Genomic DNA, 144,179 nt, shown 5'->3' on the forward strand with positions numbered 1-144,179 from the left:
GCATCATGCCAAAGATAGCGCGGACAGAAGGCCCCGTCATTGGATTCTCAGAAGAGGATGCGTGTCGACTTCACCACCTACATGATGACGCGCTTGTTGTAAGCATTCGGGTAGAGGACTACAACATGCATCGGGTGTTGGTCGACAATGGTAGCTTGGCGGATATCCTATACTACCTAGTGTTCTAGCAAATGGGGATCGATAGAGAACAATTAATTCCGACAAATGCCCCGCTCGTCGGCTTTGGAGGAACAAGGGTGTTCCCCTTGGGTGTGGTCAGATTATCCGTCATGGTAGGTGACTACCCTTAACAAATCACCAAGGATGTAACATTCCTAGTAGTCGACTGCTCGTCCACCTACAATGCTATCATCAGACGACCCACCCTCAACTTGTGGAAGGTTGCAACCTCAACCTACCACCTAATGATTAAGTTTCCTACCGAGTATGGAGTGAGAGAGCTACGTGGAAATTAGGTGGCTGCACGCGAATGCTACATAGCCATGATGGAAATGGATGAACACCTCTAAGCTATGAACATAGAAGAACACTGCACGACAACGGAGCCCGTAGAGAAGCTTGAGGAAATACTTCTCGACGACTCCAATCTCGACCGAACAACCAAAATTGGAACCCTCGCTAGTCCCACGCTCCGTCAGGCACTCACGACCTTTCTTAGAAGTAATCGGGATGTATTCGTCTAGAGCCACGAAGACATGCCAGGGATAGACTCTTCAGTCATGGTACATAGGCTGAATGTGTCGCCCTCCTTCCCACCCATTCTACAGAAGAAGAGGATGTTCACCTCGGAGCGAGATCAGGCCATTGCGCAAGAAGTCCACAAACTACAGGAGGCAAGTTTCATTAGGGAAGTTTACTACTCCGATTGGCTGGCGAACGTATTGATGGTTAAGAAAGCTAGCGGGAAGTGGTGGATGTGTGTGGATTTCACTAACCTTAACAAAGCCTGCCCCAAAGACAGCTATCCCCTCCCAAGGGTCGACGTTCTAGTAGACTCTACGGCTCGACACCAGCTATTAAGCTTTATGGACGCTTTCTCAGGTTACAACCAAATTCGAATGCACGAAGTTGATTAGGAGAAAACTTCGTTCGTAACCAGCCAAGGCCTCTTCTGTTATAAAGTGATGCCCTTCGGCCTGAAGAATGCGGGCGCAACGTACCAGAGGCTTATGAACAAAATGTTCGCACAGCAAATTGGGAGGAATGTCCAAGTCTATGTTGACGACATGCTGGTAAAAAGCCGAAGGGAGGAAGATCACTTGGAGGACCTCAAGGAAACATTCGACACCTTTCATTCTTACAACATGAAGCTTAGTCCAGGAAAGTGCACCTTCGAAGTAATGGCGGGAAAATTCCTAGGATTCATGGTATCTCAAAGGGGCATCGAAGCCAACCCAGACAAGATTCGGGACATAATGGAGATGGCAAGAAATGTGAAGGAAGTACAAAGCCTTAACGGAAAAATAGCAGCACTAAATAGGTTCTTGTCGAGGGCAACAAACAAGTGTTTACCATTCTTCCGCACTCTGAAGAGATCATTCGAGTGGACTGCCGAATGTCAGCAGGCGTTTGAGGAGTTAAAAGCTTATCTCTCTTTCGCGCCATTTCTAAGTCCATCGCAGCCAGGAGAAGAACTTTTCCTCTATCTGGCTGTCTCCCTTACAGCCGTCAGCGCGGCCTTGGTTAAAGAAGAAGAAAAAGTACAAAAGCCCGTATATTACATGAGTCGGGTGCTTCGCGGTGCCAAAGAAAGATACCCACCTATGGAGAAACTTGCCTTTGCATTAGTCACGACAGCTCGCAAGCTCAAGCCATACTTTCAAGCACATACGGTGAACGTCCTGAGCAACAAGCCCCTGCGATGGGCAATGAGCAACCTTGAAGCTATAGGTCGATCGGCGTTATGGGCCATAGAATTGAGCGAGTTTGATATCCAATACCACCGCGGATCGCCATCAAAGGACAGATCGTCGCGGACTTTATAGCAGAATTCATCCATGATGAAGACAAGGGGGCAGAAGAGTCCCCTCAGTGGAGCATACATACAGACGGATCATCCAATAGACAGGCCGGGGGGGCTTGTATCGTACTACTGTCACTCGAAGGAGACACGGTTGAATGCATGGTCCGTCTCGACTTCCCCACCACCAACAATGAAGTGGAGTACGAAGCATTAGTAGCAGGCCTTGACCTCGCTAAAGTAGCGGGAGCTGCAAGCGTAGTCATTTACTGCGACTCTCAGGTTGTTGCTAACCAAGTGAATGGAGACTATGAGTGCAAGGGCGAAAGGATGAAGAGATACCTTGATCAAGTGCAGAGAAGAGTAGACCACCTAGAGGCCAAAATCATCCAAATCCCTAGAGGAGAAAATGAGCAAGCCGATCGTCTTGCCAAAGCCGCTTTAGCAAAACATATGATCACCACCGGTAACGTACTTTCTTTTGTTCAACTTTCTCCACTAATAAATTCCGACGACATACATGAGATAGGCTCCAAAAGTAACTAGACCACACCGCTAGTCTCGTACTTAAAAAACGGGGTCCTGCCAGACGGGAAGGAGGCTACACGAAAGCTGAAGGTCTAGGCAGTGAGATTTGTCTTGATAAAAGATGTCCTGTACAAAAGAGGCTTCTTCTGTCCATATCTGAGATGCTTGGGTATGGAAGAGGCAGACTACGTCATGAGGGAGGTTCATGAGGGGATTTGCGGAAACCATTCGGGGTCACGATCATTGGTACACAAGCTTGTGCGAGCAGGGTATTATTGGCCCACCATACAGAAGGATGTCGAGGCTTATGTCAAGACTTGTGACAAATGCCAAAGGTTTAGCAATATTATTAGACAACCAATCGAAGAGTTGACCCTGATGACGGCCCCATGGCCGTTCGCTCAGTAGGGATTAGATATTATGGGACCATTCCCTACAGCATTACGACAGCTGAAATTCCTGATAGTGGGCATTGACTACTTTACAAAGTGGGTGGAAGCTGAAGCCTTAGCCACCATCACAGAGAAAAATGTGCGGAGTTTCGTCTGAAAATACATTGTATGCAGGTTTGGCATCTCTAGAGTCTTAGTCTTGGATAACGGGAAGCAATTCGACAATGACTCCTTCCGGGACTTTTGCTCGCAGTTAGGAATACGAAACTACTACTCCTCCCCTGCCCACCCTCAAGCTAACAGACATATAGAAGTAACGAACCGATCCTTACTCAAAATTATCAAGACTCGGCTCGTGGGGGCAAAGGGTATATGGCCTGAAGAATTGCCAAGCATACTATGGGCATACAGGATAACAACAAGAACGCCCACAGGAGAAACACCATTCCGGCTAACATACGGGAGCGAAGTAGTCATCCCGGCTGAAGTTGGACTCACAAGCTACAGGGTACACAACCATGACGAAAGCAAGAACAATGAGGCCATGCGACTACAGCTTGACCTAGTGGACGAAGTCAGGGCGGCGGCAGAACAAAGCCTAGCAAGGAACCAGGACCGCATGGCCAAGCATTACAACTCTTGGGTCCGACACAGAGACTTCCAGGTTGGAGATCTCGTTCTCAGGAAAGTCATGGGCACCACTAGAGACCCTATCCAAGGGAAGCTCGGCCCCAATTGGGAAGGACCTTACTGAGTCACATCATGGCAAAGGAAAGGCACTTACCACCTGGAAACGTTAAACGGACAGAAGCTGCCGCATCCATGGAACACCGAGCACCTACGGAAGTATTACCAGTAGAGATGGCGGCTTGAAGACCAACCCCCTTTTTTTTTTATATACAGTTCACCATAGCAAGTCTTAGTTATACTCCTTAGTTTTATCATTTACTTTAGTTTTCGCAACAATATCTCTTTTTTTTTAGCCCAAAGGGCAGGATTTGATTTTCGAACTACTTTTATTTACGAATGCATGGCAATAAGAGGAGTTTATTCAGAAATTGCTGAAGATTCTATTTACAAATCTACAGTTCACAAAAGTGGACGACTAAATTCACAAAAAGTGGACGACTAAAGTAAACAGCTAAGTCCACAAGAATGGACAGTTTGAAGTTCATAAAAGTGGACAACTAAGTTCATAAAAGTAGACGACTAAAGTAGACGGCTAAGTCCACAAGAATGGACAGTTTAAAGTTCACAAAAGCCGACAGTCTCACCAAATGGATGAGGCTATCATAACATGGACAAGGTTATAAAACCGACGAGCTTACAAAAATGACAAGGTCATTAAGTCCATAATATGGCTGGAAGTTAAAAGGCCGACGGTCTCACCAAATGGATGAGACTATCATAATATGGACAAGGTTATAAAACCGATGGGCTTACAAAAATGACAAGGTCATTAAGCCCACAATATGGCCGGAAGATAAAAAACCGACGGTTTCATTAAAATAGGTGAGATTATAAAAATAACAAGGTCGATTAAAGACCATAACATGGGCGAGGCTATAAAGCCAACGAGCTAGTAAAAACGACGGAATCATTAAATACATAACATGGGTGAAGCTACAAAGCTGACGGGCCTATGGAAAATAACGTTCCTTAAAAGTCTACAAAATGGACGAGGTCATAAGGTTAGCAACATGATCAAATGCCTAGAGGTAAAGCTCGTGAAACCGACGAACTTATCAAACTCAAAAAGATAAGATGGACGGGCTCAAAAAAGAACATAAGCCCGTATCAACGGATTTCTCCATTGGACAAGTCCACCCTTAAAAGCTAACGGGTTTCCCAAAACAGACGGGATTAAAGGCCGACGAATTCATCCAACACAATAATCAATTAAAAAGTAAAAAACGACGGGAGTAGCATGCCATATAACAAAATAAACTGTCTACAAATAAAAGCCCAAAAAGCCAAAGGGGCACTTAAACAATTGTTTGCAAAATAAGTGAAATACACATAAAGAAATTAGGTAGCAAGAGCGTCAGCAGGGTTCCCGTTATCTTTCTGAGACTCAGGATTTTCAACATCTACAAACACCGTTGGAGGGTTGGAAGCAGGAGTATGAGGAGGATTGGCAGCAGGTTGGGTGAGAACGACGACGCTGTCATCCTTGGGAGGAGGATTGGACTCAGGAGAGCCATCACCTTCATCATCCATCGTAATCCCAGATAGGTCCAGCTCTGGGAAAACTGACGCAACTTGTTTAAGGCAATCATCAAACCCAGTGCCATAATAGTCAGCACAAGAGTCAATAAATGATTGCGACGCCTTGAATTCTTGGACAGCGTTAGTCCTAGCCGTCTCTACCTTTTCGCGCAAGGCCATCACCTCATGCTGCAGCTTCTCCTTCTGACGGTTAGCCTCCTCCAGCTTCCCCCTTACCTTCTTCAGCTCATTATTTAGCGTATGGACGGCCTCCTTGTATTTCCCCTGCTCATTCATCAAATTTGCATTATGTTTCCTAACCCGGCTGACGACCCCCTCCTTGGCAACACAACGATCTTGAAGGGCCTTAACACGCACCAAGGCCTAAAAAAGACACAGGCGTCAATCAAATGAATCAGAAAGAAACAGAACCAACTTAACCTGAGGGAGCGAACATACCCTAGCAAGATCAAAAAGAGCTGACGCCTTTAAGTCCTCCATTCCTAACAGATTGCAAGGCCCTATATCCATCGGCTTTATGACAGATCCCACTTTCCCTACGGCATAGTCCTTGTGGGTCAGAAGGCAACAAGGGCCCTCGATGACAGGACCAGAGGAAGTCATTAACCCCTTGCTTGCACCATGGCTTGGCTTAAGGGGTGACTTCCTCTTCGGAGAGACGTCCCCGGGAGTGATGGCAGCCTTTTTGGACGGACGGTCGTCATTCCCGTCAGGTTTCCTTTTCGAAACCTTAGTGACGTTCTTGGAGGTTGATGAGGTTCCCCCCTCTGCCTCCTTCGCCTTCTTTTCCTCTTTTTTGCGGGCTGCAGCAGCCCTCACCCTTTTGTTTAGCAGATTCCATCTCTGCACAAAGTAACTAACAATTATTACAACAGACAGGATGAGTAAACTGACGGAGGCAATAAAGAATTTACTCACGTTGATGAGAGAAATCGTCCAGTCTGCGAGCTTCAGCCGACGGCTCTAGACCCCTGAAGTACAAGTGAATAGTGTCAAGGGTAATCAAGTCTCTACACTTTCATTCCTCTAAAGGGATTTCAAGAACCCGACGGATGAACGCCTCTTGCTCGGCAGTTATATGTGGATGGCTACAGGCTGAAGAAACAAAACTAAGACATTAAACACTAAATGGAGTAATAAAAGGCTAAAAACTAACGGTAAAACAAAAGCTATCAGTATCAAGACCTGAGGCTTTAACTAACGCCTAGGTGTTATCAAAACCACAAGGTATGGTAACCCACTCCTCTGGACGGCATACCCAGTCAGACCCCTCAAGGAAAAAATATCTACTTTTCCAACTCCTGTTGGAATCTGGCATATCAAATACAAGTCTTAAGTCCTTTTCTCTGACGGAAAAATGATAAGTTCCTTTGGACGAAACAATCTGACGGGGTTTGTAACAGTAGAAGAACTCATCTAGAGAAAGCTGACGGTTCTCACCGCTCAGACGATCCCATAAAACCTCAGCTCCAATAAAAGTCCTCCAAGCATTGGGGGCAATCTGGCTGACAGATAGCCCCATAAAGTCAACAAGCTGAGGATGCAAAGCCGTTAGTGGCAGCCTCAATCCGGCAGAAAGCACGGCGTTATACATGCCGACGTCTACAGTCCTCCCTGTATAACACTTTTCCTTTTTTCTAGGGAGACGGATTGAGATGTGGTCTGGGATTTGGAAACGGGTGCGTAATTCTTTAAAAACCTTTTCACTCATTTTGGGCAAAAATTTGTTGACGGCCCAATCCTCAGGAAGGATGAAGGGACGGTTTCCTTTGGGACTTACTGAAGCCTCTTCATAGGACTCTTCGTCACCCTCATCCTCCTCCTCATCTTCGTCACTCTCTCGCTCCCCTTCAACCTCACCTACTACTTTCTCCCCAACTCCCTCAACATAGTCTTCTACGTCGTCACTAGGAGACTGGGCTAACGTTTCCCTTCCTGACGACTCAGAAAAGCCGTAAGGCTCTTGACCTGAGCCAAAAACTTCATTGTAGCCCGCTCCATCGCGGATTGATGACTGGTCACTCGACGCGTCACTTGACATCTGACTATCTACAGGTGACAGATCCATTCTAAGTACCTAAATTGACGTCCTCACTAAGAAATTGTTCAGCTAGAGCAAAAATGCAAAGAAAGAAGGAAAAAGAACTTACAGGTGAATAAGTCTTGGAGGAAAAAACAGCCTAGAAAGTGACGGCGTTAGCAGCAGGTGACGGATCAGCAAAAGCAAAGGCGACGAGCTCTCTTTCTTGAAATATCAGCAAGGTTGAAATAGAGGAATGAGGAGAAGGATGCGCGTTATATATAGGAAGAAAAATGCGTGGAAGGCGAGGCGACGCCCTTGTCCAGAAACGAGGCCAACGAGAGCATGCCACGTGTCCAAGCATTAAATGGCTGACGGCTCGAGGAATCATTCATAAATAATTTTCCCGCTCCTCTGAACCAAAAGATAGTTAACAAATAAAAACTTAACTCCACAACCTGTCAGTTTACAACGACGAGGATGTAGAGTAGGGGGCAGCTGATAAGGATAAAAATAGTACTTACTTATATAAAGCATAAAGCTGACGGTTTTAGATAAAACCATCAAGCTGATGGGTACAGTTACAACCGTCAGCTTCCTCTTGTAGGAGTCAACAAATGATGTTCTAAATTGGGGCAATGAGGGGAGTCCGCAAGACACACCTAAAGGCTGACGACATCAACAAACTGACGCCAGTAAGACTGAAGGAAATAAATAAGCAGACGACCTTGGTGCAAGTTTACTTGCTGCCCACGATTGCATATATAAGGAAATGCCTTGCCCTCCACGTTTGATGCTATTCAAAGGATCTTTATAAGGAAAGGATCCCACCAAATATGCCCAAGAAGACTCCTATAAGGAAAAGACTTCCGCACCAAGGAAGAGATGTCAACCCTCTACTACTATAAAAGTCCCAGTACCCTTACTAGCCAAGGTACTCATAATTCACCCCTCTCTAGCACTCTAGAGTTGTAAGAAGTTCTAAACTTGACCTTCGGAGGGTACTTGGCCGGCACCACACCGGTGCTCTCTGGAAGGTCTTCTCTTTTGTGTTGTGCAGGTGCTATTTCGAGTGCGCAAGTACCTGTGGCTCACTGGTAACTTTTTCGGCATCATCGGATGGCAAGATCGGTGATGGAAGAGACTAGTGACAGCGGGACCATGAATTTCGGCGAGCCACAGCCTCTCTCTCCTTTCATCTACACTCTGTCAATGTTCCTTTCTCTCTCTATCCATCAATTTGGGTGTTTGGCAAGCTGCATGTGCGTTTCACATGAGCAATGTTAGTCAATTTAAACAAAGACTTAATAGATGTCTTAATTTGGCTCTTAAGTAAAGTTCAAGGTGTAAATTGGCTAAAATAAAAGTTCAGATATCTTGACTACTACTTAAAAGTTCAGGGGTCTCTTGCCATTTATTCCTTTTATATTTAATACCAGTGTTATTTTTTCCATGTTCATCTCCTGCCGTAGGATTTTTTCTCTGATTATCATCTTTTCAGTCTCTTCTCTCCAGATCACAGTATCATCTCAAAATCTAAGTTCTTTATCATTTTTCATTTTACCTCCTCTTGCTTTAGCCATTGAACTTCCTACCATCCCGATCTTCTCGTCCTTTTCATTTCATCTTCTCTTAGTATCTTCTCAACTGTTTCATTTATTGTACAAAGGAAGTGAAACACGAAACGGAAGCAACTGAAGAAGAAGGAAACGAAATCAGAGCTCAAGTCTGATTTGATTCCTTTCTTTCTTAGCTGCTTCTGTTTCGTGTTTAACTTCCTTTCTACGATCCACAAGGCTTTTCAACAGCAGCAAGATTTGATTAGACATTTGATTGTGTTATTGATCTTAGAACAAACGTAGCTATAGAGCATATCCTGATAATGGAGGCAGTGTCTATGGCAGTTCCGACAATTATAGACTTGGGCCTAGATGAACCTCAGGAGGCTTTTTTATTTATTTATTTTTATTTATTTATTTATAGTATTTTTTTAAATCAATCAAAATAGATTCTTGTAAGTTAATTGAAGAGTGTTATGCTACTTATTAGTTAAGTTTGATGTGTTTTTTTTTTTTTTTTTTTTTTTTTTAAATTTTTTATTTATTTTTTTAAGTTTGTTGTGTTAAAACTTATATTGTTGTGTTTATAAATTATTTGCTTAATTGTAATAATGTTGTTGTGGTGGTTGTTGTCAGTGTTAAGAAATACAGAACCGTTGTTCCAATTCACTGTAATGAATAGGCATAACACAGTAATTATTAATTTTATGGTTTTGTTATGTTAGAAAGGATGATTCATTTAAAATTGTGTTTGAATTATGATAATCAGTATTAAAAATTAGTTTAGATCTTGCCAGTTCTTGGTATAGAATAGAAAAATCTACTACTTTTTTTGTGCAATTGTTTTAGTATTGTTTTATGGTTGTTTTATTTAGCTTTGTAGTTAATAAAAAAAAAAAAGTTTTTAAGCATTGAATAGGAATTGCAGACTATTTATTTGTTTAGGCATTGAAAAATTTTGTTAATTAAAGCAGAGATAAACAATGGGTACCATTTCTATAAGTGTTCAATTGAATAGGAAATCAACTACTGCTAGTTGGCCTTGAAGTAAAATATTGAATGAAATTGTTTAAGCTTATTTATGCTTTCTAATTTCTACTTTCTAGCAAGAGCAATTGTGTGGACAATAGTGTAGGCCATGATTGGCTAATTTAGTTCATCTAATTAGTGTTATTAAATCTAACTTGGCCTAGCCGGTTGGAACGGTAACCCGGTGACCTGGCACATAAACCATTCTAAGTCATCAATTGAATCGGACGTGTCCAAGACCCGGTCAATACCGGTAAAAACCCAACGGGTTATAAGCAAATCATGTGAGCCAGCTGGGTTTTTAATAACCTAGCTAGGTTTGTGAATTATATAAAATTACATTAATAGGTCAATCTTATTGACTTCTTTACTATTTAATGTGTGATAATATAATAATTTAAATAAGAGAAAACTTAAATAAATAAATAAATAAAAATGCACCTTTTAGTTTCATGAAGCCAGTTAGCACTTAGTTTCATGAAGCCAGTTAGCACATTGGTATGAATATATCAGTAAATGTTATATAATTTATTACTTAAGCCTTCTTTTCTTTTTTTCCTTTTCTTTTTCTTTTTATTTTATACATTTTTTGGGCTTTATTTTTTTCGACTGTTGACCCCCTAGTTGAACCAATGATCTAGTGACCTGACTCATAGATCGAATCAATGTACAGTCCAAGTTTAATAACTATGCATCTAATGCTTAAGTTTGGTATATGATTCATTGGTGTTTTATATTTGCATCATAGTGTTTCACTTATTCAATCTCTTTAAAAGAGGAAATGACTGAAAAGCTTAATAAGGAAGGGTATATTGTTACCTTTTTTATGTTTTAAAGAACTCCGCGTTAATTTTTATTTAATAAATTGGCTTAAGGTTCTAATTTTAGTCCTCCGGATGTGAAAGCGAAGGATATGTACTATATATCTTTCGTAATGGAATTTTGTTGGTATAATTGATATCTTTCATAATCGAATTTGAAAGTGTGAAGTTAGTTGAATTTTGTTTGTTTTAAATTCTTGTTTAAATGGATTTGTTTATACTAATAAAAAATTAAAGAATTTTGTAGTAGAATTTCCATTACTATAAAAGATTCGGGTGAAATGTTATGCTATTGAAGTATTATATTCATTTTCCTGTCCATGGTTTGTCAAAAAAAAAAAAAAAAAAAAAAAAAAAAATCATGTCCATGTAAATGTGTAGCCTCTGATTTCCAGCTTTTTGTCGTCCAAATTATAAATAAAGTCTTGAAACTAAATAGAAGAGCTCCTGATTGCATTACGAATTAGAAATTATTAGTGTAAGAAGTATGAACACCAATGGGTGCATTGGAAATTCGGAACTATTGAGTAGGCATGAAATTAGCTCAACCATATTTAAGAATTAAGGTGCTTATACTAATCATATTCAAGCTTGAAAAAATTCGGGTAGGCAATTTATGATATTTTATGGTGTCGTCTCTTTTCTGGTATTTATTTGATACAGATGTTATGCTTTTGAAGCATTATATTCATTTTCGTGTGCGTGTAAATGTGTAACTTATGATTTTGAGCTCTTTGTGGTCTAAATATAAATTACATGTTGAAACTAAATAGAAGAGTTACTCTTTTTTTTTTTTTTTTTTTAGAGAATCAAAGAGAAGAGCTCCTAATTGCATGGAGTTGGCTGATCTTCAAAGGACACCTAATACATTTATCGTACAGCAAAAAAAGCTCATTAACTTACCATTCAAAGAAGGTTGCACTCATAGTTGTAGTTCCATTTTGCTTTACAAAAAGCATGCATGAATCCACATCGGCATCAGATCTTTTCTCCTATAATAAAAGTAAAGGATGTTGCAGGAAGCAAAACACAGAGCACATTTCAGTCTTTAAATGAGAAGAACGACTGGTTAAAGAATCTAGAAACTCCAGGAAGAAAGCCAATTAAACATGTTGCAGGAAAAAAAAAAAAGAAAAAAGAAAAAAGAAAAAAAAGAAACCCACACATGAGATTGCTCAAGCATTTCATCTTTGATAAAAATGCCAAAATAATTGAGTCCTACTCAATTATTTTTTTAGACGGACTTGAGTCCTACTCAAGTCTCTTATTCTTTATAAATTTCTAGTTGAAAGATTCATATTTTGTCACCCTATTCATATTGGTATTGGATCAAGTACTGACGCAACATTATCTTTCATCTCTTCTCCAACGAAGGTGTAGTCATCCCTTTCCTTGTAAACGACATCTATTACTCGTGCAAGATTAAGAACGCGCATAAGGAGAGGCATGGGAAAAGCAGTAGGCCTTATACACTCCTCATTAATGTCCTTCCATGCATCAACAACTGCTTGTTCAATTCGTCATATGCTACTTGCTCTGAGACACCATGCTGCTTCATGTAGCATTCGACTGCTGTGGTAGCATGCCCTCTCTCTTGCTCAAACTACATACAAAGTTTTCCAAAAGGGTAAGTAGAAATTTGGTAATATGTATGAAATACACCTCTCACACTAGCTTATGAAATTTGGTAAAAAAGAAAATTTGGTTGCATACCTTGTGTGTCCTCATGTCATCCATCAGCCTACAAATTATGGATGAAGCAATAATAATCTTGGGGTTGGTAAAGCTCCAATCAAAGGCCTCTTTTGTAACGATGTCACCCATGCCAAGGAAAGACACTATTGTGAGCATAGGGTAAGTAGAGGTTCTTAGAGTGAGATTCATGTACTCCTCCATTGTTGGAATGTGTTTTTGGAAGAACCATTTGGCTTCATCAAAGTAGGCTCGGGCCAAAAGTTTCATCTAAGATAACATACATTAAAAACATTCATGAAATAAGTTGTACATAGGAGAGCATTAAAAAGTTGGAGGGCATGAATAGTTGAGTTGGTTGACTTATACTGCATCTTCTGCATAGGTAACACGGTATGATCTTCCCTGCTTGGCCAACTCTTCATCAGCTACTTTGAAAACACCTAGGAGTGCACGATAGCAAATTTGCATGTAATCTGGAAGTTGGTCTATGCTGCTAATATCCCACCTGAAAATATCATGTACCAAGTACCAATTAAAGTTAGACTAAATTAAAGTTATATATCACATCTAAACATATACTAGTTAATTCTATTGACAAACCTCTCAATCGCTTCAGTGAAGGGCTCAAGTTCTTCAAGTGTTCCGTATGCATCATATATATCGTCTATAACGGATGTCAAGGTAAGAACTTTGGTTAATATTTTTCTAGCAAGTGAGTATTGGGGCTCAAAGTAGACCGACATAATAACAAAGTAGCACTCGACAACTCTGTCTCTTGCAAAAGGTAGCTTCCTCGCAAAATCTAAATCTTTCCACCACCTAAAATTCAAATTGGTTAATTAATATTGACCATTTGTAAGTAACTAAAAAATATATGTACTTTTTCATTTTGGTGTATGGATTTAGAACTAAGTACCTAGTGATAGAACTCAATTCCTCTTTGTGCAATGATAGCACCAGGTTAAAATCTAATTTTGAAAGCTTGAGCAAGTCTTTGTTATGTGAATCATCCTGTTCATAGACTGCAATGTATTTTCGAGCCTCTAGTTGTGGTATGCCCTTGTGCAAGGGCTGCTTTAGGGCACGAGTTATTTGTGCTGCCAATGTATTGTTTGTAGGGTATGTAGTGGATTTAAGGTGAGTGGTAGTGAACTCAAGGGCCTCATCAAGAATGTCTTCTCCATGCACCCTCAAATGTGTAGCTTCATAAAAGGCTAGCATGCCTTCAACATTGCTGGTCATGCTTTCCTTGAATTGACCATCTTTGTCTTTGAACTTATTGAACACATCTGTTTCATAAACACCAAACATATTTAATGAATAAATTTGCTATTATTTTGTGTATATATATATATATATATATATATATATATGAGTACCAGGTACCAACAAGCACATCCCCAAAGAAATGTGGGACATATTTGAAGAAAATCACACTCGGGTCTTACCACATGAAATCTTAAATCCTTGTTGACGTAGTAGTCGAAAACGAAGGGAAACATTGTAGAGATCATCATCAACATCATTATTGTCATTATAAATAGCATATATATGTTCTAGAGCTTCTTCAATTTCTCTTTCAAAGTTGTAAGCCACCCCTAGGCGCTGCAGTGCATTAATTAAGCCCAGTAGTTGTGAAAGATGACCAGCAGAGGCTAAGAGCTCCCTTCTTACCTTTTCTTTCAACTCTTCAACTTCACGTACTTTACGAAAATGAATATCCTACACCAAGAAATATTGCATGAGCAAATTAATAATCATATTGTAATAAAAAAAATACTACAAATATTATAAATAATTTTACTACATAATCTTTGCAAACTAGCATGGCAAATAAACATGTTACCTTGTCCTTGAAAATGTTTTTGATGAAACGGTCACCCCAAATGTCTGGATGGAAATTTACTGTCCGGCGAATAACCTTTGATTTGGCAATTTGGGATGGAGCCCCTGAGACTGGGATAGACATGTTTTTCCTAGTTCAAGAATGACTCTAAGTTTTGAATAGTATGATGGGATTTGTTCTCTGTGAACTTCTTGGGTATGATGTAGAACTTCTTCAAGGCCATAGTATTTATAAGCATTGGAAAGTGAAGTTGTAGGATGATACTGTTATAGTCGGTGAGTGAGCTTTATGAAAAGATCCGTGAATATTTTATTTTATTTGAATAACCTATTAAAATGTAGTTTGTAATTGACAAGAGGCTCCTATGTGTCAAAGAAAGAAGCGACTGAAATCTAACTGTCAACAAATGAAGAATCTAGCATCAAGCAAGCATGCAATTGCAAGTAGACACCTCATGGACAAGTGTCAATTAAAGAGAAATGAAGCAAACTTTTGAACTATTCTTGAAGCTTGTAGCCATTTTGTTCTAAACTTGCACCCAACATAACCAGTAAAATACAAATATGTATATATATATATATATATATATATTTATATATATATATAACAGCACCTAGCAGGCATGCAATTGCAAGTAGACACCTCATGGACAAGTGTCAATTAAAGAGAAGTGAAGCAAACTTCTGTACTATTCTTGAAGCTTGTAGCCATATTGTTCTAAACTTACACCCAACATAACCAGTAAAATACAAATGTGTATATATTCAACAAAAATAAGAATAATATTAGATTCATAACATTTTTATAATAAAAGTTTTGTGGCAATCTATTGTTGATAGGAGCTACTCCACATGTACTTTAGGGGGTTCAAATGTTCAAATGAAAAAAAGAAGAATTTTAGGGCAAATTAAAACTTACCCAACTGCGGTTTAACGAAAATTTAAGTTGCCTACATGTGATTTGAAATTTGACACTTTACTTACTTAAGGTTTGACCGAAATTTAAGTTGTCTATCTGTAGTTTGAAATCTCATGATGCAAGTGTTCCGTTGGATTCTTTTTTATCTTATTTGATCTTGTATTTTTATGTTTTTTGTGTTTCTGGAGGAGAGAGACATAAAAGTGGAACAAAATTACATATTTAGCTTTTTATTTATTTATTTATTTTTATCAAAGGTAGGTTACAAAAGTCTAATTGAGCTAATTAACCGGAGGTAGATAAAGTGTCAAATTTCAAACCACAGGAAGACAACTTAAATTTCAGTCAAATCACAGGTGGGTAAGTTATAATTTGCCCAAAATTTTAAATATATAATTTTTTTTTACTAATTTAATTTTTCCTAAAAATTATTTTTGCATACCTTGACTTCAATCTTAAAAATGCATAGATCAACCTAGCCCAAAATCAAATAATAACATAGATCAACTCATCTCAAAACCAAACAACACAAATCATAGATCACTCTTTCTCTCTCATGAACCTCATCTAATCTCTCTTCTCTATTTGATTGTCTCTATATCTTCGACTCAAAGGGTAAAGAATGAATGGTGGAAGGGATAACAGTTTTTTTTTCACTTGAATAACCAGTTTTTCCCCTCCCTATCAAGAGCCATAACTGTATTTAGCCCATATATATTCTTAAGTAAAAGTTAAAAAAAAAAAAAAAAAAAATTTGAAAACAAAAGCAATGACTAACTAAAAAAAAAAAAATTGCAACTTTTTTTTTTTTTTTTTGAGAAAAAAAATTGCAACTTAAGATCATAGAGAACTGTAAATATTCTTTCGTAATAAGGTATACACATTTCTTACCAATTTTATTATAACGTAGTAAAGGCAGAATCTTGTAAGAGTATAAATTTTTCCTTGCGCTTTTATATAAGCACCGTTTATTTACATTTTATTTATTGTCTCAAAAGAACAAGAACGAAAATTCAATACGATTTAAAATGAATAGACCTTCTAACATTTACTAGGGTTTAAGCTTAGTTTCTTTTGTAAATTAATTTGACCAAATAATATACACCTTCATTTTAGCCTTTATAGAATTTGAATCAATCATAGATTTGATATATATATATATATATTTGAAAGACATTGATTTGATATATATATATATATATATATATATATTTTTTTTTTAATATCTATATACAGGGCAACCGAGTGCAAGCTGTACTGTTTGGGCGTGATATTCAACTGCATGAGTATACATTGATCCAAGCAAAGATGTATTTTATCACCAATGCTCTTGTCAAAACAAATCCTACAAAACTTTGTCTTGTTGACCATAACTATCAGTGGATAATCAATACAAGAACTGTTATTGAGGATGTATCAGAGGATGCGATTTCATTTCATACAACAGCGTATAGTTTTGTTCCTTTTGATGAATTCCACAAATACATTGACCTTGATGACCCTATTGGTAAGATTTGTAAAGTTTAAATTCAAAACCTCCCTTTAACATAATATTTATTCACAAAACTTTTGTGTTTAATATGTTAGATGTCATTGCTCTTGCGATAGCTGTCCAACCGCCACGTTAGTTTCAAGCGAAAAATGGACCTTCAATGATTCAAGAATTTATTCTCATTGATCAACTGTATGATCTATTAATTAATATCTTTATGTTTTTTTATGTGATATTTTCATTATACATTTTTTTTAAGGGATAATTACAACATGTTGCTAACCCTGCAGCTCGAACCTTTTTCCCCCTAGACCCCCAAACACTTTGTGCATGTGGAGGTGCCAATTCAACTACAAAGCCTTTGGCTTATACATTTTATTTGCTTCAATCTAATTAGTTTATATAAATAGCCAAGAAAAATAACAGCAACAAAGATATTTTTAAAGCATAATTATTAAACTTAATTCATTATAATGAAATATGATCTAAGTACTACACAAATACTGTTTACTATAATTGGATTTATATGTTTCAGCCTTAATCCTGTTGGTTTAACAATGTGGGACCAGTTCATTGCGAATGAATTAGCAACTATTTCGGAGGTTATCAATCGTAAACCTATTATTATAGCAATGAGACTGAAAGTGATTTCGCATAATGAAAAAGATTTCCAAAATCTTTTTTCTTTATAAACTAAAAACACCTATTTAATAAGATATTTATATTCATTGTAGGAATCTCTTTGTCAAGAAGCCATTCAGCTCCTTCGTCATAAATCCAAATCATTCTAAAGCAACTGCATTGGAAGAATGGTAAATTTTGAATCTATTATGAAATTCTTCCCTAAGATTATAAATTTTTAAGATATTTCGTAGCTTATTTTACCTTTTTACTTGAATTATAACAAACATCTGATTCTAATCAATTGCTTCACATCCTCCTTTTCATGATTAATGTTCATGATTAATATCATCGCTTTAGTTGTACGTTATATTTTGATTACACATGTGATTTTAATCCAATGAATCCCTTTACTAGAATAAAATGACACATTCTTTGGTCGTTGTATGTAATTAAAAAAAAAAAGAAAAAGATTTTAATTGAATGGAATGATACAATCTTTGGTTGCTGCACATAGGACTACTAATAATCATAGGCATTTTTTTTTTTTTGCATATTTCTAAATCCCCACAAAGATTGTTAGTCATTTCTTATTTTTTGTGTGTATATTTATCATTCTCTAATTTGTTTTTTCCATCTCCATAGGACTGCTAGGAATGAAAAGTTGCTTGAGGATATCATTGCCAAAAAACTTGATCCTGCATCTTCATCCAGTACCTCAATGATGCCACCAATGGAAAATTTGACAGATATTGGTGTTATCGCAACTTTACCTAGAGAGGCAAAATTACATACAATGAATACAATAGGTAAATTTTTGGGTCAAAGCTTCGATCTGTGTCAAAAAGTTGGATAAAAAATTATGGTATATGGCCTGCAACAACTGTAACAAAGGTATTGGTGTTGAATATAATGAGTCATTTCAATGCCTATTTTGCAAGGAAGAGGCTGTCGCTGAACCTAGACATGTACACTATCAAAGATATAACCTTTCTTTTGGTCAATAATTCCATAAATAACTCTTACTATTGGAATGCTTATTTATTACATTTTTCTTTTTAGGTGTCGAATTGAAGTTGATTTATGTGATGAAATTGGATCATTGCTAGTTATCATATTTGGAAACAATGCAGAAAATTTCTTGAATTGCACATCGAAAACTTTGATGCTATTTGTGGACGACTAAATTTCGAGTTCGAAATAAATCAAACAAACAAAATAGTTTCACAAATGCAAATTTTTATTGATGAATATGTGGTACAGTTTTCTAAAATTACAAGAGAGTGACCCTCTGATTCGATCTCCTTTAAATACTTGTTGATTGGAATTGTGGTAATGTGATTTTGAACACTAAATATCCTTCAATTTGGCTGAAGGATGGATCGAAGACCCTTGAAACAGAATTACAACGAATCTCTGGCTATAAGCTTGTTAGAAATTCTTTGTTCTTCATGTTCTTCGCGTGTTCTTCGTCTTTGGAGGTTTGTGGCAGAAGTTCTTTGAGGCTTTTGGGGTATAAATTTGTAGAGCTTCATGGATTTGTGGTTTGTTGCAGTTTCTGGAGGCTTTTGAGCTTGATTCCAGCAAACTTTAAGATCTAGGCAAGTAGTTTGTGTTAGGTTCTAAGACTTTAGAAACTAATGTATTAGAACTTCAATTTATTTATGTTGGCAAGCCATTATCAAAACATTTAGTCTAGGTTTAGGCTTGCTTAAAGTTTGGATTGATGTAAATTTGGAATCGAGTGATTGCAGGAATTACTATTCAAAATTTGTAAGGCTCGATCAATCGAAAGTTAGACTCAATCAATTGAAAGTCGTGCATTAGTAATTTTCTATAGAATTCTCAAACCAGCCCAAGCCCATATGACGTGTAGGGTTAAGTGTTTCATTTCAAGTATAAAAGAAAAAAACCCTAATTACGTTTTAGAAGTCTTTATTGAGTCATGTGTTGAATCTTTTGTGAGATCTGAGTGGTGTTTACCTTCATACACACACATAGAGTTATCTAGATCAAGATTCATGTCAAGATCTTGATGATTGCTTCAGTTGCTGCATAAAGAACTTTCAAAAGATCTGAAACCTTTGAGAGGTGTCTCAAAGTCACAAGTAGGAGAACTTGTGGTTGCTGCAGATCAAATAAAGAAGTAGTCCATGAACTCGGAGTTGTCACGTGGTCGTGGTAGTAAGTTTTCTACATGAGGTAGTAATAGGATGTTAGTAGTCTAAGTCTTATTGTACAAACTCCAATTCTTTCATAGTGGATTTGTTTTTACCTTGAGGATAGTTAGGTTAAATCCTCCCTAGGTTTTTTATCGGTTAGGTTTTCCTTGGTCATCAGATTTGTGTGTTCTTTATTGTTCACATTATATCTGTTTTACACATATTGGTTAAACCTAGATTTAATTAAAAAACTTGTTAATCAACTTGGCTTAGTATTAGGTTAAACATATTGTGTTAAAGGGTCTAAAAACTAACAATTTGGATGGTTCTACTTCGAATGTTCTTCGATTTTGGGTTGAAATTCTTGAAGGCTTTGAAGCTCGATATTTGTAGAGCTTCTATACTTTTGAGTGCTTCTGAATCTTCTTTGATGCTACTTGTGCTCTAGATGTCTTGGTGTGTAGAAATTCCTTAGGAAGGCTTCTATTTATAGGAGTTTGGAGGTGGGTTAGTGACACGTGGAAGAGTTTAATTGGTGACATGTGTCACAATTTGATTGAAGGAGCTTTAAGACTTCTTCTCTAAGACACGTGGCATCTTTTAATTGGCCAAAATGTCTTGATTTTTAAGGTGACACATGTCAGCACCAGGCTGGACTGCTTACATCGTTACTTACACGCACTAGATTGTTTGTGTCACCGCTTACATGCGCCGATGTGTGATTGGTTTTTTTGCATGCTTTTTATGCTTTTATTTCATTGACAATTGGCAAATTTCTGTTGGTTTCTGGATAGTGATAGTAGAACCTAGTTGTAGTATGTGGCGCTTTGTAGTTTGTAATTGGCCGTACTTTGTGGACTTGATAATATGATGTGTCAGCTTGTGATAGGTTGAAAATTTTCCCTCTCTACACTAGTAACCACTGAGGTATAATACAAGCACACTTCTAAAATTCCATTTATTTGTTTGTTAAACTTATAAAGATATAGTTTAATAGTTCATAAATCTCTTGTTTTGATTATGTTTGAAAATATATGAAATTCTCACATTCTTGCTCTAATGGTAGGATGGAATACAAAATTTAGAAAACATTGCAAGGCTTTCTTCAGACCAAGAGTTCATTATTCATTTCAAATTTGCAAGCTATATATGAAGTTCGTGGAGAAACATACAATCGATTTAATATTGTTTCCATCTTTGATTTGCCAAATGAAAGTGAATGAATGCAAGCTACTGTGACAAGTAAATTAATATGTATATGTGTTTTAGAACTTCACTAGAGTTCAGAAAAAACGAAATTTTGAAGATAATGGAAGACAGATAGAGACATAATTGTTACTCAATTATGTATCAATTTGTCTTCCCTTTTGTGGATCAAATGTGTAGATATGGATAAATTCGTTATTTTAGACCTCCTTTTGTACACAATATATACTCATCTTTATAAGCTACTCTTGTGATATTGAAGCTCTTTTTTTATAAAATCTAATATAACTTAATGTTATTATTATAGTTAATTTATCAAAAAAAAAATTCTTGTATTTAGATTTTGACATAAATATAACATAAAAAATTATATTATTTACTTAATATAACAAATAACACTTTTTTATTTTATTTTTTTTATGTATGTGATCTTTCACAGTAAAATATAAACATAGCCTTTGGGAGAAAAGTGATGGGGACATGGCTGAAGTACTGGTGTCTATGTTGAAAGTAACCATAGATTTGATAATATATCTGAATATTTTGAAACATTTAATGGTATAATTTCTAAGCAATCCAATACTTAAATAATTTAAAATAAATTCTATTTCTAACCTTAATTGTAATCTTTTTACTGGCTAACACGTGCCTTGCACGTGCTTCAGAATTAGTGTTTACAAAAAAGAGAGATAAAGATTAGAATGTAACATTCTTTGAGGTAGATAACACTTCAATGTCACCACATCACATACTGCATAAGAGAGAGAGTTAAAACTTAAAAAAAAAATTTAAAAGTTAGAACAGAGAAGAGAATTAGATGGTGGGGTGGGTGGGATACTAATATGCCAGTGCCAAAAACGAAAGACTTCCATTTTATTTTAACGAAGACCGCAATTTTTTTCTTCTATCTAAATATATAATATAATATAGGATTTAAATATGATACTTGGCCTTTCCACATTTAAAAAAAAAAAAAAAAATTTATAGCCATTTCATTGAATATAAATTATATAAAGAGAGAACACAAGAATTAATAATAACTAGAACATTATATTGTTTTGGTTTTAGATAAAATATTAAAAAAAAAGTATATGGCTTTGGTCTTAATTACAATCTAAAAATGAAAATTACATGGATAAACGTAACATTGATCTACTAACCTTTGATCTAGATTTGGAGACTATGTTACAAAGTGGGAAAAGGTTAGGCATCTACTTTGTCCAGTGAAATTGGTCTTCTAGACAATGGTGACCAACGATAATAATATTATCGTCCAATCAAACATGTTATGAACATTCAAGAGTAGGTTATTCAAGATTGAAATGAGTGCTTGTGTGTGCATGATGAAAAACCATAATTTAATCATATTATCACATTTGAATGGGTTGACACTAAAGCATGGTGATTATGTGTCTACTATGTGATAAAACTAAAACATGTTTACTATCAAATTAAATAGCATCCTAAGATCTAGCATACTTTCAAACATAAATATGTGAAGAGCTAAGCAGGGTCGGCCCTAGACATTTTGGGACCTAAGGCGAGAACTAAAATGGGGCATTTTTTATACTTATGTATTAATTAAATTAATATTTTTATATTATAATATATTTCATTTGAAATATATTTTTGGCGAATTTCTTGCTCATTTGTGATATTTTCATTTAAATTTTGTGTTATATTTTTTTTTATTACTAATAACAAATTTATCCATTGATCCTTTTTAAGACTCAATTAGTTTTTCTTCTTTTTTTTATTTTTTTATTTTAGTTTTTCATATCCATATGCATATTTTCTAGTAGACATTTCTAATCAAATAATATATTTATAAAGACTAAAATAAAAAATAACTTTCAAGTGTAGAGCAAATGAGAAATAGAACCTAATTTATATAAAAAGTATTGTTGTAATTTCACTAAACAATGACAAGTTTTTAGTAATCTCAACCTGCATAAATAAAGATTTATTCATTATATTACCAATAACTAATATATATATATATATATATATATATATAAACACAAGATTAAAATTAAAGAAAAAAATAATAAGTACAGCCATAACAAAAGTACAAGCTCAGCCTAGCCAAGAAGATGCCAAGATGGCCACAAAAGTCTTATTAATAAGACCCACCCACAAAAAACACAAAACAAATCCTATTACACCTATAACCAAAAAAAAAAAAAAACCTAGAAGGCCCAAACGTCCAACCATAACTCAATATAAACGGGTACAGTCTTAACAAATAAAAAGTAGAGAAAGCCAAGCCTTATACCTCAAAAGTCAAAACTCATCCATCTGCAGAATCAAAACGCAGTAGCGAAAAAAATAAAAAATAAAATAAAAGGCAGTCGTCAGTCCTTACTCCTTAGTCAGTTCAGAGTTTTTAGATCGGATGATTTAGATTGGAGGAAGCTTGAACTAGGCAGCCAGCAACAGTGGAGAGAAAGAATGAGGTTAATTTAGGGATTTGAGGTTTTTTATTTGTTTTGATTTGTGATTGTTTTGTGGTTAATTTCTTAGACCAGATTTGTAGTTTATCTTGTTGAATTTTGATTTGTCTAGAGGATAATGACATTATTTTTGGGACAATTGATTTTGTTTAGACCAAATTTTTTTTTTGTGCTACCAATGTTTAATTGGATATAACAAAAATTTTGTTTTTTAGCCAAAAGGATGTGCCAGATTTTTTTTTTTAGATTCATTTGAATTTTTTTTTTTTTTTTTTTGCCCCTTATTTTCTAAAATTTTGGGGCCCCCTTCTACTTGGGGGCCTTAGACAATTGCCTAATTGGCCTAGTGGAAGGGCCGGCCCTGAACCTAGGCATAGACATTCAAACAACATTCAAAACAAAAGTATGTTTAATCTAAATTTTTAGCACATTATAAAAGAAAAGGGTTATGGAGTCATACTTGCATGCATAACAGTCCAAGGGAGGGAGGAGATTCCTCCTAGAGGATGTCGAGGAGTGAGACAACAAATAACCAAAGACCAAGAGGACTAGTTTTTGTCTCAATGTGGCTTAACTAGGAGTACAAACCATATTGGTTCCTCTCTTTGTTGCTTCCTCTTAACCCCTAAAAGAGAATAGGGGTACTCTTTTAAAACCTTTCAGGAGTGAGGTAACAAGTACCAAGTTGTAAACCTAAGACCAAGAGGATCAATGTTTACCCTTCTAGTAATTCGAGACCAAGAGGATCGAAGCACCAAAGAAGCTCTTCTTGTTACTTCCTCTAGAGTTTTAGGAGACTGAGGTGCTTTGGAATAAACATTCTACCCTTTTCTATAGTGAGGAAAATAGTATTCTAGAGGAAAGGGGCATTCAATTCGGGGGTTGGTAAGGTTGGAGGGAAAATAGAGAGCCAAAGTTCAAAATTCAGAGTCATTAGGTCCTTCCTTTTTTGCTCCAATCAAACTTAATTACCTTGATTTCTTCCATTTTTTGACCCAATTAATGCCCAATCAGTTATTAATAGATCCTAATTTCCTCAAATTAATTATCAATCAATTTCAACAAAAATCAAGGAATCCATTAATTTTTGACCATCAAAATAATCAATAGTGTACATCCTTATCTTTTAGAGAAATACTATGTCCACAATATTTTCACAAAAAATTCTAAGTGGCAAGTTGTTAGTTGTTACTGATTGTTAGTGTTGGGGTAAAAAAGTAATCTCAGTGGCAGGTTCAAATTTGAACCAATAACAATTAACCATTTATAATTTGTTATGAAAATGTTGTGAATGTAACACTTCTTTATCTTTTAATGTCAGCTTGAATTGATAGGATTTCAACACATCACCGATTTCAAATTGATCATGACCAATCAGAATTAATTGCTTAAAATCATGTGTGGTCAAACTTAATAATGTTGGTGCACATCTACGATTGAATTTTGATTATTTGATATTTTTCAATCTGATGGTCCAAGTAAGGTGCATGACTAGTCATTTTAATTGTTATGACTTAAAGATTAATTTTACATGAATTAATTAAAAATCAAACGGTCAAAATTATGGTCTTACCTTTGAGGTGTGAAATTACTCTTTTGCCCTTGGTAAAGGTTAAATGCAGGTTGCAAAATAAGGTGTACAGAGACAAATAGCTAATTGATCGAGATCTTGACACTTAGAATACTAAAGTTGATTGATCAAGAATCATGGTATCAAAAATTAGATCAAGTCCAATCATTCGTCCAACTTATTGGGTTTCATGACCTTAAGGCTAAAGTATAAAGAACACTTATTGGATGACAAAATATACTTTGGGAGAGCTATGTTTTGTACACCTAGGGTTCATGTAACCAAGTTCTCTCTAAGGACCACCTTGAGATTGAAGATTCAAGGTTTGGTGTTCAAGGTGAAGTTGTCAGTACATAGTCAAGTTGATGTGAAGAATATTCAAGATGGTTCTTGAAGTCACGGGTAGAGTGTTCATGTTGCATAGAGTCCATAGTATAAAAGTCGAAGGATGTGGAGCTGCATGTGATTACGTTATTAGTAAGTATTACATGAGGTAACTGTAGAGTAGGAGTTAATTATATATAATTGCATGTGATCTGTTTTCTTGAAGGTTGACGTTAAACCCTTGGAGAGTTTTTTCTATTAGAATTTTTCCTTCATGACCATATTGCTTGTGTTATTTATTTTTTTATTTTTACTATTTACTTTTTGCGATATGGTTGTATGTCTTGATTAATCTCGAACTGAATTTTCACATCTAGGTGGTTAATTAATCAAGGTGTGGCTTTAAAATTTACTAATTGGTAACAACTAGAGTCTAAATTTCCTTACAAATTCCAACGATAAATGCAAAATTTAAGTACAAATCTTTTATTTAAAATGACGAAAAGATAAGAAAAAGAAGAAAAAAAATTTCCAGTACAGATGCAATGATAGCCGACTGCATAAATTTTGCTGTCAATAAAAGATAAACTGCTAAGATTGGGATATTATCGGATCATACGTTACAACACACGGAAAGAAGAATGAAAAAGACAGATACACAACAAAACATCAAGAACTGAGCAAGATCTTTCTGAATGTTTATCATCCGAATCTAATAAAGTAGTTGAGGACACAAGTTGAGCTGATCAGCTTAGATTATCCTGCACTTCTTTTGAGGCGTTATTCACTAACTTGTGTTAGCGTATAACAATCGTAAAAAAATACATCTCTCAAGTCATTATCTACCGTCACCCAGTTTTCCCATTTTCATTAAATGCAACTTTGTCTAAAACTATGGGACAATAAAACACGACCTTAATTTTATCTCAAAAACCTACTTTCATAGTCGGCAACCATAAGAGATGGTGGCGTATAGACATAATCATCAAGAGGGAACAACATGACTCAAATTATGGATTTTACTAGGTCAAAATCTAGCTTTAAAAGAAAGCATTGCTTATACTTTATCTATTGCCCAACAAGCGTCAACTATTTGAAGGTGACTCAAATTATTGTTAATGGAAAAATAAATTAAGTTTTTGGGGTTTGCAAAAGCGAATCCGAATGTTTAACAGTCAATAACTTATAATATATACTAGCAATTTAGCATGGCAATAAACAATCAATAAGTTTGGACACAATTTTTTATAATTATTGATATAGGTTTTTTTGTGATTGATGCATCATAAAAGTAGTATATTTGGTGTGTGTTTGGGAGTTGTTGAAAAAAGTTTAGTATTTTTTTTTTCTTTTTTGCTTTTGTCTCAACCTTTTTGCAAATAATCTAGCTTTTAATTTTTCTATTTTAAATAAACTAGCTTTTAGCTTATTATAATAGGTTTAACATAAAAATTACTAAAACCATATTTTTTGATAAATAATATACAAATAATCTACCGAAAAATAAGCAATTTTCAAATGGACCCTCATGCAGTTATGTGAAATTGATATTCTTTCAATCATAATTTACCACTATTATATAACCTGTGTATATGTACGGTATAATTAAAAATAATTACACACACGAGTTCAAATTATATATAGTGTAAGAATTACATTTTTTTTAAGGCATATATACACACACAAGTTTTACTTCTTTTTTTTTTTTTTTTTTTTTTTTGTGTGTGTGGATACACATGAGTTTACTCTCTCTTTTTTTTAATTGATTTTTTATGGTTTATTTATATCAGACTTTTTGTCTTTTACTCAACATTAACTTACCTAGAATAAAAATTAAAAAAACTTAGATATGACACATGACAAAATTAGATAATAATTGAAATCCAATTTAGAGTCTTATTGAAGTTTTTTTCAGCTTTAACTTTAATTATATATATATATATATATATATATATATTTATATATTTATAGATATTAACACCATGTTATGTGCAAATCATAATCCCCAAAACAGAATACAAATCCTCTATATTATTTTTTGTGTTCCATTTTATGTTCCACCAATCACAACTTGTAATATATTTGTTTAACTTTTCTTATAAAATAGCTAAAGTTTAAAAAAATAAAAATATACACATAACAAATTGTAATTGGTGGAACATAAAATGGAGTACAAGATGTGGTACAAAAGATTTGTATTCTCCAAAATAAGAGTAAACTTGTGGAACACATTAACATGATGACACCACTCTTCTAGATTATATTGCGCCAACAATGACGTAATAACTGCTCTATAAATTATTATAAATCTCTTAATAGCATTATATATACTCCAACTGCGCTCAACACTACACTACACTAAATCCATCTTTCTAATTTCCTCCAAACTTCTTATCCAAATTTGATTATTTTTGTCATTATTATTTTTTTCCCTTCACAAGCTCTGGCATCTCCAACCAAGTAAGTACCTGCTTGGTTTGTTCGAGTAATTTGCTTTACTCGTCAAACCTAGCATATAACTCCATTGCTTTTCGTTGTCTAGAGTTTCGAATTTTAGCACTAGTCCCACCAAAAGAAAAAGGGTCATCCTGATTTTTTATTCAACAATATACCCAAAAGAGGATTGTGTATTCCATCATGGAGTCTGAGAAGAACGAAAACCTAGACAATGAACCAAATTCAGTTAAGCTTAAATATGTGAAGCTAGGTTACCACTACTTAGTCTCCAACGCCATGTATATTTTCCTCGTGCCACTCACTATAGCTTCCACACATCTTTCTGTCAAAGATTTCGTCCATTTGTTCAATTATCTTAAGTTAAATCCCGTCATTTACACTATGCGCTGTACTTACAGTTTTACTTGCAACCCTTCACTTCATGCGTCGTCCTAAACAAGTTTACTTGTTGAATTTCGTATGTTACAAGCCCGAGCCAGGTCTAATGTGCAGCCAAGAAACTTTCATGAAAAGAGCTGAGCTTAGTAGGAGTTTCTCCGAAGAAAGTTTAGCGTTTCAAAAGAAGATTTTGGAGAACTCAGGGTATGGCCCAAATACATATGCATCCAAATCACTGTTAGATGTTCCAATGAACTTGACTATTGAGGAAGCGAGGAAGGAGACTGAGATGGTGATGTTTGGAGCAATTGATAATTTGTTAGCAAAAACAAGGGTTAATGTTAAGGATATTGGGATTCTTATTGTAAATTGTAGTGTTTTCAATCCAACACCATCCCTATCAGCCATGGTTGTGAACCGCTACAAGCTTAGAGGGAATATTTTGAGCTATAACCTTGGTGGGATGGGCTGCAGTGCTGGACTTATTTCTATAGACCTGGCCAAGCGGTTGTTGCAGGTTGTGTGCATGTTATGCAAAGGTTTGAGTATAAAATCTTTTTACATATTGCTTAAAGCCTAGTAAAGCTCTAAACCATTATTATTCTTGCCTTTGAACTTTGTCTTTTTGCAATGATATCAACTCCCTTTCACATGATCTTTGTTACGCCATGTGTCTTTCCTACTTGAAATACCAATCACTAAAGCAAAGAAACAGTTTGAAACTATATGCAATACATATTAAAATTCAATACAGTTTGATATTTTTCATTGTTTTTGTTTTGTTTTTCTTGAAATTTAGTAATTATGATAGTTGTAGGGGTAAAATTCCCAAAGTCAACAACGGGCCTTGGGCCCCGCACGGAGCCCAACCATGACCAAAAGGGAAAAGGGGGACCAAAAGACTTCTGGCCTAATCCTGTTGAGCCCAGTTTATTTTAAAAGACGTCCGAGGAGGAATGTCTCCTCAGACACACAAATATGGGCCCAATGTGCACCCCCTCCACAGTGAAGAACCATCCCAAACAAACGTGGGTAGTAGGATGAGCCTCACATAGCAGGAAAGAGGAAAATGTAAGACGTCCAGGGAGAAGCCACAACTGCCGCATTAAATGCAAGGAAGTTACGCTTTCAGCCGCATTAATGTGGAGAAGACAGGCGAACAGTGTTACATTGGTCAGTGCAACTCACAGAAAGATAAGGTGGATGTCCGATGGGACAGGCACTCAAGTGAAGGTCCAGATGGTTAACAAATGTAAGACCCTTATCAATTTAAGGAGGCTATATAAGAGAAGGAAATCCCCATGAAGAGGAGATCGGGGAATTTAGAGAAAAAGAGAGAGAGGTTAAAGAATTCTGTAGTCTTTAAACAGAGCAAGATGTGCACTTATACGTCTCCTCGGACCGGTATCCTGTAAACTTAAATGGAATATTCTCACGTTCAGACTGTTGCATGGCATACAACTAACTAACGTTCACCCCTAGTTCTATAACCCGCTCTCTACAAATTCATTGTCTAGGGACTTTTGGGCCAGAACCACTTACTTGTTGGGCCTGGGCCCCAAAAACCGCCCCTACAATAGTTATTAAAAAGCATTTGTTATGATTTTGTTAGTATATGAAACTATCAATTCTACCATTTAAAGAAAATATGATATGATAAGATTTAAGATTTTATTAAATGATATAGACATAGGAGGTTTTCTTGATATTCTGATAAAATTTAAACTAAATTTAAACATATATATTAAAATAATAGCCTGGAAAAAAATTTTAACTATCAAAAAGTTATGTGGTATTATTACAAAAAAAAAAAAAAAAAAAAATCCTATATTTTTAGGGTTAAAAGTTTGGAACATGTTATACTTTGTCATCCATATAGCAAAGAAAAAGTCTGTCATTATATTATTTCTCTTATAATATATTATAAATATTAATTAAGGCATATAAAAGTGATATATTTTATTTCATTTATTTAAATTTAATTGATTAGTTTACATTTTCTAAAAATATTTTTATATTATAATGTATAATATTCAATATTTAATATATATTTTAGAAATTCATTAATTTATTTTTGAAGAATATTAATTAATTGTGATTAATAAACACACACAAGAAATGCATAAGTCTATTATGAGGCTTTGTCTTTTATCAATTTTGGAACAAACAATTTTCTTCATCAATTTGGAATTAAATAGCCAAACTACATCACGTGTTTGACTATTATTTCTACATGTAAATATATTTTTCATATGTCAATAATAAATTATAATTAAAAAACATATGCCCTTAAATGTACACTACTAATTGCTCTAATTTTCTATGATTTACCTCCTCTGTCTTGTATTGTTGGTTTTGTTTAGAAAATTTAACTTTGTAAGAGAATATCATATGATGTGTTGTCTTTTAGTTAAAATAATAAAATTTCAAAACTTTTATTTTTTAGAATATTAAGTATTTTTAATACACACACATTGAGAATGGAGAAAAAAGGAGAAGGGAGAAGATTTTTTAAAGAAACTTACATATATTAATATTAATTCTAGTATAGGATTAACATCTCTAACATCACTCTATACTCCATTTATCTCCTTAAATTGCGTAAATCAATCCTTTTATTACCACCATGGAACAGGTTCAGCCTAGCTCCTATGCGCTAGTAGTGAGCATGGAAAGCATGACTCTCAACTGGTATAGTGGCAATAATCGATCAATGCTCATCACAAACTGCCTATTTCGTATGGGAGCAGCTGCAATCCTCTTATCAAACCAATCATCTGATCGCCATCATTCAAAATATCAACTCATTCATACTGTACGTACCCACAAAGGTGCAGATGATCAATGTTACAATTGTGTTATTCAAAAGGAAGACATGGATAAACGACATGGCATTTCAATCTCCAAAGATTTATTGACAGTAGCTGGTGAAGCCCTTAAAAGCAACATTACAACATTGGGGCCCTTAGTCCTACCTCTATCTGAACAAATCCTATTTTTTGTGAACTTAGTTGGAAGAAAGATGTTTAAAATGAAGATAAAAAAATATGTTCCAGATTTTAAGTTAGCTTTCGAGCACTTTTGTATACATGCAGGAGGGAGGGCAGTGTTAAGTGAAGTAGAGAAGAACCTTAGGTTGAGCGAATGGCATATGGAGCCCTCCAGAATGACTCTTTATAGGTTTGGGAACACTTCTAGTAGTTCCTTATGGTATGAACTAGCTTATTCCGAGGCTAAAGGGAGAATTAAGGAACGGAATCGGGTGTGGCAGATTGCGTTTGGATCAGGATTCAAGTGTAATAGTGTTGTGTGGCAAGCACTGTGAACCATAAGTCCGAAATATGAGAAGAATAATCCTTGGATGGATGAAATTGATGACTTTCCTGTTTATGTGCCCGAAGAGGCAGCCATTGTTTCTTAAGGCTTCTCCTCAAAAAAGGAAAAGAAAAAAGAAAAAGGCTTCTTCTTTTAGGAAGTAGAACATTCATAAATGTTTGCGTTTTTCTTTTGCGGCGGAATTTGCATGCCTATGATCTATAAAACATAAATAATGTCTACGTATTAGCTATGGTCTTATGTACTACGTACTAGTGAAATTATAATAATACTCTTGCTCTTTTTTATTTCATACTTTGCTATTGCTAGTTGGGAGCTATGTCTCCAATTTCTGACTTCAAAACATTTAGAATTTTTTTATGGGATTGAGAAAGTGAGAGAAGAGAAGAGAAAGACATAGAATGTTATGGAATTTATTAACGTGGTTTGATTTGATAACAAAAGTCCATTGCAAAAGGATTTGACAATGTCCAAAGCGTTATGTCATTTAAAATTTTGAATGATGTTGTTAAGTTCTAAGAAATTAGGAACTAATGTATTAGAACTTCAATATGCATATGTTAGCAAACCATGATCAAAACGTTTAGTCTAGATTTAGGCTGCTCAAAGTGTGTGTATATGTAAAGTTAGAATCGAGTAACTGCAGGAAATTACTATTAAATTTCTGCAAGGCTCGATTGATCAAAAATTAGACTCGAGCGATCGAAACTCGTACAAATTGTTTTTCTGCAAAGTTTTCCAACTCAACCCAATCCCATATGATGTGTAGGGTTTTACGTTTTGCCTTAAGTATAAAAGGAAAAACCCTAGCCACGTTTTAGAGATTGTTAATATGCTGTGTGTGTGGATCTCTTGTGAGATTTAGAAGTATTTGTCTTCATACACACTTAGGGTTATCAAGATCAAGATTGATGTTGAGAGCTTTGTGATCGCTTTAATTGTTGTTTCAAGATGTTAGGTTCTAAAGTTTAGGATTTTATATATTTAGAACTCTAATTTGTATTGTTGGCAAACCATGATCAAAACAATGTGTTTAGAAGTGTTTAAAGCTAGCTCAAAGTTGTATGTCAATGTAAAGTTGGAATCGAGTTTAAAGCAGGAAGCACTGTGGCTTTCGACCTGGCTCAATCAATCGAAGCTTAGGCTCGACCGATCGAAGCTCGGGCAGATCGCTTTTTTGCAGAATTTTCCAACTCAGCCCTAGTTGTTTTAAAACGTTTTTAGGGTTTCTTATTTGTTCTAAGTATAAAAGGCAAACCCTAACCACGTTTTAGTGTTGCTCATATTGCGGTTTGTATAAATCTCTTGTGAGATCTAGAGGAGCTTTCGTTTACACAAACTTAGGGTTTTCAAGGAGGAGATATTTTCTACACCTTGATGATCAATTCAGTTGCTGCCATTAAAGTTTAAAGAATACACAAGCGGGGGTGCTTGTAGCTGGTGGGAATCCAAGAAAAAAGGAGTCCGTAGATTCGGAGTTTACACGTGGTCGTGTCAGTAAGTTCTACTGGTTGGTAGCATTAGAAAGTCAAGTGGGGGTGCTTGTAAGTCATTTTGTATGAATTTCGATTCTTTCAAGATAGTGGATTCAAGTTTACCTTGAGAATAGCTAGGTCAAATCCTCCTCAGGTTTTTACCGGTTTGGTTTCCTGGGTGATCATATCGTGTGTTATTTATTTTCTGCTGCTTTGCATGATTTGATCTTTATTATTGTGATAACCTAGACTTGTTTAATTGGACTAAGTAACAACTTGGCTAATTACCTAGGTTTAATAAATTGTTTAAGGGGTCTAAAAACCGTCAAGTGGTATCAGAGCGGGTAGCTCTTTTGTTGTTGATCCTTTGATCACTGAGCTGATCCTTGACCCCTGTTGTCATGGAACACGGACACTCTCTAGTTATTCCTCCTCACTTTGATGGGAATAATTATGCTTACTGGAAAGTAAGGATGAAAGCTTTCTTGAAATTCATTGATGAGAGGGTGTGGAACTCCGTTGAATACGGATGGGAGAAGCCCACTACTCCTGTTAGTGAGTGGCAAACTTTTCAGAAAGAAGCAGCTTCATTTAATAGCAAGGCTATGAATGCGATTTTTAACGCTGTTTCTATGGAGGAATTTAAGAGAATCTCGAATGTTGAGATCGCTCATACTGCTTGGAATATCCTCCAGACTGTGCATGAAGGCACAAAGGCTTTCAAAATAAATAAATTGCAGCAATTGACTTCTAAATTTGAAAGCATTAGGATGTCTGATGATGAATCTTTTGATGAATTCTATGCTAAACTGAATGATATTGTTAATTCTGCTTATAACTTGGGTGAAATTTATGATCAACCTAAAATTGTTAGGAAGATTCTTAGATCTTTGACTGAGGACTTTAGACCCAAGGTGACTGCCATTACTGAAAGTAAGGATGTGGACTCCATCCCTGTTGATGAGCTTGTAGGATCTCCTCAATCCTATGAGTTGGATCTACCCAAAACTACCAAATCCAAATTAATGGCTCTTAAGTCAGTTGATGATGTTGATAGTGGTGGATTTGATGATGAGCTCTCTACTACAGAGATTGCCTATCTTGCCAAGAATTTTAGAAACTTTCTCAAGAATAACAATAGAAAGGCAAGAGGCACAAACACTGCTGAACCTAGAAATTTTAGGAAGCATGATCCCACTAAGGTTAATAATAATGACAAACCTAGAGAAAGAGTAGGTCAATCTTCCAATAATTCTTTGGGCTCTCAATGTTTTGGATGTCAAGGGTATGGACACATGAAATCTGAATGTCCAACCTATTTGAAGTCTATGGGTAAGGCTATGGCTGTAACCCTTAGTGATGGTGAAGTTTATGATCATGAGTCCGATTGTGATGAGGATGGAAACTTCATTGCTTTCACTGCTACTGCTATAGTTGATGAGAGCATATCTGTTGAAGAGAACCCTTCTGATGGGGAACTCTCTGAAGATGCAGATCTTCAAGAGGCCTATAACAAACTTTACAAAGTTGCTGCAAAGGATGCTATGAATGTTGAACTTGGTCTAAAGAAAATTGAATCTCTTGAGCTTGAAAAGAAAAATTTGCTTGTTAAATTGTTTGATGCTAATGATCTTTTGAACAATGTGAAAACTGAAAACATGCTTTTGCTTGATAAAGTTAAATCTTTGGAACTTGATTTATCTGTTGCTAGATCTGCTAGTTCTAAACTTGATCAAATGCTGAGTGTTCAAAAGTCGTCTTCTGACAAAACTGGTTTAGGTTATGTTGATAGCATCAGTGTGTCTGCTCCTCATTCCACTAAGTTTGTTCCTTCATCTTCTTCTTCTGAACCTTCAGTGAGTGAGATAGTGAGTGAGACTGTCAAACCCTCTGTGAGTGAGGTTGCTAAACCCTTAGAATGTTCATCATCTAGGAAGATTAGGGTTGATCTGAAAGAATCTAAGCCTAAGAAGCCTACCTTATCTAAGGACAAGACACATGATAAACCTGCATGGGTTTGTCACTTTTGTGGAAAGACTGGACACATACGTCCAAATTGCTACAAGCTGCAAGCTGCAAAGAGAGCAAATAAACCAAAAGTACCTGTGCCTCAAGCACTTGATCCTATGGTACTTATTGGTGATTTGGTAAAGGTTTTAAACCTTTATTCCAATCCTGGAGTTGGTAATCATTCTCAAGTGAATAAAAACTCCAATGCTCGTGGTGCATCTAAAAAGTTTTGGATGCAAAAGACTCGACCTAACTGAGTCTTTCTGACATGGTCCTTGTGCTTCATTGCTCTATCCTTTGTGACCATTGTTCTTTGGTTTTTTTTTTTTTTTTTTTTTTTTTTGTCTCTAGGATTTGCATGGCATAACATTCATGCATTTCATTCTAGGTGTTTTTTTGTTATTAAAATAAAAAAAAAAAATAATAAAGGAAGCACATTTTGTTTTTGCACTATTCTTCCTGGTTTTTGAGAACAAGGTTGGTCAATTTATTTTCACATAACATGTTTTTTGTACCTTGTTTAGCTTTGATGAGCTTATTTATTGCACTTTACTAGTTGAAAATTTGTAGTGCATGTTGTGTGGGAAAGATGTGTATGGTTTTTGATTACTATGTCTTAATCTTGAAGTCACTTGTTTTTAAATGTTAGACTTGAACTTTTAGAGAAAGGCATAAATAACCATCTCACCACTGTTCACTAGCCAATCATGAACACCTTAGTGCATATCATAAGATTTTGTGCTCGAGAAAGTGTAGCACATGCACAAAAAGAACATAAGGTGAAACCTCGGTAAAAGTGCTTAATTCTTAAAATCTAATTTGTGTGTACTATTAGACTTGATGTCAAACTCACATAAACTTAAAATTGGAATGTATATTATGAGGCATAAATATAAGAAACTTACATGATTGCAAGCTTATGATCTAGGAGATGTGGGAGTTATATGATGTAACTCTTTAGGTGATAGTCTCTTTTAAATTCTTTGTAATGAATTTTGTAGACTTTGTGATTGATTGCTATTCACATATCACCTCACATGTATCTCAAGTCTTTGCTAGTCGCACACACTACACGAGTTACTCTTTGCTAAATATTGTACATGTTATTGTGTGTGTTTATGGTCTGACCAACCAAGTTTTTGCAATCACTTTGAATTATGTGCAAACTAAATTTGTTGCTTGAAAATTTGTGGAGAATGCAAAATTTTGTTTTTGGGAATATTGGGCTTAAAATTCTTGCTTGGAAAATCATATCATCTCATACTCATGCATTTTTGTTCTTAAATTTTAATGCTTTGAGTTAAATCAACTTGTTTTTCAAAAATTGTGTTTTTCCTGAAAAATATGGTGAGCCTCTGCCTGATTCGATCGGTCCATTCTGTTTTTCGACCGATCGAAATTTTTTTAAATTTTTTTTTAAATTTGAGAGAGGGAGTCTCTGTCTGTTTCGACCAGTCGAGGCTGATTTTCGACCGATCGAAACTCGTATATCAGGTTTTTTAAAAAGTAGAATTGGACTATTTCAAAGTCACTATTCAAACTTTTTCTTGCTTTTCTCTCTCTCCGCGTTGGCTCTTGGCTCCACCAGTCAATTTTTGTCGTTTTTCTTCAAGATTTTTGCAAGGTTTTTGTCCTTAGAAGCCGGTAAGACCCTTTTGCCCTTCTTTTTCAAGTTTATTTCTTGTTTTCATGCATTTTTCATGCATTATCATGGGTATTTTCGGCATCTTCAAATTTTTGGGGTTTTTGATGATTCAAGCCAATTCTTGTGTAACTGATCAATGGGTTTTTGTGCCATGATGTTATATTGATGTTCCCCATGGTTTAATTTGATCAATTTTGTGGTTTTTGAAAAATTGAAAAATCTAGGGTTTTGAATTTGATCCAAATTGGGGATTTTGTCAAATTGGCTTAAATTGATGAAATTGGCTTCTCCAATTGATGTATTTGGTCATTATTTTTGTTATTATATCATGTGATATGATCAATTCGTCAATTTTTTTAAAATTGATCAAGTGGTTTCTATATTTTGGGGTTTTTGTGTTAAAAACCTTAATGTGCAAGCCAATTTTGTAATTTGAACCTTTTTGACTTAATTCACTGCATTAACACATGCATCATGACATTTAAACTTGTTCATGCATCATATAGATTTTGATTCTATTTTTGTTTCTGTGCTAACTTGCAGTCTGCCCTTGGTTTTGGTTTTGTGATTTTTGTTCTTTCGCTCTGTGTTTTGATCCTTATCTTAGCACCATGCCTAGGAAAACTAGAGCTCATAGGACCACTTCCACTTGAATGATAGGTGCAGAGAAGCCTATGGTACCTTGAACTGTAGGCGTAAGATTTGGTCTAAGTGAGCTGTTGTGTTAGATGCGCTTGATCCGGCCATTAGGGCCAATTTTGAGTCTAGGGGTTGGTTGCCTCTCGTAGAGATAGATCATCCGCCCCCGACCGCCCTGATTAGAGAGTTCTACTCGAACCTCTCTTGCCACATCTATGATTCCAACACCCTTGTTAGGAGTTGGATACGAGGTGTAGAGTTCACCATTACCCCTCGGGTAGTGGCTGAGGCTCTTGAGGTGCCGGTTGTTCGGGATGCTGACTATCCTTATGATGAGTCACCCTCTTTAGATGTTATCATGTCTTACATCACCGGGTCATCTATCCAGTGGGGTTCTGATCCTCAGATCACGTCTGCTGAGCTTACTGAGACTGCCTATCTCTTCTTTAAGATTGCGTGTCATTCCTTGTGACCTATCTCTCACTTCCACACCATCCCTTTAGAGCGATGTGTGTTTTTGTACGCCTTTGCTTCTGGAGCGTCTATCAGTTTTCCTCACTTGTTCCTTCGTTCTTTGAACGAGGTTCATAGGAGTTCTGCCGTAGGGCATGCGCTTATTCATCGTATTTTCATTCATAGGATTCTGCTCTACTTAGGTCTAGATGGTTTTTCGTCGGGTGAGCCTGTTCATGTGATAGCTCCCATAGGTGCCACCTTTCTTCGTCAGAGGGCTGCTCAGTTGAGAGTTGCTCCTCCTCGTCCTAGAGGTGCGTCATCTAGTAGTGTTCCCCCTCCTCCCTCTTCTACAGGTATAGCTGCTGCTGAGACTTCAGGTGCTGCTGCTGCTGCTGATGCTGTTATTCCTCCACCGACTGCTTCGGATGATTCAGACATTCGTCGCACGTTGGATCATGTCTTGACCGTTCAGGCAGCTCAAGGACAGATTTTGGTGGACGTACTTGATGAGATCCGTGCCTTGCGTGCGGAGTTAGCGCAGTTTAGACCACCTCCCTTTTGATGATGGATATCTTGTTTGCCCTTTGGCATTCCGTCACAAAAAGGGGGAGTACTTGTAGGTTTTTGTTTTTAGGGGGAGATTATTTGTTTTTGGTTGGAGCTTGTGGAGTTTTAGATTGTATCTAGGTGCTTCACTGTGTACTTAACATTTTTAGCTCTTACCTTATTTTTGATGGGATATTCATGTTAGGGGGAGTTTTATGTTTTTGTTGGTACTTTATTTGTTTCTTGTTTCAAACTGCTTATTGATTTATATTTATGAGTTATTCATTGATATATGTCTTTATTTGTGTGTTGTTTGAAATCAAGAAGTTATTTTGTTTACTTGTATTATTTCCACACATGCGGTTATGCATTTTGTTTAGTATTTCAGGAAATATACAGGTTGATTCAATTGAGCTGCTGTCTACACTTGCAACTGATGGATAGTAGTTAGGATTGAATTTGGTTTATGAGCATTATTTTGTAAAGGGCTTTTCATTTTGTAAACTTTGAGCTTCTAAGTTGTGTTTTGTCACGGATTGCCAAAGGGGGAGTTTGTTAGGTTCTAAAGTTTAGGATTTTATGTATTTAGAACTCTAATTTGTATTGTTGGCAAACCATGATCAAAAAAATGTGTTTAGAAGTGTTTAAAGCTAGCTCAAAGTTGTATATCAATGTAAAGTTGGAATCGAGTTTAAAGTAGGAAGCACTGTGGCTTTCGGCCTGGCTCGATCGATCGAAGCTTAGGCTCGACCGATCGAAGCTCGGGCAGATCGCTTTTCTGCAGAATTTTCCAACTCAGCTCTAGTTGTTTTAAAACGTTTTTAGGGTTTCTTATTTGTCCTATGTATAAAAGGCAAACCCTAGCCACGTTTTAGTGTTGCTCATATTGCGGTTTGTGTAAATCTTTTGTGAGATCTAGAGGAGCTTTCCTTTACACAAACTTAGGGTTTTCAAGGAGGAGATATTTTCTACACCTTGATGATCAATTCAGTTGCTGCCATTAAAACTTAAAGAATACACAAGCGGGGGTGCTTGTAGCTGGTGGGAATCCAAGAAAGAAGGAGTCTGTGGATTCGGAGTTTGCACGTGGTCGTGTCAGTAAGTTCTACTGGTTGGTAGCATTAGGAAGTCAAGCGGGGGTGCTGTAAATCCTTTTGTATGAACTTCGATTCTTTCAAGATAGTGGATTCAAGTTTACCTTGAGGATAGCTAGGTCAAATCCTCCCCAGGTTTTTACCGGTTTGGTTTCCTGGGTGATCATATCGTGTGTTATTTATTTTCCACTGCTTTGCATGATTTGATCTTTATTATTGTGATAACCTAGACTTGTTTAATTGGACTAAGTAACAACTTGGCTAATTACCTAGGTTTAATCAATTGTTTAAGGGGTCTAAAAACTGTCACAAGAACTTAAAGAAAACACAAGTTGGAGTATTTGTTGTTGCTATGGATCAAGGAAAGAAGTAGTCCGTGAACTCGAAGTTGTCACATGGTCGTGGTAGTAAGTTTTTTACTTGAGGTAGTTTTAAAATGTTAGTAGTCTAAGTCGCTATTGTAAAAACCAATGTTATGAATACCGTTTTAACTTCAATTCTTTCATAGTGGATCTATTTTAACTTAATGATAGTTAGGTTAAATCCTCCATAGGTTTTTTACTGGTTTGGTTTTCCTGGGTTATCATATCATTGTTTTTTTATTTTCTGCATTGTTTACTTGATATGATTTACTTGTGTTAACCTATATTTGAATAATTTACCTAAGAAATCACTTAGCTAAATAACAAAGTTAATCAACTTGTGTTTTAAGGGATCTAAAAACGTACAGATGTGATACTAATACATCTTCAAATTTGTAATATTTAATTTAAATCATGAAATGAATCATTTCAAATAACTAAGGTCATTGAAAACGCACTTAGTGTATAAAACACTTGTGAATGTTTTCACCCCCAAAAACAAATTTTCCAATTCAAACTTATATTCAAACAATATATATGTAGAATATGAAATATAAGCAATACCCAATTTAACAAACTACTCTAAACCATTAATTAATCACAATCAATAGAAATTAAAAACTAAGAGTAAGGGAAAGAGAGATGCAAATACAAGATAACACCGACATGTGTTATCGAAGAGGAAACTAAAAAACTTGATGAAAAACTTCTTTGCCGCCCTCCAAGAGGTAAATGATTTACTAGAAAATCTGTTAGGATACATGAATAGCAATAGACCCTCCAAGCTTAATCTACTCAGTGCACCTAAGCCTTCCAAGTTTCTTGTTTCAATAAGGTTATACCAAACCGTGTCTTCTCTAACTTTCTAGATCCCGCAATTAGCCTATTGCATTAATCAATATGAATTGGTTCTCTCTTGAATTGCTTCCCAAACGCCAAGAACCTTCTCACTACTCTGAATTTGGTGAGATAAGGATTTGGTTTATGATCCTCTCATGGGTATGACAATGGAGAAGGTGTGAGTAAAGGAATTTGGAGAATTAAGTGTATAAGATTGTGGATGAATCAATCTTGTTTTTCTCTAGGGTTTCTCTCTCAAAATTCTCTTTGGAAGCTCTCTCTTTACTCTACATTTCATGGGTATAAGGGTATTTATAGTATGGTATGAGATGGAATGTGAAAAGTCATTTTCAACAAAATAAGGTGCACTGGTGAGTCACTTTGTGACTGGAATGAGTTGCCAGTTCCAGTCGCCAGTTACCAGACTAGGCCAAATTGTACTTTTTGTCCTGTAATAATACAGCCATCCTGACTCTTCATCTTCCTGCATGCTTCACACGTGTGCTTCATTTTGGCTAGTCATCACTCGCGAGTCAGTCGTGAATTCCAGTCACCAATTACCTTCTTGTTGCACACTCTTGATCAAATATTAATATTCTCTCACACACAACCCTTATATCATTCCCACCTAAATAGAGAGTTTCTAAATGCTGAATTACAAGTAAATTTGGTACAGAATAAAGCCAACACATTGTTGAATAATTTCAACTTTATAGTAATACATAGTGTCTTAAGGGCTGAGTTTTTATTTTTTGAACTTGTTGTATTATAGTAAGCCCATTGAGGCTATATACAAACAGATCAAACCTAGGCAAACCCTAGATATCGTAAAAGTTATGATGTGCTGAACAAGCAGTAGGGACACATTAAATTTGGACTAATATTTCTCTAATATCCACCTAAATAGATCTTGTAGAATTTCTAGGTTTTGGCTAATTCCATGACAACTTTTCTTGTAATTGTTGGTTTTTATATTCTAATGTGAAAAGTGGTGATGAAGGCTAAAGGTTGAAGATTCTATTAATTGTGCAAGAATGACAAGCTTGGTCACGCTAGTTCATTCTTTTATTTCAAAGAATGAAAAATGGCTAAGGTGAGTGAGCATGAAGTCTCACGTGAAAACCATATCTAAGCATGCATATTTTTGATAATTTAAACCAAGTTATATATAAAGATGTTAATCATAAAATGATATTGAGTCATAACTCTAATAAACATGTTAATTACATAATCATAATATTAAACATGACAATCAAACAAACATACTTCTTATTAAAACTAATAGAGCATCAAGCAAGCAAGCAAAAGAGAATAAAGAATACTTGAGAAAAATTAAGATGCTATGAAGGTTTATTTTTCTACGACTTTCCTAGAGAGAGGGAGAGAAATCATGCAATTTTTAGGGTTTTTTAGGGGAGAATTCAATCGAGAAGGCGAAGGGCATAAAATGTAGGATGTAAGAGACTGGCTTAACCTCACCTTGAGCTAGGCGCAAGGTGCTATGCCAGCTTTATTTTAGCTTCCCCTTAAGTCTTAACTCAAATTTTGGTTCAAACTTCTTGTTTTGAGGTCTCAAATTTGCACACTTGGTTGGAGGCCTTTCATAACTCCATTTTGCAAATTTGGGTATTATTGGAAAGATTATGTATTCAACTTTTTAAAGATACCAACTTTACACATTTTGGTGTTGTAGTTGGAGAGTTATTCAACTGGAAAGAATAGTGTTTCAAATAGAAATTTTATAGAATTTATTTTTCGTCAATTCATGTACAAGTAATATTTAACAATTCGGAGATGATCTTAAGGAGACGTTTGTTCCAGGATGTAAATAATTCCCTCAGTTTGTGAAAGGGCCAACTTTTTGGATAAACAATGTATGGCTTGTGGCAACCTTGTGTGCAAAGTTGGCCCCTCAAGCAAGTTTTGAACCCAAAAATGGTTTTGTCCAATTCATTGCACTTTTGCATACTTTGTTCTCGGTCTTCAGAACATCAATTTCATTAAAAAAAAAAAAAAATGTCATTGGAAAGCTTAAGATGCAAACTTTCTAAAGATACAAATTTTGTAGCTTTTGATTTTTTGGATTTGACAAGTTTTGAGCTAAGGAAAATGGTACAAAATTCAAAATTTTTGCTTTAAAATCCCACTTTAGCATTTTGTGATTTCTCCTCTCTATTGGGGAATTTCTGTGCTCCGAACATGCCAAATTAAAGTTTGTCACTAGACTTTTTTAATGACATCTTCTGAAACCCTTTGCTTAGGTTTGTGATATATTACTTTTTTTAAAAATTTTTATTTTAAAATTCAATTTGGGTCCGTAATTTGCCATTTCAAAGGAAATTCAATAATTTTTCATATAAGGTCAAATTTGTCTCAATGGGACGACCAGTTTTTTGGTTAAATTTTGGTCAAACTTTGATTATCCAATATCAACTTGGTAATTGGGTTTGAGAAAATGTATTTGAGTGTAATAAGATGGTTTTCGGTGGTCTAGTGAATTTTTGAGCTTGTTTTGACAATTGATTAACCCATTCAAAAATTTTCAAAGTTTGGACAGTAAGGATTTTTTATTTTTTATTTATTTATTTATTTTTTTTGGAAATTTGGCTCTCAGATCATGAAATTGGTGCATCCAAGAAAGTTGTACCTAGAAAGTAGATTATACTACTAAGCTATAAGACTCTCTGTACCAAGAAAGTTGTATATGGTACTATTAAGCAAAAAAAAAGAAAAAAAGTCAAAACTAACACAAACTGTTTAGTCCATGCCTACAAATTTTAGAATACAATAGCAACCAAAGAGCCATATGAGGTTTAAATGCAAACAAAAATTTACTTTAATCTAGCTCATCTCATGTGTCCATTTGACTTGATCAATTGGCTGGGATGAGGATTTGTTCAAAGTTGCCAGGTAGGAGGAATAAACATCTGATAATTTTTTCTTCTAGTAAAAAATAAGGGTCAGGCTGATCAAACAATAATGTTGTTAACAAGTTTCAATTTCCTTTCTTTAGCATCATAATGCTAAGACAATGTGAAGGAAGAATGCCTCTTTTGAAGCGATTTATGTCATATTTAGGGCCATTGAGGGCAAAATCTATTGGCCATGGGGAATTTCCCCAAATTATGATACTAAAAGGTGAAGGTATAGAACATGTAGTCTGAAGTTTCAAAGTTATTGGCCAAGAGCATTGTAGCTTAATGTATTAGTACTTCCTAATGTTTTCAACGAAGATATTCAGGGTTCAAATTAGTACCCTTACTACTGACTATCAGATTATCGAAATATAAAGTTACACCTGATGTAACTCTTATAAACTTACACCTTTTTTACACCATAGATTTCTAAATAAAGACTTTGTTAATAGGTGCCGGCTAGCACCTGTTAATGAACTAGCTGTGGTTCATTTATGATCTATCACAAATCCCACCTGCATAGGAAATTGGCAAAGTTTTACTTTTCAGCTGTGATTTTGCAAAATGATTTAACTTTTTCCATCTAAACTGAAATACATTTAATGTATATTCAGTTTTTTCCCAATCCCTAAAAAAAATGTGAATAGTTTATTTTAAATTTTATCACATTAACGGATGCTGTACAGCACCCGTTAACAACACCCTTCTAAGAAATCTAACGGTTAAAAAAAATCATTAAATGCTATTGTTTTTCACCTTATTACCGAATTAATACTAGCATTCTCTCTCTCTTTCTCTCTCCTTATTTATTGCTTTTCACCATATAATATTTTCTTCTAAACAATATAACAAAAGAAATTGAAAAATAATCTCATAATCATTGATTTCACAAAACTACCCATAACAAGAGTCAATTGACCGAGACAATTCGTCCTTTCTAGTGCACCATTTCTTCGATACCAGACTGCCTATGCCACTTCACATTATTGTTGATAAATTAAGAATGCACCTATTTAAGTGGCATATTGGCATTATATATGTTTTGGTGCATATCCATGTGAAGCAGGTTTACGTGCTGTATGGTAAGGATAAAAAGAGTTGGAAACAGTAATGGCTGAGACTAGTTAAGTTTCCAATTTTTTTTTTTTTTTCCTTTTTAAAATCTTCTTTACGTGAAGGACAAAAACGGGTCTAAATTATCAGATTGCGAAAAGAACAATATAAAGAAAAAGAAACGGTGGCACATTCCATTATAAACGTGCCAGAATGACCACTGTAGGGTCGGTCTTTGGGGCCCAGGCCCAACAAGTAAGTGATTCTGGCCCAAAGAACCCTAGACAATGAATTTGTAGAGAGCGGGTTACAGAACTAGGGCTGGACGAAGTGAACGTTAGTTAATTGTATGCCATGCAGCAGTTTGAACGTAAGAATATCTCCTTAATGTCCACAGGATACTCAGTCCGAGGAGACGTATGGGTGCACCTCTGGCTCTGATCAAAGACTATTGCCTTCCTCTCCCTTTCTATATCCTTTTTGTTTTCAAATTTCCGATCTTTTCTTCATGGGGATTTCCTTCTCTTATATAGCTTCCTTAAATTGATAAGAGCCTTACACTTGTTAACCATCTAGACCTTCACTTGAGTGCCTGTCCCATCGGACATCCACCTTATCTTTCTGTGAGTTGCATTGGCCAATGTAACACTGTTCGCCTGTCTTCTCCACATTAATGCGGCTGGAAAAGTAGCTTCCTTGCATTTAATGCAGCAGTTGTGGTTTCCCCCTGGACATCTTACATTTTCTTCCTTCTTCCTGCTTTGTGAGGCTCATCCTACTACCCATATTTGTTTGGGATGATTCTTCACTGTGGATGGGGCGCACATTGGGCCCGTATTTGGTGTGTCTGAGGAGACATTCCTCCTCGGACGTTTTTTTAAATAAGTTGGGCTCAACAGGGTTAGGCTGGAAGTCTTTTGGTCCCCCTTTTCCCTTTTGGTCATGGCTGGACTCCGTGCGGGACCCAAGGCCCATTGTTGACTTGGGAATTTTACCCCTACAATGGTCCCTCAAAATTCCGGCTCTTTCTCTCTTGTCCGAGGAGGAAAGGCGGGATTTTGACATTCATAGGATCATTTATTGTGGATTCCTGCTTCACCCGTGCGGAGATATGCTTCCCATGTGCCTCATTAATGCTGAAGGTGTTTAATGACCCATGAGGTGCTAATTATTGCTTTTAGCGGTTTTATATCTTCTCGATCCGACAGTTGGGTGCCAGATCAACGGCTGATATCATTTCCATTTCTCTAGGCGGGAGTATGTCTGTCTAACTTCTCCCAGATACATAAGATTTTTAAAAGGCATTTCCTCCCCATTTTTCGGACAAGCACTCAGAGCACTCCAGTACCTTCCCTTTCAAAGTGTTCAAGCCTTCGCAGTCGTACCCTTGAAGATTTCCGGCAAGTTCCTCACCCATAAGTGCACATTTCTTTTCCGTTTCCTTTCCCGGCGTTATTCCTTAAGTAAATCATCGTCGCGTTGCCTAGGATTAGGGGGATGGGTAAGCTTGAGAAAATGGTAGACTCTCCGGCCGGTATGGAAGGCTTCAGGGCGAGGTACCGTATTCCGTTGGAAGTAGGTCTAGAATATTGCCATTTGGAGGAAATTTTGATCAAGAGAAAGACGGGGCAGGTCACCATTCCAATGATAGCCTTCGTGGAAGGAGGAATGACGATCCCAATGGGGAGGATAACTAGGGATTATTTGTGCGGTCATAGGCTAGCCCCCCACCAGTGCGCCGCGAACATGTTCCGCATCCTGAGGTGCATAGATGCCTTGAATGATCAGATGAACCTCGGCCTTTCGTGGCACGACGTGGTTCATTTATATGAATGCCATAGCCTCGGTGACTCATATTACCTAAAGTCCAGGTCCGACAAGGTGAGGTTGATATCCTGCCTTCCCAAGTCCAACAAAGGCTTGAAGGACGACCTTTTGATCGTCTCCGGACCATGGCACGACGGTATTCACTGCCCGGTCAGGGCAAGAAAACCAGGTGGGACATCGTAGAATTAGATCCCCTGGAGGGGACCTTAGTTTTGAGCTTTCTTTTCCTTTTTCAGTTCTGGTTTTGTTTATTTGCCTCCTCGGACTAACGTAACCCTTTCTTTGGGCTTCGCAGACAAGGAGCGAACGTCTCCTCGGCTAAGCTTGGTTAACGTTCTAACACTCAATTTTCTTCTAAGGTCCGAGATTTACGTGAGCGCGGACGGGCAACTGCGGTCCGCTCCTCTGATTTTGGACTACGTGCCTCTCTCACAATCCGTAGTAGACATTGGTCAAGCCATCAGGGCCGGTAGTCCAAGGCTAGCACGCATTAACGTCTCCATACCGGGATTTCTCGCTTCGAGAGACTTACCTTCCGTCCAGCTACCTACTCGGCGCGTTCTTCCCGCAGCAGTTGTCCCCGTGGAAGAAGCTGGTTCCTCGCAATCGTCGTTGGAGGATCAGATAGACCAGTTCCACTTCGCCGAGGAGGGAAAGGTATCGACCAGGCCAGTAGAGCTTTCAGACTCCGATTCAGACCTAGACCGAGCCTCGACAGCTCCCAATCTTGGTTTGGTAATTGCACAAGTCGATACCAGCCAAGATATCGAGGAAGAAGGCATGGATCTGAAACCCAGGTCTGGTCTCAAGGGCCTCCTTTCCAACAAGAATAAAGGGCAATCTTCCAAGGATGCCCCAAAGGAGTAGCCTACTTCCAAGGCTCGTCCTCCTCTTCCTTCCACCTCGGATGCAGCACTACAGCCCATGCCCAATTTGAGGCGAAAAAGGCCTGTGAAAGAGTTGGAGGAGGGCGAGGTTGTCCGTGAAAAGGCCAACCACTAGAAGAAGGGCAAAGAGACTAAAGAGCCCAAGGAGAAGAGGACCAGGTCCGTTGACAGCCGAGACGAGGCTGCTATTCGGAGGGAACAGTGGACCTGGTCGCCACGGTTGGAGTTGGATGGCGCTCCGATCTCTTGGGACGCAACTCTTTGGGAAGCCCAGTGAGGACAGGCGTCATTCCTAGCCAAGGCCCTGCAACAGCCCCTCCTTTTGCCTCGAGATATGGAGGGTCTTCGGGCTACTCAGCAACCAGACCTTTTCATGTCGCTGAAGAAGGACATGGCTATGGTAAGGAAAACTTCTCTTATCTAGCTTTCTTATTCCGTATCTGTTTGTTCGTCATTCTCTTTTAATTTGGTCTCTATTTTTTGCGTAGGTCACTCAAAAAATTTTCGTTGCCAAGGAATGGGCCAAGAAGGCTCGCGAGGACCTGCATAATGAGGCTAAGTCCCGTCAAGCTGCTGAGACAGCTGCCAGCAACCTTAGGCAGGAAAAGGATCTCCTGAGCAGCGAGGTGAAGGAGGCGCAGAGGGCTCGTACGAGCGCCGAGGCTGGACATAAGAACATCACCAAGCAGGCTGAGGATCTGCGCCTACAGCTCCAACAGTCCGAGGTAAACCTCGCGACAGAGAAGCAGGCGGTCTCAGATCTTAGGGCCGAGCTTGCAAAGGTCCAAGAGGCGGCTCGCGTAGCCAGGGAGGCGGCTGAGAAAGCGATGTCGGCCTCATATGATTGTGGTGTTAGGGACACCGAGATTAGGCTGACTGAAGAGGTGGCCGCCGTATGTAGGGATTACATCACTATATCTTGGGGTGTAGCCTTGGATCGGGTGACAGTTCCAGCGAACTCCGATCTCCGGAAAGTTGAGAATATCTTTTTCCCGGAAGACATTCGAGAGATTCCGGATTCGGCTGCTCCTGAGGAACCTCTTCCTTCGAAGGACCTAACTTCGGACTCCCATGTGCCCGAGGCTGAGGGGACACAGCCGGCCGCGAAGATGTTCAACCTGAGCCTTCTCAGGGTTAGGATTTAGGAAAGTAGTGTAGGACTTTATCTATAGCTGTTTTCTTTAATCCTTACATTTTGTACTGTTAATGTATGTGGAAGAACACTTTTGGATTTCAATGAATGATGTCATTTTCCTTTAGATTTTGTTGCACTGATATCTTTCTGCTTTCATTATAAATGAATATCTACTCTGCCACTAACTATTGAGAACCAAGCATGAAAGAGTGAATGTGTAAAAAATGATAATCAATGAGTAGAAAATGATAGTCAATGACTAAGTAAAACTGCTCCCAGGTTAACTTCCTCAAAGCCTGTGATCTGAGGGACCAGGCAGGACTTGAATTCTATCTAATACTTAGCGAGAAATGATAGAGTTGTTAATTTCCCCCAAGCCTGCGGTCCGAGGAGCCAGGCAGTACTTGGGTTCTGTTTAACACTTAGCGAAAATGGCTTCAAGGTTAATTTCCCCCAAGCCTGTGGTTCGAGGAGCCAGGCAATACTTGGGTTCTGTTTAACACTTGGCGAAACTGATAGAACTGTTAATTTCCCCCAAGCCTGTGGTCCGAGGAGCCAGGCAGTACTTGGGTTCTGTTTAACATTTGGCGAAACTGATAGAACTGTTAATTTCCCCCAAGCCTGTGGTCCGAGGAGCCAGGCAGTACTTGGGTTCTGTTTAACACTTGGCGAAACTGATAGAACTGTTAATTTCCCCCAAGCTTGTGGTCCGAGGAGCCAGGCGGTACTTGGGTTCTGTTTAACACTTGGCGAAACTGATAGAACTGTTAATTTCCCCCAAGCCTGTGGTCCGAGGAGCCAGGCAGTACTTGGGTTCTGTTTAACACTTAGCGAAAATGGATTCTAGGTTAATTTCCCCCAAGTCTGTGGTCCGAGGAGCCAGACAGTACTTGGGTTCTGTTTAACACTTAGTCCAAGTAGCTGTACAGTAATGTGGCGCCAAGAATTATATCTTTCATTAATAACAGTACCTTTTCAGGTTATTTACATTCCAAAGGCGTGGCACTACATGTTTATCCAAATCTTCTAAAAAGTAGGCTCCTATGCCGGCTATGGAGGTGATACGATATGGGTCTTCCCAGTTTGGTCTGAGTTTCCCCCACGCAGGGTTTCTCGCAGTGCCAAGGACTTTCCTCAGCACCTGATCCCCAAGCGCCAAGGGCCTCAGCTTCACCTTGGCATCGTAACCTTGCTTGAGCTTTTGCTGATAGTGGGCAAGCTGGACCATTGCGCTTTCCCTTCTTTCCTCGATGAGGTCCAAGATTTTTTCCAGAAGTCCGTTGTTGGCACCGGGGCAAAATGCAGTGGTCCTTTATGTTGGGAAGTTTACCTCAAGTGGAATAATAGCCTCGGACCCATAGGTCATCGAAAAGGGGGTTTCCCCTGTGGACCCGCGAGGCGTGGTGCAGTATGTCCACAAGACATGGGCCAACTCTTCGACCCACCTCCCTTTCGCGTCGTCTAACCTCTTTTTCAGCCCATTCACTATAGTTTTGTTGACGGTCTCCGCCTGCCCATTACCCTGCGGGTAAGCTGGTGTGGAGTATCTGTTGGTAATTTCCAGCTCACTACAGTACCTTCTGAAAGCTTTACTATTAAACTGGAGGCCGTTGTCCGAGATCAGTGTGTGAGGTATCCCGAATCTAGTGACGATATTTTTCCAAATAAATTTCTTGGCGTCAACATCCCTAATATTCGCCAACGCCTCGGCTTCAACCCATTTCTTGAAATAATCTGTGCCAACGAGAATAAATCTCTTGTTCCATGCCGCTTTGGGAAATGGTCCCAGGATGTCTAGGCCCCACTGTGCGAATGGCCAAGGGCTGGACAGCGGGTTAAGGTTTCCGTCAGGCTGGTGTATATTCGGAGCGAACCTTTGGCACTGGCGCACTTCTTCACATATTCCTGCACCTCTTTTTGCATGCTCGGCCACTAGTAACCCTGCGTTATGGCCCTATGAGATAGGGACCTACCCCCCGTATGACTTCCACAAATTCCTTCGTGTAATTCCTCCAGGATGAGTTCAGTGGCCTCTAGGTGCACACACAGCAAGTACGGCCCTGAGAATGAGCGCCTGTACAATTTGGAGTCCTCGGACAACCAGAATCGAGAGGCTTTCCTTCTAATCTTGTCGGCCTCGTTCTTATCGTCCGGTAAAGTATCGTGCTTTAAGAACAGCACTAGAAGGTCCATTCAACTAGGCCCAGCCCTGATATTGTGGACCCGTATTTTGTTGACCCTCGTCTTCGTTGGGCGGTAGAGATCTTCTACGAGAATAACCCGGGGAAGTGGCTGAGCCGAGGAGGTGGCTAGCGTTGCAAGAGAATCAGCATGGGTGTTCCCACTTCTCGACACATGCGACAAATTGAAGTGACAAAAATGGGTCTGTAGGCGTTTAACTTGGACTAAGTACTCTTGCATTCTTTCATCCTTCACCTCTAGCTCCCCGTTTACTTGTCCCACGATGAGTCTCGAATCCGAGAACATGTTCACGAATTTTCCACCCAGTTTCCAGATCATTGACATTCCTTCCAATAGTGCCTCATACTCGGCTTCGTTATTCGTGGTGGAGAATCCAAGCCTCAGCGATTTTTCGATGGTTATCCCCTCGGGAGAGACCAAAACGAGCCCCACTCTTGAGCCCCTTTGATTGGCTGCATCGTTGACGTGTGCTCTCCATCAATTGTGTTCTTGTTGAGAAATTGTGCTGATCAGTTTCCCATCAGGACTTAGTGATCCTGACCCTTCCTTTCCTTCTAGTGTGGGCTCCGCGAATTCGGCTACCAGATTAGCGAGGACCTGACCTTTCACAGCGGTGCGAGGCATGTACCTAATGTCGAAGGCACCCAGAATCGTTCCCCATTTTGCAATTCTGCCTGTGTAGTCGGCGCTGCGGAGAATGGATCTCAACGGAAGTTGAGTTAGCACAACCACAGTGTGTGTCTGGAAATAGTGGAGGAGCTTTCGTATGGCTTGTACAATTGCCAAGACGGCCTTTTCGAGAGGTAGGTAACGTGTTTCTGCTTCGTGCAGTGATTTGCTTACGTAGTAGACGGGCCGTTGCGTGCCATTGTCTTCTCGAATTAGTACTAAGCTCACTGCATGAGAGGCTCCTGCGATGTAGGCGAACAACACCTCGTCGGCATCAGGACTGGACATAATTGGTGGTCGGGCGAGGTATTCCTTGAGCTGTTGGAAAGCTAAAGCACACTCCGCAGTTCACTCGAAGCCTTCCACTTGTGCAATAGAAGGAAGAAAGGCCTGCATCTGTCCGCTGAGCGGGAGATGAAACGATTTAAAGCAGCTATCATGCCAGTAGGGGTGTGCACAAAACCCACCGACCCGCCAAACCCGACCCAACTCAACCCGACCCGCCGGGTTGGGTCGGTTTTTTAGGCTTGGTGGGTTGGGTTGGGTTATAAAAATTTTTTTTATGGTGGGTTGGGTTGGGTTTGGGTCATAAAATTACAAACCCGCCAAACCCAACCCGACCCACCCATATTTAATATATATTTAAAATATATTTTATATTTAATAATTTTTTTGAATCAATTATAGAGCACTTATATATATATATATATATATATTATATTATATTTAATAATTTTTAAAAAAAACCAACTATAGAGCAGCATTTCCTCAGTTCCTCCTACTAATACTAATTTAATATATATATATATATATATATATATATATAAAATATATTATATAATTAATAAATTTTTTTAAATAGTCAGTTCTTCCTATCTTATATAAAAACTAATTAGTTCACACAAATTCTAATAAATTACTATTGTTGTTTAGTTATTAGTGTTGTTTACCTTTAAGGAGTTACATTGATACTAATCTTTATGTTTTTTTTAATATATTAATTTTTTTTCTACTCAATTTAATAATAATAATAATAAAAATTTGTCAAACCCATGGGTTCAACCCGACCCAACCCGACCCATGTGGGTTGGGTTGGACTTATGTGATGGGTTGGGTTAGGTTGAATTTTTTTTGACCCACCATGGTGGGTTGGGTCAAAAAATCCCCTCAACCCGACCCAACCCGACCCATGCACACCCCTACATGCCGGTGAGCTTCTGGACCTCTTTGGGATTCTGAGGAGGCTGCAGGCTATGAATAGCTCTTATTTGGTCAGGGTTAACTTCTATACCTCTGTGGGTCACAATGTAACCTAAGAATTTCCCTGATCCAACCCCAAATGAACATTTGGATGCGTTTAGTCGCAGCTTGTACTTTCTCAGAATTCGAAAGATGTCCTCGAGATCTCTAACGTGGTCGGCCACTAATTTGCTTTTCACCACCATGTCATCTATATACACTTCAACGCTCTTACCCATCTGCTGTTCAAACATCCTCGTCATTATCCTTTGATAGGTCGACCCGGTATTCTTTAAGCCAAAGGGCATCACCTTATAATGATAGTTTCCGACTGGGGTGACAAAAGCAGTTTTCTCTTGGCTCTCAGCAGCCAGGGGTATCTGATGATAGCCTTGGAAGGCGTCTAAAAAACTCATTCGGGGGTGTCCGACGGTCGAATCCACCAATTGGTCTATCCGCAGCATGGGGAAAGGATCCTTTAGGCAGGCCTTGTTTAGGTCTGTGAAATCTACATAGACCCGCCATTTTCCATTCTTCTTTTTTACCACGACTGTGTTGGCTAACCATTCGGGGTAGAAAACCTCCTTGATAGCCCCTGCTTTCTTCAATTTTATGACCTCCTCTCTCACTGCGTCTGTGTGTTCTTTCGACGGTCGTCGAGGAGGCTGCTTCTTAGGCATTATAGCCGGGTTAACATTAAGATGATGGCATATGAAATCTAGGTCGACCCCAGGGGCCTCATAGGCATCCCAAGCGAATACGTCCACGTTTTGTCTGAGAAAATCAACTAGCTCTGACTTCTCTTGGGGTGGTAACTCTGAACCGAGCTGAAAAAACCTCTCTGGGTCTGATTCGACGAGTACTTTCTCAAGATCCTCACAGCTCACCTCCATGACTGGTCCTCCACCACCCGAAGCTAGGACCGGGGTCATTAATTGCTATAGGCGGTTCTCAGCTGAGGTGGAAGGTTCGCTATTTGGTCGTCGTGAGATGGCGGACACCATGCATTGCCTGGCCATGGTTTGGTTCCCTATTATTTCTTTGACTTGACCTCCTGACGGATACTTCACTTTTTGGTGCAAGGTTGATGGCACAGCCCCTAGTACATGAAGCCATGGTCGGGCCACGATAGCTGTGTAGGGGGAGTATGCATCTACCACAATGAATTTCACCTCTACCACATCTAAGTCTATTTGTACAGACCACGTCTGAGTCTATTTGTACAGGCAGCCTAATCATGCCTTTTGGGGTGACAGTTTTTCCTTCAAAACTGATCAAAGGGGAGTCGTATGGCGACAGGTCCTCTAGTTTCAAGTTCAATCCTTTATACAAGTCAGGATACATTACTTCCACGGCGCTGCCTTGATCAACCAGAACTCTTTTCACGTCATAACCTCCAATTCTGAGCGTGACGACTAGGGCATCATTGTGGGGTTGAAGGTTCCTTGTTTGTCCTTATCCGAGAACCCGATTAAGGGCGTGGCAATTACTCTGGCTCTCTTGGATTCCCTATCGTCCGGCTCAGTCGGGAACCTGCCCACTGACATTACCCTGAAAGGGCTGGAACCTGTCCTACTAGGTGCGGCAAGAATGACATTTATTATGCCAATGGGTGGCCTCAATGTACTTTGTCTGGTTTCGATATTTGACTGTTCCTGCCATCCTTCAGGGCGATGTAACAGATGCCTCAACTTCCTTTCTCGGACAAGCCGATCCAAATGGTTTTTCAGATTCTTGCAATCATCGGTGGTGTGACCTGGCTCTTGGTGGTACGCGCAATATAGATTCTGATTACGTTTCGAGGGGTCACCTGCCATCCTGTTAGGCCATTGAAAGAACGGTTCGTCCTTTACCTTCTCTAGGATCTTGTGTAGTGGTTCTCGGAACACAGCATGGACCGCTGGTGCCCCAGTGTAACCAGACTGTTCCAAGTAATCTCTCCTCGGCCTATTACTGTTGATAATGCGGTCCAACCTGAAGTCCCTCCTTTCCTGAGGGACAACCTTAGCTTTGCCCTTCCCCATCTGCTAGTCTTCCTCAACCCTTTTGTACTTGTCAATTTTGTCCATGAGTTGGTGCACGCTGGTGGCTGGCTTCCCAGTAAGAGACTTTCTTAAGCCATGCTTTGTCGGCAGGCCCCTCTTGAATGGACTAATGGCGACGTCATCGTAATTTCCTTCTATCTCATTATACATTTCCCAGTACCTGTCTGAGTAGGCCTTCAGTGTCTCCCCTTCCCGCATGGACAAGGATAGGAGGGAATCTAGGGGTTGAGGGACTCTGCTGCTAGTAATGAAGCGGGAACCAAAAGTCTGTGTCAGCTGTTTAAAGGAATCTATGGAATTCAGCTTAAGGGCATCAAACCATCTCATCGCCATAGGTCCCAAGCTGGACGGAAACACCTTACACATTAACGCCTCGTCCCTGGAATGGACGGCCATCCTCTGATTAAATTGGCTTACATGCTCTACTGGGTCAGTCCGACCATTGTATATGGCAAATGTTGGTTGATGGAACCACTGAGGAAGCTTTGCCCCCTCTATTCTACGCATGAAAGGCGATTGGGAGATGCGATCCATGGCCTTGCTCATGGCATCGTTGGCCAGGCCTTGGGAAGATGGGCTTTTGTGGTCGCGTTTGCGAGGTCGCTCTTCCTCGTAGGAAAAAGTCTCACTTTGAGGGGTTCTTGATCTCCGCCTGTATTCATTATCCTCATCACTGCTAGTGTCCGAGCCGGGTAAAGGATGTTTTCGCTGCGCTCGGTGCAGCTTCTTCTTCAAATCATCAATTTCTTGCTGTAAAGCCTTTCGATCGTTTTGCTTATGGGATGCATGACCTTTCCCTTTCAAGCGGCTTCTGCTCGTGTGAGAGGTGTTCACACTGCCCTCTCGTTGCTTGTCTTAGTCTTTCTCCCGTTCGAGATTCAAAAAATTGTCCTGCCGTTGAGAATCTGCACGTCCGGTTTGGCACGGACCTGACCCTTCCATTTCTTACAGTTTCACTTGTCGAGACACAAGTTTTCCCCACAGACGGTGCCAATTGTAGGGTCAGTCTTTGGGGCCCAGGCCCAACAAGTAAGTGATTCTGGCCCAAAGAACCCTAGACAATGAATTTGTAGAGAGCGGGTTACAGAACTAGGGCTGGACGAAGTGAACGTTAGTTAATTGTATGCCATGCAGCAGTTTGAACGTAAGAATATCTCTTTAATGTCCACAGGATACTCAGTCCGAGGAGACGTATGGGTGCACCTCTGGCTCTAATCAAAGACTATTGCCTTCCTTTCCCTTTCTATATCCTTTTTGTTTTCAAATTTCCGATCTCTTCTTCATGGGGATTTCCTTCTCTTATATAGCCTCCTTAAATTGATAAGAGCCTTACATTTGTTAACCATCTGGACCTTCACTTGAGTGCCTGTCCCATCGGACATCCACCTTATCTTTTTGTGAGTTGCATTGGCCAATGTAACACTGTTTGCCTGTCTTCTCCACATTAATGCGGCTGGAAAAGTAGTTTCCTTGCATTTAATGCGATAGTTGTGGTTTCCCCCTGGACGTCTCACATTTTCTTCCTTCTTCCTGCTTTGTGAGGCTCATCCTACTACCCATATTTGTTTGGGATGATTCTTCACTGTGGATGGGGCGCACATTGGGCCCGTATTTGGTGTGTCTGAGGAGACATTCCTCCTCGGACGTCTTTTTAAATAAGTTGGGCTCAACAGGGTTGGGCTGGAAGTCTTTTGGTCCCCCTTTTCCCTTTTAGTCATGGCTGGACTCCGTGCGGGGCCCAAGGCCCATTGTTGACTTGGGAATTTTAACCCTACAACCACAAATGGCATAGTTTTCAACCTCCAAATTTTCGTCAGGCAGATCTAAAGCAAGTGCAGACTTTGGCTTGGATAATTAAACCTACGAATTACTCCTAAGGGTCATAGCCTATGACACACTAAACAATCAAATCGGAGGTTTATCCAATGACCCTTTGGATAAGGTGAAACTGTAGAGATGATGGAGGCCTGAAAGTATAGTGCAAAAAGAAAGACAAGAGGAAGAAGATGATGATATGGACCAAAAAAAAAAAAGAGTTAATGTTGTAGTTTTTTTTTTTTTAGTAAGAAGAGTTAATGTCTAAATCACTAATTTCTAGGGAGTAATAATGATATTACTATGAGTATTTTTTATCCTTAGATCTAATAGTAATCAATAGTTCACAAAAGATGTAACTCTTGTGAAGTTACACCAGGTGTAATTTAAACTCATCTCATAATAAAAAGTTTCAAAGTTATTTACACAAAAATTGTTTGAATATATTAAAAATATACAAATGAATTAATTAAATAATAAGCTGACTATTTTATTTAGAATAATAATCTGATTAATTGGATGAGAAGAATTGAGAGTTTTATGTGGTGAATGAGTATCAAGTGAGGAGTAATGTTTTAGTAAAAAACTAAATCCCACATTGATTGATACGGAGAGAAAGTCGATATTAATTTAGAAGTGTTTAAAGTTACTAAGCTTAAGTGTCTAATGCATGAGAAATGGTTCTCTTTGTGATAATTTTCAAATTATTGTAATTCATTTTAAGTCTGCGCAAAGTTTCTAGTTTTTGGCATTTAGAGAAACATAACTAGCAAATTGATTCTCTTGGTCTATGATTTTTTCTATTTTAGTAGAGAAAAGACTACTCCTATTGAGAATACAGATCATTATGTCCCATCATCTATGCTGCTATAGGATTAAGATGAAATTTCAAAATACAATTAACAGTATGCATGTCAAAAATTTGATGAAGCTTAATGCAACTCCATTCCCTTCCATCCTAAATAATAAAAAGTCTACAATCACATTGAGAACCATACTAGAACTTTTGAAGTAAATGTTATATAATTATAAAGAAAACTGGTAGCAGGATTTTACAATTTGTTTTTTCGTTAAATGAAAAATGAAAATAGTAGATGAAACTTATAAATGTTAGTCACAATCATTTCTTAAAATGATGTGATTATTTTCTAACAAAGTATAGTTGATACAATATATTAAATTTTCTAAATTAAGCTATTTATATTTATTATTTGAAAGTGTTTTAAATTTTGTAATTTTTTTTCAAAAAAAAATAATGCATTTTACATTCAAATTATTATATAAAGTGAGATATTTTGTAAATAATGTAATGTGTGGTTGGAATGGCCTAAAGAGAAAGTAGATATAAGTAAACTCATCACTTATATTAGAAAAAAAAAAATACAAGACTTAATTTAATAACGTAAGAAAAATGTAATTTTCTCAATTGGAATTGAATGACAAAGGGAAAACTAAAAATGGAGAGAAATAGAGACGGTGGAGGGGAAGAGAGAGAGAGAGAGAGAGAGAGAGAGAGAGAGAGAGAGAGAGAGAGAGAGAGAGAGAGAGAGAGAGAGAGAGAGTCTTAATGTTCACTTTTGCATATTTCTTTTCAATTGTTTGATTTTCTACAATTGAGAAAAATTTGTGTTTACTGTCATGTCAACTCATTTTAATTAAATCCCCCCACATTCACCTTCTCTCTCTACTTAATAGTCATCTTCCATGCCCCGGTATTTTTGGTAACATTGCCATGGAGTTTTGCCGGAATTTACTTGTTCAATGAACCTTTTGAAACCATCGGCTGCATTTGATATCAAAAACATTAATCACAATGAAGCAAACTATTATGGTGGAACACATCCTTTTTAATTTTTCAATCCATGACAATCTCGAAGTCTCATTAGTTTGCTCTTGCTTTACACCATGGTGATGTCGCCATCCCCAACAATAATTGTCAAAGCTACTTCTGTTATTAGTTCTCATTGAAGAGGAATAGAAGTTGGTGGGGAGTGGAAGATTTTTTTTTTGAGTAAACAGTAATACTTATTCATGTGTTCTAATAAGTATTACTGTTTACTAAAAAAACCTCTTCCACTCCCCACCAACTTTTTTTTTTTTTTTTTTTTTAGAATACTAAGTATTTTAACACACACACAAAGGGAGAGGAGAGAAGGTTTTAAAGAAACTAATAGTGGTGTATATCCAAAAAAGCCTAACTCTTGGATACACGGCACAGACTTTAAACCTCTATAACTCACACTCATTTTCCAATGTGGGATTAACCCACTGTTTTTTCTTTTGAGAATACTAAGTATTTTAACACACACATACAAGGGGAGAGGGGAAAAGATTTTAAAGAAACTAACCCACTGTTTTTTCCACTCCCCACCAACTTATATTCCTCTTCAATGATTATTAAGGAGACGGACGGTGGATGTTGGGGGAATTAATTAAAATGAGTTGACATAACAAATACTAATTACATAATAATGATGTGAGAGGTAGTCTTTTGCTGACCGTTAGATTTAATGAGAATCAATGGTTTAAAATAGGTGTAACTTTAGTCTCTCTCTCTCTCTCTCACACACACACACACACACACACACACACACACACACATATATATATATATATATATTCTATTTCTCTTCAATGATTATTAAGGAGACAAACGGTGGATGTTGGGGGATTTAATGAAAATGAGTTGACATACCAAATACTAATTACATAATAATGATGTGAGAGGTAGTCTTTTGTTGACCATTAGATTTAATAAGAATCAACGGTTTAAAATATGACTAAAGTTACACCTATTTTAAACTGTTGATTCTCATTAAATCTAACGGTCAACAAATGACTACCTCTCACATCATTATTATGTAATTAGTATTTACTATGTCAACTCATTTTCATTAAATCCCCCAACATCCACTGTTTGTCTCCTTAATTAATATATATATATATATATATATATATATAAGGTAGGATTCAAGTTTTACCTGGTGTAATTTTAAGTAATGTTACACCACTCAATATTTTTTAATTGAATACAAATTTTAACAAATCTATCATTAGATTACATTATCTTCATATGTTCTCCATGCTTGCAAAATTTCAAGATGATCAAAGATTAATAGTCATGTCATCAATCAATTTTTTAAATTCAAGTTTTTGTAGTTTAAAATAATGCATAAAAGATGAGTTTATAGATCAAATGGTAAATAATATCCAATTGACATGAAAATTGGCATTATTGTTAAGAACATATAGAACATGTAATTTAACGGTGAGATTTTCAAAATATGAATTCTATAACAAGTTATTGGGTAGTGTAACATTGCTTAGAGTTGTACTGGATGTAACTTGAACCAAACTCATATATATATATATATATATATATTAAGGAGATGGACGATGGATGTTGGGGGATTTAATTAAAATGATTTATATATATATATATATATATATATATATATATATATTAAGGAGACAAACGGTGGATGTTGGGGGATTTAATTAAAATGAGTTGACATAGCAAATACTAATTACATAATAATGATGTGAGAGGTAGTCTTTTGTTGAGCGTTAGATTTAATGAGAATCAACGGTTTAAAATAGGTGTAACTTTAGTTGTGTGTGTGTATATATATATATATATTCTATTCCTCTTCAATGATTATTAAGGAGATAGACGGTGGATGTTAGGGGATTTAATTAAAATGAGTTGACATAGCAAATACTAATTACATAATAATGATGTGAGAGGTAGTCTTTTGTTGACCGTTAGATTTAATGAGAATCAATGGTTTAAAATGGGTGTAACTTTAGTCATATAAATATATGAGAGATGCTACGTCTACAACATTTTTACAATAAATCACAGGTAGTTAGTTATTATTGGTTCAAATTTGAAACTAACACTAAGATTACTTTTTTGCTCCAACAATAACAACCAGTAACAACTTGCCACTTAGGATTTGTTGTAAAAATGTTGTAGACATATCATTTCTCTCTCTCTCTATATATATATATATATATATTCTATTTCTCTTCAATGATTATTAAGGAGACAGATGGTGGATGTTGGGGGATTTAATTAAAATGAGTTGACATACCAAATACTAATTACATAATAATGATTTGAGAGGTAGTCTTTTGCTGACCACGGTTTAAAATAGGTGTAACTTTAGTCTCACACACACACACACACATATATATAACATACTCATTTTTCAAAACATCACACATCAAATTATCTATTTTATACTACATTTCATTAAAATATTAAATTTTTGTGTTTTTAAAAAATTGATTCTCTTTCTTCACATGCAATAATCACCATTTGCTTTTTACGTTCATTCTTGGGTTGCATTAAAAAAAAATTTAAGTGCAAAATCAATAGAGTTAGCGTAAATTTACTCGAATATTATTGGAAATTGATAAATTTACACAATTATACACTCACTTATATGAGTCATTTTTAGAAAATTTAAACAATTATACACCCACACTAATGTCAGTGCTCCAGGGCCTGTTTGGTAGAAGAGTCCAAACAACAGTTTTCAGTATTTAAACACTAAAAATTGTGGGCCAAAAAAAAAAAAAAAAAAACACATTTGGTAGGGGATTTCATTTAAGTGTTTGAGTTACCCTTCTCATATTAGAATGTTTGAATATTGAATTTAAAGAACTCCTCCTACCAGTTTTCAATTTTCAAATTGTAAAGTTGTGATTTACAATTATATTTTATGTTGACTTTAATTCCATGTCAAATTTGATTGTAATTTTGTTCAATCATTTCCCTGTATTTTTTTGTGGGATTTAATGTAAGGGCTAAGTGTGAGAGTTTGGTCAAAATCTGTGAAGAAGGTGAATTTGCGTTTGACTTGTGAGTGTCAACCTATGAAAGGTCAAGTGAGAAGCATATGTTGGAATCTGAATAGTCTCATGCTAGATTGGATTTCGCGAGTCACTTCGCGACTTAGGCCAAGTCGCGAGTGACCCGTGAAACTCGCTGCCTGAACTTTTTAAGTGTGTTTTTTCTTATTCTTTTACCAACACTATATAAGCCCACATTACCCACGAAATTGTTAAGGAGTTTTTCTAGAGAACTTTTGAGAAAGAAAACCCTAGCTATACATTTGAGAGTTAGATATTGTAAACTCACAATCATCTACACCATTTCCCTTAAGTTTTAATTTCCTCTACTCTTACCTTTCCATTTTACATATCCTTGAGAAGTTCTTAACCCAAACACTTACCTCATCCAATTTAAGTGTTAAAAGAAGTTTTGGTGCGTATGGGAAGCATTGGAAGAAGCCATTGATTGGCAGATGTAATTTGGAGCTAATTGCGAGATTCGGATAACTAGTGAAGACATGACTCTGTGAAGCCCATTGGTAGTTGGAACTTGGAGGGACATTAGGTAGATTAGGCTTGAAGGGTCTTTTTGATATTTGTGTACTCCAACTTTATTCACTAGTGGATCGATATCGGCTTAGAGGACCGCAGAGAGGTTTTTCACTGAGTACTTCGGTTTCTTCTTTGATAACACGTCTCGGTGTTATCTTGTGTTTGCATCTCTCTTCCCTTACTCTTTAAGCTTTATTATTGTTGTTGCTTGCTTGTGGTTATGACTTAGAGAGTAGTTTTGGTTATTGCGTAACATTTACTTTTGTTCCGCACTTAGATAAGTTAGAATAAAAACAATTTAGCCGTAAGTTTAAAATTGGGGGTCTAAACAAGTTATAGTGTTTTACACTATTTAAGCTTTCACAAATAACAGTGCTCAATGGCACTTCTATAAATACGTTAAAAACCATGTAGGTCCCAGCTGATTAGACCACACGAGGGAACTTTATCTCTCTTCAAATAAAATAATAATACTTTTATTGTACTTGTCAACTTAAAAAAAAAAAAAAAAAAAAAAAAAAAAAAAAAAAAAAAAAAAAAAAAAAAAACACATACACGTACCAAATACACAACTATGTTTTTTCACAATTTAAAATATGTTATTTGAAACATAGAAACAAACACATTTTTTGTATTATGAATACTTTAAACATGTATTTTCATAATATTTTTTAAACCATAGTTTTGACATCATTTTGAATAATAATACTTGAAATCTATTACCAAACAGGCCCCTAACAACTTAAAAGCTTACGAGGTAATTTAACAAAAAATCAACTTTTTAGCTTTATATATGTTATATATTATAGATGAGAATATCTATTTTATAGTCTAAGGTTTTATGTTTTGTATTTACTATATATATAGTGTCGTATCAATTAAATTTTTTAATAATATGATAAAATATATTTTACATTTGAAAATATTAACAATCACAATGAAATAATTTGGGGTGGTGGTACGTTATAGTCAGGGGGTTCAAATGAACCCCCTGGCTTGAAATTTTATATATATATATATATATATATATATATATAATATTTAAAAAAAAAAATTGTTTTGAACCCCCTGCAATACAAATTTGCACACCCTCGCCATGAACCTGACCCCTTCCTCTTTTTTAAAATCCCAACTTAAACTCCGAAAAAAAAAATGTCCAACAAAAAATTTTGGTCTTTAATCTTAGAAATAAAAAACTCATAAATCAAATTTTAAAAAATCATAAATTAGAAAAAAAGGGCAAATAAAACTTAAGAATTTGCAGCTACCTAACCTTCAAAATCTATCACTATCCTTCTTTACTCTCTAAACCCAAAGGAAAAGGAAAAAGGTTGCATCTGCTTCACACACACAAAATTTGCCGCTGCATAGCCCCCACGATCTGCTGTCGCCACCGCTGCTTGGTTTGCCTTCTACCGCCGCTTGGTCCGCCGTCGCTTGATCTGGTTTTTCAGCTCACTCTTTCTCTCTTTCTTTCACTGTGAGAGTGTGTTTATAGTGTTTTGATATATTCTTTCACTGAATCTATGTGAGTAAATCACTGTGCATGTGTGGAGTTATCTTTTGATTTTTTTTGGTTGAGTTTTGAATCTTTGACAGTGTGTGTGTCTGATTTTTGTTGTGAGTTTTGAGTCTCTCTGAGTCTGACAGTGTGTGTGGGCTTGTGGGGGGTTAATGGGTTATAATGTTTTGATTTTCTTTATATTGTTGCAGTGTTGCTGTAAATCAGTAAGTGGTTGTATTGGTTTGATATAAAGTTGAGCTATGAGTTGTCTTGTGCACTCGACTAAAATTTGTGATTTACTATTTAACTAAATTTGTGACTTATGTGTGGTATATTTATACTTTATTTGTTTTAATCTTATTTGTTTTACAGTAAAATATTTAATCAAAAACAAAATATTTTCAGTGAATCAAATCAACTAGTAAATTTATGTAAAATATTTTACCATTAAAATTTGGGTAAAACATTTAACATTTTCTTTCAAGCTCTCACGATACTCCATCAGACCTCACTCAGTCCCTCTCACGCTTTCTGCCTTCTCACTGTCAAGTTCTCCCTCCCACAAACCAGAGCCACCAAGCCACTCTCAGCTTCGTCGGCGCCACTTATCTCCGGCAGCTCTCATCGCTGGCTCCACCCTCTGCCATCGTTGCCTGACTCGCCTCCACACCTCCACCTACCGAGTTTGGTTCAGCCACTCAAACCCACCGATTCTTTTTATAATCTGACCATACACCAGCTCTTACTCCACCGATTCTCTTACCACCATCACACTGGCTCTACCTCCACCTTCATCAACTCACCCACCGGTTCTCAGATCTAGTTTTTTTTTACCACTACATGGGTTTATTGATTTGGGCCCTTTGGCTGGTTTTATGGGTTGTGGTGGGTGGCTGGGTATTTAAGTTGCAGTGGGTGGCTGCGTTTTTGGGTGGCTGAGATTTTAGTAGGTCCGTTGATGGCTGTGTTTTTGGTTGGCTGAGATGTTTGTAGGTTCGTTGATGGCTGAGTTTTTAGGTGGCTGGAATGGTTTTTGGGCCATGGTGAGGACTGGGTTTGTGGGTTATGGTGGGTGGTTGGCCGGCTTTGGCTTCTCTCTTTTTGTTTTTCATTCTCCAATTTGTGGATTTGAGTGGTCAGTGGAGTGTCGGGGTGGTGGTGGGTGGGTTTGTGCCGATCTAGTGGTGATTTGGGTGGTGGAGTAGTGGTGGTGGTTTGGTTTTGTGAGATTGTTTGTTTTTGAGCTAAAACGATAGAAAGTCTTTATTTAACTGAAAAAATTACATGTAAAACTAGTAACTAACAACTACATGGAATGGTGTCCCTAGAGAAAGCACCGAAATACAATGGAAAATCCAACCCCAGAAACATTATACTCAGCCCGTTCAAACCTGTGTAGCCATTTTTTTTTTGGTATGCCTCCAAAAAAACCCACGGACACTCTCAAGGATTGTCTTCGGGTGGACCTGGATTTGCTCAAAATTGTTTTGTGAGATTGTTAAAATTCTTTTAAAATTTGCAATTTTTTCTGCATTTTCAGGAATACATACCAAATACGTTAAAATGAAAATATTTTCAGTAAATTATTTTATATATAAAATATTTTATCTTTATAAATATTTTACGTCGGAACAAAAAGAGCGTTATTTTTGCTGAACATGACATGTGAGTGATTGTTGGCTATGTGACTTGGTGAATATATTAACACTAAAAGATAATAAAAATATAAAATATTTAAAGAATTGTAAATTTATAAATTAAAGAATTGTAAAAAAATCACTTAACAATAATAATTAATATATTTATTGTATTAAAAAAAATATGTCAAATGAATTTATAATCTTATTGACTCCTTTGGACAAAAATCCCAGAGCCGTACCTGTCAAATAAAGAACAAAAAAAAGAAAAAGAGAGGACAGGTTCAAGGTATTGTTTGGTATGGGATGTTTAAATATACTTGAGCAATGTTAAATATTGGCTGTTGGCAATAAGCAATCAATAAGTGTGGACACAAAAATTTTCAACTTTCACAATAATTGCCATAATTTGTTATAATTGATGCATTATAAAATTAGTCTTATTAGTGAAATTATATGAAATTGACGTTTTTTTTCTTTTCTTTTCTTTTTTTCAATCATATCTTTGTCTTGTTTCGAGCAAACTGTCACCTCCTAAGCAATAAGCTGATGATGGCATATGCATGAGATCATGATCCTAAAAACAAGATCACAGTGACGTATTACCTTCTCTATAATGACCTATTTGGATAGAGGAGAAGTGGAGGAAAGTAAAGTAGAGTTGAGTTGGCTAAAAATAAATTAAATTTGTACTAAATCTACTTTACTTTACTCCCCTTCCCTCCCTTACAATCCAAACCGGCCATAATTGATTATAAATACCTTCATAGCATTATACTCCAAATGCATGCGCTCAACACTGCATTACACTAAATCCAGCTCTCTAATTTCCTCCATCTCCAAGCAAGAAAGAACTTCTTGATTTTCTATTCCATAATGGAGGTTGAGAATAAAGAAATCCTAGACAATGAACCAAATTCGGTTAAGCTTAAATATGTGAAGCTAGGTTACCACTACTTAGTCTCCAACGCCATTTATCTTTTCCTCGTGCCACTCACTATAGCTTCCACTCATCTTTCTGTCGAACTCATCCATTTGTTCAATTATCTTAAGTTCAATCTCCTGTCAGTTACACTATGCACTGCGCTTGCAGTTTTCCTTGCAACCCTTCACCTCATGCGTCGTGCTAAACAAGTTTACTTGTTGAATTTCGTATGTTACAAGCCCGAACCAGGTCTAATGTGCAGCCTAGAAGCTTTTATGGAAGCATCTAAGCGTAATAGGAGTTTCTCTGAAGAAAGTTTGGCGTTTCAAAGGAAGATTTTGGAGAAGTCAGGGTATGGCCCGAAGACATATGTCTCCAAATCACTCTTAGATGTTCCAATGAACCAAACTTTCGAGGAAGCGAGGAAGGAAGCGGAGATGGTGATGTTTGGAGCAATTGACAAGTTGTTAGCAAAAACAAGGGTAAATGTTAAGGATATAGGGATTCTTATTGTGAATTCTAGTCTTTTCAATCCAACACCATCCTTATCAGCCATGATTGTGAATCGCTACAAGCTTAGAGGGAATATTTTGAGCTATAACCTTGGTGGGATGGGCTGAAGTGCTGGACTTATTTCAATAGACCTAGCCAAGCAGTTGTTACAGGTTTGTGTGCATGTTATGAAAAGGTTTGAGATAATTTTTATAGACCATAAATGTATGTGGTGCAGTAAGATGTTTGAGTATTAACCTCGTTGCCCTTTTATAGGGAAGAGAAGATAAAGATAACAAATTAGTTAGTACAAAAGATAAGGATAATCGAACAGTAGTTACCAGTCGGCCAGCTCTAACAAAGTAATGTAAATTTTACAAATTATTTTTTATTAAAGTAACTTTACTTCTTTGCAAAAGAATCTACGATAAATATAATTATAGATGTTAATAAGTATGGAAAACAGAAAAAAATTATTCTTGTCTATTAAGTGTTTATTTAAGTTGAAAAAGAAAAAGAGAGATATTACGTCTACAATATTTTTACAACATTTTTACAATAAATCACAGGTGGTTAGTTATTATTGGTTCAAATTTGAAACTAACACTAAAATTACTTTTTTGCCCTAACAATAACAACCGGTAACAACCTGCTACTTAAGATTTGTTGTAAAAATGTTGTAGAAATGTTATAGACATATTATTTCTCAAAAGAAAAACTTGAGTTCTATGATGCAAGAATATGTTTTTGTACTCTATTAATTGATCTAATCCAACTTTCTAAGCAAAAATTATTTAATGTGTTGTCTTTTAGTTAAAATAATACAAGCATCCAAAACTAGCCTAATTAATATTAATGCTAGTATAGCATTATAACATCTCTAACATCCTTAATTAAATAACGTAAATAAATTATTTTATTCTCATTGTGGAACAGGTGCAACCTAACTCCTATGCACTAATAGTAAGCATGGAAAGCATGACTCTCAACTGGTATTGCGGCAATAGCCGATCAATGCTCCTCTCAAATTGCCTATTCCGTCTAGGAGCAGCTGCAATCCTCTTATCAAACCGATCATCGGATCGCCGTCATTCAAAATACCAACTCATTCATACTCTACGTACTCACAAAGGTGCAGATGATAAATGTTACAATTGTGTTATTCAAAAGGAAGACATGGACAAAGAACTTGGCATTTCACTCTCCAAAGATATATTGACAGTGGCTGGTGAAACCCTTAAAAACAACATCACAACATTAGGGCCATTAGTCCTTCCCGTATCCGAACAAATCCTATTTTTTGTGAATTTAGTTGGAAGAAAGATATTTAAAATGAAGATAAAACAATACGTTCCAGATTTTAAGTTGGCTTTCGAGCACTTTTGTATACATGCAGGAGGGAGGGCAGTGTTAGATGAACTAGAGAAGAACCTTGGGCTGAGTGAATGGCATATGGAGCCCTCAAGAATGACCCTTTATAGGTTTGGGAATACTTCTAGTAGTTCCTTATGGTATGAACTAGCTTATTCTGAGGCCAAAGGGAGGATCAAGAAAGGTGATCGGGTGTGGCAGATTGCTTTTGGATCAGGATTCAAGTGTAATAGTGTTGTGTGGCATGCATTGCGAACCATCAATCCAACAATTGGATTAACCTAGGTAATTAGCCAAGTTGTTACTTAGTCCAATTAAACAAGTCTAGGTTATCACAATAATAAAGATCAAATCATGCAAAGCAGCGGAAAATAAATAACACAAGATATGATCACCCAGGAAAACCAAACCGGTAAAAAACTTGGGGAGGATTTAATCTAGCTATCCTCAAGGTAAAAAGCAAATCCACTAGAAAGAATCGAAGTTCATACAATAAGACTTACAAGCCCCCACGCTCGACTTCTTATTGCTACCAACCAGTAGAACTTACTGACACGACCACGTGCAAGCTCCGAATCCACGGACTCCTTCTTTCTTTGGCCTTTGCAAAACACAAACACCCCCATTTGTGACTTTGAGATTCCACTCAAAGGTTTAGCAACACAAACTCTCCTGTTTGTGACTCCAAGACCACCCTTGAAGGTTTAGATCATCAATACCTTTGATGACAAGAGAAGGCAGCAACTTCTACAATACCGGATCTTGAGATTCTTCAAAGAATAGCACCGGTAGAAGACATAAGAGAGATTTTTAGGAACAAAACCCTAAATACAAAAGAGGCACACTCTTTTCTCTCTGAAAAGCCACATAAAAACATGCTTAGGGTTTCCTTTATATACTGGGAGAAGTAGATTAGAAACCCTAATCCTAAATGGGCTAAAACTACTATTTGGGCTTAATTAAAATTCTACAGATACGACTTTCGATCGGTCGAGCCTGTCTTTCGATCGATCTAACCAGACAGATTATGAAATCTTCTTCCTGCAGCTTGTATGTTCTTGAATCTTGACTTGAATCACCTTGAGCATTGTCTAATAAAACCTATAGACTCTAAGATCTATATCTAGACAAGTTTGTGTTCACGATTTATCAATTGTTCTAAACATTTAGAACCTAACAAACTCCCCCTTTGGCAATTCGTGACAAAACTTTCATACAAAATGAAATGCTCAAATACAAGAACAACCCAATACAATAAAATGCCCAATTACATCACAAATCCTAATCTAAGACTCCTAACCTAGAAGTTGCAAGAAGAGGTAGAAAGTCTTGATCAGAATGCACCTGTCTTTCCTGAAACACTCAACAAACACATCACCGCATGTGTGGAAAGAAAGACATATAAATAATAATATGAAATAGAATATAAAAAACAAAAGTAAATTCTAACTCTCCCCCTAAGTTAGATACATCAAAAAGTTTTTATATTCTCCCCCTAAACAAAACAAACAGGTCATATATGTCTCCCCCTTTCTGTCACGTATTGACAAAGACTACCTAATCAGAAGGTAGACAAAAAACATACGCAACAAAGTAAGAGAAAATAGAGACAACTCCCCCTATGAAGAGCAACAACTCCCCCTATGAAGAGGGTTAAAAAAATTTCTCCCCCTATAAAAATAGGAAAAACAAAACAAGTTTTGGGAAAAACAGTTTTGGGGAAAAATAAAGGGGTTGGGGATAAATAAAAAGACACAAACCAAGTTTAAAAAAACAAAGTTGAGGATACACATGAAGAAAAAATATTCTCTCTTTCAATAAAATGCAAACATGGTACTATGTGACCCATAAACAGTTGCATGAGTAGAGAAAATATTTACACATTGATTATCCACCATATCTCTTAAGAAAAAAATTTTCTACAATTCACACATAAAAATAGCATATACTAGAAAGTACATAACTCAAAAATTAATCAATCAAATTTTAAATCAAGTTGAGTACCCAATTTAGCAAAGTGTACGTATGTTATGTGTGAAAACAATGAGAGATATGACTGCAAAACTGCAAGATGGATACAGAAAACAATGCAATGCATGTGAATCCTAAACATAAATGATGCATGGAAAAATCAACTTTTTTGAAAAATAGAACAATTTAATGCAGAAATTCCTCAAAGCACAATATTTCATGAATGAAATGCATAAGTATGAGATTAAAAGTTTTTCAAAAACACTTGAATTTAACCCAGATCTTCCAAAAGCAATTTTTTCAACCAATTGTCCTCAAAAACTCAAACATTGAGCACATTTTGCATCAAAATCAAGGAACTTTAATCTTAGATGGCCATAACAAGATCACACACAATATAATGTACCAAGTTTAGCAAAGAGTAACTTATGTAGTGTATGCAACTAGCAAAAGTTTGAGATACATGTGAGGTGATATATAAATAGAAATCAATCACAAAATCTACAAAATTCATCACATAGAATTTAAAAGAGACTATCACCTAAAGAGTTACATCATATAACTCCCACATCTCCTAGATCATAAGCTTGCAATCATGTAAGTTTCTTGAATTTATGCCTCATAATATACACACCAATTTTAAGTCATGTGATTTTGGCATCAAGTCTAATATTACACACCAATTTTAAGTATTTAAGCAATTTTAAACCGATGCTTCACCTTATGTTCTTTTTGTGCATGTGCTACACTTTCTCGAGCACAAAATCTTATGATATGCACTAAGGTGTTCATGATTGGCTAGTGAGCAGTGGTGAGATGGTTATTTATGCCTTTCTGTAAAGGTTCAAGTCCGACAGTCAAAGACATGTGACTTCAAGATCAAGACAAAGTGATCAAAACCATAAACATCTTTCCCACACAACATGCACTACAAAGCTCAAACTAGAAAAGTGCAATAAAAGCTCATCCAAGCTAAACAAGGTACATAAACATGTTATGTAAAGATAGTATGGCCAATCCTTAATTATAATCCAAGATGTGAAATATAAAACACAAAAATCTTTTTGGTTTTAAAAAATTTATGACCAAAAACAAAAAGCATACATTATGCTAAATGAACAATGCAAATGCAATGCATGACAGTGCTTAACTAAGCTATAAAGGGTACACAAACAAGAAATATTAATTTCTTAATTAACCCATGAGTACATGTACAAATTAGTATATACTCACACAAAATCAGAAATAGCTTAGCACTTATTTAACACATACTATTCAAATTTCTCCACAATGTCAAGCATGTTCTAAATCAAGATAAAGATATCATAACTCATGTAATCCTCAAGAAAAATAAAACTAGACACAAAATAAAATATTTTTGTCTTTTTGAAAATTTTTCAATATTTTTGGATTTTTTTTTTTATAAGAAAAACTAAAAAAAAAAAACAACAAATACAAAAAATGTCCACAAACAATTGAAAGAATTAAATAAGGGACAAGTCAGCAACACTCACCTTAGAGAATTTTTTCTCACCCATATAGCACGAGTCTTTGGCTTTGTAGGTGAAAATCCATGTGAAGCAGAGTGTATTTGAGGGATTACACCAATCTTCTGAGAAAGTGAAATCCTGCAAATTCCTTTCACAAGCCAACAAGCTCAAATTTTTCAAAAGAATATGAAACAATTTATATGGACTTATGGCAGGAGAAATATCGTCACATATCCTAGATTGAAACACTGAATGCTTAAATTTCAGTTTATGACAATTAGGACGAATGTGACCGGAGACACCACAAAAGTGACAAACAGGAACAAATTTAGGAACATCAGTATTCCTAATAACAAGTCTAGTCTCAGATTTTGGTTTTTGCCTCAACAAAGAACAATTTGGTCTAATATGACCAACAACACCACAAATGTGACAAGTAGGTACAAAAACAGATTTATTATGCTCTCTAACAGCAGGTTTAGACTTAGGTTTAGAAACTTCAGTATCAACATCAGAACTTTTACTTTTGTCTAACCTAGCAAAATAAGCATTTTCTTTATTATTCCTCTTGAAAGGAGGGATATAAACTTTGTCAGTTTTAGGCTTAAGAGAAACAGAAACACTTCTGTTATCAATAGCAGACTTGGTACAAGTCAAATTTTCAATTTTAGCTTTAGATTCAACTAACTCTTGTTCCAAGCTTTTCATCTTCTCATCTTGAGAGGAAATTTGATTTCTCAAAAATTCATTCTTTTTATTAGATTCGTCTAATCTAACAATCAATTCCTCTTTTTCAAGATTAGCCAATTTTAACTCTTCCTTGAATTTCTTAGCAATTTTCATAGATTTCAATAATTCCTTACGAAGAGTTTCACAGGCATCAATAAAATCAACAGAAGCATGAGCAGAAACATGATTAGAAAGATACTTCAAATTATCCATGACAACAGGGGTCAAGGATCAGTTCAGAGATCAAAAGATCTAAAACAAAAGAGCTACTCGCTCTGATACCACTTGTTAGTTTTTAGACCCTTTAAAACACAATTGGATTAACCTAGGTAATTAGCCAAGTTGTTACTTAGTCCAATTAAACAATTCTAGGTTATCACAATAATAAAGATCAAATCATGCAAAGCAGCGGAAAATAAATAACACAAGATATGATCACCCAGGTAAACCAAACCGGTAAAAAACCTGGGGAGGATTTAACCTAGCTATCCTCAAGGTAAAAAGCAAATCCACTAGAAAGAATCGAAGTTCATACTATAAGACTTACAAGCCCCCACGCTCGACTTCTTATTACTACCAACCAGTAGAACTTACTGACACGACCACGTGCAAGCTCCGAATCCACAGACTCCTTCTTTCTTTGGCCTTTGTAAAACACAAACACCCCCGTTTGTGACTTTGAGATCCCACTCAAAGGTTTAGCAACACAAACTCTCCTGTTTGTGACTCCAAGACCACCCTTGAAGGTTTAGATCATCAACATCTTTGATGACAAGAGAAGGCAGCAACTTCTACAATACCGGATCTTGAGATTCTTCAAGGAATAGCACCGGTAGAAGACATAAGAGAGATTTTTAGGAACAAAACCCTAAATACAAAAGAGGCACACTCTTTTCTCTCTGAAAAGCCACATAAAAACGTGCTTAGGTTTCCTTTATATACTGGGAGAAATAGATTAGAAACCCTAATCCTAAATGGGCTAGAACTGCTGTTTGGGCTTAATTAAAATTCTGTAGATACGACTTTCGATCAGTCGAGCCTGCCTTTCGATCGATCGAACCAGACAGATTATGAAATCTTCTTCCTGCAGCTTGTATGTTCTTGAATCTTGACTTGAATCACCTTAAGCATTGTCTAATAAAACCTATAGACTCTAAGATCTATATCTAGACAAGTTTGTGTTCACGATTGTTCTAAACATTTAGAACCTAACATTCCCATTTATGTTCCCAAAGTGGCAGCCATCGTTTCTTAAGACTTCTTTAAAATAGAAAGAATGAAGAAATAAAAAAGACTTCTTCTAGGTAGAAGAACATTCATAAATGTTTGTGTGTTTTTCTTTTGCTTTGGAATTTGCATGTCCATGATCTATAAAACATGAATAAATGTCTATGTATTAGCTAAGGCCTTATGTACTACAAGTGAAATTATAATAATGTTCTTGCTCTTTTTCCGTTAATTCCTCAATATTGCTAGTTGAGAGCTGTCTCCAATTTATTACTTGAAAATTATTTGAATTATTTATGAATTGAAAAAGTGAAAGAAGGGAAGAGAAGAAGTTATATATATATATATATATATATATATATATGTTGGATTCAAGTTATACTTGGTGTAATTCTAAATAATGTTACACCACTCAATATTTTTTAATTAGATGCGAATATTGACAAATCTACCGTTAGATTACATTATTTTCGTATATTCTTCATGCTTGAAAAATTTTAAGGTGATCAAAGATTAATAACCATGTCATCAATCAATTGTTAAAATTCAAATTTCTGTAGTTTAAAATAATGCATAAAAGATGAGTTTATAAATCAAATGGTAAATAGCATCCGATTGATATGAAAATTGGCATGCATGTTAAGAACATATAGAACATGTAATTCAACGGTTGGATTTTCAAAATATTAATTCAATAACAAGTTATTGGGTGATATAACATTGCTTAGAGTTACACCAGATATAACTTGAACTCAATCCTATATATATATGGTAGAGTTTAGACTGTCACATCATTCAAAATTTTGAATGACATGACACTAATACGTCTTTATATGTTTAATAATTAATTTGAATAATTAAATGCCATTTCAAGTAAAGAAGATTATAATATAGAGAACAACATTATTGAATACACACACACACACACACACACACATATATATATCAAAAGAATACGATGTATGTAAAAGTGGTCAAAAGACCATGGTACATGTAATGAGAAAGATATAACAAAACCTCACTACATCTTTCAAAACACTCTCCCCCAACAAGAAAACTACTCTCATATACAAAACTACTTCCCTTTTTTGTCACGAGTGACAAAGGGTGAATCATTGAGAGGTAGTCATTTCATCATCAGTCTCGGAGCAAGAAGCATCATCATCATCATCACCATCTCCACCATTCGAAGAAGATTTCTCAGTTAGCTCGGGTGAGGGAGAATGAGCAAAACCACCAAGGTGAGACTGGTGGCAAGCGATGCAACCAATCCTGGTGTTCATCTGACACATCTCATCAGAAAGATGGTTAAGATGACTACCAAAATTAGAACATATGAGCTGAAGCTGATCCATGATGGCAGTGAGAGAGACCTTGGCTCTAGAAGAAGAAGAGGAAGGAGCAGATGAGGAAAAGGGTCTAGAGGCTCCACACAAGCCCACTTTGCATCTAGTTGCGTGTCACTCCTCCGAATAGATTCCTTGCTAATGGCACCCATGGCATAGAAAGGAAAAGAGAGAGGATGCATGTGATAGCCGAGGAAAAGATAAGCTCATCACGTGTAGTAGTGTCTCGATAGATATCTATCATAGATTCTATCATGTGTGAAGGAAAATCTATAGAAAGATCTTCCATGAGAGAAAGAAGGAAACAAGCACGAGGCTCATTGATAGTGTTATAGTGAGACTATGATGTGAGAACAAAGGCCATCACCATATTAAGGATCCTTGGACCCTTAGCAAACTTAGTGATGGAGAAATTTAGAGTTTCTCCCCACACCATGGCCTTCTCACAGAAGAGTAAGGTCATCTCATCTCGAGAGACAGAACTGAGATGACGGTGACTAGGGTAATTAGGAGGATCAACCCTAGGAGCATGTAGTACCTCAGAAATGAACTCCAAGGTGACTACGATACGTATACCTCAGAATAAAGTAGTAAACCTAGGCAAAGAGGTATTGATGGCGTGCATGTTAGAGTAGAAATCCTAAATGAACACACCGGGACACCTCTTGGGTATCTCATATAAAGAAGCCCAACCCCGAGAGTTAAACGTACCAGGTAGCGGAGTGTCTAGAAAATCAGACAGAATGACCTAGCATTCTGAATGAATCTCCTGGTCAGAGAAGTTCTCAAAGAAGTCACCTCTGGCCTTCTCATCACGGAACCTTAAAGAGCCAAGAATACAAGGAGAAGAAGAAGAAAAACCACAATGTCTAATCGGGTTCTTTGAAGGAATAGACTTTTTAGGTGCAATAAGATGGAAACTAAATCAAAGAAAAGAAAAGAAATAGAGAAACATAACAGAAGATAAGGCACAAGATAGAAGAAAAGAACGAAGAGCAATGCATGATAATGCATGAACATGTTACGTGCAAAAGAAATTACTTCATGGGCAAAAACTCAATCCAAACTACAGCACTCACATTGGTTAATCAGGCACACAACCTAGAACGCATGAAAACATGATTATAATGCTAGAGAATGCATCACATGAGCATGTGAGAACAAATCAACAACACCCAACCCAAAATTTTTACAAATAACTCAAAAACCCAAAAATTTCCCTAAAACTTGAAAACCTAGGTCTAAATGCATAAAATGCATGAAGAAGGAGAGAGAAAAGAGATTTAAAACACTTACCAAGGGATTGAGGCTTAGATTAGGCCGAAAACTTGAGTGGGAGGAGGTTTTTGGTGAAAAGAAATGGTTTGGATCGAGAGAGAAGAGAGAGATCGAGATATTTGAGTTTGAGCAAAACTGGGTTAGACCTCAAATATATATATATATATATATATATAATGCAGCTCAATAGATCGAGAAGGTATTAAGAACAAATTCTCGATAGATTGAGAGGTATCGAGGAGGTATCGACGGCAAAAAGATCTCAATAGATCGAGAAGGTATTGAGCATCTATCAAGCAGACAGAGACTCCAAAGAATTGGCTCGATGGATCGAGCTATCTATCAAGAGGTATCGAGAATAAACCCAGAAATCTCGATAAAAGAGGCATGTATTGAGGTGCTATTGAGCTTCAATCAAGGAGGTACCCAGCATCTATCAAGAAGCTTGAAACAAGGTTTTTCAAGGAGGAGAAACAACACATGATGAAGGCAATCAAGAGAGACACCAAAACAAGCAACCAAGAAGTAAGTTGAGCAGTCAAACACATCATCAACTCTAGATGCAAAGCATTCCTAGATCAAAAACACACTAAACACATCTAACCAATTTTATTTTCAAAAACAAGTTTAAACAGTTTAGAAAGTATATACTACCTGATAGGCCAAAAACAAATTGACCCATTGTGATGAATTAATTGATTAATTAACCAATTTTATTAATTAATCAAATTAACATGCAATTGTATGTGGCAGCACAAACAAATCACCAATTAACTAAAGTATACAGCGGAAAATAAATTGACACGGTGATTTGTTTACAAATGAGGAAAACCTACATGGCAAAAACCCCACCGGGTGATTTTAAGGTCACCACTCCTGAGAATCCACTATTATCAAAACAAGCGATTACAAGTAAATGAATCTCAGTACCTTATACCAACTTACAGTTGAACCCTTACCCCAATACCCAATTGGACTTGTTTTGTAGTTACAATCTCCCATTTTCAATGCACGGATCCTAGTATGTGACTAACCAATTGTGTGGATCTCAGTACATGACTTCAATCACCAACTAGAGAAGGATGTTGGCTGCAAAGTTTTTCAATTCATCTAGACGATGAAGATCATGAAGTTGCTTGGTTACAAAACCCTATGGTGTACAAACACAACAGCTTTTTCAAGAATTAGGGCAAACTAGATTTCCGGTCACACTTTTCTTCACCCTTGTGAAATTTGCTCTTATGCAACTTGTGTCACCTTTTACGGCCCTTAAAATAATCTTTATATGTGTTTAGGGTTGTGAGAAAAAAAAGCTTAAACATACATTCATGGATTGGATGAAAAACAGTTCTGAAAAACTGAATTTTATAAACCTCGACAGATACCTATCTATCGAGAAGTTGTCGAGCCACGGGATTCAAACAGCTCTCAAAGCCTCGATAGATGCTAGTTGTCGAGCTTTAATGAGCAGCACTTTCACACTTAATTCTTGGACAGACTTGCATGACTTTAACACTTGAACTTGAAACCTTATTTCTTGAAGGATTAAACACATCGTAGATCTACCCAAATACAAGTAAAGTGCGTTTTGTCAAAGGATTAGCCAATTACATAAAATAGTGACATATGTTCCTAACATGTGAAACATATATGTCCTAACAATCTCCCCCTTTGGCAATCCGTGACAAAACCACAACAAACAAGTGAACATATGAGAGAAGTCATAAATCACTCAACTTTTACTCACTTGTTGAACACAATAAAATCTATCCTAACACAAACTCTTGAAAAACTTTGCAAGAAGAGAGTTTATGGTAAGTAGACTTTGATAACTAGTATTTTTGAAACACTTTAAACAAAACTCATCGCGGCATCTTAGTGTAAAACAGAAATAAAAGATTACATACAATTAATAAGAAACATGTGCATAAAAAAAGAAAAAAAAAAACAACACATGTAAATATAGGTGAAAGAACATACATCAATATATAAGGAATATAAGTACAATGTATTTCAAAATGGTCACAAGACCCTTGTACAAGAGATAAATGTATCTAAAGTAGAAAGAAAAGAAAAAGATACATGAAATCCTCGCTACATCCCTCAAAATCAACACTCCCCCTAACAAAAATCTCCTATACTAACCCTCCCCCTACAAGTATGACTACTCTTATATCCAAAACTACTTCCCCTTTTTGTCACGAGTGACAAAAGGTAAGAGTATCAAGTAAACATCTCGTCATCGTTGAAAGAGCTAACATCTCCAACCTCATCATCATCATCGTCGTCGGATTCATCATCATCCTCGGATGCCTCGGGAGGAGGGGAGGGAGACTCCACAAAGCCACCAAGGCGAGCCTGCCATTTGGCAATACAGCTGACACGAGTGTTCACTGATACATCTCAGTAGTGAGTGTATCAAGGCGAGCATCCATGCGCTGAAGCTGCACCATGATTGCATCAAGGGTCACACCTCCCACAAAAGAAGAGGGAGCGAAGGTGGATGAAGCTGAAGGAGTGAGAGAAGCCGTCGATCCGGACCGCCTCGAATGAAATTGCACCTTGCTCTGTTTAACAGTAGTGGCATCTATAGCACCCATAACATGGAAGTGGTCGGACATGGGAAAGGGAACAGAAAAATGACGTAAAATCCTTGTGATAGCTGAAGGAAAGATGAGCTTATCATGGGTCGCCGAATCCCTATGTACATATATGATAGAAAGAATGAAATGAGAGGAAAAATTTATAGAGAGATGCTCTAAAAGTGAAAGCAAAAACCGAGCACGGGGCTCTGTAATAGAGTTATAGTGAGATAAATGATGTAAAACAAAAGTCATGACCATGTTAAGAAACCTAGGGCCTTTAGCAAAGGTCGTACAAGAGGTGAATTGACAATCACCCCAATTAGAGGGACGCTTACAAAAAGAGAAAATAAGCTCGTCTTTAGACACAGTCCTCAAACTATCTCTACCCTAGGGACACGGAGCACATCGGATATAATATTCGATGTGACCACAATGCACGTACCTCGAACATGCATGGAGTTCTACTCCATGCATGTTGAAGTAAAACTCCTGGATAAGCACGGATGGACAAGTGACCAGGACGTCACACAGTGACTCCTAACCCCATCTGTGAATGACAATGGGAACATTAGTGTCAGAGAAGTCCAACAAAATGACTTGGCATTCCGAATAAACACCTTGTCTAGAGAAGTTCTCAAAGAAGTCTAATTTGGCCTTCTCAACGTGGAACCAGATAGAAAAAGGTGTAGGATCAGAAGAAGTGGATGCCCCAAAATGAAGAGGGTTTAGGGACGGAGTAGACTTGTGTTTGGGTGCCATAAAAGCAAACTAACGCAAACAGAAGAGAGAGAGGGAGAAAGAGACAATCAGAAAGGTCCCAAGCAGCAAAAATATATCAAAATGTATTGAATAGAAAGTATATATGCATGAAAATGCATAAACATGTGACATGCAAAAGTAATTGCATCATGGGCTCAGCCCAATCCAATCCTACCAGCACACAAGGTAAACACACATCTAAGAATGCATGAAACATTGTTATAATGCAAATGAATGTAATGCATGAAGTTTTAAGATCAAAAATAAAAAACCCGTCCCAAAAATTTTGCAAAAACCTCTTTGGATAAAAAGTTAGGTCATAAAAGATGAAATGCATGAAAAAGAAGGATTAGGACTCTTACCAAGTGAAGAAAAACTTGATCTAGGCCGAAAACTCCTTGAGGAAAAGGTTCGGAGTGAGTGAGAAAGGTTTGGGAGGTGAAGAGTCAAGAGAGATCGAGAGAGATCAAGAGAGATCAAGCGAAATGAGTCTGAGATCGCGAGGACCCTTTATATACAAGCTTAGTAATTCTCGACAGATCAAGAGGTGTCGAGATTTAAAGGGTTCGATAGATGCAACTATCGAACAGGTGTCCAAGGCAAAAAGAAGCTCGATGGATCGCGGATTTGTCGAGGAGCTATTGAGGGGATAGAAACTTTCTCGATCGATCAACCTAGCTATCAAGAGGTGTCAGGATTGCAATAAAAAGCAACTGAAGAGCTCGATAGATAGGCTAGGTATCGAGAGGTGTTGAGGAGCTGTCGAAATTACTTAAAAACAGTTTTTCAAAGAAGAGAAAAAAACAGACATGAATACAATCAATCATGCAACTCAACCAAGGATCCAAACAACATTTTGAACTCTCAAAATCATCTCTTAATAGAAAAAAATGTTAAGCACATAGATCTCAAAACACACACACATACTAAACAAGTCTAACCAATTTTATATTTCAAAAACAAATCAAGACAGTTTAGTGAGTATACATTAACACGAGTATTCCTTGTGACGGCCAAATCACATTGCACCTGCACGTGTATCAAAAGTAGCAAAGAATATTGCGTGTTGTGTGTGAAAAATATTGTAAGATTGCATAAGCGTCTACATGTTATGACAATTTGAGATATAAGAAAATCACTTTAACTCACACACAATCATAACTGTTTGATGGGGACTACCACCTTCGAGGTACATCCTATAACTCCCACATCTCCTAGAATACACGCTTGCAATCATATATAAAGCATTTTTATTCTTTTTGCTTTTATTTTCTTAGCATATATATATATAAATATATATATATAAATATATATTTAAGCAAACCATGCATGGGTATATAAGAGAGAGAGAAAAGAAATACCTAATTATGTTAACCATTTTGACATTCCACTTTTGCTATACCGAAGCATACAAATGTCATCTCATGAGTGGTGGATAACAGTGGTGAGATAGTTATTTATGTCTTTCTCTTAGGATTTTCTAGTCATTCCCGTCAAAAAGAGTGATACGAGTGTTAAGTACAAGAAATTACTTAATCTTACTCATCACAAACATGAGCCACAAAAATCACTTGCTTAGTTATGCATAAAGATGCTCATCTAAGATATAAGAGATACAAAGTTTAGAAAACTTTGTTTCAATGGCCATCCAAGGTACATAAGTACCTATGTACACAAAACACACACTATTTTTGTATTTTTCTGATTTTTTAGTTTTTTTTTTTATATGAAAAACAAAATAAACAAAACTGAAAACAAACAAAAACATGTTAAACAAAGCAAAGTATAAAACTAGACTCACTCAAAACTTGAAAAACTAGACTCACTCAAAACTTGAAAGCAAAACACACAAGTAATGCAAACACAAAAATAAGAAGAGAGAAAGAAAAGTGATAGAATCACTTGGAGCCTTTTTCCTTCCACACCTTAAAAGAACATTTCCTTTAAGCGAACCCTTGAATCAGCGGTGAGGGGGAAGAATTGAAACCGTTCAAGTTCGAAAGGAACATGAGGACTTTGAGAAGATCTCCAAGGGGAATAAAAGAGGATGGAAATTGATTCTGGTTTCCCAATGCGATCAAGCCGTTGCTCTGTTGAGTGGCTAATCACTTATAGCAATTAGGTCGAGTATAACCAGCTACCACAGTGATGACAAAGATGCTGCTTCTTCTGTTTAGGCTTTTAAGAGTTAGCCTTCTTAGCCCTAGGGTTTTTAATCTCTTTCTTATCAATTTTAGGGGGTGCTCCTAAGATAGATTTACCATTGTCTATGTTCTCACTAGCTAATTTATTTTTAACAACATTATTCTCAGTTTCAATATTATTAGTAGGAGGAACAAAAACAATAGCACTAGTAGAAGCAATACTAGGAGAAGAGAAATAATACCCTAAATCAGTTTGATCGGAAGCAAATTTTTGAAGACTGAACATCTCATCGAGCTTAGCGCTTGAAGTTCTTTCCAGCTGAGCTCTGACTTGGAACAATTCTGCCTTAAGCTTCTTAGTCTTGTCAGCTAAGAAATTATTCTCAAATCTCAGTGCTCCAATAGTCTGATTTGCTTTATCAAACTTTGTAGAAATTTCTTCTCACACAAGCTCCACATCACTAAGCTTCTTGATGGCCAACCTATACATCTTCTCATACTTTTCTGAGACCTTGTATAACTTTGCATAGACTGTGTGGATGTCATCTTGTTCATCCATCTTCTCAAACTTAGACTCCACCAATTCCTTTTCTTCATCCACATCTTCAACAATCCCCTCAGTAGGATTGACAGTGGTAGTAAAGGAATTTAGGATTCCATCATCCTCATTATCGTAATTATCCTCAGGCTCAATGTCACTCAACGTAGTAGCAAGTACCTTGCTCTTCCCAATGGTCTTGAGATACATAGGGCACTCTTGTTTCATATGTCCAAAGCCTTGACACCTGAAGCACTTTGGTCCTGAGGGAACAGTGTACTGATTGCCATCCCTAGCATCCTTCTTCCCTTTATCTTGGCTCTTGAACTGTGAGGAGCTAGATTGCCTATGGTCCTTGTCGAGGCCCTTCCCATTGGCATTCTTCATGAACTTCTTGAACTGCCTTGTAATATAGGACTTTATCTTAGAATCTTCATTGTCTGAAGACTCATCAGTATCACTGCTCTTGGCCTTCAATGCCATGCTCTTGCTCGATTTCCCAATCCTTGTTAAACCCAACTCATAGATCTGCAGATTTCCAAACCAACTATTTCATAGGAATTTTGTCAATATCCTTTGATTCCTCAATCACGGTAATCTTGGCTTGGGATCTCTTGGGTAGAGATCTAAGCACCTTTCTCACAATCTTGGGTTTAGGAATGGTTTCCCCAAGATTGAAATTTGAGTTCACTATGTCCTTGAGCTTGGTATAGAACTCATCAAACGACTCATCCTCCTCCACCTTGGTCTCTTCGAAGCTAGTAGTGAGCCTTTGAAACTTTGAATCCTTGATAGCCTTTGTTCCCTCATAGGTTGTCTGGAGAATGGTCAATGCTTTTTTCACAGTTTCAGTGGAGGATATCTTCTTGAACTCCTCATTTGTGACCGCATTGAATAAGGAATTCAATACCCTACTGTTAAAGTTTGCCCCCTTAATCTTAGCATCATCCCAATCAGCCAGCACTTCTGTAGGCTTAGTCCAGCCTACCTCCACAGCTTGTCACATTTTCTCATCTAAAGACTGCAAAAAAGCTCTTATGCATACTTTCTATTATGCATAGTTAGTGTCATCAAATAGAGGAGGTATAATAAGAGACTGTCCTCTATCCATGACAAACAGGGGTCAATGGATAGCATAACAAAGATTAACTCTACTCAAAGTGTGCCTGCTCTGATATCACTTAATAAGCCAAAAACGAGTTAACCCCTTATGATGAATTAATTGATTAATTAGCCAAGTTTATTAATTAATCAAATTAACATGCAATTGTACGTGGTAGCACAAACAAATCACCAATTAACTAAAGTATGTAGCAGAAAATAAATTGAAACGGTGATTTGTTTACGAATGAGAAAAACCTACACGGCAAAAACCCTACCAGGTGATTTTACGGTCACCACTCCCGAGAATCCACTATTATCAAAACAAACAGTTACAAGTAAAGGAATCTCGGTACCTTATACCAACCTACAGTTGAACCCTTACCCCAATATCCAATTGGACTTGTTCTGTAGTAATAATCTCTCATTTTCAATGCACGGTTCCAGTACGTGTCTAACCAATTGCGCGGATCCTAGTACTCGACTTCAATCACCAACTAGAGAAGGATGTTGGCTGCAAAGTTCTTCAATTTATCCAAATGATGAAGATCATGAAATTGCTTAGTCACAAAACCCTATGGTGTACAAACATAGCTGCTTCTTCAAGAACTAGGGCAAACTAGGTTTCCGGTCACACTCTTCTTCACTCTTATGAAATTTGCTCTTATGAAACTTGTGTTACCTTTTACGACCCTTAAAATAATCCTTATATATGTTTAGGGCTGTGAGAAAAGAAATCCTACATTCATGGATTGGATGAAAAATTGGACTTCATAAATCTCAACAGATACCTATCTGTCGAGAAGCTGTCGAGCCACGGGATTCAGACAACTCTCTAAGCCTCGATAGATGCTAGCTGTCAAGTTTTAATGAGTAGCACTTTCACACTTGATTCTTGGATAAACTTGCATGGTTTTAACACTTAAACTTGAAACCTTATTTCTTAAAGTATTAAACACATCCTAGATCTACCAAAATACAAGTAAAGTGCGTTTTGTCAAAGGATTAGCCAATTACATAAAATAGTGACATATGTTTCTAACATGTGAAACACATATGTCCTAACACTACCACATGTATTCCTTGAGATGGCCAAATCACATTATACCTGTATAATAGTATCAAGAATAGCAAAGAGTATGCGTGTTGTGTGTGAAACTTTGCAAGAGAGTATAAGTAAATCATTATACGAAGATTAATGATATAAGAAGATCAATTATATCCAAACACAATCATAATTGTTTGATGGGGACCGTCACTTTCGAGGTACATCATATAACTCCCACATCTCCTAAAAATACACTTGCAACCATATTTGAAAGTATTTTACTTCTTTTTGCTTTACATGATCTTTGTGTATTTTTCTTTTAAGCATAAAATAACATAACATGCATGGGTAAATTAGAGAGAAAAGAATTACCTAATTATGAAAGCTAAACATCTTGTTTTCACTACAACAAAATGTATTTTCAGTGACGAATTTTAGTGAGGAAAATTTTTTCGTCACAAAAAGGTACCATATAGTGACGAAATTTATATTTCGTCACTATTTATAAAAAAATTAGTTACTTTTAGTGAGGAAAATTAAATCTCATCACTATATGTTGTGTTGAACTAAAGGCGCCAAACTAAATTCATCTACAGTGACGAATTATTTCATCGCTAAAAGTTTAAGTTTTTTGTAACAAAAATTTTCATCACTAAAGGTGTTGCTAAGAACACTGTTAGTGACGAAACTCATTTCGTCGTAGAATGTGACAAATAGTGACGAAAATAAGTCGTCACTAAAAAAAGGAACATAAAATCAGATGAGAGTATTAGCGACGAATCCAAATTTTTGTCGTTAAAGGTAGCCTATAGTGACGACATACAAGTCATCACTAAAAGTTTAATACTTAAAACACTTCAGCCTCCCTTTTTTTTTTTCCCACTTTATTTTCCTTCCTTTACCTGATTCTCTCTTTCCCTCACTCAATACCTCACAGCCGCTTCACCTGATCTCAGCCGTCGCCACCAATCGAGCTTGCCGTGCCGCCGATCGAGCTCGCCATGTTGCCGTTGGCACCGTCGTGACGCTTAAGTGTCGCCATTGGCGATCGACGCCGATCACGATGCTTAAGCGTCGCCGTTGGTGATCGGCGCCAATCGCGACACTTCAACTTCGTCTTCCAAAACAGGCATCACTTCAAAGGAAAGGTAAGCTATCTTTGTCCACCACTCTCTATTTGTTTTTGTTTTGGACCCAGAATAAAAAATTAAAGCTTTTTTACTTATTGATGAGCTGAGCTTGGTTTGAACAAGTATTGGTATGGTGAGGTTGAGATTTTTTATTTATTTATTTTATTTGGGAAACAAATTAGAAGAAGAAAGCTATTGTTTTTGTTCTTTTTTTTCCCCCTGTTTTCTGTTTTCTACTTTCTATGAAAGTTGAGGGTTAATGCTTTTCTTTTGCCAAATATAATGAATTTTTTTTCCTTCCTTTTTAAGGAACTTAGGTGTAATTGATGCCTTTAGTAGCGTTTTAACCCATTCTAAATCAGCATTGAATGTAATTCAAACTATACATAAAGCAAAAGCACAAACTAAATAATGTGTATGTCTATTTGGCAATCAAGACAAGGAATTTAGAAATCTGGGTTTGTATGATTAGTTCTAGTTATTCACTATGATTCAGTCTTTGGGATAGAATGTCTGAATTGTTTTTATTTATTTATTTATTGAAAGTGTTACTTGTTTTGATTGTTGTGTGTGTATTTGAGATATAATTGGGATTAATTTGGTGAATTTTGTGGAAAAGACTATGTTGGATGTGGGAACTGGGAGTGGCATTCTCGCAATTTGGTCGACACAAGTAGGTGCGAGAAAGGTCTATGCAGTGGAAGCAACTAAGATGTCAAAACATGCGTGTGCGCTTGTAAAAGCAAATAACTTGGAAGGTGTGGTTGAAGTGATTAAGGGCTCTATGGAGGATGTTACATTGCCAGAGAAAGGTTAGCGTGATTACCTTATTACTTGTTACCTTATTACTTGTTACTTGTACTCGGGATGGATTGGTTTTGTTGGGAGAAAGATATGGTAACTAAGTTATTAGATATTTTCTTTTGCCTGGATTCTTTCTAGTTGATGCTTGTAATGGTTTTCAATTGCTTATGTGAGTAGTCATTTGTTTTAACTTTGATGAAATCAGGAATGTATTACTGAATCACATAGAGAAACTATGCATGGGGCCTGTATATAAAAGGGAAGTTAGCCTAGCAATACAACAATGTAGTACCTGACAGTGTTACAATAGTATGGAAGTAAATATACAACACTTAGTTTTTGAAACAGCAATGGGTGATTACTTATGTGTTTGCTCCAAAATAAGGGAAAGATTACTTGTTTGTTGTATTGTGTTGCTTGATTGATTTAATTGAAAATGTTAAACAATTGCTTCTTTTTAGTAGAAACTTAAGGCAGTGTTTTATAGGATTTGGATTCATTCTGGACTCTATGATATAATAATAATAATAATAATAATGTGTGTTACTCTTTTGCAAGTTTTAGTGATATAAATATGGGATTTTTGGTGAAAGCTTTTGTATTAATAGTTGGTATGTTGATGATGGTTGTTGAACAGGGGGAAATCTCTAGTTAAACAGTGTTAGTTGCACCATCTTTATGTTGGTGTTGAATTAGGTGAATCTTCACAATTAGGTGAATGGTTGGTGTTGTTTCTCTAAAGAGTTGTTCAGTTGAATGGTTGATTTTTGAATCTGATTTTTCCATTATAGTACAAGTAGTGTTGTTTCTGGAATGTGGCTTTTGTTTGCTAGTTTTCATGTGGGGTAGTGATTTTGAAGAATTAGATATTTGTGCTGACATTTGGTTGTTTACAAGCTTTTCATTCCCCTGTAAATATCTTTCTTCATTGGCGGTTCTAATTATTGTCTTATCTGCTTGTTTAACTTTTCTTTAACTTTTGTACTTATAAATTTGACTTTTCTTTTGCAGACTAAATACACATTATTTGTAGTAACTTTGGATTTTTTTTGAAAGTTGTAAACTTAGCTTGAGCAAAGTAAGTAAATTCTAGTTAAAAACTTATAAAACTCTATACTTATGATGTTGGAAATTGGATTTGTGGTGGTATGTTGTGTTGGAGCAAATGGGTGGCTTGCATGATGTTATAAGGTGGTTTAAATTTATATTGGGAGTGTTGTTAATTTCTTGCAAATATGAATGAACCTTGTTGATTAGATGTGATAAATAGTACTTTAATTGATTTCAATACTTGTAAACACTCTATATTTATGATGTTTGTGATTGGTTTTGTGGTAGGTTATTGTGTTGGAGCAAGCGGGTGGCTTGCATGGTATTATAAGGTGGGTTGTGTTGGATTTTTGAGATTGGTGAAAATTGTATGAACCTTTTGAGGAGGGTTAAAGTGTGATGAGTAGATTAGGTACCACTTTATTCATTTCAATTAGTTTGTATATATATGATATGAGAAGTGGATTTTTGAGATTGGTGAAAATTGTATGAACTTTTTGAGGAGGGTTAAAGTGTGATGAGTAGATTTTCACAAATGGGGTGTTGGGTTTTACTTAGACTTTGATGTTTTGGCATTTGGGTATTTGTTTCAAAGTGTGGTTCAATATTTACTTATAATTGTTTGGTTGTTGCTTTCAAGAATTAAGGTTCAAAGATTAAGTAGTTGTTTATGGGGGATTCTTTGGTTTCACATTATTTCAAGGTGATCTAATGTAAGGGCTATATACATAAAACTTGGATAGAAAAGGGTAAAATGAGTAGGTAAAGAGGCGTGTTCTTGTTAAGTAATTTTTTTTTTCCCAGGAAAAGGATCCTCTTCATTTGTCTTTGAAATGGAAAATGTCCATTTAATGGTGTGCATGGTGTCTTGTCCTCTAAAATAAGTATTCATTCCTTGGTGTAGTAAGAATAGAATATTAAATGATGTGCCACCATGTACACCTTTACATCCGAACACTGAAATGGAAAGTATAAGGGAGTCCTATAATTTGAATGTATATGTCACCAAGAGCCTTGTACTTAGCGGCATTGGCACATTGTCCAGTTCTCTATAGAGGCAGGAGAACTTGAGTTTGAATCTCCCTCCCCCACTTAATGTTAGCAAAAAAAAACTTGAACGTGTATGTCAGAAATGTTAAACAATGTTAGTTTTGAGAATCTAGTTTCATATTTGATGGTAGATGCTAAGATTTTGTTTGTGGTAATATGTAGGTTTTTGGTCCCTCAGCTCAACAAAGAGATCTTTATGATCAAGCAGTGATTCCAATAGTACATGAAGTTTTAGAAGGCTTCAATTGTACCAAGAGGAGCGAGCTAGGGACCAAGAGGCATGAGGACATCTTCCGTTAGTTCTAATTATATTATGCTATACTTTTTCTATTGTTATAAAACATCTTAAGTTATTGTATGTGTTGCAAACAATTATTGTATACTTGTATGGAAGGAGTTTGAATTAGATACCTGTTTTATTTTTTACTTATGGAATGTATGGATCTTTTTTTATAAATGTGTTGTTGAAATAAATGTGTTATTCAAATGTGAGGTTTTAATAATGTAATGATAAATTACAGGTTAACATCAAAGCCATGAAAAAAATAAAAACAGAAAATAAGTTTTAGTGAAGAATTTTTTCATCACAAATATAGCAACAAAAAAATTGTTTTAGTGACGAAAATTTCATCACTAAATATAGCAAAATTTTGTAAGAAATGATTTTAGTGACGAAAATTTTTGCCACTATATGTGCTTAGATTTTCTTAAAAATAGTTTTAGTGATGAATTTTTTCGTCACTATATGTACCCAAACATGGTTTTAGTGACGAAATTATTCATTCCTAAATATGATTTAGTAAACTAAAGTGTTTTTAGTGACGAAATATTTTCATCACTGAATAGTGATTTTAGTGAGGAAAACATTTAGTGATGAAATGTTTTCGTCACTAAAAGTTTTTTTTTTTTTTTTTTTAAATCAAATTGGACTTTTAATGACGGGGCTACAGTGACGAATTGAGTTTCATCACTAAAAGTCCAATTTCGTCACTAAAGGTCCTTAGTGACGAAAAACTGGACTTTTAGTGACGAATTTTTTCGTCACTGAAAATACATTTTGTTGTAGTGTTTGTTGTGCAAGTGCTACACCTTACTAAGCATGACTTTTATGAATTGCACATAAATGTTGTATGATTGACGAGTTTTAGTGGAGAGATGGTTATTTATGCCTTTCTCTTAGAATTTTTTAGTCCTTCTCGTCGAAAAGAGTAATTAAGATATGAATGATAAAAGATCAACCAAATCACATGAAGATGCTCATCTAAGGTACAAGAGATACAAAGTTAAGAGCTTTGTTTCAAAGGCCATCCAAGGTACACAAGTACCAATATACACAAACACACATTGTTTTTATATTTTTCAAAATTTTCTCCTTTTTATTATTATTTTTTTATTAAAAAAAAAAAAAAAAAAACAAAGCATCAAAAACTAAACTGACTCAAACCACAACACCAACCATGCATGAGATCAGGAAAGTGAAGGAATCACTTGTAATCTTTTTCCTTCCAAATGGGAGACTTGGATGGAGAACTTTTCTTTTGCATGAATCTTTGTTCAGATGGATAATGAGGAGAGTTGAATCCATTGAAATTAGAGAGTAACATGACAACCTTAAGATGTTCTCCAAGGGGGGCTAAGGAAAGTTGGTGTTGATTTTGGCTCCCAAAAGATGACACTTTTGATTTGTTGAGTGGCTAACCACTTATACCAATTTGGACGAGTGTGCCCAAATGCTCCACAGTAATGGCAGAAGTGAGGCTTCTTTGGTTAAGACTTCTTGTTGGTGGAGTGATGATCATTCCACTTAGTCTCTTTCTTACCAACCTTAGAGGGTGCTCCTAGAATGAATTTTCCTTTATCATTTTTATCCTCACTTACATTTTCTATCTTAGGTTTAGTTACCTCACAGTTATCATTATTGGCAGGGGGAACAAAGATGAATTTATTTAAAGCATTAGAAGAGGTACTACAAGAAGAGAGAGAATGATCATACCCAAGACCTATTTTGTCAGATCGATGTAGAATTCTAGAAGTTGAGCATTTCATCCAACTTGGCACTTGAAGTCCTTTCCAATTGTGCTCTTACCTGAAACAGTTCAGCATCCAGTTTCTTGGTATTTTTAGCAAGAAAGTTGTTTTCAAACCTCAGTGCTCTGATGGTTTGATTAGCCCCATCAACCTTTATGGAGATTTCCTCTCATTCCAACTCCACTTCACTAAGCTTTCTCATAGCTAACCTGTAAAACTTCTCATGCTTCTCGAAGACCTTGTACAATTTAGAGTAGGTAGTGTGGATGTCATCTTGTTCATCCATCTTCTCAAACTTTGATTCCATCAGCTCTTCTTCCTCATCAATCAGTTCTACTGCTTCCTCAGGGGACTCAATAGTAGCAATGAAAGTAGTCACTATCCCATCTTGATCACTATCATCAGAATCTACTTCTAGTTTTGTATCACTCAATGTGGCAGCTAGGGCTTTGCTTTTACCAATGGATTTGAGATATGTGGGACATTCTTACTTCATGTGTCCAAATCTTTGACATTTGTAGCACTTTGGCGCAGTAGGAACATTGTTCCTTTGATCAACATCCTTGAATTCTCTCTTGCCTTTGTCTTGGGACTTGAATTGAAAGAATCTAGACTGTTTGCGATCCTTGTCACTTGCTTTGACGTTCGCATCCTTGATGAACTTCTTGAATTGTCTGGTGATATATGAATTGAACTTAGTATCCTCATCTTCAGACGACTCATCGTTATCATCATTCTTAACCTTCAAAGCCATGTTCTTGCTTTTACTACCCTTGCCAACCCTTGCTAAACCTAGTTCATAGGTTTGCAAATTCCCAATCAATTCTATCAAAGGAATAGAGTCAAGATCCTTTCATTCTTCTATGACAGTGATCTAGGCATGGAATCTTTCTAGAAGAGATCTAAGAATCTTCCTAACAATCTTGGGCTCTGGAATTTGTTCTCCAAGATTGAAGGATGAATTGACTATGTCCTTGAGTTTGGCATAAAATTCATCGAATGACTCATTCTCATCCATCCTTATTTCCTCAAAGTTGGTAGTGAGCCTTTATTGCTTAGAGTTTTTAACAACTTTTGTGCCTTCGTAGGTATTTTGAAGAATAGTCCATGCTTCCTTTGCATTATCACTGGAAGAGATCTTCTTGAATTCTTCATTGGTCATAGCACTAAATAGAGCATTCAGTGCTTTACTATTAAAATTTGCAGCTTTGATCTTAGTATCATCCCACGATGCTGGTGGCTCTTCAGGTTTATTCTAGCCTACTTCAACTACAAACCATACTTTCTCATCTAAAGACTACAAAAAAGCTTTCATGTGTACTTTCCCATATGCATAGTTAGTACCATCAAATAAAGGAGGAATAATCAAGGATTGCCCATGATCCATAACAACAGGGGTCAATGGATAACAAAGCAACGATTAAAACCTAATCAGTGTGTGGCCGCTCTAATACCACTTGTTGGCTTAAGATAGCTTGACCCTGATTAATTAATTCAATTACCTAAGTTGATTAATTAGGTTCAATTGCACGAAAATCGTGAAAGTACCAACAAATCACTAAATAAACTAAATGCAACGGAAATTAAATTGACACTGTGATTTGTTGACAAATGGGGAAAACCTCTCGTAAGACAAAAACCCCACCGGGTGATTTTAAAGTCACCACTCCCAAGAATCCACTAATCAACAATCAAGTAATTACAAGTATAAAGAATCTTACCACTATCCTGGCCTATCCCAAAATTAGAACCTGCGGTTGAACTTTCGCTTCTATACCCAATTGAACTAGATCTTGTAGTCACCTTCTTTCTTTTGATGCATAAATCTCCAATATATGACTAACCCTTTGCGCGGATCCCAGTACATGACTAACTTTAGCAACTTGAACAAATGTTGTTGGCTACAAACTTCTTCACTTCATCAACAATGAAAATCAGGAATTACTTGGTTACAAAATCCAATGGTGTACAAACGTATTAGCTTTTCATAGAGAAAATAAATATCTTGGTCTTTGTATCCGTGTGTGACGGCTCTTAAAATAAGCCTTATATATGTTTAGGGTTATGAGAAAAGAAACCCTAAACAAATAAATAAGCCTGAGCTAAATTTCAGATCTAGAAAACTGAAAATCGTAATTCTTAATAGATTGAGCTGCTCTCGAGCCATCTATTGAGTTTCACATTAAGTCTTGATAGTAGGCATCTGTCGAGCTATTCGTCGAGACTTAATGAATAACTTTTTTTTACCTATTTTTTGGACCAATCTTCATGTCTTTTAATATGAACACTTGATATGCTTAAATAATATATTTCTTGATGTATTAAACATATCTTAGATCTATCCAATTACAAGTAAAGTACATTTTGTCAAAGGATTAGCCAAATATATGACCCTAACATTGGCCATTTTGGCCGTGTCCTAGCTGTAAACATCTACCATGACTATGCCTAAGCAATTTTACCAGTTTCAAATATATTTATAATAGGTAGTCAGTGAAGGACAATTGCTAATTAATAAAAGGAGGTAAGCATTACTATTAATGAGAGGACTTAATAGCCTGAAAGAAGAGTAGTTCATATGTTGGTTTTCATTAACTATTGCACTGAGCAACAGTAGTGCTGCAAGTGCTCGTGTCTCAGTGTCCTTGCATTCAAGTTCTGCAGGCATTGTTCAATGAGTAGGAATGAATGATAAAAAGCTAGGAAGCACGGGTGCAGATTCGAGTTTGGGTGCGAATGCAGTACGATGACACCATAATTTTTGAAAAAGTAGGATATGAGAGCGGCGAGATATATTTATTAATTAATTATTAAATATATTTTTATTTTTTATATATTGCTAAGCATTTTTTTCTTTTTTTTTTTTAACAAGAATTTCAGCCCATATCAAACCGATTAGGGTCTTGTTTTGGACCGAATCAGGCTAAATCGAAAAAAAAAAAAAAAAAAAAAAAAAAAAAGAAAAGTCTAGGATGCGTATGTAGCTGCATCCATGGCCTCACAGTGTGTCCGTGCAAATCCAACTCGGGTGCACCTGCCAAATCAGAGCACCCGTGCTTCCCAGGATAAAGGTTGGAAAATTTTGTGTTAGGTTGGAAAATTTTGTGTTAGGTTGGAAAATTTTGTGTTAGGGTGGAACATGCGGCAATAGCATAGTTTGGAGTATTTTGCTTTCTTAAATAAATAAATAAAGTCCAGTTAATAGGTGTTTTTAGAGTACTTGTTATGAACTATTTTTTTTTTTAATTAATTCTATTTTTATGAAAAATATACAATTTAAAAAAAAAAAAAATAGTTAAGTTTTTAAAAATATTCCTAAACCGTTGCCGACATTCATTAACTTTTCTCAACTGTTCTTTAATTCTTCTATTAGAGCCTTTAAAGCTCTCACCGTCCAAACCTGACTGTCTCCTTGTCACTTCACTATATTACAACGATGGTTGGGTTGGATGATGAGGCCGAGCTAGTACAACAGAGTACATGTAGATGTAACATGTTGCTTTAAAAATGCTTGGAATTAATTGGAATTAATGTAGATGTAACGTGCAAATCTAATTTATATGTTTATTTTTTCTTCTTTTTTACGTGTGGTGCTTAAGCATTTAAATGGTTTCTTTAGCCATTGGCCGTTGGAGAATGAATTAAACATTGAGGATGCAGTTAATTGTATATGGTTGATCTGAGAAATAAGATTTTGAAAATTTTCAGATTGATTGAGTTTGGATTCAACACGTTTCTCTTGAACGGGCTACCAAACCTATGACCCATATTTTGTTTACATGAAAAACGAATAATAATCTATGTTAGTATGGCTCATATTTTGTTCACACGAAAAAACGAATAATAATCTATGTTAGTTTCTCTTGAACAAGCTACCAAATCTATGACCCACATTTTGTTCACATGAAAAACGAATAATAATCTTTGACTCACATTTTGTTCACATGAAAAATGAATAATAATCTATGACCCATATTTCTATTGAACGGGCTATCAAATATGGATTGTGGATGGTGCAACTGCTTGTCTCTCAATGCATTCAATTTTTTTGTAGGCAAGCGGGAGAGAAAGTCAGAGTGAGTTATAGCAGTTTGTACGAGACTGGCACATTGAACTTGCTAGCATTATCTGAAAGTTTGCAACTGGTGCACTGAATACAACAGTTTGCTTCGAAAGTTAAGGACATATGGTAACATGTATCGATTTGACGCAATTCACATGGTTTTGCTGGCTTGATTGGTAACAAATACGTAGGAAATAAATACTCTGCAGAGTATCATTGATAAGGTTTCAACTGTGTGCAAACGATAGATAGTGATTTTAAGCGAGGCAGGTCTACATATTGGTAGAAAATTAATTTATCCGTACTTTAATTATTAAAGACAAGAACCAAATTTTCATGACCAATTAGACAAAACTGAGAAACAACCACACACGAAAGAGATAAGATTTGTATTCAACGCAAAGGCACGTCACAAATCTTGAGATTTAGCTTATAGTTTAAGGGAGTAACAACTTATATCCTATAGTCTCTAAAATAACACATTAAACCTTTAGGTATTAAAAGATAACCAATTAAACTTTATGATTTTAAATGTCAATAGTTTCTATGAATTGTCATATAACTTGTTATATGAACTGTCAATAATACTCATATAACTTGTTATAAGGGTACTTTATAATTTGTCCACTAAATAGAATATCACTCATTATATAATAGTGGGTTTGGCTTACCTGCAGTACTTTTTTAACCAAAATCTCCTTTTGTTTTAGGCGTAAATGCATTTTTAGTCTCTACATTTTGACTTTTTTCTATTTTGGTCCCTACATTTTAATTTTACCACTTTGAGTCTCTAAATCAATTAATGCGTGTTATTTTGGTCTTTTTCGTCAGTCAACAGACGAAAATTGTTTAGCTGGCTGACAGAAGACTTAAATATTATTAAAAATCCACATCACCCATGACACATCAGCAATTTCCGAATCCACATCACCCATCACAGAATCCATGTCAACCTCTAACTTAAAAAAATAAATTTATCAATTTTAAAAATTACAAAATTAAAAAAAAAAAAAAAAACAAAAGAAAAAACATAATTAAACTTAAAATATCATATGAGATTTCAGAACTTTGAAAAACGATTCAATCTAATCCAAACTTTGATTCCACAGAACAATGATATCGTTTGAAGTCTTCATATACAATTTAAGGGAGTAACAACTTATATCCTATAGTCTCTAAAATAACACATTAAACCTTTAGGTATTAAAAGATAACCAATTAAACTTTATGATTTTAAATGTCAATAGTTTCTATGAATTGTCATATAACTTGTTATATGAACTGTCAATAATACTCATATAACTTGTTATAAGGGTACTTTATAATTTGTCCACTAAATAGAATATCACTCATTATATAATAGTGGGTTTGGCTTACCTGCAGTACTTTTTTAACTAAAATCTCCTTTTGTTTTAGGGGTAAATGCATTTTTAGTCTCTACATTTTGACTTTTTTCTATTTTGGTCCCTACATTTTAATTTTACCACTTTGAGTCTCTAAATCAATTAATGCGTGTTATTTTGGTCTTTTTCGTCAGTCAACAGACGGAAATTGTTTAGGTGGCTGACAGAAGACTTAAATATTATTAAAAATCCACATCACCCATGACACATCAGCAATTTCCGAATCCACATCACCCATCACAGAATCCATGTCAACCTCTAACTTAAAAAAATAAATTTATCAATTTTAAAAATTACAAAATTAAAAAAAAAAAAAAAAAAAAAAAACAACAAAAACAAAAGAAAAAACATAATTAAACTTAAAATATCATATGAGATTTCAGATCTTTGAAAAACGATTCAATCTAATCCAAACTTTGATTCCATAGAACAACGATATCGTTTGAAGTCTTCATATACAATTTAAGGGAGTAACAACTTATATCCTATAGTCTCTAAAATAACACATTAAACCTTAAGGTATTAAAAGATAACCAATTAAACTTTATGATTTTAAATGTCAATAGTTTCTATGAATTGTCATATAACTTGTTATATGAATTGTCAATAATACTCATATAACTTGTTATAAGGGTACTTTATAATTTGTCCACTAAATAGAATATCACTCATTATATAATAGTGGGTTTGGCTTACCTGCAGTACTTTTTTAACTAAAATCTCATTTTGTTTTAGGCGTAAATGCATTTTTAGTCTCTACATTTTGACTTTTTTCTATTTTGGTCCCTACATTTTAATTTTACCACTTTGAGTCTCTAAATCAATTAATGCGTGTTATTTTGGTCTTTTTCGTCAGTCAACAGACAAAAATTGTTTAGGTGGCTAACAGAAGACTTAAATATTATTAAAATTCCACATCACCCATGACACATCAGCAATTTCCGAATCCACATCACCCATCACAGAATCCATGTCAACCTCTAACTTAAAAAAATAAATTTATCAATTTCAAAAATTACAAAATTAAAAAAAAAAAAAAAAAAAAAAAAAAAAAAAAAAAAAAAAACAAACAAACAAAAGAAAAAACATAATTAAACTTAAAATATCATATGAGATTTCAGATCTTTGAAAAACGATTCAATCTAATCCAAACTTTGATTCCACAGAACAACGATATCGTTTGAAGTCTTCATATACAATTTCACTTCCAAACCTTTTCTTTCGTCTTCGAGATTCAGCCAATCAGACTTCGACATGTAGCCGACGAACTTCGACCTTAGAGAGCCCGATTTGGTGACCAAAACGTACGGAGACAAAACGTCGAAGTCGTCGAAGGATGAAATGCGGTGTGAGGGGGAAAGGAAAGGGACGCGGCGAGACTTGATGGAGCGGACCATGGCGGCTTGGACCTGAGCGGAGAGGTTGGAGTGGATGATTCTGATGCCACCGAGCGAGGCCACGATGGTAGCCATGGCGGATTCAGTGACGGTGTCCATCGGAGAAGAGACAATCAGAGTGTAGGGAGGGAGGCGACGCGTGAGGTCTGGGTTTGGAGGTTTCAGATCGTTAGGTTTTGCTGACAGGTTTCGGATTTGGGATATGGGTTTGGTCATTCAGATCTACGATTTGGTGGTTTCGAATCTAGTTTTGGTGGTGGGTTTTGTGTTTGGTTTCTCTGGTTCAGCACTTCGGCCTCTCGATTTTGCTTCCACTAGAATCGATTACCCATATCTTTGGTTTAGGATTTGGCATTTGTTATTGGGTTTTTTTTCATTTGAGCTTGTTTGTACTAGGAGTTTGTGTAGATGGAGGTAAGCGAATTGGGTTGTTGTTGGTTTTGCTGAAGATGGATTGATGGGTTTATGTTTGTATTCTTGCTAGATTTGTGTTTGTGTTCTTGCTGGATTTGTCTGCATTTGTGTTTGTGTTTGTGTTCTTACTGGATTTGTGTTTGTGTTCTTGCTTAATCTTGGGTTTGTTTTCTAAGAAAAAAAAGAAGAGAAAATGTCAAATAAAGGAATCATTTTTCAAAGTTTGGATCAGATTGAATCGTTTTTCAAAGATCTGAGATCTCATATGATTTTTTAAGTTTAATTATGTTTTTTTTTTTAATAATTTTGTAATTTTTAAAATTGATAAATTTATTTTTTTAAGTTAGAGGTTGATGTGGATTCTATGATGGGTGACGTGGATTCGGAAATTGTTGATGTGTCATGGGGGATGTGGATTTTTAATAATATTTAAATCCTCTGTCAGCCACCTAAGCAATTTTCGTCTGTTGACTGACAGAAAGGACCAAACTAACACGCATTAATTGATTTAGGGACTAAAAGTGGTAAAATTAAAATGTATGGACCAAAATGAAAAAAAGTCAAAATGTAGAGACTAACAGTGCATTTACGCCTTTGTTTTAATGAAAACTTGTCACATTACCCACTAACTAAATAAAATATAGAGATTAAAACCCACTATCACTTGTCATTGTATATTTAAAACAACAGGAGATGTCCAGTTAAAAAAGTACTGGAGGTAAGCCAAACTCTATAATTAATAGTGGATTTAAAAAATAAAAAAAAATAAAAAAAGTTATCCTCTATTGTCCCTATTGTCAAGGTATTTGGCATATAATTATTACTGAAAAATAAGTTAAATTTTGGATTTTGAATAGAATTAATTATAGATTTTTAGGAATCTAGTCTTTAATATTTTTTATCTCCAAAAGAAAATTTTAAATACTAACCCCAAAATTATACACAAAAAATGCAAGGAATATATTCGTGGCCTTTATAACTTGTAATAACTTATCCTTGATATGGATATTAGTTAGTATTTTTTAGCATCAACGAATGGGGTGAGTTCATTTCAAAGATGTAAAAATGACATAAAAGAAAGCTTCATTCCCCTTCAATATCTTCCAGCTATAGTATTTTTGCCCTGGTGGATCTCTCTCTCATTGATGAAAACCTGAATTTCACTTTTTCTCTCTTCAAAGAGAATCCAGATGTTCAACACTCAAATTCCAAAGTTTTTTTTAATTTTTTTTATTGGAAGCAAATCGTGATGTTGAACACTTAAATCTCTCTCTCTCTCTCTCTCTCTCAAAGTCACACTTAATCCTAAAAATCATATCAGCCCAAGACACACATGTATGCACAATCACAACAGCACAAATCAAAAATAAGAAAAAAAAATGAATACTTGATTTCACTAATAAATCAATTTCAAAAAAGTTATTTCAAAATATTGAGAGAGAGAGAGAGAGAGAGAGAGAGAGAGAGAGAGAGAGAGAGAGAGAGAGAGAGAGAGAACAAAATATTTCAAAATAAGGATTTTCATCACATCTATAATTTAATCCCTTCAAACCCTAAAATCTTAGTATCTATTTTTCCATTAACAATATAGTATGCCTTTCTCTTGCCGTACATGAAAATCGGTTCAATAAGTTTCATTTTTTTTTAGGGAACAATAAGTTTCAATTGGACGAACTTCCTGCAATTTATATCAATAAAAGTACTATGAATAGAAAGTAACAATGAAATATCCAAATGAGTCGTTTAGCAATTCTATTCAATATCATGAAGGTCGAAATAGAAAAAAAAAATAATAATAATAATAATTAAGTTGTTATCCAGAAAATAATCTTTGGTATTACACTTAAAAAAAGGGTATATTCAAAGTGAAAAAGAGTCAAGTCATTGAAGTTGTATTTGGGATAAATATTTTTATATGTTAAAATTTTACTTTTATTTTTTTAATGAAAAGGTACTAAACCACAAAAAATATAAAATAATATCTGTCAATATATATAACTAGAGGAGGCTTTGGTAAATGGTAACCTAATTATCTTTATTCTTCTAAAAATTTCCTATTAACTAATTGAAAGTAATTTTCAATTTAATGCAGATATTAGTATATAAGAATAAATTGTGATTTTAAATCACTAGTTAAGATTGACTTAAGATTAAGGAATAAAACATTCAACCCCCTTAAAATGCAAACTATTTACACTAACATCTTCTCCAAAATAAAATTACACTAACACCCCCTCTAAATGAGGGGCTTTAAAGAATCTTGAATTTCCTCTTTCATCCTCCACTTAAATTGTCATTCACACTCCCTCTAATAGGAATTTCAAGATTTTTTTAAAATATTTTTTTTAAACATTTTTTCAACCGTTGATCTAAAGGAAGTTAATGAAAATAGTTTGCATTTTAGGGAAGACGAATGTCTTATTCCAAACGAAATGGAAGGCCATGAGTGTAAGAACATAAAAACTTAGTGGAGATTACAATAATTGTCCCAAATTAAAATTGATGAAATAAAAATCCATAAATCCATAAGAGCATTCTCATTGGCTTCTTTAAAAATTATTTACTTTGCATTATCAAAATACATTTAATTTATTTTATATGACCACTTTAAAAACACACGAGACATCTCATTCTTTATTTTACAATCTATCACACTAAAATAATAAATTTTCTCTTTTTCCCACATGCTTTTTTATTATAATTTTCTTCTTCTTAGAGGAGAGGGAGAGAGAGAAGGTGATCAAAGATAGAATCAGTCGTCTGATTGAGAGAGAGGAAGGAGTGATAGTGTATAAAATAAAGTAAAAAATCAAATGAATGTTCCTAAAATATTCTTTATCTTTAGATAAAATGATGCGGTGGGTTTTAAGTGATTTGTTTGTTACAAGATTTTGCATTGCCTAATGGGAATGCTCTAACTCATCTTTCAATTGAAAACTCTCACTAACTCAAGAAGTCATTCGACACACCTAGTGATGAGAGGTCTTGCTCTTTTGTGAATATAAGGTATTAATGAGCATGTGGGTGTAGCTAGTATTACCAATTACTTTTTTGATTATTATTAGATAGGCGCTATTATAACAATGAGAAATGTTAATCAACATCATAAGAATATTAGTTTATGAACTATTTAAAAAAAAAATGAGAAAAAATAATTAATTTTTTTAACAGTTTCTTATTAAAATTGTGTTAAAACTCTTTAAAAATATTTTATTAACAATTATTATAAGAATACTCGTTTTCAAGACCCATGATTATAAAAGCTCCAACGTTACTCTAACGCATCTGAACGCTACACATTTCCATCTTAGTTTGCATTTATCACTCTCTTGCTCTTTTCTTCTAAACCTTTTTACAAATCTGAAGCAATTCTTCTAAACCTAAGAGCTGCTTGGTTTCTCGAGTAATCTATCTCTTGCTTACTATTCCCTCTCTTTAATCACATCCCTCTGCATTCTCATTATCTAGCCAATTTAGTGTCCAAGAGCTTCATTTCTAGGCCACTCAACCCACCAAAACGAAAAGAGATTATATTAGTTTGCGTTTGTGTTCAACAATGGAGTATGGAAAGAAACGAAACCAAGACAATAAAAAACCAAATTTTATTATACCTAAGTACGTGAAGTTCGGTTATCACTACTTAATCTCTAATGCCATGTATCTCCTCCTTGTGCCACTGAGTATCACAGCTTTGACTCATCTTTCTAAGGATGATTTCGTCCATTTCTCCAACCACGTTATGCACAATCTTGTAGTTGTGACTTTATGCATCATGATTATAGTTATCCTAGCAACCCTTCACTTCATGAGTCGTCCAAGAAAAGTTTATTTAGTAAATTTTTCTTGTTACAAGCCCGACCATACTCTAATGTGCAGCAATGAAACTTTCATGAAAGCGACTAAGCTAGCTGGGAGTTTCACAGAGGAAAGTTTAGCGTTTCAAAAGAAGATTTTGGAGAGGTCGGGGTATGGTCAAAAAACATATACCGCCAAAACATTTTTGGAGGTTCCAATCAACATGAGTTTCAATGAAGCGAGGAAGGAGGCAGAGTTGGTGATGTTTGGAGTGATTGATGAGTTATTGGTGAAAACCGGAGTGAAGACTAAGGATATAAGGATTCTTGTTGTGAATTGCAGTTTGTTCAATCCAGCACCATCATTGTCAGCCATGGTTGTTAACAGGTACAAGCTTAGAGGGAACATTTTGAGCTATAATCTTAGTGGAATGGGCTGCAGTGCTGGACTTATTTCTATAGATCTTGCCAAACGCTTGCTACAGGTATATACAATGCACACCATATACTGTGCACAATTTTTGTTATTTTTTTTGCTCAAACATATACATTCACATGTTGTAAGCACATTTTTTATGTCTATTTCTTATTCATATCCTTAATATCACATTTAGGGTTCGTTTGTGATTCGCTTATTTTGCTGAAACTAAAAACTTTTTGTTAAAAGCACTGTAGATAAAAGTAAAAATTAGTTGAAATAGTACAGTGAGATCCATGAATAGAATTAAAAAGTGCAGTGGAACCCATGAATAGTAGTGTAAATAAGCTGAATAGTAAAATAAGTTGGTAAAAATAATTTTTGCGAAACCCACTTAATTTTCACATCTTTGATTTTAATTTAAAAACAATAATACGGTTTAAATATTAATAAAAATTCATACAATGGGTCTGTAAATAATAATTTCTTCTTTATTTAAGTCTAGATTATAAACAAAAATTATCATCATTATGTACTTCTCTATATTATTTTTCACATATATGTAGTATTATTTGGACAGCAAAACTAAAGTATGCAAATATATTGAAATAATAATAATAATAATAATAACAATAACTAGGGGTGGCAATTTGTGATCGTGTGTCGGGTTCGTGTCGTGTCAACTCATGAGTATTCAATTATATAGGTCAACACTAACTCAACATGTTTATTAAACGGGTTAAGATTTCTCAACTCTAACACGACTCATTTATTAAACGGGTCAGTCGTGTGGACTTGTTTATCAGATTTTATCAAAATGAAGAAAAAAAATTATGAAAAAACAAACAAATAAATATTTTTAATATAAAATTCAGAATTAACAAGTAATTGCATCACAAATAATCATTCAAAATTAAAGCATATCTCAATATCACAAATAATTAAAGAAAATAAACCATAACAACTAATAAGTTTATATACCTAGAGTTTGAAAGATATTGGTAAAATGTCATTTAATTAAATGAGTCAACAGGTCAGGCGGGTTCTATGTGTTCAACACTAACCCAACCCGTTTATTAAACGGGCCAGCCATGTCAATCAAAATATGACACGAACCGGTTAAGTTTCAACCCATAACCTATTAATTTCGTGTCATGTCGTGTCAGGTTTGCGGGTCGTGTCCAATTTTGTCACTCCTAATAATAACAGCAACAAGTTAAACAAAACAAAATAGGAATTTTTTTTTTTTTTGGTTGGAAGAAAACAATATAGGAGTTATTTCAGGTGTATGCTATTAGTTATATATCAAAGACCAAAATTCTAAACCCTGATCAACAATAACCTTGAGTTATACATTTATATAACACTCATCTTACGTTGAGATCTGAGTACTTATGATAGCTAGACTTTTTACCACACACTTTTAGAGCATCCCCATCAAAAATCTTAAAAATTTTAGCATTTAGCATCTAAAAAATCAACTTTATATCATATAACATATCACTTTATAATATACCTTACATCAAAATTTTTATTTTTTTAAAACTTTATTTAAATATTCTTTCTTTATTATTTTGTTATTCTTCCTCTCTCTCCTCTGTCTCTCTCTTTCTCAACCTAACTATTCTTAGCATCACCGGCCACCACACTACCAACAGTCACTACAAAACCCACCACCCATACCATAACCACCACAAAGCAAACCCACTAAGCAAAAATACACACAGAGCCCCACATCCCAATCCACCATTGCCAATCAAACCACCAAGCGAAACACAAACACACACACACGCAAAAACACACACACAAGAAACCCACAAAACTCCACAACCATAGCCACAATAGCCAATCAACCACCACCATCAATCACCCACCCCCACCACCATGGCAACCCTCCACCGCCACCATGAACTTGACCCACAACAAAAATCCACAATAACAACAGCAAACCCACCGCGATAACCCTCTGCCACTGATCTATTGCTCAACCCACCACGATAACCCTCCAACCCGGATTCAACCCACAACATCAAACCCACCACGGCAAACCTCTACAAAAGCAAACTTATCATGCCGGTTTACTGCACCACGACCTACCTCGCCCCAGACCCACTAAGACCCAGACCAACAACCCACCATCCCGCGGCTACCAGATTTGACTCAAAACCGCAGACATCAAACCCACAACCCATGACCATCAGACCACAACCCACGATGGCCCACAATTGCCGTACCACAACCATCGGTGGCCCACAATCGCCGAACTACAACCATCGACAGACCATAATCGTCGAACCATAACCATTGGCAGACTACAATCGCCAAACCATGGGAGAGAGAAGAGAGGAGAGAGAAGTGAGAGAGGAAAGAGAAAGACAGAAATAAGAAAAAGAGATGTTGGGGCTGAATAAAAAACATTTTTTTTTTTTTTTACAATCCAGCTACAGTGAGCTATTATTGATAACAACTCACTATAGCTCAATGCTAAAATTTTTAGGATTTAGCATCTTTGATGTAAGTGTGTTTTTATAATTTGAGGTGTTAAAAATGTTAAAAAATAACATTTAGCATTTTTAGCACTTTTGATAAGAATGCTCTTACTCATATTAACCAGTGACTTGGTCAAACAGTCACAAGTCTAGGGGTCCAGCTAATGCCATGTAGTGGTAAGCAAATTACATGTTTTTATGGAGGATACATTGCATTAACTCTATGGAAAATGATTCTAAAAAATAAAAATAAAAAAATAAAAAATAAAAAATAAAACTCTCTGGAAAATTTTATAATCATTTTTCTTATTTTCTTAAATGATACTTAGTCCCAATTAGGTTATTATTTTTATCCAATTTTTAATTATTTTTCTTATAACATGAGCAGTGTGGTTAATAAATACTATCCTAGATTATTCTAAATGAGAATTTAATATGATATTTTGACTCAATTTGCAATACCATGTTAGAATACTCTCTATTTGAAAGGGTTATATTTCATGCTTTAAAATTACTATAGCTTTTAAGTAGAATTTGTAGTGTACCTTTATGTTGTTAAATGTTGTATTAGAACTACTTTCCTAAACTTTTGTGTGTGTTTGTTTCTCAAAAAAAAAATTATATTTTAAAAACTTTAAGGTATTTTAAGTGCCATACCATTTAAAATTTTAATAATATGACACTTTATAATATCAAATTCAGAAAATAAAATCTTAACTTTTAATGCTATAGTGCCATTATTAAATTAGAGTAGAGTTCCTCTCCCATTATTACCCTTTTAATTATTTAGACAAACAAATACATGAGTTGTACGCATCTCACTGTCACCTATCATTCCCAAACTAAAATGCTGAAAAATGAGAGAACATACAAAACATGTTTGTCAGTATTGGAGACTTCTATCTGGAAATATATATCATGACGTTTCACAACAGCTTTGATTTTAGTTATGGTGGGTCCAACTAATTAATCTAATATTTTATTATTTTCTTATGACATATGAGAGAAGAACTCAGATACAAAAGCTTCGTTAACCCTTTCTTCACAAGGATAATCCAAAAATAGAAAAATAATTACATTTTAGCAAACTAAGACCAAAATTCACCTGCATCGAGTTATGCAAAATCGTATAAAAATTCATGATTAATTGCTATAGTAACTGTATAAATTTATATTTGTACTATTTATTTACATTTTATTTTCTATTTTTTCTTTACATATCATAAGAATAAAAAATGAAAATGGACGGTAGTAGTTGCATGTAAAGAAATAAAAACAATTTAAAAGATGTTTTAATGAAATATATTATAAAATAGATAATCTAATATCAGATATTTAGAAAAGTGAATATATAAAATAGAAAAAATTAGTTTTTTTATGTTAAAATAGATAGAAATTTTTGCACGCGTTGATTCAAAGTAAGCTTGAAAATCTTGATTTGCCAATACTACCAACTACCAAGGCAACAATTACATTAAACTTACAAGCTGATGTGTCACCAATTGAAAAAAACAATTTAAATATTCACTTATCCTAATGGTTAAAGCTTACCCAATTAGATTCATTGTCATATATATATATAAATATATTAATTTATAAATTTTAAATAGCAAAACTTGTAATATCTTTAATATTTTTCTTAATTAATTAGGCTTTGCGTGTAGATTGCACATGAGTGCTTCTGTTCTGTCAGAAACTTAGTTACACTGTCTAAGAAATGAATGAGGTTGGAAGCATATTATGAAAGTTCATTTTAATGCAGTTTGTCTGTTTGTTGGAAATTATTTTTCCGATACCGTACGTTTCTCCTTCATTTTTTTTTTTTTTTTTTTTTTGAGAAAACACGTTTCTCCTTCATACGTCCTTGTATTTAGTGAATCAATAATTATTTCAACAAGGTTTTCTGCCAAACTTATTTGGAGAATCACTCCCAATCCATTATGTGTCGGTTTATAAAATTATTTAAGTGTATTATTTAAATAAATTATATAATTTTTTTAAAATGTTATATATCTAAAAGTATATATAGATCATGATTTTAATCACCACGTTGTGAATTAGAGGAAGTTTCTTTCATATTAGTTTAGTGATAAGGTTTTTTCTGATTGTAATACCCCTAGACCAAAAGGATCATATACACTCTCCTTTTTGTTTAATGGAAAAAGTATTACATATACTAACAAATTCTTTTTAAATTTGTCTTCTAGGAATTTATGTTTTCATTTATATATTTTGGAGTTCAAGTAATATATAGTTTGATAAGAATGATATCCTTATTCTTTAATGGTGTCGCATTTATGGGTTTCTAATAACTCCAACTCTCCCCACCCCTTCTATTAAACGTTATTTTGAAATAAATGAAGAAGATCAAATTCTTAATCATACTAAAGGTATATAATTGAATCCTCACTTTGTAACAGATACGACCTAATTCCTATGCTCTAGTGGTGAGCATGGAAAGCTTGACTCTGGCCGGGTATGGTGGCAATACCCGCTCAATGCTCATCCCAAATTGTCTCTTCCGCATGGGTGCAGCAGCAATTCTTTTAACAAACCGATCATCCGATCGCCATTGTTCAAAGTATCAACTAGTTCATGCTTTACGTACCCACAAAGGTGCTGATGATAGAGGTTACAATTGTGTCTTTCAAAAAGAAGACATAAATAATCGACTTGGCGTTGCACTCTCCAAAGACCTACTGCCAGTAGCTGGAGAAGGTCTTACAAACAACTTAACAACATTAGGGCCATTAGTCCTGCCCTTTTCTGAACAAATCCTATTTTTGGTGAATTTCATTGGGAGAAAGATTTTTAAAATGAAGATAAAACAATATGTTCCAGACTTTAAGTTGGCTTTTGAGCACTTTTGTATACACGCAGGAGGGAGGGCAGTGTTGGATGAGTTAGAGAAGAGTCTTGAACTTAGTGAGTGGCATATGGAACCCTCAAGGATGACTCTTTATAGGTTTGGAAACACTTCTAGTAGTTCCTTATGGTATGAATTGGCTTATACTGAGGCCAAGGGGAGAATCAAGAAAGGCGATCGAGCATGGCAAATTGCATTTGGGTCAGGGTTCAAGTGTAACAGCGTTGTGTGGCGAGCATTGCGAACCATTAATTCAGCAGATGAGAAGCATAATCCTTGGATAGATGAGATTGATAGCTTCCCTGTTCATGTGCCTGAAGTGGCACCAATTGATTGTTAGATGCCGTCCTTAATTTAGTTAATTATAGGAAGAACATTATTCATTCATGTATGTTATTAATTTCTTTTAAGTCTAGAGACAACTTTTTCCGCAATTTATTTCACATAGCTAATGATTTAAACCTTTAAGGGTGGTTTTAGAGTCACAAACTGGAGAGTTTGTGTTACTAAACCTTTAAATGGGATTTCAAAGTCACAAGTGTGGGAGTTTGTGTTCAACAAATTCAAGATATAAGAGTCCGTGGAGTCAGAGCTGCACTTAGTCGTGTTAATAAGATCTACATGAGATAGCTTTAGATTTAGGGTTTAAATCTATTGTAATCTTTCATTCTATCATAGTAGATTTGTTTATCTTGAGGATAATTAAGTTAAATTCTCCTTAAATTTTTACCTCAAAACGGTTGGTTTCATTGATTTTTCTAAGTCATCATATTACTATCTTCTTTACTTCTCCACACTAAATATGGAGTAATATGTTTGCATGTGTTTAACCTAAATCTCATAATTAACTTTAATAAATACTTGACTAATTCATTAGATTAAACTAATCTGTTTTTCGAGGAGTCTAAACAAATAAATACTCGAAAGTACATAGGAAACCTGGGACCCTTGAACTCAACTACCTTCGTTTAAGGTTAACTTGAAAGGACGGACCCAGTAGGAACTTACTTCGAAGAATAATTTGAATCCATGTCTAAGCACTCTTATCATTAATATTCTGGAGGAGTGTTTGTGTTGGGTAGGGGTTGGGGCTGGGGTGGGGGAGAACCAATTATTACAAATGTACGATGTACTCGGAATTAATTCAAGTAAAATCAGAATGGGACAAGTAGTTATTATTATTATTTTATAATTGTACTGTCAGCGATTCCGATTTGGACATGTCAAACAAGTCATTGTACTGCCACAATACAATGACTTGTTTTGTTTTAACAAGTCATTGTTTTAACAAAAATAATTAATTTTAAATCTACTTCTTTATGCATCATACCATACGTACGATATGATATGTGCATGTGTATCAAAAAAAAAAAAAATTCATAAGCATGTTCGACACGCGCGCATTTAAGATACATTGCGGATTTAATTACGTAAGGGAGAGGACATTATGGATTGAAGCATTTTTGCTTCCTCATAAACGTCAAAGTCTTTTGAGTCCAAATATTTGACGGAAGGCTTAGGCCTTTTTTTTGGTTTTAAAAAATGGTTACTCATCATTCAGTTTTCATCACCCATCACTCATCACTCATCACTCATCACTTAAAACACCCCATCCCGTTTGGCACACTCACTCACTTGTCATCACTCAATATTTTTCAACTATTTGTGGGTTCCATACCTGTACCTTATGTAGCTCTTACTTTTTCTTTTCTTTTTTCCTTCAACCCCTAATACCCAAACTCACCGAACCCAATGAAAAAAAAAAAAAAAAAGAAGAAGAAGAAGAAACCCGAAGAATTGAAGACCAAACCAGTGAAAAAAAAAAAAAAAAAAAAAAAAAAAAAAAAAAAAAAGGAAGAAGAAGAAGAAGACCGAACCCAGAGAAGAAAGGAATAAAAATAAATAAATAAATAAATAAAAGTCAAAGGTCAAAAGGTGCGACTGTGGGTCCCTTCATGTGTGTTTAATTACAAAAATGCGATTGAGTTATGAGTTATGGAAACTGAAAACAACTAAAATGTGTTTTCAGTTTCCATAACTCATAACTCAAAAATCAGAGAATTGAGTGATGAAAACTGAGTTTTCATAACTCATAACTCAAAAATCAGAGAATTGAGTAATGGAAACTGAGTCACGGATTATGAGTCATGGAGTCCAAACAAGTGCTCTTCCCTAGGCCCCACCAGTTTTGGATCATAAGTTATGAAAACAGGATGATATCACCCAAAACTCTCTTCATCCAAACATCACCTTAACATCACCATCTATCTAGGTCCAGATGATAAAGGTGGGACATATTTATTAACTTCATGCTGATTTGTCTATTATTATTATCAGAGGCGGCCCTACAAACTTTGAGGCCTAAGGCAATATATTTAAATGAGGAATTTTTGTTATTAATTAAATAATATTTAACTAGTTTTCAATATCATAATTATTGGTGCACAAAAATGCATTCTTTTTATCTTGTAATTTTTTTTTTTTTAAGAAATGCTAAAACTATAACAAATTTTACTAAAAAAACTTCCAAACGTTGTAGCAATGAATGTAATTAGTGACACTTCAAGAAGATAATAAACAAGTATTTAAATGAATGATGTTAAGGATATTATAAATTTTACAACATGATGCTTAAAAAGATGTATCACTAAGTAATTTAAAAATGCATTTAATAAGTTGTTGATGTATACAAATCATATTAATTGTCACAACAATTTGAAAAGGTTTTAAAGTAAAATTTATAGCATTTTCCTATTTAAATTATTTCTTGTGATTAGTGACATATATTTGTAAGCCTTATGTATTTAAAGTTGTATTATCTATAGCATTACTCAATTCTTTGGTACTTCTTAAAAGTAGAGGAAAAATGTAAAATTAAATTTTTTTTCCTATATCTCAAAAAATTAAAAAAATATATTTCAATTTTTGCCCCAAAATTTGGGGGCCTTTCTCTATTAGGGGGCCTAGGTGATTGCCTAAGTGGCCTAAGCCTAGGGCCGGCCTTGATTATTATTATTATTATTATTTTGATATGTTGTCTATTATTTATTATTAAAGGTAACCAATCCGCCTTCCACCTCTCAACAAACCCCTTTTTTTTCTTTTCTTTTTCTCATTCTTAAACTAACTTTTGTATCTATCGAATGTCATAAGAGAGAATAGATCAGCGAAGACAAGATAAACTAATTCCGTTTTATATAATCATTTATATTATATTAACCATTGATAAAATATTACTTATCTCAAAATTTTAAACTAATAAAAAGTTGTATATTGTGTTAGCATACTTAATATCTGTATCCTTAATTCTAGCATGACCATATTCATAAACTAAAATGAATCAATCAAGATAATTTATTTATTTTTATATATATAGCATTAATAAAAAAGAAATAAGGTAATTATATTATCATCTATTACCTTATTCATAGTATAGAAAAGAATTTACAAATTTAAAAGTAAAGCATCTAGTGTGTTGTCCAAATTTTGTTAGAAAAAATAAAAACGTATGTACATATTATTTTATTGGACTCAATCAAGTAGCCCAATTATTTTGTGTTAAAAACAAGTTTAACAACTTATTTGACTTAAATCAAAGCACAATTTTTTTAACAAAAAATATATTTTAAACCCACTTGTTACTGTAAATACGATACATACAATTTTAGAATATGAAACACAGAGGGACGGACCACATTGAGCTCACCATCATCGCACCGTAGCTTCTTTAGTTCTTCTGTCCCTCGCTATCTCTCTCTTTCTTTCGGAGTTTTATAGTCTGGGTTTCTACACAAAGATGGCTTTCAGTCTTTCACCTTTTTACCTACCGAGTTGTTTCTTCGTAAATTTCATTAGGCTTTCTTTTCTATTTTAACCAAAGTTATTTGATGGGTGGAAAAACCAACGTGATTTGTCTACCACTCTTTTACTCTTATTTTTCTATTTTTTACTCGTTTACTATTCTATTCTCTAGTTTCTATAATGAGATAAAGATTGTTGAATATTTAAAGCTTTTTTTTTTTTTTTTTCATTGGGTAGTGAAATGGACTAAATTCGAATCACACGATTTATAAGAATGCTTGATACATATCTAAGATACAATATTTTGTTTCATTTGATAGGAAATGTATCGTACCATCATGATATTATCATCTATAAATATGCCTATCAAGTCTCAATAATAATGGTATTAGTGAGATTAAACTATCAATGGTATTCCCATAAAAAAAAAAAAACTATCAATGGTCTTAGTGAGTCATTTTCCATTGGTTAGATCTAATACATTAATGAAAGAGACAATGTTTTATGGAACCGCATGCTGAAAATTAAATACCCAAGAGATGAATTATTAGTATCAAGTTGACAACCAGAAAAGTTTAATTCTGAAAGGGAAAGGACATAATTGAACATTACCTTCTATCTAGGTTAAGATATTGAAGGTGAGATAGAGATAGAGATAGATATAGTTCCTTACATTACCTTCTATCTAGGTCAAGATATTGAAGGTGAGATAGAGATAGAGATAGATATAGTTCCTTTCCGACTAGGCTATTATTTATTAATGGAAAATACTAATGAGTGCCCTTAGGGCATTAGTTAATAAACGTAATTTCAATCCCTCTCTCACCAACTAAAAGAAAAAAAAATTATCTATCAAATTTCAGAAGATAAAATGGATCAATCAAGACAAAGATAAACTAATTCCGCTTTAAATACTCATTTATATTATATTTAATCATCATTGATCAAATATTACTTATTTCAAAAGTTTAAACTAATAATAATAAATTGTATTTTGTGTTAGCATATCTGATATCTTATATTTGTATCCCTAATTCTGGCATGACCATATTCATAAATTAAAGTGAATCAATCAAAGATAAATAAACTTAAAAAACTGTAATCAATTTATCAAAGAAATTGGTTTACTCTACATGAAGTTCTGTTGGAGGGAGATTATTAAGTCTTGATTCAGTGCTTGCAGGGTGAGGAATTCTGTTAAGCTTCCTTTGATCATGTTATTTAAGATATCCAGTTATTGGCTAATGATTTTCGGTATGTTGAATTTTCCCAGTAAGATGCAGTAGTACATGCTCTAACTAGGAAGGCTATAATTCTTGATTAGTTGTAGGTGATCACCTGAGATATTTCCTAAGTTTTGAATAAATATTTTGGCCTGATCCTCAAGAAAAAAGAATCTTGATTGAGTTAAAAAATAAAGGAGAAACAATTGATTTGAGTCTCAATCTAGGATATCCTTATCTCCCCTATGTCAAGTATATGGCTCATATTATCAGGCCTCCTTACTGTACAAAAAAAAAAATTGAAAAGGTTTAATCACAGTTTTTCTCTTTTTCTTCTCTCTGTCAATTTGTTCTCAGCCTATTAAATCATGCATGTAACTTAATAAATCAAATTACATGCATAACATTCACGTTCAATAAAATCAAAAGTGTAATATGGCATATGAGCCAAAATAATAATTTCATTACCATCATATTTACCATCTTATCTAATCAATTACATCTAAGTCAATGTTATATCATGTTCATAATCTTGCAAAATTATTTCTTGATTGACAATTTCCTCCTTATCATCAACATTTACTCTCTTCTTGTTCATGTTCTTTTTTATTTATATGTGTGTGTATATATTTCTTCTTAGCATTTAGCTTCTTGATCTTATAAAATAAAAAATAAAAAAAAATAAGAAAATAATAATAATATTGTCAAGTGCACATTCCAAATTTCGTAGGAGGAAAAAAAAACTTGTGTGCATATATATTATTTTATTAGACTTAATCAAAGTAGCCCAATAATCTTGTATTTAAAACAAATCTAACAATTTTTTGAACTTAAATCAAAGCTCAAATTTTAACAAAAAAAATCCCTTTTAAACTCACTTGTTTATCTATCGTAAAATATGTACAATTTTACAATACAATATATACTTTTGTATTGCATGATTCATAAGCATGTTTGATACATATCTATGATACAATACTTTTTTCATTTAATACGATATATATTGTATCGCCACGATACTTACATCTATGAATATGCCTATCAAGTCTGAAACTCAAATAAATAATAATCGTATTACTGAGATTAAACTAACAATTGGATAATATAGAAACTAGAAATTTTATGGTAAAGATCGATTATGGGGGAGATGTAAAAGTCCCTAGACTCCAAGTATTTCACTGAAAGTGGGACATATTTAATTCCATGCTGACTTATTTATTATTCATTAATAAAGGTAACCAACCCCCGCCCTTGCCCTCTCACCAATTAAAAACTAAGGGAAATACTAACGAGTACCCTTATAGAATTGGTTAAGAATCCAGTTAAAGAAAGTTTTTATGGGAAAAGAAAAAAAAAAACAATTAATATTTTGACAGCTTTTTTCATTTCCCATAAAAGTGATGTCAAAACTTTCCTAAAATGGATTATTAACGAGTACCCTAAAGGCACTTGTTAGCATGACCCAAAAACTAAAAACAAACAATAGCTAACCCTAGCTAGCTATATATATTATTCTTAAACAACAACGTATTTATTGAAAGTCATAACTCATAAGATAAAGTGGATTAATCAAGAAAAAATAAACTAATTCCATTTTTTATACCCATTTATATTATATTAACCTTTGATAAAATATCACTTATTCTAAAAGTTTAAGCTAATAAATAAAACATTTATATTATGTAAACATATCCCAAATCTGTATCGCTAATTCTAGCATGACCATATAGCTCAATTAAGGAGAATCAATTTGTCCTTGATTTCAATCCCGATCAAGGATATCCTTAGCTCCCTAGATCAATTATATGACGAGAAATTATAAGATCCACATGGTGGATAAGTGATGTGGCCCATCATTCCACTAAAAAACTTCCACTTGTTTAAAATTGTTAGTTAGAAAAAAATTTTAAACAAAAATTAATTACTGAGTTAGCAATTTTAAACAAATGGAAAATTTTTAGTGGAATGGTGGACAAGTGACGTGGTCTACCAGAGAACTATAATTTCTCATTATATGACCTACATGTCCAGGCCTTTCGAAATGACAGCAAATACAAAGGTTAACAGTTTTTCTCTCTCTCTTCCCTCTGTCCCTTTGTTCTTAAATCATGTAACTATATTATGCATAGAATGGTCCCAACTATAAATATATATATATATCCAAAAGTGAAGCGAGTGATGCCATGGTTAAGTGAAATATTGCAAAAATATCAATATTGTAGTAATAAACATCCGTCCAACTCTTCCTATATATACCTATATCATTGATATTTTTTAAATCATAATGAGATTTTAATATATAGGTAGTAGTAATCAATGAGGATGGACAGTTGTTATCAATAAAAAAGACAGTTGACGAGTAGAAACCCCAGATAGTAGTCTCCATTTACTTCTGTATCATGCAATTGTAAGAGCAATTACATCAGCTTGGGCATAATTGTGCAAAATAGAAAAAGTGGCTAATTTTACACAATTTGAGCAAAAAAACATCCACACCAACTTGTGCATAATTGTGCAATTATACACAATTGCTATAGTAACCGTGCATATATGCACGATTACTGTAGCAATTGTATTTATTATTTTATTAATTTCCATTCGCACCTTTTTTTCTCTCTCTTCTCCGTGCACAACAAACTTAGTGACTTTCCTCTCCTCATCTTCTTTTTCCTCAGATGCACACAAACACACCCACACCCACACCCACACACAAAAACATCCACACAGACAAATCAACACACAAACACACCCACACACAAACAAACCCACACAGACAAACCAATAGAGAGATAGATCGGTTTACCAAAAAAAAAGAGATAGATCGGTGCTTGACTGGAACGATTGGTGCTTGTGGGTGAGAGCGGCGATATTGGAGAGGTGTGCTGAAAAGTGTGAGGCTTAACGGAGCGGTAGAAAAAGCCATTGATGGTGAGCGATCTAGGTCGATAGGTCGAGAAAAAGACCCGGGTGGTTGGATCGGTAAGAGGGTTGTGGAGCTTGGTTCGTGGATCGGCCGGTGAAGAAGTCCAGTCGACGTGGTTAGTGGATCGGCCGGTTGGTTTGGTAGTTTTTGAGTGGTGAAGAAGTCTGGCCGGCATGGTTCGTGGATCGGTCGGTTGGGTTGGTTGTCTTTTAGAAAGAATGATAGAAGGTAGAAAAGAGAGAGAGAGAGGTGATTTGTTCAGAAATGGGTATTGAAAGGGGTAGAGAGATGGGTATAGAGAGAGAAACAAATCAGGAAAAAATGGGCACAGAGAGAGAGAGAAAGCGTATTGTATGTAAAGGCAATTGAGAAAAATAACAAAAAAATTGAGAAGAAAGAATATTTTATTGAAATATCTTGTAAAATAGATAAACTGATGTGAATGTTTTGTAAAAATGATAGTGTAAAATAGAAAAAGTAGGTTTTAAGTGTAAAATAGACGGAATCTTATGCACAAGCTGATGTAATTGCTCTAAATGTGCTGAGCAAAGAGTTGTGGTACAGAGCAATACGTGGGTTATAATTGGTGCAACTTATGGTCTCTCAATGCATTTATTTTTTGGTCATGCTAACGAGTGCCCTTAAAACAATAATTAATAATCTATTTTATGAAAATTTTGACACTACTTTTATAGGAAATGAAAAAAGTTGTCAAAATATTAATTACTTTTTTTTTTCTTTTCCTATAAAAACTTTATTTAAATGGATTATTAATCAATACCCTAAAGGCATTCATGCGTGAGAGAAAGTTGGAATGAGATGGGTCTGTTTGGATACTACTTATTAAAGAAAATATTGTAGCAAGATAATTTTTAAATATGTAAATAATACTGTAGACTCAATTTTAAAGTTATTTTTGCTAAAAAAAAAATTTGTGAGTCTCATAAACAGTACACAAGACCCACTAAAAACCCAGTTTTAAAGTTATCCAAACGTGCACTTATAGAAGTTTGGAAAGGAGATAATAAATTAGGTTTGTACAAGACTGGGATATGTGTCACTTGCACATTGGAGTGGCTTGCATTCTTTGGAGACCATGCATGCACTGATGCACTTAATTTGCAGTTTGCAATTGGTTCGCTGAATAGAACTGGTTAGTACTTCGAAAGTTATGGTAACATGTACCGATTTGACGCAATTCACATGGTTTTGCTGGCATGTTTGGGACAAAACACCTAGGAAATAAATACTCTGCAGAGGATCATTGATAAGGTTCCAACTGTGTGCAAACGACGGATAGTGATTTTAAGCGAGGCAGATCTATTGGTAGAAAATTAATTCACCTGTACTATAAAGATTAAAGAGAAGAACCAAATTTTCTTGACCAATCAGACATTAAGGAAAACAAAATTGAGAAACAACCACGCACAAAAGAGGTTGGATTTGTATTCAATACAATTATTGAGGCTTTAAAGCTTATAATTTAAGGGCGTAAGTGTGTAATAACTTCAATCTTATATTCTCTAAAATAACACATCAAACTTTGAATTATTAAAAAATAATCAATTAATCTTTATGATTTTAAATATGTCAAAAGTTTCAATTTAATAACTATGAAAAAAGTGTTTAAAAAAAAAAAAAAAAAAAAACTTGTGTCATTGGATTCATTGAATTTCATCCATACTTTAAAGATTAAAGACAAGAATTAAATTTTCTTGACTAAAGTTAGACATAAAAGTTTAATGAAAGAAAAAATATTTTTAAGGCTTATAAATATAATTTAAGGGTGTAACAACTTAAATTATATAATTCGAAGAAAAAAAAACACACATTAAACCTTGAGGTTTTAAAAGATAACCAATTATATTCTATAACTTCAACGATAACAATAGTTTCTATGAATTGTCATATAACTTATGAATTGTCAATAGTACTCTAGTGAATTGTCATATAATTTATGAATTGTCATTGTGAAATGTAATTTTTGTCATTTTGTGGTTAATTTAATAACTACTAAAAAATTGTGACAAATTTTCCTTTTGTACTTATAGTCATAGTACATGACCTATTTAAGGGTCTAATGACTTGTTTGTATATATATATTTTAAGACTTGTTTAAATACCTTGAAAAATTATTTAATACCAGTAAATGATCATTTAATGGGATTGGTTTGAGATTGGATCAGATCAAGTACAAAAAATGTTTTTTTTAATTAACTTTTTGAATTTTTAATCTAATAATTAATACTTTTTAAGTTTTTGTATTAATTAGATAGGATCAAATAAAAAAAAATTTATATAAAAAAGTTCAACTTTTTTAATATTAATCCAATAATTACTAACTTTTTTTACCCCATAATATTAGACATAAAAGTTTGAATAATGACAAAGATAAAAATTATTTTATAAAAAATGGTAAGTAATTATTAATAAATAAAAATGTAATAGTAATAATAGACTTATATAAAACCATTAAAAATTTAGTCAAATCAATATTTCGTAAACATATTTTAAAATAGTTTGTAAATATTACCAAAAATTTAAGAATTTTACTAATGTGTGTCCTAAGGGCTTACAATAATATACAATTTTGGAAAAAGTTTTATCAGGAATTGAAAAAAAATTTACAGCTTTTTCAATTTCCGATAAAATTTTTCCAAAAATGAATTTGTTAATGTATGCCCTAAGGGCATACATTAACCGAACCCAAAGTTTAAATAAATTAATAATCTGTCAGAAATCTCTGTGAAAAGATAGTAGAGGATGACAGTTTATTTCTGATTTTTTTTTTGGGTTAAAGTTCTTATGAATTGGACTTGAATATATATATCCAACTAGATTCAAGTACGCACAATGGGCATTAGCTCCTTAGAGCATCCACAGCACTGGGGCCAAATTTTTAGCTTTTTTAGCACCATAAAAAGTCATTTTATCTATTTTTCCTTTTCACATCCAACAACAGTAGTTTTATTTTAGCTTTTAACACAATAAAATAATATAAACATTACAATAAAATAATATTTCATTCAACCATCAAAACACAACCACAACCACCAGTAAAGCCATAAAATCACTGCACATAGACACGAAGAGAGAAAAAGTAGTGTGAACGCATCACTGCACAGAGACATGGAGAGAGGAAAAGTAGTGTGAACACAAAATGAAATACAGAAGAAAGAATAAAAAAATAAGAAAAATAGTGTGAACGTAAAATAAATTTTTATTTTTTTTTACCTTTCAGCTACAGTGCACAACCAAAAATAGCTGTGCATAGTAGCTGTGAAGCCAAAAAATATTACTTTGGCTCCACTATTACAGGGTACATTTTGAGTTTTAGAGCAACCGCATCAACAGTTGCAAAATCTTGTATAATACAAAAAGTGTATCATTTTGCACATCTTAACCCAAAAAATGCTCACATCAATTAGTGTAAAAGTGTACAAATATACACCATTGTTACAATAACTATGCATATATGCACGGTTACTGTAACTCTTCTATTTAATATTTTAGTATTTTTTTTCTCTCTCCTCTCTGTACCTCTAAATCACCTCACTCTCGTTTTCTCATTTCCTCTCTCACCTCACTCTCATCGATCAACTCTCTCATTTCATCAGACTCTTTCATATCATCAGATCAACTCTCTCAAATCACTCTCTCATTGATAGTGCAGCAACAGCCGTGGAGTCAAGCGTGTCGGAATTGGAAGCAACGGTGTCGATGGCAATGACGAAGTAGGCGGGCAAGGTGAGGGGGAGGGACTCGAAGGCGAGGATAAAGCACATGGCGGCGGTTGTCACGAGGAGGTGGCGGTGTTGCGAGGCATCGACCTTGCTAAGGCCGGAGGCATCGATCTTGCTCCAATCTATTGGTTGCTAGTTTTTTAGTTGATTGTGGGAGTGGGTTAGTGAGTCTTTAGGTTGATCGGCTTGTTCTTTGGGTTGTGTGGGTTCCGATTGGTGGGTTTTGATCTTGATTGGCTTGTTTTTTCTAGTTCATATGGTTGGATTGAATGACAGTGTGTGGGTTGTGTTGGATCTGTGAGAGAGATGAGTGTTAAAGAAATGAATATTTTATTAAATAAATGTGCAGAATAGATAAATTGATATAAGTATTTTATAAAAGTGGATATATAAAATAGAAAAGTAAGTATTTCTTACAAAATAGAATGAATTTTTACACTAATTGATACTAATACTTTTAGTGGTGATAAAAATAGGCATATAATTATTTAGCACCACTAGCTCAAGTCATTGAGCTCATGATTAGTCTTAGTGCCACATAAAATGACATAAAAAAAAAGGCACATCTGTATGATAAGTTGTAATTACTGGAAGAACGGTGGTAGGAGACCCTTTCACCAACCACAAATGTTATGTGTCAAAAGACATTGCCAGCTCATGATAGCTACTAATCACTAGGATCCAGGGCACTGTCAAATGCTAATTACGACATTTGATATTTGATGTGACTTCCCCATTAGGACTTGGGCCACTGACAGCTTTTCAAATTTTTAGTAATTTTTTTTTTAATAAATTGTTAATTTATAACTAAACAACATACATTAATTGGACTCGTTTCTGAAAAGCCGATGCTAACAGGTGCCGTAGGCCCGTAAGGCTCCCATCAAGATTATGGGGAATGGAACAAAAAGCGTGCTAGTGTGAGTAAACTAAGCCAAAAAAAAAAAAAAAAAAAAAAAGGGACAAACATTACGTGACTATACTAAAATGAGTTTAGAGCAATCACATCAGTACAAATTTTTTGTCTATTTTATAAGAAAAAATCTACTTTTTCGATCTTACATATCCACTTTTACAAAATACTCACATCAGTTTATTTATTCTACACATTTATTTAATAAAATATTCATTCTTTTTACATTTTTTTATTATTTCATTCCCTCTCCTCTCTGGCACAAACTCACTACCTCGTCTTCTCCGTCCACACCCACCCCAGCCAGACACCCTTCAACAAAATCCGACCACTGATTCACCGATCTTCCACAACAACAAAACCCAGCCACTGATTCACCGATCTTCCACAACAACAATTATAACAACAACGGCACAACAACAATCACAACAACAATGATTCACCGATCTTCCACAACAACAATCACAACAACGACACAATCACAATCACAACAACTCTGACCCACTCGCCCTCCATGTCCGATCAATTCTCCGTCACCGTCTCCGTTTCCAAACGGATTGTTGGATCGGAGAGGCTAATCGGCGTTCTCAACTCACTCGCCGCCCAAACCCACTCAATCCCAAACCCATTAATCACCCACCCAACCCGAAACCCAGTCAAGCCAAATCATCACCCAATCGGCGGCAAGATCATCAAAACCCACCAATGAACCAGAAAAGCCAAGCCGATCAAGATCAAAACCCACCGACCCACACCCACAATCAACCAAAAAACCAGGAAAAAAAAAAAAAAAAAAAAGGGACAAACATTACGTGACTATACTAAAATGAGTTTAGAGCAATCACATCAGTACAAATTTTTTGTCTATTTTATAAGAAAAAATCTACTTTTTCGATTTTACATATCCACTTTTACAAAATACTCACATCAGTTTATTTATTCTACACATTTATTTAATAAAATATTCATTCTTTTTACATTTTTTTATTATTTCATTCCCTCTCCTCTCTGGCACAAACTCACTACCTCGTCTTCTCCGTCCACACCCACCCCAGCCAGACACCCTTCAACAAAATCCGACCACTGATTCACCGATCTTCCACAACAACAAAACCCAGCCACTGATTCACCGATCTTCCACAACAACAATTATAACAACAACGGCACAACAACAATCACAACAACAATGATTCACCGATCTTCCACAACAACAATCACAACAACGACACAATCACAATCACAACAACTCTGACCCACTCGCCCTCCATGTCCGATCAATTCTCCGTCACCGTCTCCGTTTCCAAACGGATTGTTGGATCGGAGAGGCTAATCGGCGTTCTCAACTCACTCGCCGCCCAAACCCACTCAATCCCAAACCCATTAATCACCCACCCAACCCGAAACCCAGTCAAGCCAAATCATCACCCAATCGGCGGCAAGATCATCAAAACCCACCAATGAACCAGAAAAGCCAAGCCGATCAAGATCAAAACCCACCGACCCACACCCACAATCAACCAAAAAACCAGGAAAAAAAAAAAAAAAAAAGGGACAAACATTACGTGACTATACTAAAATGAGTTTAGAGCAATCACATCAGTACAAATTTTTTGTCTATTTTATAAGAAAAAATCTACTTTTTCGATCTTACATATCCACTTTTACAAAATACTCACATCAGTTTATTTATTCTACACATTTATTTAATAAAATATTCATTCTTTTTACATTTTTTTATTATTTCATTCCCTCTCCTCTCTGGCACAAACTCACTACCTCGTCTTCTCCGTCCACACCCACCCCAGCCAGACACCCTTCAACAAAATCCGACCACTGATTCACCGATCTTCCACAACAACAAAACCCAGCCACTGATTCACCGATCTTCCACAACAACAATTATAACAACAACGGCACAACAACAATCACAACAACAATGATTCACCGATCTTCCACAACAACAATCACAACAACGACACAATCACAATCACAACAACTCTGACCCACTCGCCCTCCATGTCCGATCAATTCTCCGTCACCGTCTCCGTTTCCAAACGGATTGTTGGATCGGAGAGGCTAATCGGCGTTCTCAACTCACTCGCCGCCCAAACCCACTCAATCCCAAACCCATTAATCACCCACCCAACCCGAAACCCAGTCAAGCCAAATCATCACCCAATCGGCGGCAAGATCATCAAAACCCACCAATGAACCAGAAAAGCCAAGCCGATCAAGATCAAAACCCACCGACCCACACCCACAATCAACCAAAAAAAAAAAAAAAAAAAAAAAAAAAAAAAAAAAAACTAGCAACCAACAGATCGGAGCGAGATCGAGGCCTCCAGCCGGAGCAAGATCGACGCCTCGCAGCACCGCCACCTCCTCGCGACGACCGCTGGCCTCAAGCTCAACCAAAAATGGATCAAAACCCACGAGATTCTAGGCGACAGACCTATCGGAGAACTTCGTTCGTGTTGTAGGCGATGAACTCGTCCGGCGACTCGGCTTGCTCGACCTCGTTCTCATCTGCAGTGATGGCGATCGGCGGAAGCTAAAGGAAGAAAAATTGATGAGATGAGAGAAAGAGAGAGCTGTGCTATGCGCCTGAGAGAGTGAGAGTGAGAGCAGAGACAAGAGAGAGAGAAAAACGAGCGAAAATGAGGTTTTTATTTTACTGTAGAGATAATAATATTTTAAGGGATAACCGGGCTACAGTGCCCGTGTAAATTTACACGGGTACTGTAGCTCGTTGAAAATTTTGCATGATTTTAGACGATTTTAAATGATCTGATGCAGGCCTTTTTTTGGTTCAAAATGTGTAAAAATGATCAAAATGTGTATTTTACACATTTATAGAAAAGCTGGTGTGGTTGCTCTTAGTACCCGTATACTGAGTTTGCGTTTAGGGTCTGCGTTTCATTTTTTTTTTATTTTTTTGAAAAGAGCAGATTATGTTTTTCTAGTGGGTTTTATGTACTATTTACGCGACCTGTAAGTACTTTATTCAATAACTTTTTCATTAAAAATTGGTCTTACAGTACTATTCACATATTTAAAAATTATTTTACTACAATATTTTCAGTTTTCAGCTTTCAACGTTATCCAAATGGACCCTAAATGTACGTTTGGATTGGCATTTTTCAACAAATCCATGCGTCTACGTTTCTTTTGTGGGTCCATGGATACTGTTCACAGACTCACAAAAGTCACCAAAACACAGTTTTCTCTCTCTTTGGGTCCTACAGCACTATTCACATATTTAAAAATTATTTTGCTACAATACTTTTAACAATAAGTTTTCAATTTTTAACAAAATAAGTAGTATCCAAACACACCCTAAGTGTGCGTTTGGATAGCAAACGCATCTAGCGTTTGCGTCCAAACCTGGGGCCCGTGCACTCTTCACGGAACCCACAAATCTCTTTTTTTCAGCAAAATTTTCATTAAAAATGGGTCTCACTGTACTATTCATACATTTAAAAATTATTTTATTACAGTGTTTTCAATTTTCAGTAATAAGCGGTATCCAAACAGACCCCTAATTCTCATTCAATCCCACAAATTCGACACAACTCTCCACCTTCTTCACTCTTTTCCTCTTTCTTTTTTCTGTTTTTGGTGATAATTTATTCTTTAATGCCGAAGAGAAAATCTCTTGTGCCCATCCTATAAGACCCATATTTTACAGATCGACATGTAAATTTCACGTGCGTGTGAGAGAAATAAAAATAAGGCAAACTTCATATAATTTTTTTTTCCCAAAATTTTAAGTATTTTTATTTTCTAGATCATATATACATTTGTTGTGATCTTTTAATTTGTAAAGAGAGTGCGTGGCTTCTGTTGTTGTTGATGTTGTTTTTTTTTTTTCTTTTTTTAGTATTCAAATACTCGTATACAGTTGCACGTTGGAGTGTGAGAGAAATAAAAGAAGGATACTTTTATCCCTTAATTAAAAATTTAATTTTTAATGTACATTTACACTACTTCCTATAAGAGTGAGGAAAAAGAGTGCATTAAATGTTTATAGATCATGTTAACGAGTGCTTTTAGAGTAATGGTTAACAATCTATTTTAGGAAAAGTTTGACGCCACTTTTATGGAAAATGAAAAGAACTCACAAAACTTTACTTACTCTTTTTTCTTTTCCTGTAAAAAACTTTCTTTAAATAGATTGTTAACCATTACTCTAAGGACATCCGTTAGCATTTTCTAATTGTAAGGACACAAGTCTCTAGCGGCCCAATAAGGATGTTGGGCTCGCGCACGAAAGATCCCTCACAATATGATTTGTAGAGAGTGGGCTTGAAAAGCTAGCCGTTGGTCACGGGGCGGTGCCCGGTCCTGGTTTTAGAGGAGTTCGTGTAGAAAAAGGATTTGGGCTTGAACGTTTAAGCTCTACGGCATCGTATCCTAGGGGATGGGCCTCCTCGGACTTGATCCGAGGACCATTGGGGTCTTACCCCGGTTACCCGACGATGGGTTTTTTCTGTAATCTCAGGTGTTGTTGAGATGTTCTCACCCAGATCCTCTCCCTCTCTTGGAGGTGGGATCCAGAGTCCCCTTCTAAGTTCACTTACTTTTTCTTTTATACTAGTTTACGTCCGCTATCCTTCGTCCACGTGTAGGGTCAGTCTTTACAAATACTGACATTTGTCCCATCAGTCCAATCCCGGAATTGTTGGGGATGGTTTGATAAAGCTGCAGAGTACGGCTCTGTCAGGCGCTGGGTCTTATCTGGAAGGGTAGTAAGGATAACCTCCCCAAGGTATCTTGGATCTCCTTACGAATTCGTCCCTATACCAGTTTCACCCCTTTGTTCTGGTGGGGTTATGGATCTGCCGAGGACTACACTGTCCTCGGCTGCCTCCCAAAATTCTTTTGTGCTCTGCGTTGTAGAGCTTGGGCCACAGCTCTCCTCGGATTGGGCCTTCGGACTCTCTAAGGGCAAATGGGCCTGGTCCACGAATTGTTGGGCCCCACAATAGCCCCTCAAAACCCTTCTGTCCGACTTCCGGGTTGGAAAGGAGGGTTTTGGCAAACCCGGGCCCTCAATATGGCCCATTTAGTTTGACCCCGCATTTATGTGAGCGGTTTCCCAGGAAGTCAGCCGGTTTTCAAGGGATTCCGTTTAATTCGCTCGTGATCTACTCCTGCCGCTTGGATGTCCCAGACGCGCCCTTAAATGAATTCCCTTTACGAGGCACATTTATGTCCGGCGGCTCATCTGATAAGGTGGGGAAACGGAACGGGCGCCTCTTTCCTCTTCAGATTCTTTTGGAAACTTTGAACGCATTTAATTCCATCCGTTTTGCCCTTCCTATAAGAAGGCAAGCAGGTGGCAGTGACTTTCGTACAGACTCCTCTCCTTCCTTCTGAAATCTGAAATCCGCATCCCCCTTTAGCGTCCACTTAGCCCGTTTGTTATACATCATATCCGCATACGCCCTCCATAAGGAATGATGAAGGAAACACGCTCCTCCTCAAAACACCATATTCTGACAAAACTTGAAATGGCTCGGTCAGGGCAAGGGTGGCGCAGACTTAAGATCTGTCCCGCCTCTCTTTTAGCCAAAATCCGAAGTAGAGGCTCGTCATGTCGATTTCTCGGCGTGACTGAGTCGAGATCAACCAAAACCAGCACCACCCGGCTCCTCACGAGCGTACCTAATATGGCACCAGCGTGTTAGGAGTCAAGGCTGAGGCAGGGGCTAAGTGCTTTTGCTTCTCCCTCTTTTGCTCCCTGGTGCCCTCCCCCGCCTTCTTCTTATAGTCTTCCCAGCACCAGTTCCGTTCTGGTGCTTTCTCTTTTCCCTCTTTTGCTCCTTTTCTTTCTTTTTATCTCTTCTCTCTTCTTCTCCTCCTTCCTTACTCATGTCCTCCATCTTCTTCATTCATCTCCTCCATCTTCTTCATTGATTTCTTCCTTACTATTTCCTTCTTCTTCGTTTTTTTTTTAAAGTGAGTTCTTCTCTTAGCATGAGCAACAATGTGGCAGAGATTGGAGAGACTTCGAAGACAAGTTTAAAAGGCGCTTGACTGTTTGCTTATCTGTACTGTGGATGTTAGTGCTACTTCGGCAGCCCCTCTTTTGTATAGGCTTATTGAAGCCCCTTTTTGTACGTTGTAATAATTTTTCATATTAATAAAAGTTGTTTCTATTTCACTCTGCATGTTCTGTCTCTTTATTTTTATAAATTTGCAAATGCTGTTCGGCTCAATAATATCGCATTTAAATCAATGACGACTAAGACCAAAATACTTAATAATAAAAAGGTGTTGCCATAATTTCAATAGAAGTGCTCGGCATAATAAAGCAGACCAGTAAAAAGTAATACTTACCCCCTGCTAGCCGAGGAGAGAAACGAAGGCTTGATGCCGTGTGAGGAATAACCGTTTCAAAACATACCACCCACTAAATGAACAGACCTCTTAGGTCATTGTATACTGGGGCGTTCCACCACCTTCCTTGCTCCTTCGTTGGGCCTAACCCTTTAGGGTGTTTAAGCCGTGGATGAAATGACCTGACCTTTTTATCCAGTAGCCCATATTGCGAAGTCCAAACTTTTTTTTATCCGAGCAGTCGGTTTCCCCGTAGGCTTGGGTCCGAGGAAAGTACAACGCCCTGGTTCTGCCCAGAACTTGTAATGATTAAAATTTTTGTACTTGGTTTCCCCATAGGCTTGAGTCCGAGGACCATACAAGGCCTTGGTTCTGTCCAGAGCTTTAAAAATTAAAATTTTTGTACTTGGTTTCCCCATAAGCTTGAGTCCGAGGACCATACAAGGCCTTGGTTCTGTCCAGAACTTGTAAAAATTAAAATTTTTGTACTTGGTTTCCCCATAGGCTTGAGTCCGAGGACCATACAAGGCCTTGGTTCTGTCCAGAGCTTGTAAAAATTAAAATTTTTTGTACTTGGTTTCCCCATAGGCTTGAGTCCGAAGACCATACAAGGCCTTGGTTCTGTCCGGAACTTGTAAAAATTAAAATTTTTGTACTTGGTTTCCCCATAGGCTTGAGTCCGAGGACCATACAAGGCCTTGGTTCTGTCCAGAACTTGTAATAATTAAAAAAATTTGTACTTGGTTTCCCCATAGGCTTGAGTCCGAGGACCATACAAGGCCTTGGTTCTGTCCAAAACTTTATGCTCTTTCCTCAGGTGTCTCATAAGCTGCCGAGCAGGAAGTTGTCCTCGGCAAAGGTTATTCCCTGGCATGGGCCGTAGTTCGTGGGCCTCCATGTAGAACGGGCCTGAGACGCGAATTAACTAGGCCCACAGATTTAGAGGCATTTCCTTGGTCTTGGGTCACGCGGTACTTTCTGGCGTCCCAGTGTTCGAGGTGCGCCTTCACGAGGCTCCTTTAATACTGCAGATGGCGTGGGAAATCGAGCCGGAGGCATTTTGTCCGTAGCGTTCCTTGGGACGTTACGTGCATTAAATGTCACCACTTTAGCTTTTTGAATAAATAGGAGTGAAAGCTGTCTTACTTGAACGCAGGTCCTTCAGTTTACTCCCTGAGTTTATCATGTTTGAGGCGAGAGTAGGGGAAAAAGAGCTCTCTCCGCCATGGAGGCGCCGTGTCCTCCTGAGACTCAGGGTAGTGAGTTACGGGCAAAGGAAGCGTAAATTCAAAGGAGCACTCTGCTTCGTCAATGGGGAAAGGGTATTTCTCCCTCTTTCAGTCAAAATCCGAAGCAGGTTCTGTTCACGCCAGAATTTTGGTGTGTCAGAAGAAAGATTCTCCGCCGTCAGCGCCTCTGTCTCTTTGCAGGCAGATTTTTGGTGAAGGCTCCTCAACTTCTGGCTCCCTGCACCTTTCCTTCGGAGGTGTGAGACTCAAGTCGGGTTCTTTTGCTGCCTGAGTTATGGGCGTGCAAAGGCTTTGAGGAGGAATAAAGCCTCGAAGCAGTAGCCAACCTCTCGTCTGAGATATCTCCTCGGCTTTACCTTCACCCTCTTGTATTTTTCTTTTACTTACGTAGTTAGCTCTAATGTGAGCTCGTTTCAGTTTTTCATTGTACCTTGTACTGTTCATTCGTCTTAATAAAAGATGTGTTTATTTCCTTATACATACTTTTTTTTTTTTTTTTTTTGCAACGACCACTTTGGGTCTGAATATTAAGTCTATGCCTGCCTTTAACAATATTCTGGGCGGGAGAACACTTTAATATAACCCTTATTAGTTCAAACTCGCAAATGTTATCAAGTATAACAATGGTAATCCTAAACAGATTAAATTCATGGAACTAACCGGGATAGCTGTTGAGCGCTGTGCGATGCACGCTAGACCAACTCCGTATCGCACCATTCCCTTTGGCACAGGGGAATTCGAGGGTAGACCGGGGAACCCGTGCAACTAAGGGGTTGACCTTACTGTTAATGAGGAGTTCTCTTCGGATGGATCATGAGGTTTACGTGCCATAGTATTTTTTTTTTTTTTTTTTTAGATAGTTGGTTCCTCATCCAGGTAGTTGGTTTCCCTATAGGCTTGAGTCCGTGGACCATGTAATGCCTTGGTTCTGTCCAAAACCTACGATCTTTTTATGTACTTGGTTTCCCCATAGGCTTGAGTCCGAGGACCATGCAAGGCCTTGGTTCTGTCCAAAACTTTGGAAGATTTTTTTATGTACTTGGTTTCCCCATAGGCTTGAGTCCGTGGACCATGCAACGCCTTGGTTCTGTCCAAAACTTAGGATCTTTTTATGTACTTGGTTTCCCCATAGGCTTGAGTCCGAGGACCATGCAAGGCCTTGATTCTGTCCAAAACTTAGGATCTTTTTATGTACTTGGTTTCCCCATAGGCTTGAGTCCGAGGACCATGCAAGGCCTTGGTTCTGTCCAAAACTTACGATCTTTTTAATGTACTTGGTTTCCCCATAGGCTTGAGTCCGAGGACCATGCAAGGCCTTGGTTCTGTCCAAAACTTATGATCTTTTTAATGTACTTGGTTTTCCCATAGGCTTGAGTCCGAGGACCATGCAAGGCCTTGGTTCTGTCCAAAACTTATGATCTTTTTAATGTACTTGGTTTCCCCATAGGCTTGAGTCCGGGACCATGCAAGGCCTTGGTTCTGTCCAAAACTTATGATCTTTTTAATGTACTTGGTTTCCCCATAGGCTTGAGTCCGTGGACCATGCAAGGCCTTGGTTCTGTCCAAAACTTATGATCTTTTTAATGTACTTGGTTTCCCCATAGGCTTGAGTCGAGGACCATGCAAGGCCTTGGTTCGCGATCTTGGGTTAGGCTTGAGTCCGTGGACCATGCAAGGCCTGGTCTGTCCAAAACTTATGATCTTTTTAATGTACTTGGTTTCCCCATAGGCTTGAGTCCGAGGACCATGCAAGGCCTTGGTTCTGTCCAAAACTTATGATCTTTTTAATGTACTTGGTTTCCCCATAGGCTTGAGTCCGAGGACCATGCAAGGCCTTGGTTCTGTCCAAAACTTATGATCTTTTTAATGTACTTGGTTTCCCCATAGGCTTGGAGTCCTGTGGACCATGCAAGGCCTTGGTTCTGTCCAAAACTTATTAGATTTTCTTTTTGTTTATTTTTCGACCATAAGCCCCTATACCAGGGCGGGGAAAGTTGGCTTGAGGCCGGAAGCCCCTAGAGATGCCCGCGCCCTTGGCACTGCAAGGCGTAGCCCCTAGCAGAAGCTTATGCCGGAGCAACAACTGTATGTCGCCGGAGTCGGAGGAAGCCCTAGGAATTTCTGCTCGCTAGAGAGCTGACTCCACCGCCACCTGCGCCAACGCGCAAGCTTCCCACAGACGGCGCCAATTGTAAGGACACAATTCTCTAGCGGCCCAATAAGGATGTTGGGCTCGCGCACGAAAGATCCCTCACAATATGATTTGTAGAGAGTGGGCTTGAAAAGCTAGCCGTTGGTCACGGGGCGGTGCCCGGTCCTGGTTTTAGAGGAGTTCGTGTAGAAAAAGGATTTGGGCTTGAACGTTTAAGCTCTACGGCATCGTATCCTAGGGGATGGGCCTCCTCGGACTTGATCCGAGGACCATTGGGGTCTTACCCCGGTTACCCGACGATGGGTTTTTTCTGTAATCTCAGGTGTTGTTGAGATGTTCTCACCCAGATCCTCTCCCTCTCTTGGAGGTGGGATCCAGAGTCCCCTTCTAAGTTCACTTACTTTTTCTTTTATACTAGTTTACGTCCGCTATCCTTCGTCCACGTGTAGGGTCAGTCTTTACAAATACTGACATTTGTCCCATCAGTCCAATCCCGGAATTGTTGGGGATGGTTTGATAAAGCTGCAGAGTACGGCTCTGTCAGGCGCTGGGTCTTATCTGGAAGGGTAGTAAGGATAACCTCCCCAAGGTATCTTGGATCTCCTTACGAATTCGTCCCTATACCAGTTTCACCCCTTTGTTCTGGTGGGGTTATGGATCTGCCGAGGACTACACTGTCCTCGGCTGCCTCCCAAAATTCTTTTGTGTGGGGTTATGGATCTGCCGAGGACTACACTGTCCTCGGCTGCCTCCCAAAATTCTTTTGTGCTCTGCGTTGTAGAGCTTGGGCCACAGCTCTCCTCGGATTGGGCCTTCGGACTCTCTAAGGGCAAATGGGCCTGGTCCACGAATTGTTGGGCCCCACACTAATGTTTATTAAACAGTGTTGTGCGACACCCGTTAATAGGAAAAAAGTATTTGGTATTAAATAATATCACGTTAGCAGAATCAAAATCCAATAAATAAAAGGCATTTCTACAACAACAACAACAAAAAACCATTAACAAATAGTAAAAGACAATGGCCATTTATTTTTACACAAGTCTCTAGTTTATTGAATTTTGATATGGATAACAAGATATCATTTGAAACAAAATACTTTTTTGTTAACCTACCCCATATAAAACTATGACCCACATTTTGTTCACATGAAAAACGAATAATAATCTATATAATATGATAGTTAAAATAGGGGAGGGAAGATCTAAACCTTGGATGTTTCTGTTATAAGAGGTGGTGGTTGAGTAATAAGGCTCTTGACTGAAAAACAATAACAAAATATGCATAATTATATTAATTTTATCTTCTTTTCAATATAAATAAAATAAAAAATAAAAAATACTCAAAAATAAATGTGAAATAATACATAATACTTACAAAAATTAAGTTGTTCACTAATCTTATTCTCACTATAAAAGAATAGAAAACAAAAACTAGAAGCAAACCATATCATGTAATTAGTCTAATTAGGTGCACTTGTTGCTCTTAAAATATAAGTAAAGGTAGATTACTTATAATGTTAACTAAATATATAAAGTTTTAAGAATAATATATGTTAGGGTTTTAGACCTCAGTTGTCTAAGATTTTATCAAATATTAACCAAATAATTAATTAGATTAATTATGCAATAGATTTGATTTAAACAAATATCAAACATTCACAAATCACATGAATACCAAGAATGATGACCCAGGAAAATTTTTGAAACTGTGGTTTCAAAGTAAAAAATCTAGGAAGAATTTAACCTAAACAATCCTCAAGGAAATATTTCACTAATAGAATGGAAGTTTATACAATAGACTTAACCATAAATCTATTGCTACCTCATATAGTACTTACTTATGTAACAACACACAGCTTCAAATCCATAGATTCTTCTATTGTGAAACTGTTGCACACAAACACTCCTGTTTGTGACTTTAAGACTCCACTAAAAGGTTCAGATCATCAACTGTGGTTGATTTGATTGCAACAAATTTCCTCTAAAGCTAGATCTATTGTTTGCACAAGGTCTCCAGTTATAGCTCTAAAGGGTTTGGAAAACTCCAAATTTGTGTACAAAACACTCCCTTTTGAATATGTAAAAACGTTCTCTGGGGTTTGTATATAAATATCCTTAAGATCCATCAAAACCCAAGACCCGATGGATAAGAAAGAAAGTGAGAATTCATATCTGCACGAATCTCGATCTATCAAGATGTGCATCTTAATCGGTCGAGATAAGTGAGACTGTTTCTGCACTTATCTTTTCCTACTTTCTTGAATCTTTAATTGTGAAAAACTTCATTTGTCTTAATTCTGAATATTTCTAGACTAAACACTTGACAAAAACTAAATTCTAAAGGTTACAACTTGTTCATGGTTGCCAACATAAAAATATGGACTTTACAATATATAACATTTTAGGTAAAGAAAATTAAATAAATAACTAATATGAAACTTCCTGACTACGTTTGTGAGAAGAGAACTGAATAGAAAACCTAGAATAAAAGATAGGAAGTAGGAATTAAGATTTAATATATATATATATATATATATATGGAGGAGCGAAGTAAACCTAAATGGGTCTTGTGGTAAGAAAAAAAAAAATGTTGTTGAAAAATTTCACATCACTTTGTGGGTGATATGGCCGTGTAAGAGTGAAAATTGAAAATTTTGTAGTGGCTTGAATTAGAAAATTTGATGAAAAATTGGTAGAAAATAGTGACAAGAACTTATTAAGTGAGGTACAAAAGTCAAAAGAACTATAGAAAGCGTAGCGTAGAGTCCGTAGGAAAAAAAAAAAAAAAAAAAATTGTTTGTTAAAAAATGAGTCCACCTGACTAACTAGTGAGTTAACCTGACTTGACTCAGATTTATAATTTTATATTGATTCTGGTTCAGGTTGACACATTTCGTGGTGGGTTCAAGAAAGCATGATCTATACTCGTATTTTCTTCTTTGGGTTCGGGCAGTTTAAAGGGTCTGAGTGATCCAATTTTGCTAGTCCTAGTAATAAACCCTTGCGATGACAAGACATGGGTTGGACATAACAAATCTCCACCTCCAGCCCATGAGTTGTACTCACTATTACCCCTTTGCATACTCCCTTTGGACATAACTAATCTCAACTTTGTTGATGCCGTATTTTGTCTAGCTCCTTAATTGTTTCCCCCTTTTTTTTTTTTTAATAAAATAACCAATTTTTAAAATGGAAAAAATGAGACACATGGTATTTTGCATTAGTGAAGTATAAATTAGAACACTATGAGTAGGAGAACGGATTTTTATTCCGATTGTGCAGATTCTCCCTATATTTTTCTGCACGACTTGCTCTTGGTGTTTTTCTCTTTTAATTTCCCACACACACATAACCTTTATAAGGATAACCTGTTGTCTCATAGCCTACTATTTCAGTAGAAAGAAGACTTGATACAAAAAGAACCCTTATCAAGTCAATGACTTGACCCAAACTACTAAAATCTCTGACTTGGGCTTTGAGCCTTTGACAAGTGGGCTAGATCGCTAAACTATTGTGACTGGGATAATAATATAGAATTGATATCGGTGATGTGCTTATATAAAAATAATGTTAATCTTCTAATCATATCTAACATTCTAAATAAGTAGTGAAAAATATTATGTCTCCAGCATTGTTAATAAAGTGACAAAAAGTCATCCTTTCACTGGACCATTGATGTAATATTGCTGAATATTTTAGCTTTGTTTGATGATGTTTCTTTTTTCATTTGTGCAAAGAGAGGGTATTCCTTAGCTCATTTGTTAGCCCTTTGGGCTTCTTTTTGTAACAACTCTGGGCCTGTCTCCATCTTTGATCTGTCCTTGTTAGTGGCTTAAGCTTTCAAGAGAGATGGGCAAAGGCCCATGAGTTCTTTGTTATAGCCTTCGTGGCTTCTATTAGGTTCTAAGATTTTAGGATCTAAATGTATTAGAACTTCAATGTATAATGTTGGCAAACCATGATCAAAACATTAAGTTTAGATTTAGGCTGCTCAAAGTGTGGTTATGTGTAAAGTTGGAATTGAGTAATTACAAAAAATTACTATTCAATTTCTACAAGGCTCGATCGATCGAAAATTATATTCAATCAATCGAAACTCATGCATTTTTTTTTTTTTTTTTTTTTTTTGTGTGCAGAATTTCCAACTCAGCCAAGTCCATATGACGTGTAGGGTTTTATGTATTACTTCAAGTATAAAAAGAAAAACCCTAGTCACATTTTAGAGGTTGTTAATATGTTATGTGTGTGAATCTCTTGTGAGATCTAAAAGTGTTTACCTTCATACACACTTAGGGTTATCAAGATCAAGATTGATGTTAAGAGCTTGGTGATCTCTTCGGTTACTGTTTTCAAGAGCTTAAAGAAAAACACAAGTGGGAGTACTTGTGGTTACTGTGGATTAAAGAAAGAAGTAGTTCATGGACTCGGAGTTGTCACGTGGTTATGGTAGTAAGTTTTCTACTCGAGGTAGCAATAGGATGTTAGTGGTCTAAATCTTATTGTAAAACTTCAATTTTTTCATAGTGGATCTGTTTTACCTTGAGGATAGCTAGGTTAAATCCTCCCTATATTTTTTATCTGTTTGGTTTTCTTGGGTTATCATATTGTTGTGTTCTTTATATTTCCGCATTATTTACATAATATGATTTACTTGTATTAACCTAAATCTAAATCATTTATCTAAGTAATCACTTGGCAAAATAACTAGGTTAAACAACTTGTGTTTGAAGGGGTCTAAAAACGTACAAGTGGTATCAGAGCGGGTTAGCTCGAGTATTTTAGATCTTTTGATCTAAGAGTTGATCATTGACCCCTATAGTTATGGAACACAGTCACTCTCTTGTGATCCCATCTCATTTTGATGAGAACAACTATGCCTACTAGAAAGTAAGGATGAAAGCATTTCTGAAATTTATTGATGAGAGAGTTTGGAATTTCGTTGAATATTGATGGGAGAAGCCGACTACTCCTGTAAGCGAATGGCAAACTTCTCAGAAAGAAGTAGCCGCTTTTAATAGCAAAACTATGAATGCTATTTTTAATGCTATCTCTATGGAGAAATTCAAGAGAATCTCTAATGTTGAGGTTGCTCATACTGCATGGAATATTCTCCAAACTATGTATGAAGGCACAAGGGCAGTTAAGATCAATAAGTTGCAGTAGTTAACAACTAGATTTGAGAGTATTAAGATGTCTGATGATAAAATTTTTGATGAATTCTATGGTAAGCTTAATGAAATTGTTAATTTTGCTTATAATTTGGGTGAAATTTATGATCAACCTAAGATTGTTAGGAAAATTCTTAGATCCTTGACTAAGGATTTTAGACCCAAAGTGACTGTCATTACTGAAAGTAAGGATGTGGACTCCATCCTTATTGATGAACTTGTAGGATCTCTCCAGTCCTATGAGTTAGACCTACTCAAGACAAACAAATCCAAATCAATGGCTCTTAAGTTTGTTGATGATGTTGATGGAAATGGATTTAATAATGTACTCTCTGCTACAGAGATTGCATATCTTGCCAAGCACTTTATAAACTTTCTTAGGAACAACAATAGAAGGGTAAGAGGTAAAAACAATGTTGAACCTAGAAATTTTAAGAGGAATGAACCCACTAAAGTGAACAATACTGATAAACCTAATGAGAATGTAGGTCAAACCTCTAATAATTCCATGGGTCAACAATGTTTTGGTTGTCAAGAGTATGGTCATGTGAAATCAGAATGTCCTACATTCTTGAGATCAAAGGGTAAAGTTATGGCTGTAACCCTTAGTGATGATGAAGTTTCTAATCATGAGTCTAGTAATGATGAGGATGGAAACCTCATTACTTTCATAGCTACTGCTGTAGTTGATGAAAGTGTTGTTGCTGATGAGAACCCTTCTGATGGGGAACTCACTGAATATGCTGATTTGCAAGAAACTTATAATAAACTTTTCAAGGTTGTTGCAAAAGATGCTATGAAAGTTAACTTAGGTCTAAAGAAAATTGTTTCTCTTGAACTGGATAAGAAAAATTTGTTGTTGAAGTTGTTTAATGCTAATGAATTGATTGATAAAGTGAAGACTAAAAACATGTTGTTACTTGATAAAGTTAAGAATTTGGAACTTGAATTATCTGTTGCTAGAGAAAAAACAAATAGGACTACTAGTTCTAAACTTGAACACATGTTAAGTATTTAGAAGTCTCCCTTAGACAAAACTGGTCTAGGTTTTGCGGATAGCATCTTTGTGTCTAAAACTCATTCCACAAACTTTTTTTCTTCTTCTGAGCCCCCCAAGAGTGAGATTGTCAAACCAGTAGAAGTTACACCTCCTAGAAAAATTAGAGTTGATCTTAAAGAGTCTAAGCTTAAGAATCTTACTCTCCCTAAGGATAAGTTGCATGATAGACCTTTATGAGTTTGTCATTTTTGTGGAAAAACTGGACATATTCGTTAAAACTGTTTCAAGTTGCAAACTGCAAAGCGAGCAAATAAGACAAAAGTACCTATGCCTCAAGCACAAGATCATATGGTACTTATTGGTGAGTTGGTAAAAGTATTAGACCTTTATTCCAATCCGGGAGTTGCTCATCATTCTAATATGAATAATAACTCCAATGTAAGAGTTGCATCTAAAAAGTTTTAGATGCAAAAAGCTCAATCTAATTAAGTTTTTCTAACATGGTCCTTGTGCTTTATCTCTCTACTCTTTGTGACCATTCTTCTTTGTTGTTTTGTTTTCTTTGTTTTTAGAATTTGAATTGCATAACATTCATGCATTTCATGATAGGTTGTTTTTGTTTTGTTTTGTTTTTTTTTTTTTGTTTTTTTTTAAATAATAAATAAAAAAAGAAAATGAAGGAAAAATGGGTTTTGCATTATTTTTCTTGAACTTGTTAACAAGGCTAGCCATATTATCTTTACATAACATGTTTATGTACCTTGTTTAGCTTGGATGAGTTGATTTTACTGCATTTTACTAGTTTGAACTTTGTAGTACATGTTGTGTAGGATTTGTTTATAGTTTGTGATCACTTTATCTTGATCTTGAAGTCACATGCTTTTAATTGTCGAACTTCAACTTAATGAGAAAGGCATAGATAACCATCCCACTACTGTTTACTAGCCAATCATGAACACCTTAGTGCATATCATAAGATTTTATGATTGAGAAAGTGTAGCACATGCACAAAAAGAACATAAGGTGTAGCTTTGGATTAATGCTAAAATTGGTGTGTATATTATTGGGTTATAATAAATTCACTATAAAATAAAATTAGTGTGTACATTATCTTGGCTATTATAATAATTTCCAAATCAAATAAAATTGGCGTGTACATTATTGGGCTATAATGAATTCAAATTGAAATAAAATTGGTGTGTACATTATGAGGCAAAATAAGAAACTTACATGATTGCAACCTTGTTTTCTAGGAGATGTGAGAGCTATATCATGTAACCCTTTAGGTGATAGTCACTTTCAAACTTATGTGATAAATTTTGTAGAAATTGTGATTGATCACTATTTACTTATCACCTCACATGTATCTCACGCTATTGCTGGTTGCACACACTACACAAGTTATTCTTTACTAAACTTAATACATTATATTGTGTGTAATCTTGTTGTGGCCATCCAAGATTAAACGTTCCTTGATTTTAATGCAAAATATATTTTAATGTTTGAGCTTTGAGAACAAATTGATTGAAAATCTTGTTTTTGGAAGATCTGGGTTGAATTCAAGTATTTTTGAAAAACTTTTCATCATGCATTTTATTCATAAAACAATATGTTTTGAGGAGTTTCTACATTAAAATGCTCTGTTTTTCAAAAACCTGATTTTTCCAGATTTTCGATCGATCGAACATGTTGCTTGATCGATTGAAAATGCAATAAAAATTTTGGTTACAATTTGCCTTGCTCGATCGGTGCTCAATTGGTGCTAGATCGATTGAAATTGTTTTTTGATCGATCGAATCTAATTTTCGACTGATCAAAAATCAGTCAGTGAGTTTTTAAAAAGGTTTTTCTCTCTCGTGTTCATGATATTGTTTATACTTTTTCCAAAGCTCTTTCCCTCTATTTGCTCGACCGATCCAATTTAAGCCTTTTTTGTTGCTTTCTGCCTTAAATCTTCAAAGGGTTTTTGTCTTCTAGCTTGAGTCTCTTTTACCCTTTCTTTTTCATTAAAATCATAATTTTCATGCATTGTTCATGCTTTTTAGTTGAGATTTTTTAACTCAATATTTTTTTGGGATTTTTTATTTTTGGGTTGTTTTCTTTCATATTTGATTCATGGGTTTTTGTCTCTAGACACTATTAACTTGATTCTCATGCTTTAATTTGATTAAATTTGTGTTTTGGGAAAACTTTGAAATTCTAGGGCTTGAAACTACATGAAATTGGGGATTTTGTTCAATAGGGTTAAATTTGGTAAAATTGACTTGTGTAATTGATTGATTATGTCATTATATGATGTTATCTAACTAGAGTAATGATAATTGGATAAATTTGTTGGGTTTTTTTGAAATTGGGTTTTTCAAAATTTGGGGTTTTTGTTCTAAAACGCCATGTTCAAGTCAATTGTTGGTTTCTAAAGTAAAATTGAACAAATTTCAGTGCATTAGAGCATGCATCATATGTGCATTCATTCCATGCACCATATAGATTGTTCTTTATTGTGATTTTTGTGCTCCAACTCTTTCTAATGCAGTCTGCCCTTGGTTTTCTTTGTTTTCTTTCTTTGGTTTTTCTTTCTGTCTATCCTTTCCAACCCTTAGCATCATGGTTAGGAAGACTAGAGCAAATAAGAAAACCACCTCCACCTCTACCCCTGCCTTTGATAGTGATAGGTTTCGGTTTGAGAAAAACCAAGAAACCTATGAGAAGTTGAACATTTTTAGGTCTCTTTGGGCTAAGAGAAAGGTTATTTTAGATGAGTTAGATCCGAAGATTAAGAGGAACTTTAAGCGTAGGGGTTGGTTACCTTTGTTGGATATTTCTCATCCTCCTCCGGCTGCCTTGATTAGAGAGTTCTATTCAAACCTTTCTGTCCACTTCGATGATTCCAACACTCACTATGTGATGAGTTGGATAAGGGGTGAAGAGTATACCATTACTCCTTCAGTAGTGGCATTTGCTCTTGGGGTACCTTTCGTATAACAACCCGTCTACCCTTATTCGAAGACCCCTCCTCTTCATGACATTATGACATATCTCACCGGTACTTCCATTTAGTGGGGTACTGATCCTCGTATCACCTCCCATGAGCTTACTTAGATTCATTATTTGTTTTTTCGGATTTCTTGTCATTATATCTGGCCCTTCTCTCATTTGCACACCATTCCTATTGAGAGATGTGCATTTTTGTATGCCCTTGTGACTGATACTCCTATGAGTTTTCCTACTCTTTTCATTCGTTCTTTGGTTAAGGTTCATAGGAGTAGTTCTACAACACATGGTCTTTTCTTCCCTATTTTTATACATAGGATTTTGTTACATTTAGGATTATAGGAATTTCCTGCGTCTGAGCCCTTACATATTATAGCTCCCATAGGTGCCACCTTCCTTAGGTAGAGAGCAGCTTAGATGAAAGCTAGCTTTAAACGCCCTAGAGTAGAGTCTTCCATAAGTGCTACCTCTCATCCTCATTCTTCAGGTGACCCCACAGTTGAGGAGTTTGTCAATCCTACTACCGTGGTTGATTCTCCACCTTTTGCTTTGGGTGATTCATCCATTCGGAGTATGTTGGATACTTTCATGACCGTTCAGGCGGTGCATGGACAGCTTTTGATGGATGTGCTCACAGGGCTTCAAGCATTGCGTGCAAATTTGGCAAGCTTTCAACGATCTTCTCCACCACCTCCTTTTGATGATAAGTCTTGATTGCCCTTTGGCAATTCGTCACAAAAAGGGGGAGTATATTTTGATGGAGATAAGGGGAGATTTTGAGTTTTTCGAGCTTTAGATTGTATCTAGGTGCTTCATGACGTATTTATTTTTGGCTCATGATGTATTTATCTTGATGTATTTATTTTTATGGATTGTATATGTTAGGGGGAGATACTTTGTTTTTATGTTTTTATCTTTATTATTGTTTCTTGTTTCACATGTGCTACATTGGCTATTGATTTATATTATGAGGTTATTCATGATATATGTCTTTTATTTTTAGTTTTTTGAAATCAAGAATTTATGTTGTTTTACTTGTATTTTCCACACATGCATTTATATGTTTGTTGAGTGTTTCAAGAATATACAGGTTTATTTAGTTGTGCTGTTGTCTACACTGGCAACTGATAAATAGTAGTTAAGTTAAATTTTTTTTGGGCATGTTTGATGTTTAATAGGCTGTTTTGTAACTTTAAGCATTTTTGTTTTGGTATGTTTTTTGTCACGGATTGCCAAAGGGGGAGGTTGTTAGGTTCTAAGACTTTAGAATCTAAATGTATTAGAACTTCAATGTGTAATATTGGCAAACCATGATCAAAACATTAAGTCTAGATTTAGGCTGCTCAAAGTGTGGTTATGTGTAAAGTTGGAATCGAGTAACTACAGGAAATTACTATTCAATTTCTACAAGGCTCGATCGATTGAAAATTATACTCGATCGATCGAAACTCATGCAAATTGTTTTTTTTGCAAAATTTCCAACTCAATTCAAGCCTATATGATGTGTAGGGTTTTATGTATTGCTTCAAGTATAAAAAGAAAAACCCTAGCCACGTTTTAAAGGTTGTTGTTATGTTGTGTGAGTGAATCTCTTGTGAGATCTAGAGGTGTTTACCTTTATACATACTTAGGGTTATCAAGATCAAGATTGATGTCAAGAGCTTGGTGATCTCTTTGGTTGCTGTTTTCAAGAGCTTAAAGAAAAACACAAGTGGAAGTACTTGTGGTTGCTGTGGATCAAAGAAAGAAGTAGTCCGTGGACTCGGAGCTATCACCTGGTCGTGGTAGTAATTTTTCTACTCGAGGTAGTAATAGAATGTTAGTGGTCTAGGTCTTATTGTAAAACTTCAATTCTTTCATAGTGGATCTGTTTTAGCTTGAGGATAGTTAGGTTAAATCCTCCCCAGGTTTTTTACCGATTTGGTTTTCCTAGGTTATCATATCATTGTGTTTTTTATATTTTCGCATTATTTACATAATATGATTTATTTGTGTTAACCTAAATCTGAATAATTTATCTAAGTAATCACTTGACTAAATAACTAGGTTAAACAACTTGTGTTTTAAGGAGTCTAAAAACGTACAGCTTCCTTTTATCTAAGTAGTCTCTCTTGTTTGGATGGTTAGAACATTTATCCAAAAAAACACATATAGACTATCACGCTACTTCAGTGCTTCTTCTCCGTTCTCTTTTTTTTTTTTTTTTGCTACTTGCTTGGTGCTTGGTGTTTGGGTGGTGAGAAAATGTGGGAAAGCAAAGGAATTTTTTTTTCTTATTTTGGTATGTTTTTTGATTATATACATGATTTTGAGTTTTTTTTTTTTTTTTTTTTTTTTTTTTTTTTTTTTTGGTGTTCGGGTGCTAAGAAAATGTGGGAAAGCAAAGAGAAATAGTTTTTTTTTTTTTTTTGTTTGTTTGTTTCTAAGAAATTGGAAGCAACCGAAAACTGACCGAACAGAACTAATTGAAATCCAATCAGTTCTGTGTTGGTGTTCCTCCCTTTCGATTCGGTGTCGGTACCAAATTTGGTAAAACCGAAATTTCAGTTCGGTGGAAAAATTGCACTTCAAACCGACCGAACCGAACTGATTACACCCCTAACTGATACAATTGATAATTTGATTTTATATTTAAGAAGTGAAGAAGAGCATGTATTAGATTTTTAAACATAGGTTTTAATGATAATATTTTTCATGATAGCAAGATTGATTTCTAAATTATCACGCAGTGGTTGGGAAAAATTAATGAACATGAATATAAATTAATATGAATTAATAAGACGGATACCAAAACCTTAATTCATTTCTCTTCTCTTAATTGTTTACACATTTTTGCTACTTTATATCATATCTTTACTTTTTTAATTATTTGCTTAGTTTATTTAATTTCAAAATAACTAATTTTTATTAAACTAAATTAGAATTTTTATTAAACTAATTTTTCTATATTCATACAAGTCCCTGTGCGTTTGATTTTATTCTTGTCAAAATATATTTTAGTACGATTGCTAATACTTTAAGGGTCTGTTTGGTCGGAGGAGTGGAAAAATTGAAGGATAGAAAATGGTGGGAGGATGGAAAAGTGGGAGGATTGAAAAGATTTTATTTTCTCTCCTATTTGTTTTGTTGGGAGTGAAAAAGTTAAGGGATGGAAAAAATGGGTTTGAATAAATTTACTCATATACCCTTGTTAAAGAATGATGCCTAATTAAAAAAAAAAAAAAAGAGTACAAATAACCACACAAGAAAGAACAATCACTCAAATTATTAAAAAATAAAAATCATGTCCAAAAAAAATCACATCTAGTTTTAAAAAAAAAAAATATATATATATATATATATATCACCTCCCAGGCCTAGAAAATCAGAAGAAGAAAAAAAAAAGGAAAAAAAAAAGAAAAAAAAAGGGCAATGCAGCCCCCCCAAAAAAAAAAAAAAAAACACATAAGCCAAAGCAACTTTACTGAGAAGAAAATAAATAAATAAATAAAGGCAACCTGAAGAATTGTGTGCGCAGATGTACTAGTTATTTTTGTTAATTAAGAAAAAATTTATCTTCACTCAGTTTTCTCTTTATTTTGGAGATAAAATATTTTGGTAGATCTTGATAGAAAAAATTTGGGACTCACCATTTATTTTCCTTCATTCTCACTTAATCAAACACACTTTAAAAAAGTTTTTTCTCCTATTTTCTCTTTAGAGTTTTCTATCCACCCTGTTTCACCTCCCAACAAACACACCCTAAAATTTCACAACACAAATTAGTTGATAAATTTTATATAATAAAATCTGTAGTATTCTTAGTATTAATAGTCTTTGCCATAAGAGCACAAATTATAAAGATAATATATCAGTATGAGCTACAAGACAAACTTTTCTTTAAAAAGTATACACTTGTGTTTGTGTGTGTTTTTCTTGATATATAATTTTTTTTTCTTTTTTGATATATAGTTGCACATAATTTGACTTTATTTTAAATTTAAATATATAAAAATATTATTTTACGAAGTATTAAATTCACCTTACCCTATAACCTAGGGACAGTTATCATATTTTTGAATGTTTCTCAAAAAAAAAAAAAAATATCTATACAAAATTTAATTCTCATTGATTGCAACCATTCACATTAATTGCACTAATCAGTAATCTCCGCAACCTCACCCCCTGAAGCATAGTATCCTGGCTGTAAACATGGACCCTTTACCAATTTCACGTATATTTATAAAGGAAATATTAATGAATGTCGATCGAATTAGATATTATTTTTAAAAATATTTTATAAAAAAATGATAAAAAAATAATTATATTTATAACTTTTAATATTTCTCATAAAAATAATATTAAAACTTATTTAATATAATTTTAACAATTATCTTAAAAGAATCAGTTAACATCACTCTTTTCATAATAGAAATCGCTAATTAATAAGAGGAGGTAAACATTACTTTGCCACAAATTTTATTAAAGAAAGAAGGACTGAACAGCCTGAACGAAGAGTAGTTCAGTCGCTGGTTTTCATTAACTATTGCACTGAGCAACAGAAGTGCTGCAAGAGTCTCCTTGCATTAAAGTTTTGCAGGCATTGTTCAGTGAGTAGGAATGTGTGATAAAGGTTGGAAAATTTTGTGTCAGAGTGGAACATGTGGCATTGGCATGGTTTCGGTGAGGACCGTGTAGTTTTGTTTTTTATAAAACAAGTTTTTAAAAATATTTCTAAATCATTGCATTTAGAGCCTTTAAAGCTTTCACCGTCCAAGTCTGACTTGCTCCTTGTCAGTTCACTATATTACAACGACGGCTGGGTTGGATGATGAGGCCGAGCTAGTGCAACAGAGTGCACATGTAGATGTAACATGTTGCAGTAGAAATGCTTGGAATTAATCGGAGAAGTACTGTGAATCTAACTTTTATGTTTAGTTTTTCTTCTCATTTACATGGTTTCGTTAGCCGTACGTTGGCCGTTGGAGAATGAATTAAACATTGAGGATGCAGTTAATTGTATATGGTTGATCAACTTGATCTGAGAAATAAATAGATCTGGCTATTTGTCAGATTGATCAAGATCAACACGTTTCTCTTGAACGGGCTACCAAACCTATGAGCCAGATATATTTTTTTCACATGAAAGATAAATAATAAATTGAAAATATGATAGTTAAAATAAATAGATCTAGCAATTTGTCAAATTGATCAAGTTTGGATTCAACACGTTTCTCTTGAACGGGCTACAAAACCTATGACCCATATTTTGTTCACATGAAAAATGAATAATAAATTGAAAATATGATAGTTAAAATAAATAGATCTAGCAATTTGTCAAATTGATCAAGTTTGGATTCAACACGTTTCTCTTGAACGGGCTACCAAACCTATGACCCATATTTTGTTCACATGAAAAATAAATAATAAATTGAAAATATGATAGTTATAATAAATAGATCTATATAGCCATTTGTCAAATTGATCAAGTTTGGATTCAACACGCTTCTCTTGAACGGGCTACTAAACCTATCGCCCATATTTTGTTCACATGAAAAACGAATAATAATTTGAAGACCCGTATTTTGTTCACATGAAAAATGAATAGTAATTTGAATAATATGATAGTTATAATAGGAGAGGAAAGATTTGAACCTGGATCTTACCGTTGAAAACAATAAGGGTATGTTTGATAGAATGGATTTTAGGAAGGATAAAAATTAAAAAATAAATAAATAAAATTTTTTGGGGAGTCTTTGGTTGAAAAGGGAAGAGAAGAAAATGATGGTAGGGTCCGGGTGTTTTATACTTGAGTCCACAAAAAATTTCTCTCCAAAATAAATAGTTTGATAGGTAAATGACGAAAATGCTGCAAGTGCACATGGACTTGTCCAGTACGTTGCTCTTTTTTTCTTTTTTTGTCTGTACGTTGCTTCTTCCTTCTTCTTTTGTTCTTTTGTTCTTTTGATTTTCTAGACTTGATTTTTATTTTTTAATAAATTTGGGTGATTGCTCTTTTTTTTTTGTCAATTTTTTAAAAAAAAAAATTGGGCACCATTTTTTAACAATAATATATAAGTAAATTTATACAAAAGCATTTTTTCCATCCATCCACTTTTCTACTCCCAACCAAACAAAAATGAGAGAAATTAAAATTTTTTCTATCCTTTCACTTTTCCACCCCTTCAACCAAACTGGCCATAAGAATTACCAATTGATAAACAAGGCTCTTGACTGGAAAATAATAATAAAATATACATAATTATATTGTTTATTACTTTTTTTTTTCATTTGAATATAAATTAGATAACAAATAAACAAAAATACTCAAAAATAAAATTTAAATTATACATAATACTTAAGAATATAGAGCCAA

At 35.6% G+C, this 144,179-nt stretch overlaps 4 protein-coding genes and 3 pseudogenes across 4 annotated transcripts; 3 read left to right on the forward strand and 4 right to left on the reverse strand.

The window, feature by feature from the left end:
- Positions 1-11,842: 11,842 nt before the first annotated feature.
- LOC115958343 lies at positions 11,843-14,223 on the reverse strand (annotated as a pseudogene).
- Positions 14,224-27,274: 13,051 nt separating this feature from the next.
- LOC115957855 lies at positions 27,275-31,006 on the forward strand (annotated as a pseudogene).
- Positions 31,007-53,426: 22,420 nt separating this feature from the next.
- Positions 53,427-54,035, reverse strand: LOC115956316. Its single transcript, XM_031074733.1, has one exon. The coding sequence runs from the start codon at positions 54,033-54,035 to the stop codon at positions 53,427-53,429; it is 609 nt and encodes a 202-aa protein (XP_030930593.1).
- Positions 54,036-54,038: 3 nt separating this feature from the next.
- On the reverse strand, positions 54,039-54,602 carry LOC115956317. Its single transcript, XM_031074734.1, has one exon. The coding sequence runs from the start codon at positions 54,600-54,602 to the stop codon at positions 54,039-54,041; it is 564 nt and encodes a 187-aa protein (XP_030930594.1).
- Positions 54,603-65,282: 10,680 nt separating this feature from the next.
- Positions 65,283-73,838, forward strand: LOC115956318 (annotated as a pseudogene).
- A 3,620-nt stretch (positions 73,839-77,458) lies between these two features.
- On the reverse strand, positions 77,459-90,226 carry LOC115956319 (NAD-dependent protein deacetylase HST1-like). The gene is made up of 4 exons (XM_031074735.1): positions 89,997-90,226; positions 89,682-89,924; positions 89,531-89,597; positions 77,459-77,593 (listed from the first exon to the last, which is right to left on the reverse strand). Exons 1-4 carry the CDS (start codon positions 90,224-90,226, stop codon positions 77,459-77,461), a joined length of 675 nt encoding a protein of 224 aa, XP_030930595.1.
- Positions 90,227-100,019: 9,793 nt separating this feature from the next.
- On the forward strand, positions 100,020-107,022 carry LOC115957941 (3-ketoacyl-CoA synthase 20-like). Its single transcript, XM_031076292.1, has 2 exons — positions 100,020-101,028; positions 105,871-107,022. Exons 1-2 carry the CDS (start codon positions 100,306-100,308, stop codon positions 106,654-106,656), a joined length of 1,509 nt encoding a protein of 502 aa, XP_030932152.1. The 5' UTR covers positions 100,020-100,305; the 3' UTR covers positions 106,657-107,022.
- Positions 107,023-144,179: the final 37,157 nt, after the last annotated feature.

This window comes from Quercus lobata, chromosome 8 (assembly GCF_001633185.2).
Source record: "Quercus lobata isolate SW786 chromosome 8, ValleyOak3.0 Primary Assembly, whole genome shotgun sequence".
NCBI lineage: Eukaryota > Viridiplantae > Streptophyta > Magnoliopsida > Fagales > Fagaceae > Quercus > Quercus lobata.

What these genes read in the sequence shown, in the direction of transcription:
- LOC115956319 (XM_031074735.1), bottom strand. Translation starts at nt 90,226, where the DNA reads ATGGCTTTGAAGGTTAAGAATGATGATAACGATGAGTCGTCTGAAGAT. An exon ending in AATGTTCCTACTGCGCCAAA is followed by an intron (nt 89,925 to 89,996) that starts GTGCTACAAATG and finishes CATTGGTAAAAG; the next exon opens with CAAAGCCCTAGCTGCCACAT. An exon ending in TGGATGCTGAACTGTTTCAG is followed by an intron (nt 77,594 to 89,530) that starts GTAAGAGCACAA and finishes GCCAAATGGCAG; the next exon opens with GCTCGCCTTGGTGGCTTTGT.
- LOC115957941 (XM_031076292.1), top strand. Translation starts at nt 100,306, where the DNA reads ATGGAGTATGGAAAGAAACGAAACCAAGACAATAAAAAACCAAATTTT. An exon ending in TTGCCAAACGCTTGCTACAG is followed by an intron (nt 101,029 to 105,870) that starts GTATATACAATG and finishes ACTTTGTAACAG; the next exon opens with ATACGACCTAATTCCTATGC.
- LOC115956317 (XM_031074734.1), bottom strand. Translation starts at nt 54,602, where the DNA reads ATGAGCAAGGCCATGGATCGCATCTCCCAATCGCCTTTCATGCGTAGA.
- LOC115956316 (XM_031074733.1), bottom strand. Translation starts at nt 54,035, where the DNA reads ATGGGGAAGGGCAAAGCTAAGGTTGTCCCTCAGGAAAGGAGGGACTTC.